The 121,896-nt window shown below is 36.5% G+C and overlaps 11 protein-coding genes and 1 pseudogene across 12 annotated transcripts; 8 read left to right on the top strand and 4 right to left on the bottom strand.

Moving 5' to 3' along the window:
- Positions 1 to 1,482: 1,482 nt before the first annotated feature.
- Positions 1,483 to 3,127, top strand: LOC142608384 (protein RGF1 INDUCIBLE TRANSCRIPTION FACTOR 1). Its single transcript, XM_075780160.1, has 4 exons — positions 1,483 to 1,612; positions 1,719 to 1,898; positions 1,991 to 2,209; positions 2,665 to 3,127. Exons 1-4 carry the CDS (start codon positions 1,610 to 1,612, stop codon positions 2,878 to 2,880), a joined length of 618 nt encoding a protein of 205 aa, XP_075636275.1. The 5' UTR covers positions 1,483 to 1,609; the 3' UTR covers positions 2,881 to 3,127.
- A 10,628-nt stretch (positions 3,128 to 13,755) lies between these two features.
- On the top strand, positions 13,756 to 14,073 carry LOC142606368 (uncharacterized). Its single transcript, XM_075777732.1, has one exon. The coding sequence runs from the start codon at positions 13,756 to 13,758 to the stop codon at positions 14,071 to 14,073; it is 318 nt and encodes a 105-aa protein (XP_075633847.1).
- A 1,081-nt stretch (positions 14,074 to 15,154) lies between these two features.
- Positions 15,155 to 17,156, top strand: LOC142606367 (uncharacterized). Its single transcript, XM_075777731.1, has 4 exons — positions 15,155 to 15,862; positions 15,962 to 16,249; positions 16,511 to 16,738; positions 16,968 to 17,156. The coding sequence occupies exons 1-4, from the start codon at positions 15,155 to 15,157 to the stop codon at positions 17,154 to 17,156; spliced, it is 1,413 nt and encodes a 470-aa protein (XP_075633846.1).
- Positions 17,157 to 38,882: 21,726 nt separating this feature from the next.
- LOC142608459 (uncharacterized) lies at positions 38,883 to 39,666 on the top strand. Its single transcript, XM_075780240.1, has one exon. The coding sequence runs from the start codon at positions 38,920 to 38,922 to the stop codon at positions 39,493 to 39,495; it is 576 nt and encodes a 191-aa protein (XP_075636355.1). The 5' UTR covers positions 38,883 to 38,919; the 3' UTR covers positions 39,496 to 39,666.
- A 13,297-nt stretch (positions 39,667 to 52,963) lies between these two features.
- LOC142606366 (uncharacterized) lies at positions 52,964 to 54,484 on the top strand. Its single transcript, XM_075777730.1, has one exon. The coding sequence runs from the start codon at positions 52,964 to 52,966 to the stop codon at positions 54,482 to 54,484; it is 1,521 nt and encodes a 506-aa protein (XP_075633845.1).
- A 12-nt stretch (positions 54,485 to 54,496) lies between these two features.
- Positions 54,497 to 56,296, top strand: LOC142606365 (uncharacterized). The gene is made up of 3 exons (XM_075777729.1): positions 54,497 to 54,949; positions 55,031 to 55,369; positions 55,475 to 56,296. The coding sequence occupies exons 1-3, from the start codon at positions 54,497 to 54,499 to the stop codon at positions 56,294 to 56,296; spliced, it is 1,614 nt and encodes a 537-aa protein (XP_075633844.1).
- Positions 56,297 to 56,377: 81 nt separating this feature from the next.
- On the top strand, positions 56,378 to 58,153 carry LOC142606364 (uncharacterized). Its single transcript, XM_075777727.1, has 2 exons — positions 56,378 to 57,711; positions 57,820 to 58,153. Exons 1-2 carry the CDS (start codon positions 56,378 to 56,380, stop codon positions 58,151 to 58,153), a joined length of 1,668 nt encoding a protein of 555 aa, XP_075633842.1.
- Positions 58,154 to 86,516: 28,363 nt separating this feature from the next.
- Positions 86,517 to 87,522, top strand: LOC142608036 (RING-H2 finger protein ATL57). The gene has a single exon (XM_075779740.1). It carries the CDS (start codon positions 86,699 to 86,701, stop codon positions 87,410 to 87,412), a length of 714 nt encoding a protein of 237 aa, XP_075635855.1. The 5' UTR covers positions 86,517 to 86,698; the 3' UTR covers positions 87,413 to 87,522.
- Positions 87,523 to 89,238: 1,716 nt separating this feature from the next.
- LOC142607304 (uncharacterized) lies at positions 89,239 to 98,506 on the bottom strand. Of its 2 annotated transcripts, XM_075778747.1 has the most exons (9): positions 98,303 to 98,506; positions 96,578 to 97,655; positions 94,782 to 94,900; positions 92,159 to 92,330; positions 91,452 to 92,047; positions 91,019 to 91,337; positions 90,542 to 90,707; positions 89,692 to 89,797; positions 89,239 to 89,570 (listed from the first exon to the last, which is right to left on the bottom strand). In XM_075778747.1, the coding sequence occupies exons 2-9, from the start codon at positions 97,391 to 97,393 to the stop codon at positions 89,453 to 89,455; spliced, it is 2,412 nt and encodes an 803-aa protein (XP_075634862.1). In that variant the 5' UTR covers positions 97,394 to 97,655; positions 98,303 to 98,506; the 3' UTR covers positions 89,239 to 89,452. The 2 variants fall into 2 exon arrangements, with proteins under 2 accessions (XP_075634862.1, XP_075634861.1); XM_075778746.1 differs by having other exon boundaries at positions 91,452 to 92,330.
- Positions 98,507 to 108,383: 9,877 nt separating this feature from the next.
- LOC142608267 (uncharacterized protein At1g08160-like) lies at positions 108,384 to 109,267 on the bottom strand. The gene has a single exon (XM_075780013.1). The coding sequence runs from the start codon at positions 109,176 to 109,178 to the stop codon at positions 108,573 to 108,575; it is 606 nt and encodes a 201-aa protein (XP_075636128.1). The 5' UTR covers positions 109,179 to 109,267; the 3' UTR covers positions 108,384 to 108,572.
- Positions 109,268 to 111,364: 2,097 nt separating this feature from the next.
- Positions 111,365 to 112,227, bottom strand: LOC142608167 (uncharacterized protein At1g08160-like). The gene has a single exon (XM_075779880.1). It carries the CDS (start codon positions 112,139 to 112,141, stop codon positions 111,551 to 111,553), a length of 591 nt encoding a protein of 196 aa, XP_075635995.1. The 5' UTR covers positions 112,142 to 112,227; the 3' UTR covers positions 111,365 to 111,550.
- A 3,628-nt stretch (positions 112,228 to 115,855) lies between these two features.
- LOC142606363 (uncharacterized protein At1g08160-like) lies at positions 115,856 to 116,466 on the bottom strand (annotated as a pseudogene).
- Positions 116,467 to 121,896: the final 5,430 nt, after the last annotated feature.

Here is a 121,896-nt window from a genome sequence, read left to right as displayed (position 1 = left end):
AAAATGTAATGTTACTTTTACTTTCTCATGAATCTAATTATATTCATGGTTCTACCATGTAATTTTGACGTGATGATTATTTTATAAGTATAAGTACCTGTGGAGTGTGGGGTGTGGGAGGGTAAAAGCCGGAGGTTCAAGTCTTTAGGAGGGAGTTCTTAGAGCTTCACACACATACACTTAGGCTAAAGTAGCTAGAGTAGAATTCCATCTCAAATTAAAAAATAAAATTATATTCATAGTGTCGTGTCATTTAAAATTATTCTTTTTGCTAATTCAATTGTTATAGTAAGTGACTGACGGAGGGAGGGCATTCGAGGCTTGATTTTTATCATAAAGAAGGCCAGTCAATGCCACTAAACTATAACATTCTTGGCATTTAAAATTTTATTATACCAAATAAGGAATGGTAATTAATTTTTAATGAAATGATACCATATTCATTTTTTAGATCTGTGAAGTGTTAAATCTCTACCATGAAATGAATTATCTCCATTTCAAATCAAATAAAAGAATCTTGGACCTAGCATCCTCATTTCAACTATGCTAAAGAAACAAATATTATATATTGTAGAGTTGTTACAACTATAAATAATAGAAATTATTCAATGTTATGAAAGCAATGCTCTTTTTAGTTTTCTCTCACATAAATAATGTGTCTCACTATAAATTTAATTAACATGACTTATTACTATGTGATAAGAATGAATTTTGCTCCCGAAATATTGAATAATTATTCATAATTTTTTCTAGTTATCTAAATGATAAATTTTTTGAGAAAACATATAGCTTACCCAAAAAAAATGAAATCAAATTGGATGGACCACCTTTTATAAGGTAGTTAGTAGCTATATTTCAGTTTGTAAATCAAAACCGTCATTTTGTGAAACATATAATATGAGTTATATCATGTGAAGCTTTCCAACATAATTATGGAGATCCATGTGATCTCAATAACAACTTTAAGGATTTTAAATCCAATTTTATATTTATAGTCATTACATCCTATGAATTTATAACTAGAATTCTAAAATGCAAGAATCATGATATCTTATTCGTGAAAAAATAAACCTATATATTTTTATAGGTAGATAAAAAATGTAATGATAATGATATATAATATATATTAAAATGTGAAATGTTACTTTGAAATGTGAATTGCACAAAAGGCTGCGTGGAAGGCAAACCATTGAGCGCAGCTATTGTGATATGGGAAATAGCTTTCATATGGCATACACGCCATCAAGATTTGGTTTTCACTTTTCATAAAAAGGCTTCCCCGCCCAAACGCAACCTAACCAAAACCTTGTTTTGCCGACCTTGTGCCTTTCGATGAGACACAAGGAAAGAACCAAAAAGTTAATCGTAACTCCCAAACAGCCCCGGACTCTCTCCCAATCCAACGATCCACAATACACCTAACCTACCATTTTTTTGATCTCAACCGTCACAGCACCTAGTTTCAATACATATATTTCTTTATATGCTCTTTGTCCTTTTCTTAATCCATTGTTTTGTTGATGAATCTTATGTTACTCTTTTAGGTTCCTTAAACTCTCTCTCTCTCTCTCTTTCTCTCTCTTTGCTGTGAAAGTAATCAACCTTGATAATGGTAATGTACCAATGCAAATTCCAATCTTTCTTTCATCTTTAACATATCTCATTTTTCTTGGCTTACCGTTTGGTGTTTATGTATGTTTTGTGGGGTTTCAAAACAGGAGGCAATGTTGGTGCCATCATGGCTTGAATCCTTGTTATCTTCAGATTTCTTCTCTGTTTGCTCCGCACACAAAGATTCCCCACGTAGCGAATGCAACATGTTTTGCCTTGATTGCCAGGATGATGCATTTTGCTTCTACTGCCGATCAACACGGCACAAAGATCACCCAGTAATTCAAGTGGGTAATATTTTTTCCTTTAATTATACAATGTGATCGAATGGACTTATATTATGGTACTTTGTTATCTTAATCGAAACTCTATAATGCAGATTAGGCGATCATCATATCATGATGTTGTTCGGGTCACTGAGATTGAGAAGGTTTTGGACATTAGTGGAGTTCAGACTTATGTGATAAACAGTGCTAGAGTTCTCTTCCTCAATGAGAGACCTCAGCCTAAGACTACTGGTAAGGCAAGCAGTCATTTGTGCGAAATATGTAGGAGAAGTCTCTTGGACCCATTTCGCTTTTGTTCATTGGGATGTAAGGTTAGTTTCCATAATTTGAAATTAAGAACTCCTTGATCACATTTTCATGGTCCATAAATTTAATCTTAACTATCATATTGCACAATTCACCATGCCTTACTTTTCATCATCAATATAATGTGTCCGTTATTAGTTGATACCAATGTCGTTATAATCTAAAAAGTTCATATATGTCAAGAGCTTTATAATTCAGTCACATTGTCCAATTTTCCATTGAGCGGCATTCGGGTTTGAATCCCCTCCTCACCCACTTGTTGTAAGGGGAAAAAAAATCATACAAAACATGTAACTTTATGATATTTCCTTTCAGGTAGTTTTGTGATCATTATTTTTCTTAATTATTCACTATAAAATAATTTTCCCCCTTTTGGGTGGAGAGAGTTCATATGTCATACATTGTTTATGAGCTAGTATTAATATATATAATTTTTTTTTTTCTTTTTAATCTTATATAGCTTGTAGGAATTAAAAGAAATGGGGATGCAAGCTTTATCTTAAGCACCAAGAATGATGAAATGACGGAAAGAATGCCAAGAAGATTGGCAGCAAAGGCAGAAGAAGAATTGCGTGAAGGGATCCAACAAGAAATGTACCAAAGCATGCCTCCTCCACCTCATTCCAATTCAAGAAGAAGAAAGGGTAATCCTCAAAGGGCACCTTTAGGGCCTTAAAAGAACTTGCACATCCAGCTCATTCTCCACATGTCCCATGTGGGATTATTGTCCTAATTAAAACCAAAGGGTAACCTGTCCTAATGGGGGGTTTTAATCAAAAGGTTAGGCTTAGGTTACTTTTAAGGATGGGCATGGGCTGGCTTTGGAAGCAATTTAATGTCGCATTAATATTTGAAACATGCAAAGGTGTAAATGTTATCTACACATACATGAACGGTTTTATATATATAAAGAAAGTAAGAAACAACAGCTCAACTCCTTTTAATCTTTTTTTCTTTTTTTTTTTTGGTGCATGAAACGTACCAATAGCCAAACTAGTGGAATTTGGTGAAAATGCCATATAATATTTTAATACTCTTTTTTTTTTCTTTTATATATTTATATGAGTTAGCATATATATTATTATACCGACACAATAAATTTAAAAATTTTTCGTAATTATTGAGGTGTCAATTTCTTATAAGTTGAAATAAAATAATAAAATATAAGACTCTGACCAACCACAACTGAAAATAAATGTTTTGCATTATAACACTTGTTGTTATCACTTGTTCTTATAGATCAAATAAAAAAAAATGATAAGTCCACAACATTTTCACAATTATTAAGATCTCGGTTTCTTATAGATCAAATAAAAAAAATACTAAGTTCACAACATTTTTATATTAATTTCACAACAAATCGTAAGTCATAAGTTACTCTTGATGGATAAAAAAGTTATATTAGTCGTGGATCCATTTTAAAATCAGTAACAACTTGTCATCTATAATTTGTTATGAAAGATATTATAGAGATAACATTTCTATAAAATAAATAATAAAATATTAGACTGAAACTTACCCCGGCTAAAAATAAAAGTATTGTGAAAATATAGTGACATTTTGTTATGTTCCTAAACTTCTTTTTTGGTATAGTCAAATTTGGTGAGCCAAAATTCACTATTTCACAAACAATTTTCTTTTGTTGATTTTTTGTTTGTTGTTTTTTTTAATGCATAGTTTAAAGTGGTTGTCCCAATTAAAAATTAATAATAATTTACCATCTAAGATTTGTTGTGATAATGTTGTGGACGTAGCATTACTCAAAAATAAAATAATAAAATATCATACCAAGGCCCACCATACTAAAGCAAAGGTGTAAGGGCAGGTTTCGGATCCTAAGCCCAAAAGATAAAAGGATTAAAGCCTAACGAGCCCAATACAAAGAATATGTAGAGAGTAGACTAAAAATTAGGCTTCAATGAATTGAATAACGCTCACCATGGATTAAAGATGGTAAGAAAGCAAAGAAAAACAAGCTTTATGCAAAGAAATCCTTCCTCGGCAAAATCCAAAGAGAGTAGTTCTTGAATATATTTATTTTAGACTCGATTACAATTACAGTTCTTAGTGTTACAGTGTTTTTTCTATAGATTTCCAAATGATCCCCTTCTTTTGCTTCATCTCCACCCTCCATGTGTAAGTCAAGTTGCTTGTCTTGATCCTTATCCCATCAGCACATTTCTGAAATTTTTAGGAGTAGCTGTAAGGCTAAATATTACTGTTCAAGTATCACCTCCACATTAATACGGCTAGAGAGTTAGCTGCAGAATCTTTAATGCGGTGGTAGCAATTTTCTCTTAAATATGTCTTAGTTTCCCTTTGTCTTATTCCCTCTTATGTTTATCCTTACTATTAGAATCGTCTGGAGTATTGCCCTTGACAGCAGATCAAACCTTTTGACCTGTGCTTTGCCAAACCGAGGAGACATTTCTCCTCGGACTACCTTCCCAAACCCTCATGGCCAGAACCTTCTATAATTCACTGATTTGTACTTCTTCACTAATGTCTACTTGTCCTCGGACTACTAAATGTCCTCGGACAAGGCCCACGGCTCGATATATATTCCCAGGCTTTCTATCCCTACAAAAGGTATTGAGAAAATATTGTGACATTTATTGTATTCCTAACTTTTTTTTTAGCTAATTTGATGAGCCAAAATTTATAATTTTACGGGTAGTTTTCTTGGGATAACTTTTTTTTAACACATTGTTTAAAGTAAAAAAACACATTTTTACCAACAAAAACAAATTATGGAAAAAAGTACTTTTCCCCTTTATGTTTAGTGTAGTTTCATTCTCCCACCCCTCCCCAACTTTAATTAGGACCCTTTTAGATTTAGGGGGGAGGAAGAGAGAGTGGAGGGGAGTAGAGTAGAATTGGCTAGAAATAGATTAATTTTGAGCTAATTATCCTCTACTCCCCCTCCCTCCCTCTCAATTCAAACGGACCATTAAAGTTGAATAATTTCCTTTCTTATATTTTGTAGACAAGAAAAACCTAGCAAAATCTTATAATTCCTAGAATATTTCATTGTGCAATATCTAAAATGCCTCACTAAAATTTTAATGTCCCAAAAATGTTCTTAATGTATTTTGAGTTTTATATGTTAGGTATACTTAAAGTAAAAATGATGATGTATGGTATTTTATTTGTTACCTAGAGAACACTAATTTATTAGAGATTTAGATCTTCAAAATTTATAATTTTATCTAATAGAAACTTCAATGACATATGTCTTTTGTTATCTTATTCTTTTTTTATTTGTTTTCTTTCTTAAAAAGGTGTTCATTAAAAATTAAGTAAGCTAAACATCGTAGTTAGGCTCATAAAATAAAATGATAAAGAAAGAAGTATGAATAACAAAATATTCATTGCAAATGGTTGTAGGTATATTTAATTTGATGAAGAGTTTCAATTATAGCAAATGTCATCATTTATTACGAAAATTAAATATTGTGACAATATTTTATCAAAACTTAGTTGTTTATTGTTTGAAGATGATGACATTTGTTATTATTCTTAGTAGAATTTTTTTGTAAGTAAATAATCTCTTTAGTAAATAGGTTTTAAGAAATTATCATAGTAAATAAATAGTCATATGTTTAACTATTTAAAATTTAAGTACATGATTCCATATTATTTAAAAAAAAATATTTATTTTAAATTTTCTCACTCAAGAGGTAGTACGTGTCTTGCACATGCAACCTTTACTAATATATATAAAAGGAAGTAGTGTGCAAGTCTTTGGTCAAACCGTTCAACACACGGTCAATGAGACATCTCAAAAACTTTAAGAACTGATAGAATGGTAGTTGAATAACAACTTACTTAAGATGAAGAGAAATAGTTTTATTGCATTTCTCAAAAAAAAAAAAAAAGGTTTAACTGTTGTTTTTATAAACTAATATACCGAAATGGAATGTTTTAATATTAACTAGAAATTTTATTTTGCCACAAAATAAATTTACCTAATGATTTTATGAGATCGAGTTGGCCCTCCTCCATTATACTATTAGTCTGTTGAATAATTCTTAGGTACTTCTGGAATATAGTAAATGATGCTTTCTCCTCTCACATTCACAGTGGAGTCCACTCATTAAATTCATGGTAGAGTCCGTCATGAAATAAGAGAATGAAGTATCATTTCATTATACTCCAAGAGTACCTAAGTATTTTGATAGTCTGTTGAGTTCCTTTTCTCAATTGAAGCAATTCTAAAAAGAAAAAATAATAATAATTAAGGAAATTACTTTCCAAAGTAAAAAACTTATTTGTGTATGCCTAATTAATTGATGGGTTTTTTTTTTTATAATTACATTTTTGGTGAAAAAAAGCCCCCAATCTAATGGTTTTATGGTTTACTTTATCTTACCTTTTTCTTTATAGCATGGGTAAACTAGTTACATGGCTTTGCACTTTTACATGTATTAAAAGGACCAATCGAATTGCAGTATTATCTAATTATTTGTAATCTCAGTAATACCTTATATATATATATCTAATTATTTAATATGCGTTATAGTCATTGTACTTGGTTTAAATCTAATATCCTCCCTCTCTTCTTTCCTTCATTTTTTCCGTCATCTTCCTTTTTGCTCCAACCAAACGCATGGTAAGAATAATACTTTATCGCACTTTTTTCATTTAGCCTGAGTATTTATCACACGGTTGAAAATATAGTTCTAACTTTTACCTTATGTTGTAACAGAACATATATTTTAAGAAAAAAAAACCATTAATTTCTTCCAATAGTGCAATGTCTTTATTATTTATTTATTTAATAATGCAACTGTTGCAATGCAGCTAACTGACAAATGTGTCAAAAAGAGTTCTACTAAATGTTTTTTCATCGATTATTAAAAAAAAAAGTTTTTTCATCAGACACACAGTAATTCTGAGTGTATATATATATAATTATTCAATACTTTAGGAATAATGTTCCATCATTTCAAATGTGGGGAGTAAAAGGGTCCAAATGGGCATATGGGCCTTTGGGCTGGAACATGGAGGGCCGACCTGCTCTAGGATTAAACTCTATGAGTTGGCCCATACGCCGAGGGTCAGAGGATACAGCCGAGGACGAGCTTCTCCTCGGAAAGGTTCTAGAGAATTCAAAGTTTCATTATGAAGGTCAAAGCACAACCCTAGAAAGACCAGTGGTTAAAAGGGGACATCCTGAATCTTCTAGATGCACCAGTGTTAAAGAAAATATCAAGAATAAAGGCTGCCACCTCCGCATTAAAGGCTCTGCACCTACCTCCCTGGCCGCATTAATGGGGAGGTGACCCCTGAACAGTGAGGTGGAAACTTCTAGTCACTGTTCGAAAAGTATCAGGGAAGGAAGTATAAAATGGGGGTAAAGGCCAAAAAAAGCTGGAATCGAAAAACAAAGAAAGAAATTAAGAAATTGTAATCTTGAAAGAAGAAAGAGAAATAATAAAGAAGTAGTCTTCGGCTCAGATCCGAGGAGGTTCATTTGCAACTATCATTTGTTTTTCACCTGTATTTACTTATAAAAGCCTGTTATCAAGCTCCCAGTACTTCTAACCTAGGTTCTAAGCCCACGCTCTACAAATTTTATTGTTCAAGGCTCATTGGGCCTGAGCCCATAATCTTCTTTGGGTCCAGGTGCAATTGTGCACTTACATCAAATGATTACAAGTCCAATTAATTAAAATTATGGTAAAAAAGTTATAATTGGACAATTCTCCAAAGCAAATATGTCATTCTTTTTAAAATGAGTCTAAATTTGGTAAGGAGGAGGTGCAAAACTCATGTTTTACACTATCTAATAAGAAATTGTAATGTCAGCTTTTTATTTAAAATTCAATATATCATATTGCATACATAATAACATCTCACAATAAACTCACAGTTAAATTGGATTTTCAAATGAGTATTAGAATTGATTGAGTGTAGTTGTGCATGTTCTTTAATATGTAATATAATGATGTAGCATTTTAGGATTGAAGAAGTAAAACTTGAGTTTTACAATGCATTCTTATAGAATTTAATATTTTTTTAAATTTCCTTTCTAAATGGAGATTAAATTCTATAAGGATGTGGTGTAAAACTCATGTTTGACCTCTCCAATCTTAATATACTACATTATCTTGTCACATATTTAAGAATAAGCATAACCACACTTAATAAATTCTAATACCCATATATAAATTTAACCAAATTGGGAGTTTATTGATATGTTATTAGGAGTGGTAGGATGTATTGAATTTTAAGTAAAATGTTGATGTAGTAATTTCTTATTGGATGATGTAAAACATAGGTTTTACACCCCATCCTTACTGAATTCAAACTCTTCTAAATATCTTGATGTAAACTGTGAGGTCACCACAAGATTATTGAGTTTTTGTGGCTATCAGAGCCGCTCCAAGTCGCTGCAAAAAGTGTGTTGATCTATAGCATGACTTCCAAATCTGCCCCCCCAAAAAAAAAAAAAAATGCAAGTGCTTCATAATATGTAATAAGGACGATTTTGTATGGAAAAATTTATTGTGACAGGATTTATTGTGGCGGTTAATAACACCTGCTATAGACTGGATATGGTTGATCTAAAGTTATTGCGGCGATTATGAAACCCGCCATAGTGGGAGGAATTTTTGCAGCACAACTTATTGTGGTGATTTGTAATCACTACTCTAGCATCTCAGAACTGTTTTTAAACTTGGATATGCCTATAGCGGCGATTACAATGCAATTACAAATAGATTTCAAATAATTTTGGTTCTACTTGTACATAATTTCATAATCAAATTTTAGTTTCAGGTAAAATAAATTGGATAGACTTTATATATTGATTGGTATTAAAGAAATGGTTAGAAGGGGGATAGAAGCACCCCCTTAAGGACCTAACAGGCCTGGGTAAGACCTCATTTTTATGTATAGTTCGTTTGACAAAAATTATTTTTGCCAACTTATTTTACTATTTAACTTATTTTGGCTACTATTCATGAGTGTCACTACACTTTTTAGTACTATTCATGGGTCCTATTGTACTATTTCAACTAACTTTTACCTTTATTTACAATATTTTCAACAAAAAAAATTTCAGTTTCAGCAAAATAAATGAATTCCAAATAGGCCCATAGTATAAGGGGCAGTAGGGAAAGGACTCGAACCAGGAACCCAAGGCTTGTTGGTCTTAGTCCCAGCCACTAGTTCACTCTCAACGGTGGTATTGGAGGCCATTTTCTACCATAACATTGTGTCTATAATATAATTTTCTCTAACTACCACCATAAAATCGCCATAATAAATTATTATTATTTTTTTGGGGTAGTGAACGTCCTGGGCTTGAATAGCCCTTTAAATCTTAATGAAGTAAAGAAGTTGGTTGATAGATTGACGATCCATATAGTTTGTCTAAAATTAAGCAATATAATGTTGATGGAATTATGGATAGTATGCTGCCTGGTTGGTGTCATGAAATTTGTTATTTAGATAAGGGGCTACGAAGAATTTGGGTATTCTGGGCCAAAATGGCCCAATATTTTCCTATTTAGTTCCGAAACAGTGTTTTTTTGCTAAAAATTTCTGAAAATTGTGGTATTGGGCCATTTTGGCCGGTATTCTGAAAAGATACAGTAACGCATTGCCATGTTTTGGCCCAAAACATGGCTATTTTTGGCTGACAATTTGGGTATTCTTGTCCTGTTACACTTAGGCTATGTATTGCCATGTTTTGGCTGAAAAATTAATAATCTTTAGTTTTATTACCTTTGTGTATGCTTTGAATAATGTCATATAAAAGAGGAAGCTATGGAGGGTGTTGGGGATTACCCTTAGCTGCTTAAAGGGGATTTTAATGTTGTTAGAATAGAATATGAGGAGGAAGGTTCCTCCTTAAGCTTAACAGCTTATGAGCAATAATTTTTAGCTTTTAGTAAGAGAGAAGACATTGTGGATCATCCTGCTATAGAATTTTCTTCACCTGGGATAATAAGAGAGGGGGGAAGAGTTCATTTCCAAAAAGCTAGACATGGTCATGTTTAATCAATGGTGGCTCAGTGCCTTTCCTCAATGCCTTGTAGAATACTTAATCCCTATCATTTCATATCACTCTCCAGGGGGAAAGGATTTCATTGCCAAAAGGCTAGACATGGTCATGTTTAATCAATGGTGGATCAGCTGTTGGTTTTCCTATGTTCCCCCTTATAAGAAGCTTAAATTTGTCAAGACAAGGATAATGCTTATAAACAAAAATCTATACGGTAATATCACTGCAAAGGTGGCTGTTGCTAAACAGGAGTTGGAGGTAATTCAGTAAAGGATGACGTAGAATCATGGAGATCCAGCTTTGAAGGAACAATAAGAGGCATATCTCCATAAAGATCTTGCTATTCAGAGGGCTAAGGAAGCATATCTCAAGCAAAAATCTAGAAACAAATGGTTGAACTTGGGGGATCAAAACAATAGGGTTTTTCATTGCTTAATTAAAGCTAGCTAGGCAAGCATTGAATTCCATTAAATGTTTACCAGATGAGGATGGAAATCGATTTGAGGAACCTGCTGAGATTACAAAATTGGTGCTCAAAATTTTATCAAAATTTGTTTGGGTAATCTAACGCTACCAATGAGGCCTACATGATTAGCAGGGTTACTGACCTGTTTCCAGATCAGATTACGAGTGAGTCAAAGAATGGCCTCTAGCTTCAAGTCACTTCAAATGAGATTAAATATTCAATGTTCTTCCTAGGTAGTGAGAAAGCTCCTAATCTTGCTATTCAGATTATGCGATCCAAAGTAGATAGTTTCCATTACTTCAGATACTATCTTACTTGTGATAAACTAAGGATTACTCACTTGAGTTTTGCAGATAATCTGCGACTGTTTGCTGCAGCCTATAAGGACACTCTTGAGGAGTTTAATTCCTTGTCTGGCCTCTCAGTAAACCAACGAAAAAGTGAAGTATTTTTGTTTGCTATAACAAATGATATTAAGCAGCAAATCATTTTAGTTTTGCTATTCAAATATGATAATATGCCTGTCAGGTACCTTGGCTTGCCTCTTATAACTTGGAAGTTAAGTTTGAAGGATTGTGTCCCTCTAATTGAGAAGATCACAGCTAGGTTGAACACTTGGACAGAAGGAAATTATCATTTTCAACTAGACTCCTCCTAATTCAATCAGTCTTGTAAAACATTCAAATGTATTGGTCAATTGTTCTCATCCTTCCCAAGAAAGTTGTTAAGGGCATTGAGCAACAATTTAATCATTTCTTAATGGAAAGGGGTAAATGCATCTAAAGGAAACATGCAAGTCTCATGGGATCAAGTTTTCTCTCCCAAATAAGGAGGGTTGGGTCTTAAAAGGGTTGAAGATTGGAACGCAGTTGTGACCATGAAACATATTTGGAATCTTTTTACCCAAGCTAGCTCATTGCGGGTGGCATCAGTGCATGAAATTCTGCTAAAGGGCAGAAGCTTTTGGGTTGAAAAAACTACTCAGGATTGCACATGGGGATGGAGAAATGTGTTAAAGCTAAGAGCTGAATCCAAAAATTTCATAAGCCATGAAGTAGGAAATGGAAAAAATTTCTTCTTATGGCTAGATAATTGGCACCTTGACAGAGTTTGTATCAAACATATGGTGCCAGAACTGTCTATGATGCTGCTAGTTCTATGCTAAGCTGAGTAGTGTTCTTAAAGAAAGGGAATGGTGTTGGAGGTCTGAAAGATTGGATGCTTTTGGTCATGATTCAAAGTAAGTTGCATTTGATTGACCTCAAGAAAAGTTATAGTTACAATGAGGTTGTGGGGATTTAAACCTTAGATATCTCCCTTGGAAACACTAGAATGTGCAATTTGAGTTACATGGCTCTTAGAATGAAGAATGGAAGTTGTACGGTGTGCAGCCATAGGCCCATTTGGCCCTAGCCCATGCCCAAATGAACCTGGATATTACCCCACCCAGACCCAACCTCCTGACAGGCCCATTATCCCTTAGTTCGGTATAAGGTGGTCGGTGAGTGCCTTCACCTTGTTTGGTAATACGTCGGTAGCACTGGAATGCCTTGGGGAATTATGCTGCCGAAAAGGATTTGGAGGTTAACACCAGTTCCAATGATCTCAGTTCCATTTTCAATGTAGCATATTCCTTGTCAGGAATAATCAGTTTAGGCCCCTCCCACAAGAGTGAGATCAGGCGTAATGATGAGCTTCCCATTATCCTAAAGCTATAAATAGGAGGAAGGATAACAGAAAGGTGGTTGGTGAATTGGGTATGAGAGAAGAGAGAGAAGAAGAGAGCACATAGATACACAGGAGGGCATAGGACGAGCTGTATGGTTGAGTGGTTGTTCTCGAGACTCGCCTAGGAGCTATCCATAGTAGGAAATCCAAGTACCCACATTACAAGTAAATTGTGAGCCCAAATAAAAAGCCCAGTTAAAGGAGACTGAGGTTTGGGTACACACAATTGGTGCCATCTGTGGGAATCTCCTACATAACTGTAGTTCTGCCGAGGTTCAAGCAGTAACAATGTCAGACCATCATTCAAGGAGTTACGCTGCGGGTGGGTTTGGAGGATCTTCTCAGAGTTCTAGTTGGCACAAAAAGAGGTACAAAAGGAACGAGGATCGTGGACATGAATAGGATGAGGAGTATTCTAGCTCTATAGAGGGATCATCCCAGACATACCGATTAGTATCTAATGTTTTCGAGCATGGACATCGTGATAGGAGGGATTAGGATTTGGAACACTTACGCAGGTTGGTGAGGGACTTGGAGTTAGAAGCGTGAGGTAGACGCCGATGAAGGAATCATGATGAGCTGGTCGAAGGATCTATGAGTGTGGGGGGAAGTCATGGGGAGGCATCTCGTCAATTTGGTTCATATCAATATAGGGATTGGTCTCAGGGTTACGACGGCTGAGATTCAGATTCACCTGAGAGGTGAAGGCCACGGGATGTTGCGATGGATGCCATGAGCCGATCGTTACACAGAGCAGCTCTATCTCCGTTCTCGAAAGAAATCAAGTAAGCACCTATGTCGAGCAAATTTACCCAACCCTCTTTCATCTCCTATGACGGGAAGACAGAGTAAGGGGAAGGCGCCAGCCACAACGCCATATTCTAAGAAGTCTCGGCAAGGAGGTTTTCAACCAAGATCTAGAGGGGGTTTGAGGATTCAAGAGCCCAGTGATCGGGCGGGGGAAGTAAATGTGACATTTAAGGAGCCCGTGCATAAGATTTTAGAGCCAATAAAGAACGAGCCATACTTTCGGTGGCCGAGCAAGATGGGAGGCAATCTGTCCAGAAGTCATTCATGCTGCTTCGATGGGCACTTCGGTGACTCAAAGAAAAGGGGTGTTGACCGTGGTGCCAGTAGAAAGTCACCGAGAAGAACTACCCCTCAGGAAAAAGGATAAGGTGTGCTTGGGAACCGATTATGTTCAACAATGAAGATTTGGAGGGAACATCTCAGCCTCATGATGACGCTCTGGTAGTCATTGCTCAAATAAATGGTTTTATAGTAAAGAGGGTGCTAGTGGATCAAGGAAGTGGAGCCGAGGTAATGTATCTCGATCTGTTTAAATGGCTCTGGGTCTGAAGAGCAAGAATTTATCTAAGTATGATACGCCGTTGGTGGGATTCGATGGCCAAATGATGGTTCCTGAGGGGCAAATCTCACTTCCTATGAACATGGAAGGGAAGGAGGTAATGGTAACTTTTATAGTGGTCGACTCATTTTCGCCGTATATAGCCATTCTTGGTAGGCTATGGATTCACGCCATAGGAGCAATTCCATCCACTTTGCATGTTAAGGTCAAGTTCCATATTGAGCAGGGTATTGCAACGGTGAGGGGAAATCAGCAAGTAGCTCGGCAATGTATAGTCGCTGCTATCAACTGAGAGATTAAGCAAAAAGAGTCTACCAAGGAGGTCCATTTGTAGCAATTACAGGATCCTCGAGAGGAAAAGGGGGCTAGCAGTGCTAAGGATTTGATCAAAGTAAGTATATTACCAGATGAGAACAGAAGTTTCCAGATAGGAGTAAGTATGCTACAGGAGGTTAGAGTGAAATTATTGTTATTGTTGGTACAAAGCTTGGACGTTTTTGCCTAGAGTTCGTATGAGGTGCTCGGAGTGGATCCAGAGTTTATAACTCATTGACTTAATGTGGACCTATCCTATCCGCCGAAAAAACAAAAGCCTAGGAGGTCAATAAAAGAGCATGTGGAAGCTATTAAGCAGGAGGTAAAAAGGTTAAAAGAAGCCAGGGCAATCAAAGAGGTTTATTTTCCAAAATGGCTGGCTAATAAGGTGGTCGTGAAAAAGAAAAATGGAAAATGGAGAGTATGTGTGGACTTTACCGACCTCAACTGGGCATGCCCAAAAGATCCTTTTCCGATGCCGAAGATTGACCAATTGGTGGATGTAACGTATGGATACCCAAGGATGAGTTTTTGGATGCTTTTCAAGGTTACCATCAGATTTTCATGGCCACGAAGACCAGGAAAAAACATCGTTTATCTCTCCTGAGGCTAATTATCACTTCACGGTGATGCCATTCGAACTCAAAAATGCAGGGCCACATATTAAAAGATGATGACCCTGATGTTTAGAGAGAAGCTCGGTCATACTGTGGAGGTATATATTGACGATATGGTAGTGAAAAGCAAGGAGCAGGGGCATGTTGCTGACCTTATTGACATCTTTGAAATACTCAGACGACACAAGCTACATCTTAATGCCGACAAGTGTGTCTCTGGAGTGGGAAATGGCAAGTTCTTGGGGTATATGATCACTCACTGGGGGATAGAGGTGAATCTCGACCAAATTAGCACCATAGAATGCCTCAAGTCACCAAGTAACCCAAAAGAAGGGCAAGTCCTGACCGGTATGTTGGCTGCATTGAACCGATTTGTTTCAAAGTTTGCTGATTGATGCCATCCATTCTACCAACTGTTGAAGAAATGGAAAGGATCTATCCATGTATCTCTTGGTATCCAAGCATGCTATAAGTGTCGTGTTGATGAGAGACCAGGGTATACAGCAGCCAATCTATTACATTAGTAAGTTGTTGGTCGACGTAGAGACAAGGTATTTGCCTTTAAAAAAGTTGGCCTTAGCATTGGTGCATGCCACAAGAAAGCTGCCCCATTACTTTCAAGTCCACACCGTTTATGTACTGACTGAGTATCCATTACAGTCACTGCTAAAGAAATCTGACTTCACGGGCCAAATAGCCAAATGGGGAACTAGGCTTGGCTTATTTGATATATGGTATAGGCCTAGAAACTCGGTGAAAGGCCAAGTTCTAGCTGACTTTGTCACAGAGTTCTCCCCGAGAAGGGAAGCGAAGATGGTGTACCACGTGGATGTTCGGCAATTGAAGATATTTGTGGACGTTGCGTCCAGTGTAATGGGTGCAGGGGCTAGGATTGTTATAATCACACCAAAAGGAATACAGGTGGAGCATTCTTTTATGTTGGTTTTTAAAGTATCCAACAAGGAAGCCAAGTATGAAGCTCTGCTCATTGGTATAAGGGCTATTCCTGACCTGGGGGCACAAGAAGTCAACATCTACTTGGATGCACGGCTGGTTGTTAATCAAGTGGACCGTAGTTTTGAGGCCAAGGACTCTCGGATGATTGAATACTTGCAGTTGGTAAAACAAACCATAAGACGATTTCAAAAGGTGAGGGTGATTCAAATTTCTTGGGGACAGAATAGGCATGCGGGTTCTTTAGCCACGTTGGCCTCATCGTTAACTGAGGAAGTACCCTGATTGATCAAGGGGGAAGTTATCAAGGAACCCAGCATAGAATCAAAGGTGAATGTCTCAAATGTTAAGGTATATGAGCCATGTTGGATGAATCCAATCGTTGATTTTCTGGCCGAGGATCGTGTACCGGACAATGAAAAGGAAGTCGAGAGAATACGCATAACTGCTGCTCAGTATTGGCTGTCTAAAGATCAAAGATTGTATCAGAGATATTTTGGGGGGCCGTATTTGTTATGCCTCCACCCTGATAAAGTCGAAGAACTTCTGGCTGAATTACATGAAGGGGCGTGTGGCAATCATGTAGGGGGATGGTCTTTGGCTTACCAAGCGATGAATCAGGGGTTTTGATGGCCACAAATGCAGAAGGATGCTGCCGAGTATGCGTGGAAGTGTGACTAGTGTCAAAAACACGCCCTGCTGATCCATCAACCTGCAGGAAGCCTGAATCCTATTAGCAACCCTTGGCCGTTTGCATAGTAGAGGCTAGATATCATCGGTCCAATTCCTCGAACTATTGGAAACTGAAGATTTGTACTGGTAGCTGTGGAATATTTTACTAAGTGGGCTGAGGCCAAGGCGTTAGCCAATATAAGTGATGTAGACGTGAAGAAGTTCATATGGAAGAATATAGTGACCCGATTTGGAGTGTCGGAATCTCTTGTATCAGATAATGGCTTACAGTTTGACAGCAAAGGCTTTTGTAAGTACTGTAGCGATCTTGGCATCAGGAATAGGTATTCCACTCTAGCTTATCCTCAAAGCAACAGTCAGGCTGAAGCCACGAACAAGGTAATCGTGAATGGGTTAAAGAAGAGGCTGGAAGGGATTAAGGGGCGATGGACCGAGGAGTTGTCGATGTTCTATGGGCCTACTGGACAACCCGAAGAAGGTTAACCGATGAAACCCCTTACTCCCTAACCTACAAAGCTGAGGCTATAATCCAGTGGAGATAAGCTTGTGAAGTCCACGGGTGGCTGGTTTTTCGACAATCAACAATGCAAGTCTGATGGTGGGTCAGTTAGATTTGTTGGAGGAGAAGCGAGAGGCGATAGTGATACATTTAGCCGATTATCAACGTAAGCTTGCTTGGCAGTATGATCGAGGCGTAAAAGTAAGGGATTTTGTGGCTGGAGACCTGGTACTACGCAAAGTCGTGGGAAATGCCCAGGACAGTAATGCCGGGAAGTTAGCACCGAATTGGGAATGACCGTATAGAGTCACCACCATAGCTAGCACAGGAGCGTACTACCTTGAAGACATGGAAGAAAAACCACTTCCTCGGCCCTGGAATGTCCAAAACTTAAAGAAGTTTTATCATTAACTATATAAAGTCTGTGTTATGAACAATGAAATAGAAATATCTACAAGCTATTATAAACAATGAGGTATATGTACAGTATGTAAATAATTGTCACCCCTCCCCCTTTTTTAGACAAATTTGCTAAGGACAAAAGCTTGGTTCGGTTTGATCCCAGTCACCGACCAAGTGAAAACCTTACATCAAAAATGTTCTAAGGACAGAAACTTGGTTCAGTTCGATTCTGGTCACCGACCAGGTAGAAATGGTTCAATTCGATCCCAGTCACCCGTTCCTCGACATTCTCCACGGCCTTATCTTTGTCCTTCACTGTGGCCTCGGCAACCTCCTTTAAGGCCCTTTCCTTGTCAGCTTTTTCTATAGCATCCTTCAACCTGTCTTCCATCATATAAACCAACTGCGCTGCCTGTTATAGCAACATCAATGGTTATTAAAAAAAAAAGGAAAAGAAGTAGTGAAGAAACAAGTAAGAGATGTTACCGCTATGGAATGCCATTGCAGCCGGATAGCCAATGCCTCATCACTCTCGCCGGAGAAGTAGTGCACATCTTCAAGCAATTGCAGGCCTTGCCCAAGGCTTTGAGCAATCCGTCCACCCTTACCTTGGGCCCAATTCCTTAAACTGGAAGTCACAAAGAGAGGCTTGTTCCCGAGCCTAAAAGTTGTGTGTCATCCAACAGTAGGGGGTGCAAATGAGGACGCTACATTGGACCCGACCTGCCTGGTTAGGTGTGCGCCACTAGTCGGTTCCCAGATGACCACAACAGCTGGGGTAGAAGCTGGAGGAGTCCTTGAGGGAGTATCTTTTGGCCTTACTACGGGCTAGTCGGTAGTACGGGGTCTCTTTTGAGTACGAGCATCTAGAGAGGGCTGATCCCGACCTCGGGCTTGCTATTGTTGCACCAAATGACCATTGGGCAATAACCGGTCAACTGTCATGTTTCGGCGGACCACCATCTCGTCTTCTGTTTGTTCGGCTTCAGCACTCGAGGAGTTCACCAACTCAACCTCTTCTTGGTCGGCTGGTTGAACCTCAACACGGGTCTCCTCAACTAGTATATGAACGACACAACCTTAGAAAACAAAGTCAGCTGATGTGTCCTTCTCTGGTACCAATGAGTTTGCCGTAACCAACTAGAGGCCGAGATCTTGAGCTTCTCCTACTGCTAAATTGGGGGGAGGAAATTAGGATGTCGTACGTCAATGTAAGACAATAGAGGGCTGTCTACTAGCAAGGCTTGTCCAAAAGGTTGATAGCTTGTATAGACCGAAGCGCAGCCGAGTATGAGATGAGATGCCCGAAGCTGCCCGTCAAAATTGACAAAGATCTCTGATCGGAGCATAAAGTTCAGGTCTCTCACGTGCACGACCCTAATGTTCGATCTGAACCTTTTACCCTCTGTGCATCATGACAAATGGAAGTGGTTAATACATATTCAAATAATAACTTGAAAACTAATCACGACATAGACTAAAAACAGGTTAAAGGTGCACGGTACCGACCAATGTCCTTAGGCGAAGTCAGGCAGGTAAGTTCGTTGGCATGCCAATTACTGCTCACCCGAACAAACTCTCTCGCAGAATTTCTGTTAGAGTCGGGTAGGCACGATATTAACCGTACCCGTATGTTCCTAACATTCAAGTAGTATGCCGATCTTATGTTACCACACAAACTATACATGAATTTTATGTCATGGTGATTTAACTATAACCCATAAAAATGATTTAGTCGGCTAACACAACTCACTACTCGGTAAAAATTGGGTGGAAGTTGGTCAGGACATAGACCATAAAACCTAAGGGTTATAAGTATTAGAAGGTTCATGGGAAACCTAACCCCTCCTTCTAATAGGGTCATTAAAGGGAAGAATACTACTTAAGGACGCCATTCAAGAGCAATGTTGTCCTCGTGGCAATATGATATTTCTACATCCTCAGGGATAGCAAACCTAGCCCTAAAATTGGCCAAGGCTGCCTCTGTATCAAGAAGATGAGCAAACCCCATTCTTTACTATGGAATAGAAACAGAAAAGAAAAAAGAAAGTAAAGAAAGGAAGGAAGTGAGTAAGGAAACTTACTGTGGGCTTTAGGAAATTTTTGTTCTCTGTTGGGGAACCTATGCTAGGTAAGGAGATTGTGCTCGGCAGTGAAGAACTTAGAGTAATAAGAGAAGGAAAAGATAATATGATGGGAAAGGGGTCCCTATTTATAGGGTGGAAGCAATTAATGAAAAAAAAGGGCAGGAAAACCTTTTCAAATGTCTTTTTATAACCCCCACACATGTGGCCTCGGTTCACGAACCGTCAACCATTATTACGTCCAGATATGACAGGTTGCCATAGCGCTTCTTTTAAGGATATTAATTGTTGTCTTATCCATCATTAATGACTGACAGTTAACTTTGCCAAGGATTTTCAGTGCAACGATACAAATCCTTGATTCATTCTCGGTTACTGGACATGAATCAAGAGGGGGCTATTATACGATGTGCGGCCATAGGCCCATTTGGCCCTAGCCCAAGCTCAAATGAACCTGGATATTACCCTGCCCAAACCCAACCTCCTGACCAGCCCATTATCCCTCAGTTCGGTATAAGGTGGTTGGTGAGTGCCTTCACCTTATTCAATAATACGTCGGCAGCACGGGAATGCCTTAGGGAATTACGCTGTAGAACAAAATTTTGAGGTTAACACCAGTTCCAATGATCTCAGTTCCATTTCCGATGGAGCATATTCCTTGTTGGGAATAATCAGTTTGGGCCCCTCCCACACAAGTGTGATCAAGGGTAATGATGAGCTTCCCATTATCCTAAAACTATACGTAGGAGAGGATGACAGAAAGGTGGTTGGTGAATTGGGTATGAGAGAAGAGAGAGAAGAAGAGAGTACAAAGATACACGGGAGGGCATAGGATGTACGGTTGAGTGATCATTCTCGAGACTCGCCTAGGAGCTATCCATAGTAGGAAATGCAAGTACCCACGTTACAAGTAAATTGTGAGCCCAAATAGAAAACCCAGTTAAAGGAGGCTGAGGTTTGGGTACACACGAAGCAAAATTTAAAGAGAAGTGATATTAAAGTATAATGGAACTGGTAAACATAATTTAAAGAGAAGTCGAAGAAAGAATGGAAGAAAAATCTCAATTCAACCCTTCCATAAACAGTGCTCTGCTCATTGTATGTAATATTTTTTACTTCCTGTTTGCTTTAGGGTAATTGTTCCATTTGAGTGTTTGGCAAGTTACTATGAGTTGGTTTTTTGTGACCTAGTAGTCCATGTTTTTTAGTTTTGATTGGTATGTTAGTTTGATATTTGGGTATGTGCCTTGAGTTCCTTGTTGGATCTCTGTAAGGGTCTTGTGAAGCATTTTTTTTCTTGTGGTAATGAAGTTCCATGAATTATCCACCAAAAAAAAAGGAAAATTGAATTCAATTTTTTTGGAAGTATGGCCTCGAAACAAAAGATGCAAAATATAACTTTTTTTTTTTGGCTGAATAATTTGACAGTTCTAGCTAGGAATACGCAAATTTAACAAAGGAAAGAGCAGCAAAATTACCATTTATTGAGTGAATTATTTAATGTCAATCACAAATGAGAAATGATATGTCCACAACATTTTTACAACAAATCCTAAGTAGCAAGTTGTTACTGGTTGTGATTGTTGGAGCAAAAAAGTAATCTTTGTGTTAGATTCAAATTTGAACCAATAACAACTAATCACCTGTAATTTTTTGTAAAAATGTTGTGGACGTAGCATCTCTCATCACAAATATTATTATTACATATAAAAACTTGTAAAAATTTAGGTACATTTGAGATATGAATTACAGAAATAATTTATTTTGGGGAGTTAATTTTTAAAAAGTGGAACTTTTTTTAACAAATGATATTTTTTTTAATAAATAAGAATATCCTAACCTCTTTAAGTATCTAATTATTCCCTCAAGTGGATGTAGTCCCATGTCCCCCATTCCACACACAGTAGGTTATTACAATAAGAAATCCCTTAAGGATGGCCCCAAGATGGAGGTAAGAGTTTTTGAAGCAATGATCTCATAGATATCATGAAGCTTTAGGAACCACTTAGCTAACCCATTGAGGTTCAAGTGACACATTAATAAGTTGTAATTAGAAGTAAGAAAAAAAAATGGTGTAATTAGATAATTCACATTGGTTGTGCTAAAAAATTTAACTTTTAGCAACTCAAAAAATTATTTTATCTCTTAACACCCCACTTTACAATAAATCCTACATCCCATATTCTATTATTTTACCACTTCATTTAAATATTTTGTCTTTATTTTTTTTATATAAATCTTTCTTTATTCTTTATTATTTCTTTATGCATGAGAGAGAGAGAGAGAGAGAGAGAGAGAGAGAGAGAGAGAGAGAGAGATTGAACAGGGAAAAATTAAAAACAGGAGTGGGTAAGTAGGATTTGGATCCAATGCATTAGCTAGTCAATACCACCTTTTATGTGTGACAGGAATGTTAAAAAAAAAAGTTAAAATTTAAAAGTTAAAAATTTTTTTAATCCAAAGGCTAAGATTAAAAACACTTTTAATTTCAAACATTGAAAATGGTATTGCATGGTACTATTACACCGGATCTCAATCCAAGTAATTGAACCCAATCCCAAGACAAGTTTCTACAAGCGATCTTGCCAATTAGGAGTGGGAAACTAGGATTTGGATTCAATGCATTAGCCAATACCACCTTTTATGTGTGAGAGGAAAGTTTAAAAAAAAATAAAAGTGAAAAGGTAAAAGTTAAAAATGTTTTTGATCCAAAGGCTAAGATTAAAAGCATTTTTAATCTCAACCATTAAAAGTGATATTGCGTGGTACTATTACACTAGATCTCAATCCAGGTAATTGAACCCAATCTCAGGACAAGTTTCTACAAGCAATCTTGCCCCTCAAGAGTGGGTAACTAGGATTTGAATCCAATGCATTAGCCAATACTACCTTTTATGTATGAGAGGAAAGTTTTAAAAAAAATTTAAAAAAAAATTAAAAAAAAGAAAGATAAAAGTTAAAAATGTTTTTGAAGCAAATGTTAAGATTAAAAGCACTTTTAAGCTCAACCATTGGAAGTGGTATTGTACAATACTACTACACCATATCTCAATTTAGATAATTGAACCCAATCCAAGGGCAAGTTTTTAGAAACAATCTTGCCACTAGTTTCCTATCACATTTGAACACTTGTTTATACATGATAACTATAAATAATAATACAATCACAAATTATTTTATAGTATTTTTACAATTTTTTTTTTTATTTTTTATGGGATCGAGAGAGTTTTATAAACTATTACTATAGCTAATTCTTATTGATTTTCGTATAGGCTTACCATCAAATTACTTTTTCATTAATTTACTTATAATCATTTACTATATTAATATTAATGGTCTGTAAAAAAATGTGTAACCTAGTATTTTCCGATAACAATGCATGAATTTACAAGTGTATTTTCTGTGCAACAAGTACATGATAGTACGCTGTAGATAGACAGAAACACACGTGTACTTCCAAATTCCAATGCATGCATACTTCATACTCGACAACTGACCAATTAAAGTGACCCCCCAAGCCATTGAGCTACATTTGGATTTTACACAGAAAACTACTGTAGTTGGTACCTGAATGCATTAACTTTACTTTACGAACCTTCACCAACAGCCTCAATATTTGGGGATCAGTCACTGTAAAAAATCTGATAAATCTGTCTATATTGGGTAATGGGTACCTGTAGTCCGTAGTTTTATTAGAAGGTAGTTGAAATTGTGAAATTATAAGGAGATAAAGGAAACTGCTGAACAATTTTGGTGCGTACAAATGGTTCGTCCTGTTTCACCGGCAGGGCAGCTTCATTCATTGGAATTTCTTGATTTACCATAATGGACCAAAATTGTACATGTTAGAAATTTCTACATACCAACCAATTTATTATATTTTTCTAATTCAGCAAAAAAAAAAAAATTATTATACTTTTCTAGGTTTTCTTTCTTCTTTTTTTAAGTGCTAGCTAGTCAGAATCAATTTCTAATTACATTAAGGTCGTGTTAAAGGACATCCAAAAACTGCTTCATCAGATTTTGACCAGTTTTATAAGGTTGGAGTCAATGGTGCTAACTTTTTTAGTTTCGCTTATTATTTCAGTAGTATTTTCAATCTTTATTATTAATTCATACTAATTTTTTATTAGCTGAACCTCACAATATGATAACTCATCTTTATATTGTACGGTACCCTTTCCCTTACGTTAAAGCCCATAGCAGCCGTTCTGGTATGATTGGTTTGTAAGGGGGGCAGAAATACACATTGTTGTGTGGGATATTTGCTAGGGAATTCTATGTCTCCATCAAGTTCCGAATTATTTTTGCTGTGTCCAAAAAGGTATCCAATGCCGCTAAGTCCGTTTTATAGAAGCAGACAAGAAAGAAAGAGAGAGTTCAGATATGACAGACGAAGAGAGAACAAATAGGGACCATTGATTGTATGCATGGGATGCTCTGGAGGTATAGGCTTAGATAACCTGGGTACAGCTACGTACTGTGAAGTGTGAACTCATCTAACAATGTTATGATTAGATAAGGTGAAGGATATAATGAGCTTAGACCTATGCTATCACAACCATAGCTCTTGCATATTTGGAACCAAATATCGTTTTAATCTGTGGTTATTATGACTTTATACTTATCTTCTTCTATACGTATATATTCCTCCCCCACCAAAAAAAAAAAAAACAGTTCTACTTTTTACACGTGGTGTAGCTTGACATGGGCTTGATGACCAACATAACTCTCAATAAGTCCAATTTCCGTGCTAAAATCAAAAAGTGAAAGGAAAAATTATACAATATATATTTTAAGAGTATAATAATGTTGTACTCCCTATTTTTACGTAAATGGTAGATCCTATTATGAATTGAATTAATGAAACTTAATATATCATATGAGATGAAGCAGTACGACTATTCTCCCCCAAAATATTGCATAAAACTACCTAAGAGAAAGAGACATACACATAGTAAATTTAACACAAAACTTGCATTTCAATTTCCAAATAAATGCTAACGGGCTGCTATTTCTTGTAAGAGTAAAAGATATAAGTTCATCTGGTTCTACTTTTAAAGATTGCAAAAGTGCTTTAAGAGCTTTAAAGCTCTTTTAGGTTCTCAATTTTTGCTAAAGAACTTAAAAAGGAATCTCTTTAAAGTTGTTTTTAGCTTTAATTAAGACTAATATTGAAATTTAGAGTTTTTTTTTTTGTTTTAAAAACATAATTACAATAACTTAAAATTAACTATTCAGGGTTTATAAATTCAGAATTTAAAGTATTATTTAATATAATTTTTCAAACACTCTAAATGCTAAATTCTCAAAAAGGAAAAAAAAAAAAAAGAAAGAAGGAAAACTAAAGAACATTTGATTTAAAACTTTATATCGCAAAAGCTCTACGACGTCTAAAGATCTCCCTTTAAATATGTACTTCTTAGAGTAATTCTACAGAGACATATATAATATAGTCTAATTGGATGGTTTTCTTTTAACTTCGTAAATCAATAATATTTTTTACTGTGAGTTTTAATTAATTCAATTGGTAAAATCTCTAAGCCATAGGTTTAAACTCTTTCAAAAAAAAAAAAATTATACTTTTCACTGTACTAGTGCATTGTCATGACTTGTTAGGAGGACCGTTTGTTTTGTCATGGTTGTATCTTCCAAACGAAGGAAAGATAGTAAAACAGAAGACGAGTAGATGGTAGAATAAAGGAAGAATGAGAAAGTGGGAACGACAGTATAAGTTTTTATTTTTAATTAAAAAGATAAGCTTAGAAAATAGGGAAAAAAAAACTACAAATTGTCAACCTCTCTTTTCTCTCTCACACCTAGTTTTTTGTGAATTCCAACTTCTTCTATTTCTAGTGCCCAAAACTCTTCTCCACCATGTCCAAGGATCATATGATCTCCCAGAAAAATCTACCAAAACCTCCACAGCTTCAAGCTCCAAAACAAGTAGATGATGATGATGATGAAGGGTGTAGAACACCAACTTCTCCTGATCACAAAATTCCAACCACACAAAGCTGCCCACCCACACCACGAAAACCAGCAAGAGTATCTGTGCACAAGAGGAAATGGGCAGACCTGAAATTCTTTGAAAACACAAGGCGTGAAGAGTTGGAGTCTTTCTTTCAATCAAGCTTCAAATCTCCTAGGTTTACGTCTCATGCTGTTAAGAGAAGATGTACTAGTGTATGAAATCTTACTCTAGGTAGGTAGGTTTCTAATTCCTGTAAATTATCCAAATGAAGTTTTCTTTTGTTTAGTCTTCTTTTATTAGTTAATCTTCTTCTATGATGTATCTAACACCTATATATATATACGTGTGATCTCAATTGAAATAATTACCATCAAATCACTATGCTTCTTGCTATAGGTCTAATATAACTGAGATCAGTAGTAATCAAATGATATGTAATATGTATCCATGATCACTTCATCTATTTCTTGTAATTCGATATTTATGATCCAGCACCACACGTTCTATTGCTCTCGCAGTTTACGACACCTATGATTTTACTACGAATTGAATTGTTTGATTTTCTTTTTTCTTTTTTTGGGTGCCAATTTTGCTTTGATTTCATGTGCCATATCCCTCACTAATTAATTGATTACTTGCCGGATCTACCATATAAGTTGGTGAGGTAAATTAATCCTGGAAATAAAGGTCACTGGATAAATGTTGCATAGCTTTCAAAACTGTTTGAACTGACAGTCAAATCAGCCGGATTATGAATTGATTTGTTTTTGGGCTATTGTTGTTTTTACAATACTAGATATGCAATAAAACAGGTAACAATCCATTAAAAACATACACTTCTATTAAAGAATATTGGGAAAGTAAAAGTTTCTTGAGATCAGTCTATATAAACTCATCTAATTCATTCCATGAAGTAGGGTTTCTAAGGAAAAAAAAATTCTCTTACTATATCTCCAAAAGGATTTGAGATCTTTTTTTGTTTTGTATTTTTCTGTTTTAAAATCACTTTCAGATTTTGTTTATTGAGCATGTTTTTAATGAGTATGTTTGGCCAAGCGAAAGCTGCAAATAATAACAACGTACTTAGAATGTACGATCCTTTTCTCTGTACTTACCGTTTGACATTTTCTTTTCTTCAAGTCGATAAGCTTGTAAGTTGTAGTTGTTGTAGCCCCGTATTAGCCACCAAACATGGATAAACAGTAATATTCCACGGCCAGTCGGCCATTTCTCTGACTTTTATCAATCTGAGCAACAGGTACAACTCGTATGCCCATTGGAATATTATTGGCTTATTATATATATAACATACGAGAGAGAGAGAGAGAGAGAGAGAGAGAGAGAGAGAGTTGGCTGTTGGCTGGGGTGCTCGTACTTAGTAATGTTAAGAAGGAAACTTGTAACTCTAAGGAGTTGGCTAGTGATTCTTAAGTTCTCATGATATTTATGAGATTCTGAGTTTGAAACTAGAGAGATTACATATACTTAAAAGAATAGTCAAATACTTAAAAAAGTTTAGATACACTCATTTGTCAAAAAAAGGGAACCTGATGAGTGTCTTGAGCAAAATTAAATTATATATCAATACAAATACGTAGTTACTTTTCATGTTCATGAAAATGGACATTGATTTTCATAATATTTTAAAGTTGGTTAATTTAGTTGTTAATGCATATTTATAATTTAATTAATTGATAACCCATACCCATTCAATATAAGTATGAAGAAATAGTTACTTTATTACTATTTTTTTTTAAGAGGAAACAATAGTAGACTTAATTGATTAAAGATCATATTGTATAATGAGAAAGAGAAAAGAATGACATTCTTATAATTAGGGTTGTACAAAAAAACCATTTGACCCGCCAACCCGCCATTGACCCACATCGACCCAACCTAATCCATGCGGGTCCATGAAGTGAGGTGGGTCGAGTTGGGCTGATTAGATGTAAAGTTGTAATTTACAACTATGTTTTATATTAGCTTTATTCCATGACAAAAAAAAAGTGTTGTAATTGCTTTAATTTTGTTCCTTGTAATTTGTAGGATTTTATTGTTTTGGGTTTAGTATTAAGTTGGTGAAGAATCGAACATGAATTGAAGAATAAGTGAATTTCGCGAGAAGCTCGCGAGATGCTAACCCGCGAAAGAGCCACGTGAAAAATACATGCTGAAAGTTGAAGAGTCATGCTAACTTGGAGGATTTCGCGAGTGTCTCGCGAGTAAGGCCTTCTCGCGAGATACCTGCAAAACTCTCTACTTGGAGGATTTTTAAATGTGACTTTCTTACCATTCACTCATACTATATATACCCTCATTACCCACAAAAGTGAAGGAGGTCATTCAGAAAGAAAAACCTTAAATAGATTTTCAACAACACACACACATCCTTTTAAAGAGAGAACTACTGATCCTTAGTGAGAAATTATTGTAGCCTCTTCTCCTTCCCTCTCCCATCGTCATACCTTGAGAGAAGATTTGTACCCAAACACAACCCACACATTTTCAGAGTGTAGAGAGTGTTTTGAAGCTTGGGAATCTTTAGGGATTTGCCAAAAGAAGCTGGTGAGGCTTGGCGGATGCAATCGAGTATATTGCGGGATCCAAAAAGTTTAAAAAGACACGGTTCCGAGAAGTCTTATTGGAGTAGGAGCTTGGAGGACTTATGTGCACTGGATAGATTAGGCTTGGAGGGCCTCTTGATATTTGTATATCCCAACTTATTGTCTAGTGGATCGATTTACCACTAGGAGGGCGGCAGAAAGATTTTTCGCCGAGTTCTTCGATTTCTTCTTCGATAATACATTGACGTGTTATCTTATATTTGCATCTTTCTTCCCTTACTCTTGTACTTTACTTTTATTGTTTGTTGTTCATGTTTATGCACTAGAGTAGTTATCGATTTATTGCGCCTCATTTACTCTTATTCCGCACTTAGATAAGTTAGAGTAAAATCAACCGAGCCATAATTTTTTTATTTGGGGGTCTAAACAAGCTCTTATGTATTCACACAAATCAGAACTTTCATTAGACAACAAAATTATGCTAGTCGGGTTAAATAGTATGTTGAGATATTTCTAACTTGCATACCTATATATATATGTATGTATGTATGTATGTATTGTCATATTGCAAAACTCTACCTCGATTACCCACTCACTTTTTTTCTCTCATATCTTTCTCTCCCCTTTTATTTTTTCATTTTCACATTTCTCTTCCCCGATAAACTCCTGCAGTCCAGCTGCTCTTTCTAAGATTTTGTTAATGATCTTACTATATGTAGAACTCTAATCTCAAATCTTGAGTTTTTTTTGTTTTTTTTTTTTTTTTTTTCAGTGTGACTAAATTTCAATCATTCTAATAAAAAGTAACATCAGATTTGTAATTTTTATTAAAAAAATTGTAATTTTCCTTTCCTTCTTTTATTTAAGGGGGCACACAACTATGAAATTTGTTTGAAATAATTTCATTTAGTCATTTGAGTTTACCAACATACCCAATTGGCTCAATCCGCAAGGTTGAAACCATTAAGATTTGCAATCGATCCATCAGATTTAAAGAATGATGGGTTGTTGGCGGATTGGAATTTTCTCAACCTACCATTCTTAGGTTGGATAAAATTATTGACTTCCACTTGTCCAACCCGGCCCATATGCACCCCTACTTCTAACCAAACGGTGGCCTCACCATTCTCTTTTGTAGTACTAACAAGAGCTAAAGCTGTACTATATATTACACCATAAAGGTATACTAACAAAGGATATATAACAAAAAAATTTCATAAATAAGATTAATATCCTCAAGAATCCATATGACTTCCAGCGAGCAAATCCTATATGAATTCAATAGATCAACCACCTCTCCAATTCTCTCCATGATGACATTAGCAAAATAATTTTCTTAACATAATAATTAAGCTTATCTCATAGTTGAGATTCAGCAAAAGACTTGTGCAAGATTCAGCCTCCTCATTACAGAGTGCTTGTGAGAAAGAATGATAAATCTTTCTGACAAGAGTTTAAATTTGATTGGCAAACCATTGGGTATCTTCCTTCCTCACCAAACAACAAAGTTTCTGCACTGCTTCTGGGATCCCAAGCCCGCAACAATTTAAACTAAGAATTTTCATATTATGAAAAGGGGTTGAAGACCTCCCCTGATGAAAAAACTTGCTAAAAAATTCTCTTCATTGATATTTGGTCAAGTATATCTCATCTTTGTTGATATTGTGGGGAGTAAAAGGACCCAAGTGGGCATATGGGCCTTTGGGCTGTAGCAAGGAGGGCCGACCTGCTCTTGGGCTAGGAATTTGTTAATACTGCGAATCGGCCCATACGCCGAGGGTCCGAGGACACATCCGAGGGTAAGTTTCTCCTCGGATAGACCCAGGAGAACTCGGAGCTTCACTATGAAGGTCAAGGCAATATTCCGGAAAGACTGTTGGTTAAAAGGGGGAAATCGTGAACCTTCAAGGTACACCGGTATTAGAAAAATACCAAAAGCAAAGGCTGCCACCTCCACATTAAAGACTCTGCACTTACCTCCCTGGCCGCATTAATGGGAAAGTGACCCCTGAACAGTAGAACTGAAACTTCTGGTCACTATTCAAAGGTACTAAGAAAAGAAATATCTAGGAGGGAGGGGGTTGGAGCAACATGTGGATAAAGTATCAGGAAAAGAAGTATTTAAGGGGGATGAATGCCAAAGAAAAAAGGAGGATCTAGAACGAAGAAAGAAATTAAGAATTGTAACTTTTAAGAAAGAAAGAGAAATAATACGGAAGTAGTCCTCGGCTTACGTCCGAGGAGGCCTATTTGCAATTATCATTTGTTATTTACATGTGTTTGTAACTCTTAACCTGTTATCAAGTTCTCAGTACCTCTAACCTAGATTTCAAGCCCACACTCTATAAATTTGATTGTTTAAGGCTCATTGGGCCTGAGCCCGTAGTTGTCTTTGGGGTCCAGGTGCAATTCTGCACTTACAGATACTTCTATCTAAATTAAAATCATATATGAAAGAAAGCGAGGAATTAACGAATTAAAATTCATTCACAAACTATAATTTAAATTATGTATACTTAATTTAGAAACTAATAATTTGACTTCCTATTTTTTTTCTCTAAGATATAATTCTAAATTAGTTTAATTTAAGTGTACGTGTGTGAAGCTCCCTTTTGAAAATTTAAATCTTGGCCCTTACCTCCTCCACCCCTCCCCATTTCACAAGAGCTTATATTTGTATAGTGACTAGCTATCACCCTTGGCAGTGGTAATAACTAATAGTTTGACTTCCTTAATTTCTTTGATAGTATACACGTTATTTAAAATTTTAATTAATTTTATTTGAATTGAGCTTTGAAGGGACCATTTAAATTTTCATAAATAGAGGGGATCCGCAAAGAGTACGTAATTTTATTGGATGAAGAGGAATTCATTGAATTCCAAAAGGATATTTTGGGCACATTCCCTATCGATTTGAGTATCCACAAATTCACATATATCTCAAACACTAGTATTTAAATAGACTAGTTTGCCTTTTTCCAAAAAAAAAAAAAAACTAGCTTGTAATCACATGCATATACATTGATATGTTAAAAAATAACTATAATTTGACATGTATTAAAATTCTTACCTTAGTTAAATAATACTGACAGTGATTCTTTTTTTTTGCCAATCTCTTAAATTGTATTCTTGATTGAGCATCCACTTTAATACATAATATATGTTGTGTACCTCTAATCTAATAGTTTAGTAAATAATAAAATAAACGTCTGATCAAAAATAAAATAAACGTGTTAAAGTTTTCTTAGAATTTCGACGTGGACATCAATATTCCATACTATGCCACAATCATCCCATAATAACAAAATCCCCACTCATCCATTTCTCATAAGCTGAATCTCCCATATTATGAGGAATATTTTTCAAATATTTCAATTTTTTTTTTTTTTTACCTACAAAGAATGGTTTTCATAGCTTGTACCTAAGCTAAATAATTTAGACCATTTTAATTTCTTTTCTAGGAAACTGATTGAGGCATATCATGACAGTAAATTTTTCTTTAATTATATCAAATACAATTAATCTAATTTGATGAACTAACAACCAGTCAACCTAATCATATTACCAAACCATAAAAGAAATCCCACATGTCAAACAATACTCTCGCTCTCGCATATTTTCAATCCAAATCTTCCACAAATGGGCAAACAACCATCAATCTAGTCCTTCTAAGCCTCATTTGGCACTTACAGGATTAATACAATCAACTGAACTAGCTAAAGAACAAAACTTAGCTACAAAATCGGTTGTAACCTAAAGTTACAACTTCCTTTAAAAAATCAACATTATTATATATTTTGAAAATCTAACCATTGGATTGCATATTCTTTATACTCTTAATACATTTGTTATATTTTATACATAATTTTAAACTACAAAAATTTGCAATTTAAACAATTTATTAATAACATAACTATTAATATTTTATTTTCTTAGAAATTTTGCAAGTATGGAGGATATAAGAAGAAAATGTAGTCCAATAGTGGATTTGTCAAAATTCACCTTCAATCAAATGATATTGAGTAAGGTTGTAGCCTTAAACTACAACTAATTATATATATCTAAACTTTTTTTCTTAGCTAAAAGACTCCAAAATAACAAATCGAAAAAAACAAGTTGGTAATTTAAAAAATCATTGTAAAATAGAAAAATCACTGCAAATGGCCTTAAAAGATTCTTTTTATTATTATTATTAAAAATCACCTTTTAATAAGGGACGGAGTCACTCTTGAACAATGGAGGGTTTTTTTTAATTATTAGTGCGCACACACACACACACACACATATATATATATATTAATTTTAGAAATTTTGTTCTATAAAATTACATTTTGCCCCCTTAACAATATCTTTAATTCTTTTGAGAGTAATGTTGCAACCACAAAAGTTTTCTACAATATTTTCACAAACTATTGAGGTAGAAAATTTTTATTGGTTTGCATTTAGGTCCACTACTTACATCAATTTTTTACATAACAGTAATCATATCAGCAATTTATAAAAACTTTTGTAACTCTAGCATTTTCCTCCTTTTAAAGGCCATAAAACATTTATAGATCTAAAGTTTAATACAAAATATACAAGCCCAGAAAAATTAGTTGATTAACAAAAACTACCAATAGCGAATATATATATATATATATATTCAAATTAACTAATTTTATCCAAAACAAACTACTCGACCTTTTAAAATATTTTAAACAAATTAATTTTGTCTTTACCCAACAGTGCGCATCAAAGGCACTTCAAAAAAAAAACCGAAGCAACTAAACAACAAAGCTAGAGGCCAAAACCGACACACGCAGACAACAACAAAACCGCCCCCTAATTCCAATTTTTGACTTTGTCTTGCATGTAATGGTAGAAGAAAGAGATTAATGGTGCTAACATATGCTAAAATCGGCATACCCTTGTTATTTGACGGTGATCTCCAAAATTACTTCTGCATATTCTAGGGTTCAATCAGATCTATGATACCAAGTTATAAAAAATGAGTTTTTAGGGTCAAGGGATATATATAAAGAATAATAAAGAGAAATTAGGAAAATTTCTGAGGCTTAATCATTCCGTCTCTCACCGTAACACATTTATATCAAAGTGATATGTGACTAGATTACAATAATATTCCTACACTAATATAAAATAATAACAAACCATTATAAAATAAACAATGGCAACTCTAACAATATTGCATGTATTGGTGGTGGAGCAGATAGGAGAAAGGCAACAATGGTAGTGGTAGTGGTGGTGGCGCAGCAGCATTAAGCCATTAACACAACGGAATGACAAGAAAATGTATTGGACTCTTTTTGTGTTTAATTTTCAATATATATTTTCATTTGACCATGATTTTTTACTGCACCCACCTTCGGAAAACACATGTACGCGTGTGTATATATATACACACAATTGTAAGTAAGAGTACATTTAATCAACTAAATTATTATTATAATAATAAATATTTCATTTATTCAACCCAATATCTAAATGGACCAACAAATCTTTAACCAAAAGAAATATAATTTATATCGTTAATGGCATAATAGTCGTCTTTATGTTTGTCTTGAATTTTAGTACAAGATCGTTTACAAGAAAAAGTGTTACCGACAGTACTGTGTACAGCACTATCACAAACCGACGCCAAAAACATAACTTTCAGCTCTTTCAGTGAATCTTTGGCTATTGCACTAAGGATTTTGAGGAGGTTGAGTCGGGGACTTTGTCGCTTGCTTAATTATGAGGAGAGGTGTTAAAATGTAAGTTTTTCCTATGCCTTTGTCGCTTGCTTAAGTCCATGTATATAGATAGAGGAAGAAAACAATGTAAAGCTCAACAATAATTTTCCAATTGTTTTCTGTATTCTATATATATATAGCCATACACGTGCTTATGTTTTGACAAAGGACAAATTTTATTTGATACCATAGAAAATCTGGAATCTGATCTCTTTAATATTGTTCGGTGCTACGGCTTACATGAACAAGGTAGCCCCTACCATGTTTCAGTGCACCATTACAAGTCACCTTTCTGCTGATGGGATATTTGGGAGAGATGAGGTTATTACAGAATTGGCATGTGTGAAAAAATGCAATGGAATTTTTATAATAGGGTAGCATCACTTTCATACCAAACCATTTTTATTATTCACAAATTACAATACACTCAAATAATTTTATAATTATATATATATAATAAAACTTATTAATTTTAAACTATAAGTTTAATTCATTTGTTATGATATTGAGTAATGAGACAATACTCAAAGAGTCCAAAGTTTTTTTAAAAAGTAAAGTGAAGATTATTAATTAAATATAATCTCAATTTAATATGAATCTTTACATATACATCAATTGTGTCAGGTTTAATAGATTGAATGTTGGTAAAGCATGAAAAAACAGTTGAGTCTATGATATTTATTTTTGGTCCAAGATGAAGACCCAAGAATTATTGAATAAAATGATGTTTTTGGAATCTTAACACATGCTCAACACGTACTTAATTAATTGAGAATTTTAAAGTCAATGTCATTTAAGAACAATTTATTTAGCTTTTTTATTAAAAGTACCATAAATGAAAGATAAAGGTAAATAAAATAAATAGGTAACTGACTCACATAATACCTACAAATAATAGAAAAAAATAAGTAATAAAATGACTTATAAATGCATTCTAAACGGGCTTCTAGTTCCGATCTAACGCAATTTACTCTAGATCAGCTTATGCACAACTTTTTTATAAATTTTTTTTAATTTTTCATTGGGCGTTGTTATTAGTTTTTCACATATAACCATATTGCCATGTTATTTATTTCTTGCATTTTAATTTATTGTTATTTCTTGAACTAGTTTAATTTATTTTTTCCTAACTTATAAAACTCGTTTGCATGATTAGTTAATTAATTAAACTCAGTTTTAAATCAATTTATTTGCAACAATCGAGGTCTAAATTTTGCCACACATTGATTTTGAAATTTTAGTTTTTTTCTAATTTTCCAGCTAAAATATCCCATAATGCAGCTTTCGGCTGGGAAGAACAAATCCAGACCGAACAGTGGAAAGATTTGGGCAAGTATTTGGATCTGGACTACTGACTGCTATTCCTACAGGTATCAGAATGCTAAGGATTGCCACTTGACTGGCCCAGTGTATGAAAAAACCAGGGGAAATTTCTGGTGGGGGAAAGTCAGTCAAACTAAGAAGGTTGTATAGAAAACTTTTATAGGTAGCTGCTAATTAGTCTAATATTATTAGACAAACACATAAACTACTTCCAATCATGAATGAAATATTATATGAAACTAAATTCAAAACAGAAAATAGCACAATCAGGCTAGTCATTTTCACCATTTTTATAGTATACCAATCACAAAAAATTTGCAAAATATGTGACAGTGTAAGTGAAATTTCACATTAAATAAGAATAACAAAAAATAATAATGTCTTTATATATCTTATCTATACTTCTATACTATTATTTAAGGGGCTTCCCCTGTTTGAGCCGGATTTTTTTTTTTTTTGTTCCAAAATATCCTTACATCCCTAGATTTAAGTAGAGACAAAACTAAAGGATAGTCTGGTAAAAATATATATCTAACTTGCACTAAAACATTGCTTACAAAATAGAAACACTCTTCCACTAACCCACTTCTTCAAAGTAACTATACGTTTATTTTTTTTAAAATAATAAAAAACTAGCCTCTGAACACGCGCTCACGTGCGTGCTCAGAGGCTTTTCTATTTTTTGGGTAAATGTTAATTTAGAGCATTCATTATAATCTCTGATTATTACATTTTTCAATCACAAAAAAAACCTAGGAGTGTGATGAAAAATATGTGTGTTGAAATAACCTTTCATCACACCCCTAGGTTTTTTTGGTGATTGAAAAATGTAATAATCAGAGATTACAATGAATGCTCTAAATTAATATTTTAATTGATGTTGCATCCTTTATAATTTGAGATTATTACATTTTCTAATCACAAAAAATCTAGGGGTGTGATTTTAAAATTATTTCACCCACAAATGCATTATAATAGAAAATGTAAAAAGTGTGTATAAATATATTCTTATATTGGTGGATAAGAATAAAAACCAATATTTCATTTTCCTTCTATAATGCAGTCAAAACACAAAGCACAAAGCAATATATGTCAAGGCTAAAAAAAAACTCAACCCAACTTAAGCCATTATTAATCCACAAAAATATTGAGTTTAGTAACTTTTGTCAAGTTAATTTCATTTTTCTTTTTTTTTTTGCAGTCAAAACACATATCATATGCAGAAGTTGTATATGTCAAGGCTAAAAACAAAAAATCAACCCAACATAAATAAATAAAAAATATTTAAGTCAATTTTTTCAAGTTTATAAGCACTAAATTATGGAGAAAACTATATAAGAAATGTTCACACTAAATTTTGCTTTTACTAATTAGGTTAAACTTCACTTAATGTTGATGTTAAATATGTTGCTTATTAACATATGCTTAAGGACATGCTTCTAAAATTATCCTCATTTTTAGAATTAAAATCCATTGAAGAAAAGACAGAGTAACATATTAGACTACTGTTAATTTTTTTAAAATTAAAAAACTAAAACATAAAAGATCAATATACATTCACGGAAAATAATTATTAGAATGAAAGAGTATTTTTCTCAACAAAAAAAAAAAAAGAAGAATGAAAGAGTGTGACTTTCGAATCCTTCATTAAATCAACATGAAACAATTACATTAACAATAATACAAAAATAATAATTGATGTTTGCTCAAAATAAATACATAGTTCCACATCATTAATTAATGTTTGCCCTTCTCTTGCATTTACATTAAAAATAATTTTTTAAAATGCTACACATAAACACATTAACCCAATTTTTAGGAAAAATAATAATCTAAGACCGAATCACACCAAAGCTATAACTTACCAAATCAAGCAAACATTCCTAAGAATCACATTGAATCAAAACGTGAGATCATAGAACAATATTGGATAGTTTTCAAGCATAAAACTTTATAAAGTTGTAGAAATGGAAGTAAATATTACTACCATAAAACTACATAAAACATTCTTACATGGAATCGCATGATCCATCCCATCTTTTAAATTGCAGCGTTCAGAGACAAAGAGAAACACTGACTATTTTACTAAAGAAGGAAAACTGCAAACATGGAAGTGTATACCATGGAGTAATAAGGATAACTAGTTTTATTTTGAAAACTGAAAAAAAAAAAAAAAATGATAGTTATTCAAACGTTTTATTTTGAAAATCAATAGGAAAGTGACCCTATTTTTTAGGCAATGTTTTAATGGAAGTTAAGGTTTTATTTTTACCGGATTATCCTTTAGTTTTGTCTCTACTTAAACATAGAAATGTAAGGGTATTTTAGAACTAAAACAATCCAGATTATCCTTTACTTTTTATATATATATATTTGTTTTTAGATAAACGTGAGGTGTTTAACTTATTTTTCTATTTAAAAAAAAACAATAAACGTATAGTTACTTTGAAAAATAGGTTAGTGGAAGAGTGTTCCTATTTTATAGGCAATATTTTAGTGCAAGTTAGACATGTATTTTTACCAAACTATCATTTGGTTCTGTCTCTACTTAAACCTAGGGGTGTAGGGATATTTTGGAACTAAAAAAAATATTTTACCAAACTATCCTTTAGTTTTGTCTCTACTTAAACCTAGGGGTGTAGGGGTATTTTGGAACAAAAAAAAAATTCGCTCCAAACAGGTACAACCGCTTAAATAGTACTTCCTCCGTCCCACTTAGTTTGTCCTCTATTATATTTTAGGATGTCTCAAAATATTTTCCTGTTTCTAATAATAAAAGTCATTAATTTACTAATATTCCTATTATACCCCTATTTAATTTTCAAAACAACTCCATTTGAAATGAAAATCAACAAATTTATTTAAGGGTAATTTCGGAAACTAATACATTTTTAAAAGTTAGACAAGACAATAAATGATGTTCTCTTAAAAAGTTTGACTTTTCAAATATGACAAACTAAATGGGACGAAGGGAGTAATATAGATAGATAAGTTAAGCAACCCATGTTGCTGCTGTTTTTTTCCTTTTAAAAAAACTACCCCATGTTTATCCCAAAAAAAAAAAACTAAATATAAAAAAAAATAGTTATAAAAAAATAAACTAAATAGATATATACACTTTTTTTTAATAAGTAGATACATTTTTATCTCCTACTAAAACGTTACCTACAAGTATCCATTATAATATGCATCACACCCTTAAATTTTTTTATAATTGAAAAATGTAGTAATCTCAGATTATTAAGGATTCAAACTATTAACTTTTTCAAAAAAATAAAAGAATCTCCGAGTACGCGCGTAAGCACCTAGTCAAAGGCTAGTGTTATGTTAATTACATAAAAAAGTTTATATTCTCCTATGCAAAATCTGCTAGGTATCTAAACTTACCCCGTAATTAAAAACTAAGAAAAGTGAGATATACTAGAAAATCTTCTGTCCCACTTTTCCTGCTTCACTCTATACTCCACTAATAAAAACTTGTCACGTGTTCACCTAATTAATTAAATACGACCATTATTGACTTATTAATGCTACCGTTATTAATTAATAGTAGTATTTAATTAATTAGGTGAACACGTGACAAGTTTTTATTGGTAAAGTATAGAGTGGAGCAAAAAAAGTGGTACAGAAGATTTGGCCTCGAAATTTCAACAATCTAGAATTTTTTTTTTTTTTTTTATGAGAACAGTAGTAGAATCTTGAATCACCATCTAGAATAGGAGAGAGAGGCCTCGCTTCGGTGCTTCCCATATTTTAATTACTTTTACCCCACGTACGTGGCCTTGTAATTCAAAGGGTGATCGACATCTGTCTTCCACATGTCCCTTTACTGTAAGTTTGTAACCCTCACACAGTCTTACAAATTATGACCATAACCTCCTTCACTTGTAGTTTTCAAATCTTGTTTTCAGAGGGAAAAAGCCAGAGAGAACATAGCAGAAATTAAGTAGAAGGATAATCGTAGGGAATAAAAAAAACATGGCTCCAAAGCGTTCGCCTAAGGTGGTAAGCACTGCGGTGAAGGCCACCAGAAAAGTAATGGAAAAAGAAATTGTGCAAGTCGAAGTGGTTCAAATTCAAAGCGTCCGAAGGCCAACTCGAGGAGACAAAGGTAAGAAGAAAGAAGGGGTTACACTTTCAGCCCAGGAGACTTCAAGAACAATTGCTGTTGAAGACAAATCAGAACAAGAAAACCAATCAGTGAAAGAGAAAGAGAAAGAGAAACCCACCAAAGAGAAGAAGATAAGGAAGAGGAAGATAAGTGGAGAAGGGTATAAGAGGTACGTGTTTATGGTATTCAAGCAGGTTCATCCAGGAATGGGAATATCGTCTAAGGCAATGACTATTTTCAATAATCTGATGAACGACATGTTCGAGAGGCTTGCAAGCGAGGCAGCGAAGCTGTCTAAGTACACGGGGCGAATGACATTGTCGTCGAGAGAGATTCAAGGGGCAGTAAGACTGGTATTGCCTGGTGAGCTTGGGAAACATGCCAATTCTGAGGGGACCAAGGCTGTGACTACCTATATCTCCAACAACAATACAAAGTCTTAGCCTGTTGGTGTCTGCTTAATTAGTTCTTGTCTTGTCTCTAGGTTTGTTTTTTGTTGCGTCTGTTCCTTTTTGTGAAAAGGAAAAAAAGGGTACCTGGAGAGATTATATATGTATGTTTCTGAAGAAACTTTTGTTGGGGTAGATCATGGATGGACCATTTGGAGGTGGTTTTATTAAGTACGTGTCTTTTCTGTTTAAATTATGGATAGGTTGTGGGGATTTTGGTGCCATTCGCTGTTTCTATTTTGTAGTACTTCAAGGTGGTGTAAGAGGGACCCTTGAATCCTTGATAGATTGTATACTTGGATCTATTATGGTATGCTGGATTTTATTATGAAGATTTTTACTTTGTCAGTAGGAACTTTCCTTACTTGATATTCAGTTTGTCACTGTCTTTTTGCATCTGTACAACTATTATTTAAAGGGGGTTTCTCAATTTTTATGCCTAATATATCCTTAAATTCATCTATTATTATACCTTAAATAATAGGATTAGACATCTATTCCTATACCTTAAATAATTGGATTAGATATGTAAAATTAGTAATTTAAAAACTCCTAATTTTTAGCTAAATTTAAAAAAAGAAAAAAGTTTTTTCTCCCACCTCTACATTTCCTCTCACGTTAGTTTTCAATTACTAATACAACTTCTTCTTTTTGAAAAAAAAAATACAAAATAAAATTGCTTTTTTTTTTTCAACAAACATGCTTCAAGTTTTTATCACACTACTATTTTTTTCTCTCCTCCACATTTCTCTCTCACATTAGTAGTCAAATACTAATATGACTTCTTCTTTTAAAAAATATATATATAACTATTTTTTTTTCTCCCATAAACGTACTTTTTTTCTTCCTAATTGCCAAAATGAAATTGTCTGCAACTTTTTATCACTAGGTTTAACAAATTTCAAAAGTTTGACACATCTTTTTTTCCTAAAAATTCACATACATTATCTCTATTTTGATATATTCCACACTTTTTACATATCCTATCCATATCCTAAATTAAATAACCAAATTAAAAAAAAAATCAAATCAAATCAAATCCCAGCTTCACCCATCTTCCTAAAATTTAGCATACCTCTTCAAATTTCAAAATCCCAAGAACACGTTTTCCTATTTGAATTCAAAAAAAAATTCCTTATTTCAGTTTCTAATCATTATCTTTTGTTTTTATTTAAAAAAATTAATTGTTCAAAACTCTTTCTTATTCCTTAACTAACCACCAATATTGCCAACAAAAATAAATATAAAAAAGTTAACAATTGGATAAGATAAAGTACGATGAACTATTGCTTTTAAAAAAAAAAATCTGCCTACAAACTCTCACAAACACAACTTCAAACTTCCACCCATTATCATTAAGCAGTTATAATGTTCTCCCTCCATCCCTATCCTCCATAGCAACAACTATTTTTGTATGTAGCCTCTGTAATGAACGTTATTTTATGTTTTTAGGATAAAAGTTTGCAATCAATGGGTTGGGATGTGAAGTCCATGCTACAAATGATATGCCACCATTTTGAAGTCCCTTCATGTTGACAATCCGGTTGCTAAAGTTCTTTACGGAGTCTAAATTCCTAACAGAGCAACATCATCTCTAGAGGTAATTATTTCATGTTCTCTAGATCTAAATATATGTTAGAATGTATTGTGGGAATCAGATTTGGGAAGTGTCTTCCTAAGTTTAGTAAGCCCAGAGTCACATGTTTAATTTTTTAGTCCATTGTGTAAGAGATCAGAAAATTATTAAAATTTATCCAAAAAATAGAAGAGCCTCTGAACACATGTTCACGCTCGTGCTCAAAGGCTAGTTAATTTAATTACGGTGATAATTGGTAAAAACAAAGTCAGGCCGTAGGATCGTGCCTCAAATCTATTGAGTACAATAAGGTACTTATGTTAGACCCGCTTCTCTCTCTCTCTCTCTCTCTCTCTCTCTCTCTCTCTCTCTCTCTCTCTCTCTCTCTCTCTCTCTCTCTCTCTCTCTCTCTCTCTCTCTCTCTCTTTCCTCTTTCTTTTTTTTTTTTTTTTTTTTTTTTACTTCTTCACTAACTCTTCAGGTTCTTCTTCTTTTTTTTCTTTTTTTTTTTCCTTTTTCTTTCTTCCTTCATTTTTCCAACGTAACTCTTTTTTTTTTTTTTCTTTTTCTTTTTTCCAACGTAACTCTTTTTTTTTTTTCTTTGTTTCTTTGGAGTTCCTTCATCTTTTTTTCTTCTTCTTCACTCAAGCACAACTCTTTTTTGTTTTTTTTTTCTTCATCTCAGACACTAATTTTTCTATAAATCTAGTTTTTTTTATTTTTTATTTTATGGTTAGTTAGTAAGAAAATGTTGAAAATGCTGAAAATTTTAAATTTGTGCTATTGTATCTCTGATATTGTGCTTATGTTTAAATAGGTTTGTATTCCTGAGCTTGTTTTTTTGTGTTTCTGAGCGTGTACTTGTGTTCCTTGAATGGATTTAGTGTTAGATTTGGGTTGGCTTTGTTGAAGGAAATGAGATTTATGGGTTTGTGTTTTTATATTTTGGAGCAAGTTGTGGTTGTATTGTTAGTATGTTGTGTTTGATTTTGAATTTTTGGGGTGTGTTTGTATTGTGTGTATGTTGTGTTTGATTTTGAAATTTTTGGGTTTGTATTTGATTTTGAATTTTCTGGGTTTTCGTTTAATTTTGATTTTTTTTTTTGTTTGAATTTTGAATTTCTTGGGGCGCAGCAACACCCAGAAATTTTTTTTTTGTTTTTAAAAAAACCTATAGCCGCGTTTTTAAAAACGCGGCTATAGAGCTGAAGCCTATAGCCATGGTTCAAAAACGCGGCTTCAGGTATGGTCTGTAGCCGCGTTTTTAAAAACGCGGCTACAGACCCGCAGGGTCTATTGCTGCGCCGCTTAGGCCGCGGTTGTAAACGCGGCCATAGAAAACGCGGCTTCAAGTCCAAAGCCGCGTTTTCGGGGTCTATAGCCGCGTTTTTGAAACGCGGCTATAGACCCCGTTTTTTGTATTGTCATATAAGATAAAAACTTGGAAGGAACTTCAAAATGAAACAAACCTGAGGTTTCTTTGTTTAGAAATATAGAATAATTCTATTGAAATGATAAAATCCAAAGCGTAATGCTCAATCTAACCAAAAATAGAGTAAATAATTATGAAAGATCTTTTGTCATGCATTTTCATTAGCGGATCCGGATAAGAAACCTTAGCAGTCACTAAGGAGGCAATTATATAGATTATGAGAGGTACTACGTCCACAAAATTTTTACAACATTTTCACAACAAATCATAAGTGGTTAGTTGTTATTGATTCAAATTTGAACCTAACACTAAGATTACTTTTTTACTCCAACAATAATAACCAGTAACAACTGCCACTTACGATTTGTTGTAAAAATATTGTTGACATATCATTTCTCATATTATAGGTTCATTAGAATTTTTTTTTTTTTTTTTTCCAAAGACAAATACTGGTGATTAGGGTTAGCATTTCCTTCATTTATGGGTAACCAAGAATCCATATGGATTTATCAAAAAAAAAAAAAAATCCATATGGATTCTAACAAAAAGTAAAATAAAAATAAAAAGAATCCAGATGGATATTTCTAACTTTCTATCAAATAAGAATCTAAATGGGCAACTTTTGGGCTTGAGCAAGCCCAACACTCTTGCCCCAGTGACAATAATTTGAAAACGAAAAATCTCAAGTACATGTACATCTGTCTTTAAATTTTTTTTTTTTTTTTTTGAGTCTTTACTGCTTATTCCATGAAAGCTATATATATAAAGGCAGAACTTTTAAAACTACATTTATATGTAATATCTCCGCATAAAAATAAAAAGTTACATGTATATGTAATATATGAATCAACTCCATGAGGAATGCTCACCAAAAAAAACCACAACAGTGCGTGTATTCTTAATTCATATTCCATGTGCTCAATGATTTATAAGTTATATATTATATGAAACGCTTAATTTAAAGATTTTCCAACAGTATATTAATTGGACCAATATTGTGATTAAATCAATTATAAAAGACAACATGATCAAAATAATTAAAAACTAAATAGCGCATTCTGCCTAATAGGAATGGAATCAAGAGAAATTATTATATTTAACTCACAAAAAAATACTCAACAGTAAATTTATAACCTACTATATATATATATATATATATATATATATATATATATATATATATATATATATATATATATATATATTGTCACCTTATGCATGTATATTTTGAGAGGATTGTATACATTGAATGTATCGAATTATGTACATTGTTTAAAAATTTAATTATATATGTTTAGTGTATAAAATAATGTACATGGACTGTACAAAATTGAAACTTTATGTACATTGAATATACAAAAGTGCGTAAATTCTTTGGAATATTGTGTATGTTACATATACAGAAATTTGCACACTCTGTGAAAATTTGTATACCTTGAATGTACATAATTCAAAATTTGTGTACATTGAATAATAGAGAATTGTGTACATTTTCTAAAAATATTGTGTTTTTTTTTTTTAACAAATGAGGGTATCTAGATCTCTTCGAGTATTTAACTATTCCCTCAGGTATATACAGTCTTTCTGTCACACACACCGAGTTATTATAAAGAAGATTCCCTTAAGGATAACCTCAAGATGCTAGCAAGGGGTTCTGAACTGAGAATCTTACGAATATTATAAGGAGCCTTAAGAATCACTTAATCAACCCCTTGACGTTAAAAACTGTGTATTTTCATCGTACACAATAAAATTTTAACGCACTATATATATATATATATATATATATATATATATATATATATATATATATATATATATATAATTGACATATTTTGGGAGAATCATAACTTACTTTTTTTGTCTTATTTTTTTTCATTTTTTGTTGTCAATAATCTTTTACGTCGATTGGAATTTTTTATTGTTTTCAACATAAACCCCCAAGATTCGAACCTCCTCACTACCTATGATCAATGTAAAAAGAAGAGTAATTTATTAATACTTTTTGTTATGATTAAGGGTGTTAGTTGTTGAGTGATTGAAAGATAGAAAATAAAAAATAAAGAGCAGAAGTAAGGTTTTAACTCGGTTCATTTTTGAAGGCTTGTTAGAGTGAGTGTGTTTCAAACACTTAACATTTGCTTTGTGTCCTACATTGGTTAGAAATAAGTCTTGTTATGAGTTTATAAGACTTTGCACATCTTAGGTGGTAAAGTTGGAACATAATGGGCTAGGTGTTGGCTTGGGCTTGGGCTTGGGCTTGGGTTTGTTAATTGATTCTTGGGCTGCACCATTCCTCTTACTTTTGTTTTAGCCCAAATTTGAGCTGATTTTTGTTAGGACCGTTGGGGAGCTTCTGAGCAGCCCGTTGGGCATTTAATATTCAGCCCGTTGGGGCATTAATTGTGCTGCCCGTTGGTGCAGCCAGCCCTCCCATCAAATTAGTTTATAAACCCTACAAAACACACTATTCATCACATATTCTTCTCATCTTCTCCAGCCATAGCAGCTATCTTTCTCTCTGTTCTGTTCTGTTTTTTTTTTGTGGCTGCATAGAAAATTTCAGCTTCATTTTTCTTAAGGAAAGGAAAGGCAAGTAAGGTTGTTCCTAGTTCTTCTTGCTTGAGTGTGTGATCAACTTGAAGAAATTACTATAGTCTAATCTTGGGGGGTTGTTCGGCCAAGAGAGTCATTCACACCGAGTTCTACTCCGGGTGGCACGAATCAACCTTTAAAGATAACGCATTTTGCGTGATTCTATAGTTTGTGAGATCTTTCTAACTCTATCTATTTAATTTTGTCATTGCTAAATTTTTAGGGTTTGTATTGTTGAATAAAAACTTGTTTATTTAGCCATATTTTCCAACAATTTTAAAGGTTGATTTTTGTGCTTTAAAAATGAAGAAACAAGTTGTTGATTCTCTTAAGGTCATTTCGGAAATTACAAAGCTTGAGGCTTTTGATGGAAATAATTTTAAGCGTTGGAAAGAAAGGGTTTTACTCATCTTGGAATTTACCGAAATTGACCGGGTTCTTTATGAGCCTAAACCCGAAGATGATCCTAAAAATATAGCAAAGTGGGAAAAAACAAATAAATTATGTGTTCATACTATTAAGTGTGGTTTATCTAACAAGTTGTTTGATAATTATTGTCATTTTACTTGTGCTAAAGATTTATGGGATGAACTTAATGGTCATTATGGGTTTGAGGATGAGGGTGCTAAAAAGTTTGCTACGGCTAAATTTATGTCTTTTCAAATGGTTGAGGAAAAAAATGTTTCTAGCCAAATTGAAGATTTTCAAAAATTAGTATCCGACTTAGCCAAAGAGGGTGATGTCTTACCCGAGAGGTTTGTGGCTCATGGCCTTGTGTTTAAGTTGCCGGACTCTTGGAAAGAGTATAAACACCGGTATAGCCACCATAGAACCTATTTGAATCTTCAACAAACTATCGTTGATATTCAAATTGAAGAAACAAATAGGATGTCGGAAAAGGTTTCTAGAGCTAAGGAATTTACTTCCAAGGCTAATATTGTAGAGGGAGGACCCTCTAGACCTCCACAACATAATAAGAAACATGATTTCAAAGGAAAAGGAAAATTTCATAATAAAAATGGCCCAAATCCTCAAATCCAAAAGAAAAAGGGTAATTGTTTTATTTGTGGTAAGGTAGGTCATTATGCGGCAACATGTAGGGCGAGGGGGAACTTCAACAACAATAAGAACAACAACAAAGGCTCTACATCAAATAAGGCAAATGTGGTGCAAACCGAAGAGATCATTGCGGCCGTGGTGTGTGAGGCACACTTGGTGACAAAAGTGAAGGGATGGGTAGTTGACTCGGCTTGTACAAGACACATTGGTGCATTCAAAGAGGAGTTTAGTTCCTACACTCCTATGGCGGAAGGAACCGAATGTGTCTATGTTGGGGACAATAGGTCCGTGCCGGTGAGTGGTAAAGGGAAGGTACTCTTGAAGCTAACTTTCGGTAAAACTCTTTCACTCAATAATGTCCTTCATGTACCTCACTTTAGACATAATCTCATTTCGGTACATTTACTTGGTAAGGCCGGTATTAAAGTTTTATTTGATGGTGGCATAGTTACTTTAACTAAGAATGAAATCTTTGTTGGTAAGGGCTATGATGATGAAGGTCTTTTTGTACTTAATGTTGATCAAGTTATTAATGAAAGTGGTTCATCTTCTTGTGCTTACTTAGTTGATTCCATTGATGTTTGGCATGGTAGACTTGGACATGTTAATTTTGGCTATATAAAGAAAATGAAAGAATGTGGAATTATTAACTCACTAAGTGAAGAAAATATGGACCAATGTGAAATTTGTGCCGAAACTAAAATCACCAAGAAACCTTGTAAATCCATAACAAGAGAAACCGAGCTTCTTGGATTGGTACATAGTGACTTGGGTGATTTAAAACACACAATGACTAGAGGTGGTAAAAGATTTTATGTGATCTTTGTTGATGACCACTCTAGATTCACTAAACTTTATTTACTAAGAACCAAAGATGAAGCTTTGGAGATGTTTATAAAGTATAAAAGTGAAGTTGAGAACCAAAAGAATCAAAGAATTAAAAGACTTAGAACCGATAGAGGTGGTGAATATGAGTCTAATCCTTTTAAGGAATTTTGTGAACAAAATGGCATAATACATGAGGTAACTCCACCTTATTCACCGGAATCTAATGGAATAGCCGAAAGGAAAAATAGAACTCTTAAAGAGATGATGAATGCTATGCTTATTAGTTCCGGGCTATCTTCCAACATGTGGGGGGAGGCCATTCTTTCGGCTTGCCATATTCAAAATAAGGTACCTCATAAGAAAACCGGTAAAACTCCTTATGAACTTTGGGAAGGGTGTAAGCCTAACTTGGAATACCTCAAAGTGTGGGGGTGCTTGGCTAAGGTCATGCTACCCGAGCCTAAAAGGAGAAAGCTTGGTTCTAGAACATGTGATTGTGTGTTTATTGGTTATGCTTGCAATAGTTCATGCTATAGATTTCTTGTCATCAAAAGTGATATATTAGAATCATACACTATTATTGAATCCAAAAATGCCATATTCTTTGAGCATGTGTTTCCTTTGGAAAATAAGGAAAAAGTATTGCATGATTCTATTGAAATTTCTAATGACTTTGTTGATGATGTGCAAGAAATAAGAAGGAGCAAGCGAGCTAGGAAGGAAAAGGATTACGGTAACGATTTCCTTGCCTATGTTGTTGAAGATGAACCTGTAAGTTACTATGATGCAATTAAATCCATAGATGCACCTTTTTGGTTGGAAGCAATTAATAATGAATTAGAATCTATTATGTCTAATCATACTTGGGAATTAGTTGAGCTTCCACCCAAGGTTAAACCTATTGGTTGCACGTGGGTGTTTAAAAGGAAATTAAAACCGGATGGTACAATTGATAAGTTTAAAGCTCGCTTAGTAGCAAAGGGCTATAAGCAAAAACATAATGTGGATTATTTTGATACTTATTCTCTGGTTACTAGAATTGCATCTATTAGAATTTTATTTGCCATTGCTTCTATTTACAAACTTGTAGTACATCAAATGGATGTTAAAACTGCTTTTCTAAATGGTGATTTAGAAGAAGAAATTTATATGGAGCAACCCGAGGGTTTTGTAGTTCTTGGACAAGAACGTAAAGTTTATAAGTTGGTTAAATCTTTATAGGGTTTAAAACAAGCACCTAAACAATGGCATGAAAAATTTGATAATGTTATGCTTACACATGGGTATGTGATCAATGGTGCCGATAAATGCATATATAGCAAGTTTATTAATAATGAAGGTGTTATTATATGTTTATATGTTGATGACTTACTTATTTTTGGAACTAGTCTTGATGTTGTGCATGATGCTAAACACTTTCTTGCCTCTAATTTTGATATGAAAGATTTGGGTGAGGCAAATATAATCTTGGGCATCAAGATCCTTAGGGATAATGATTGCATTACACTATCACAATCTCACTATGTAGAGAAAATTCTTAAAAAGTTTGAACACTTTGATATGTCACCTATGTCTACTCCTTTCGACTCAAAGGTTCACTTGTTTAAAAATCATGGTGATAGTGTTTCACAAGACAAATATGCACAAATCATTGGTAGTTTGATGTTTTTGAAAAACTGTACTCGCCCTGATATTACATATGTTGTTGGTAGATTGAGTAGATACACTCATAATCCTAGTATTGAACACTGGGATGCAATATCTAGACTGTTAAGATATTTAAAGGGCACTTTTGATTATGGTTTGTCATATTGTGGTTATCCTGCTATATTAGAAGGATATTGTGATGCTAATTGGATTTTTGATACAGATGAGGTAAAGTCCACTAGTGGATATGTGTTCACACTAGCTGGAGGGGCTGTCTCTTGGAAATCATCCAAGCAGACTTGTATAGCGAGATCCACCATGGAATCAGAGTTAGTAGCCTTAGAAAAGGCTGGGTCCGAAGCCGAGTGGCTTAGGAGTTTGTTAATTGATATACCATTGTATACTAACTCTATTGCCTCTATTTGCATGCATTGTGATTGCCAAGCTACCATAGCACGTGCTAAGAACAAAATCTATAATGGGAAAAGTCGACATATCCGATGGAGGCACAATATTGTGAGGCAGCTCATTGATAATGGTATAATGTCCTTGGACTTTGTAAGGTCAGAAAGGAATTTGGCTGATCCTTTGACCAAGCCACTAGCAAGAAGGCTGGTGAGTGAGACATCGAGGGGGATTGGACTGATACCCAAATTGTGACACTATGGCCAATGCCCAACCTCTATGATGGGTGATTCCACGCAAGGGGTTAAATGGGTAGAGGTCATTTGTGGTCCATATGGGGGCCCACAGGTTTTATGTGTTCCGCTATCTCATTGAGGAGATTAGTGATGAGTCCATCCCTATGGTGTGAGACAGTGCTAAGTTGCAGATTGTTGGAGGTTGAGCTCTAGCTCTTAATGGATCTATAGTCCCTACCTATTGGGATGGGGTGTACTGCACACACTCCTGATGGATGCCACCTATGTAAGAGTGGAAGTTGTGCCGCTTCCTATGAGACTTGGGTAGGTCTCTAGAGCTCTCATGAAACCCAATGGCGCATGGCCTGTATAAGGCGCCAACCCGCTTATGGAACAACCTTAGTAAAGAAAGGTATGTGGGTGGTAAGTTTGGTTATCTAATAGCTTGGTTAAAAGAGTCTAACTCTACCATTTTCTAGTAGTTCCTACTTATTTATCCTAAATATGGTTAAAACCTTATGGTACCATATTGATGCATGTCTTCTTGAGTTTATTGTCTTTCCTAATCTAGTGTTTGTAACATGTGGGGGATTGTTAGAGTGAGTGTGTTTCAAACACTTAACATTTGCTTTGTGTCCCACATTGGTTAGAAATAAGTCTTGTTATGAGTTTATAAGACTTTGCACATCTTAGGTGGTAAAGTTGGAACATAATGGGCTAGGTGTTGGCTTGGGCTTGGGCTTGGGCTTGGGTTTGTTAATTGATTCTTGGGTTGCACCATTCCTCTTACTTTTGTTTTAGCCCAAATTTGAGCTGATTTTTGTTATGACCGTTGGGGAGCTTCTGAGCAGCCCGTTGGGCATTTAATATTCAGCCCATTGGGGCATTAATTGTGCTGCCCGTTGGTGCAGCCAGCCCTCCCATCAAATTAGTTTATAAACCCTACAAAACACACTATTCATTACATATTCTTCTCATCTTCTCCAGCCATAGCAGCTCTCTTTCTCTCTGTTCTGTTCTGTTTTTTTTTTTTTGTGGCTGCATAGAAAATTTCAGCTTCATTTTTCTTAAGGAAAGGAAAGGCAAGTAAGGTTGTTCCTAGTTCTTCTTGCTTGAGTGTGTGATCAACTTGAAGAAATTACTATAGTCTAATCTTGGGGGGTTGTTCGGCCAAGAGAGCCATTCACACCGAGTTCTACTCCGGGTGGCACGAATCAACCTTTAAAGACAACGCATTTTGCGTGATTCTATAGTTTGTGAGATCTTTCTAACTCTATCTATTTAATTTTGTCATTGCTAAATTTTTAGGGTTTGTATTGTTGAATAAAAACTTGTTTATTTAGCCATATTTTCCAACAAGGCTTACATCCACAACAAAAGCTCTTGATTGCGACATTTTTGTTCTACTTGAGCCTAATGTTTACAATGAATACAATAATGTCGGGTTTATATACTCCTAGAGAATTCTAGGTTAATCATAAACTAATCCAAGATCATTTGCTTGTTCTTCAAGTATAGAAATCAACAAAGAATTTGGGCCGGGCCTTGTGAGCCATGATGTCTCCTCCAATCAATTACTTGGGCATTTTTCAATTTAATCAAATTCTACTTCATGAACTATATATGTGCTGTCACTCGTCCTTTTTGAAATCTAATAACGTATTTTAAGAGTAATATCACAAATTTGAGATCAAATTAACTTCACCATAGGCGAGAGAGGGTGCCTCCCATTATATCCATAAGCATATCCACAAGTCTCCAATGATAATAATCACACTACAGATTGTGGTGATTGGACCAAAAATCAACAAACTTTTTTTGTAGCGTGTCATGACTCATGACAATTAACTTTATCGTAGTCAATTTTAAGTATAAAAGATAAACCTTAAGTTGCAAGTAACCTTTTAACCATTCATCTAATGCCACATTGATTATGAGACTTACACACCATGCTTCACATAATCTCTAATTAGAAACGGGAAAAGAAATTAAGGGAAAAAAAAATAGTTCTCCTTGAGTATCAAACATACTCATCTAAAAATAAAATAAAATAGATATGAATGTAAAATTCGTCTACCAACTACCAAGTAGGGAATGGGTAAGATTCAGAGAAACTAAAAATTTATGCAACTAGTTGGATGGGATATAGCACAAGTCCATATCCCAAAAAACAAAAACAAAAAAGATTAATAATATATATTAACATCAATAAAATTAAAATCTCATATTTTTGTTCATCAATAAAATCTCATATTTGTAAGGATCTCTCAATTTCAACAATTTTTACACTAACACAATTGATCAGCTATATCATGCTTGTATGTCTAGAAAATAGAAATAGTGCAAGTGTGCAACTACCCTGTCCACTATCCACATATTAATATTATTCTAACTTTAGTGTTTGTCCACTGATGTTAATGAGATTTAATTTATCGATTCCAAATATGTAGCTTGAGACGCAAATGTTTCGTCTTTTAATTGTTTCGTTATTCCTCAAGGTTTCTACTAGACACATGGATTTTTTTCATGTTCTTTCATGCGCTTTAAAATGCGGTCGGGTCCAGTAACTAAAGCGTGGCAACCCTTCTATTATATTTTGTAAGGAAAGCATCACTCTTTTTTTTTCTTCTTCTTCTTCTTCTTCTTCTTCTTTTTTTTTTGAGAAAGAGGAAAGCATCACTCATCAACACAATATATATTTTTTATTTCTAAAAATGATTTTAATCTATAACACTTATTCTTGGTGATTGTTCTTTATCATTAGACTAAAACTTTTTTTTTTTTTTTTGGTGAGATAAATCTCAAAGAAAATTTTCTCAATCCCTTAACTGAATTGGAAGTTTCATGGGAACAAGTTTTTGGTATTTTCAGTTTAATTCGAGAGTTTATTGTGGTCATCATAAGGATTTTCCTTCAAAGAATAACAATTAAAAACAAACAAACAAAAGTATTTTACTATTCTCCTCCCTAACTTTTTTTTTATTTTTATGAAACCCAACATTTGTATTTAGCTCAAGGTAAACATAAAAGTGGAATATATGTACAGTACTATATATATATATATGTGTGTGTGTGTGTGTGTGTGTGTGTGTGTGAGGTGCCGAAGACCCGAAGATCCAAAGAGCCGAAGACCCGAGGACATATTGAAAGGTTTAATGAGCCGAGAAGGATAAAGAAAGAGGCCCGAGGATGAAGTGGACCGGGTGGGTAAAGGAAGAAAAAGAGACTGATGATGTAGGAGACATATTGCACATATCTGGGTATGGCTGGATACCTATGAACATCGCATTAAATGTTCTGTACCAACCATTCTGGCCGCATTGAATAGGAAGTACCAGTTTTGTCCGTTGCATTAATATAGAAATGATATGAACAGTACAAAACACAGAGCTAAAGCTTCTATCCACTACCGACTATAAAGGAATAGACAGGTGTCAATAGTAAGGGGTAGAGTAGATTGTGAGGTGTAGGGCTGGGATGATAAGGGCAAAGGGTATAAATAAGAGAGGAAAGACACAGAATAGTGGACTTTGGTTGTTGTGACCCTCTCTACAAATTCATTGTATTTGGATCTTGAGTCAGGAACCATTGTCGTAGTTGTAATTGTTGTCATCTGATTTTTGGTCCTTACAATTGGCGCCGTCTGTGGGAAACAACAAAGTGAGACGTTCTGTTTAAAGGCATATGGCGGAGGCGAGTCCAGAAAGGGAAGAATCAGTAAGTTCACGAAGAAGGGACCTAACTGCAAGTCTCCAACAAGGAGTAGGGAAGAGACATACTTCAAGGGTGGTGGTGGAATCACATCGTAGCGGTCAGGGGGCTGCGCAGCGATCACCAACTGAAGGGCAAATGTCTCGGGACGATGTGTTGCAACAAATGCAGTCAGAGATAAATTATTTACGCAGGTGTTTAGATAGTAAGAAACGGGGAAGGAAGAGCCCTTCTTGTTCTTCCAGTGACAGTTCTGAAGCAGAATTTGGAGGAAAGGGGCTTCCAGTGCTTGAGTCTCTTAACAATGAGGCCCGTGTTAGCGCTTCTTCGGGTGGTAGGACAAAGAAGCAGAAGGCGGCGCACGGTGAAGGTGGAGCATACTACGAGGATGGAAACGATGCAATGGGTAACGCTCTACGGCAAATTTCAAAATCCCCATTTGTGGCCAGGATAAATAGGGCAAAGCTCCCCCGCAGGTTTTCCCAACCTATATTTACTATTTATAATGGAAGGACTGACCCTGTGGAACACGTCAGTCACTTCAATCAAAAAATGGCCGTCTACTCGGATAATGAGGCACTAATGTGCAGAGTATTTCCCTCCAGTTTGGGGCCAGTAGCCATGCGGTGGTTTGATGCTTTGGTGGAAGGTTCCTTAGCGTCCTTTGAAGAATTGACTAGGGCATTTGGGGCACGTTTTATAACATGTAGTAGGATCCCAAAACCTTTGGATGCTCTATTATCTATGGCCATGAGGGAAGGAGAAACACTCAAAACCTACTCCGATCAATATTGGGAAATGTACAATGAAATTGATGGAGATGTGGAAGATGTGGCTGTGAGAACCTTTAAGGTGGGGCTACCCACGGAGCATGGACTAAGAAAATCCTTGACAATGAAGGCCGCTGTAGATATGCGCCAGCTTATGGATCGGATAGATAAATATAAACGGGTGGAAGAAGATCAGATGCAAAGCAAGGGAAAGGTGAGGGTATATCCTAAAAAGAAAGATCTTCGGGGAATGGGGTTTCAAGGCAGTCAGCCTAAGCGAGACTTTTCAAATTGCCCAATGCCCGCTGAAACTCCTCTGGTTAATTCGTTATTCAAGGAACCTATACATCAAGTATTGGAGAAGATTCGGCATGAACCGTATTTTAGATCACCCAACAAAATGAGTGGAGATGCATCCGCGAGGAATCAAAATCTTTATTGCCATTATCATCAAGATAAGGGACATACTACAGAAGATTGTCGGACATTGCGTGATCATCTGAATCAATTAGCCAAAGCTGGGAAGATTAATCACTTCCTGGCCAAACCGGATGGGCAAGGGGGACAACAAGGTACTCGGAGGTATTGGGGCAATACTCCCCATCCAGCTCTAGGCACCATTAACGTCATTTTGACGCAGCGGGGAAAAGAGGTCGGGGATCCTTCACGGATCATGTCTGTGCAAAACAGTTTTGGTAATGGAGCCATGGAGGAAAACAATTAGCTGGCTAAAAGAATGAGGTCCTCGACAACGCCGATATTGGGGTTTTCTGATAAAGATATGGAGGGCACGTATCAACCCCACGATGATGCATTGGTAGTAACTATCCGCATCGGGGGATACGACGTGAGGCGGGTCCTGGTGGATGATGGAAGTGGTGCAGAAATTATATATCCTGATCTATTTAATGGTTTAAAATTGAGAGAAGAGGATTTGGAAAAATATGACTCCCCGTTGGTAGGCTTTGACGGAAAGCAGGTAATTCCACGGGGAATGATTAGGTTACCTGTACAGGTGGAGGGTACCGAAGTTCAAGTTAACTTTATAATCATCAGGGCATATTCACCGTACACGGCTATTTTGGCCAGGCCTTGGCTCCATGCAATGGGGGCAGTTTCGTCCACTTTACATGTAATGGTGAAATATCCTGTCCGTGGAACTGTGGGAGTATTACATGGCAGCCAGTTGGTAGCGAGGCAGTGTTTAATGTCTGCAAATATCAGAACAAGTCAAAGTTCATCAACGGGGGAAATCACGGAACCATCATAGCAATTAAAGAAATCTGCTCGGGAAGTGGGAAGTGATAAGGATGGAGATTCTGCCGAGGAGTTGGACAAAATATTTATAGGAGAGGATAAAGAGAGATATTTTCAAGTGGGATCAAAGTTACCATTGCTGGAGAAGGAGGAGTTGGTGCAATTCTTACAGGATAATCTTGATGTTTTTGCGTGGACAACCTATGATGTTCCGGGAATTGATCCGGAGTTCATTTGCCACCATTTGAATGTTAACCCCACGGCAATACCACGGAAGCAGCCTCCTCGGCGCGCATCCCAAGAGCACGCAGAGGCAGTTAAGGAGGAAGTCAGTAAGCGAAAGCAAGCATGGGCAATTAAGGAGAGTTTTTATCCCGAGTGGCTGGCCAACACTGTTGTAGTAAAAAAGAAGAACGGCAAATGGAGAGTTTGTGTTGACTTCACGGATCTGAACAAGGCATGTCCAAAGGACCCCTTCCCCATACCCAGAATTGATCAATTGGTGGATGCAACTGTGGGGCATCCCCGGATGAGTTTCTTGGATGCTTTTCAAGGTTATCATCAGATCTCCATGTCATTAAATGATCAGGAGAAGACTGCCTTCCAGGCTCCCAACGGCAATTACCATTATCGGGTAATGCCCTTTGGTCTTAAGAACGCAGGTTCCACTTATCAACGAATGGTGACAAGAATGTTTGATTCACAATTGGGGCGTAATATGGAGGCATATATTGATGATATGGTGATCAAAAGTAAAAAGACGAGAGACCATTTGAAGGATTTACACGAAACATTATCAGTACTAAGGAAGTACAAGTTACGTTTGAATGCATCTAAGTGTTCTTTTGGGGTAGGCTCGGGAAAGTTCCTCGGATATATGATAACTCATCGGGGAATTGAAGTTAATCCTGACCAAATTAAAGCCATATTAGGGTTGCACCCTCCTCGGAATCCTAAGGAGGTGCAAAAGCTAGCTGGCATGTTTGCAACCTTAAATAGGTTTATATCTCGGTCAGCGGATAGGTGTCGACCTTTTTATCGTCTGTTGCACAAATGGAAGGATTTTCATTGGACAGATGAGTGTAATTTGGCTTTTGAAGATTTGAAACAATACTTGATGAACCCCCCGATATTATCAAGGCCGGAAAAAGAAGAGGTGTTGTATGCCTATCTAGCTGTCACGAACCACGCTGTAAGTCTTGTCCTAGTACGGAATGATGACGGGGTTCAAAAACCCATATATTATATTAGCAAATCTTTACAAGAGGCCGAGCAGTGATATCTACCCTTGGAAAAAGCTCTTCTAGCCGTAGTACACGCTACAAGGAAGTTGCCTCATTATTTTCAAGCTCATACAGTAATGGTGCTTACCCAGTTACCTCTACTAGCTATCATGAGGAAGTCTGATTATACTGGTCACGTAGCCAAATGGGGAACCAAGCTGGGGGCTTATGATGTTAAATATATGCCCCGGACAGCCATTAAAGGACAGATTCTTGCCGATTTCATGGCCGAATTCACAAAAAGTGAAACTAATCAAGAAGACGCAATGATAGCGGTAATGAATGTTGGGCTGGAGAACCTCCCTCTTTGGGAAGTCTATTCAGATGGGGCATCGAATCGAAAGGGAGCCAGGATTGGAGTTGTGTTAATTACTCCCGAGAAGCTAATTCTGGAAAAATCATTGAGGCTTGGGTTTCCAGCCACTAACAATGAGGCCGAGTATGAAGCTCTCTTGGCGGGCGCCCAAATGGTTAGGTATCTGGGTGGAGAAGTAGTGGAATTGTATTGTAATTCCCGACTTATTGTCGGACAAGTTAATGGAGAATTTGAAACAAGAGATAAGAGAATGAAGAAGTATCTTGAACGAGTCAAAGGGGTGTTAAGTTTGTTTAAAAGGTTTCAAGTACGACAAATTCCAAGAGGACAGAACGCTCATGCCGACTCGTTGGCCATGTTAGCCACGTCACCGGGCTCAAAGTTGCCTCGGATGGTAATGGTAGAGGATTTGTTGACTTCTAGCCTCACAGGCATCTCGGCGGTGCGGGTTCATAGCATTCACGTGGGCCCAAGCTGGATGGATCCGATTGTTACCTTCCTACAGCACAGAGAATTACCTGAAGATAAGATGGTAGCCGAGAAGGTGCGGAGAAGTGCTCCTCGGTACTGGCTGTCGGAAGAACAAAAGCTGTACAGACGATCTTACTCGGGGCCATATCTGCTCTGCGTACATCCAGAAGCTGTAGAGCCCTTGTTAGAAGAGTTACATGAAGGAATATGTGGGAGTCATACTGGAGGAAGGTCATTAGCCCATAGAGCTATGACTCAAGGGTATTGGTGGCCAAACATGCAAAGGGCCTCCCAGGAGTATGCTAAAAAGTGTGATCAGTGCCAAAGGTTTGCGCCAAACATTCATCAACCAGGGGGTGTCCTAAATCCGTTGTCCAGTCCGTGGCCCTTTGCTAAGTGGGGTTTGGACATCGTTGGACCTTTTCCTCGAGCAGTTGGTAATAAGAGATGGCTCCTAGTCGGCACAGATTATTTTACAAAGTGGGTGGAAGTCGAACCGTTAGCCAATATCAGGGATGTGGATGCAAAGAGGTTCATTTGTAAAAACGTTATAACTTGCTTTGGAGTCCCACACACCTTGATTTCCGATAATGGACTCCAATTTGATAGCAAGGCTTTCCGCCGGTATTGCGCAGATATGGGAATAAGGAATGGATATTCCACACCGGCCTATCCTCAAGGAAATGGTCAAGCCGAAACTATAAATAAAGTTATTTTGGCTGGATTAAAAAGGCGTTTAGACGATGCTAAAGGGCGCTGGGTAGAAGAATTGCCTCATGTGTTATGGGCCTATCGCACTACGCCCCGAAGATCGACTGGCGAGACACCCTTTTCAATGACATATGGAATGGAAGCTGTAATCCCGTTGGAGTCGGGTTTTCCCACCTTGAAATCCAACCAATATGATGATGAAAGTAATCATGACATGATACATGATAGTTTAAATACCATCGAAGAAAGAAGAGAAGTAGCCAGTGTGAAGATGGGAGATTACAATAAAAACTCAAGCAAACATATGATAGGGGAGTTAAATCAAGACCCTTGGTACCAGGCGATTTGGTGTTAAGAAAAGTGGTAGGAACAGCAAGAAATCCTGCGTGGGGTAAGTTAGGTCCAAACTGGGAAGGGCCGTATAGAGTGACGTCAGTAGCAGGTATAGGGGCTTATCATTTGGAGGATCTGGATGGAAGGGTGGTTCATCGCCCTTGTAATGTAAATAACTTACGACGTTATTATTATTAAGAAAAGAGGTTTCTTTTGTATCAGTGGTATGTTCATCCTGCTTCATTATCATATGTATGTCCTTTTACTTATACAAATACAAGTGTTAAACTGACCTTAGTCTTTGTTTGGCTCCTCGGGCCACAAGTCTAAGAGAAATTAACAACTTATACGAATACAAGTGTTAAACTGTCCTTAGTCTTTGTTCGGCTCCTCGGGCCACAAGTCTAAGAGAAATTAACAACTTATACAAATACAAGTGTTAAACTGACCTTAGTCTTTGTTCGGCTCCTCGGGCCACAAGTCTAAGAGAAATTAACAACTTATACCAATACAAGTGTTAAACTGACCTTAGTCTTTGTTCGGCTCCTCTGGCCACAAGTCTAAGAGAAATTTACAACTTATACAAATACAAGTGTTAACATTACCTTAGTCTCTGTTCGGCTCCTCGGGCCACAAGTCTAAGGGCAATTAACAACTTATAAACGAGACATGTACGACTCCAATAGGCATAAGCCTAAAGGTTATCAACCTCCCAAAAGAAAGGATAAGTGCCGACTTCATATAGTTTCAATCTCATATAGTTAAGTGTTAATTTAAGCAATCTTTATGTGTGTTAAGTTAGCTTTGCTTCTTGTTTCATGAAGTTAAGTGTTAATTTAAGCAATCTTTAGGTGGATTAAGTTAGCTAACTTCCTGTTTTGTTTTTCAAAATTACATGAAGATCAGGCGTTAATCTAAACAATAGTTAGGTTTGTTTAGTTAAGTTTTCTTCCTACTTATTTTCTCAAATTATAAGTGTAAAAATGAACAATTGTTGGCTTATATTGCGATTTTGGTTGGTATGATCCAATGCATGGATGCATGAAAATTTAACATTTGAATAGCAAGGCAAGGAATTGACAAACGCATAATAGAAGAACAGATAGTTGCTTCTTGTAATAAATTCATAACAAAAAAGATTGCAGCCATGTTGTCCCTTACACCTATTCATTTAAATAAAAAAAATTTAAAAAAAAAAAAAAACAACAACAACAACAATAACAAAAGGTAACGACAGATCAACAAAGAAGAAAAAGTAACGAGACTAAGCAATGGGTTGCTTGTCTTTCTTCTTCTCTGGTTCTTTCTCTTTCTTTTTCTTCTTCGCCTGCTCTCCTTCATTGGGGTTGGCTTCGGTTACTTCATCCACGGGCTTGGCTGAAGGAGAAGGGTTTTCAGTTGGTGGCACACCAGATGAATCAGGAGCTGGAAGGGGGGCAGCTGAGTCACTTGTAGGCTTGGGGGGAGCAGGAGCTAAGTGCAAGGCAGGGGGGTAGTAAATATTGTCAGGAGCTCAGAGCTCAGAGTCAGTGGCTACCTCGGCAGCATCCAAAGCCCGACCCCACACTTCCAAGCAAAATGCTCTGGCAACCCCTTTAAGTTGGGCGGTCAAGCTGTCCGCTGCCTTCTTCATTCCGGCGTCATATGCTGCTTGCTCAGCATCAGCCTTCTCCTGTTCCTTGGAGGCTAGCTCTTTCTTTGCTTGTTTAAGCTCAACAACAGTAAGAGCAAGCTTGTTTTGCGCTTGTTTCTAAGCCTCGAGAGTAAGATTCGCCTGCGATTCGTAGCTCTGCAAAGCAGATTCAGCATTTTTCTGAGCCTTTTCCACCTCAGATAAGCGAGTGAGGGTCTCTTTCAGGTTCTGCTCCGCTTCGTTTTGGCCCTTCACGGCCACCTCAGCATTATGCTCAGCTTTCCTGGCCAAGTCCAATGAATGGTCCACCCATTCCTCAGCCATGAAGGAAGCCTGGACCGCCTGCAAAGTGTGTGAGTTAAGAAAGTTAGACTTAAGAAAGATAGATATATTAAGTTTTTATCAAAATAAAGATGGAATGTTAAAGACTGTGGAAAGTACCTTAGCTAAATCCTATTTCAAGGACAGGAAGACTTCTCTTTTGCGGAAAGACCGCAGTTCAGCCATGTCTTCTGGAAGACATAGAGCCTTCTCCAGAAAATCGGCCACCAAACTTGAGGATCCCTTCTTCGAGTCCCTAAGGTTGGCGTCATCCAAAACGGGACTACCCGAACTAAGGGTGAAGTTGGGGTGCCAAATGGATGCCTTCCTTATTGACTCACTACTGGTGTCCTTGGAAGGTCCAGTGTGAGCAGTTTTCTTAGAAAGGGCTTTTCTAGCCCTGATATCTTTAGAAGAAGGGTCGGGGTTCTCCCCTTCTTCGATTTCTATAATATTTTTGCTACTTTGGCCCCTTTTCCTTTTTTTATCCGCAACCTCCGAGGAAGGTGTACGGGTCATGGCTGGGGTAATGAGACGAGGAGGAACAGGCACCGCTGGGGAGGAATCACCTGCATGTGCTTGTAGCAGGGACAGTAGGTCAGGCTCTTTCTCTTGGAAGCCCATTGCGCTGGTTGAAGGATTAGAGCTGCAAAGAGCGTCTGCGCGATAGAAAACTTCAAAGTCTTTCTCTGTTACCTCGGGATGATTTGGCTCGGGAGTTGAGGCTCTTTCTTCGTCTACCAAAAGATTAGCAGATTGCTCCGGGGGGTAAAGTAGTCTGGCAGCAAGAGGGGTGGGAAGTTGCGCGTCCTGAGTTCCTGCGGGAGGAGGTGTAGGTAGTACAAATCCAGGAACCGCAACATCAATCCGAGCAAGCCGAAGATCCCTGGCTCGGATTACGTTTTTCGGGCTTTGGAAGCGTTTGGTAGAAGGAATGTAGCCGAGAATGACATGGGCTGCTCGGAGCTGCCCGTCTCTATGTAAAAATATTTCTGATCGAAGAATCCTATTTAAATCCTGACGGTTCACAGAGGCTAGATTTAAAGCAGTGTGGTAGTTGTCTGCAGTAAGGAGTGAAATCGTTAGCAAGAGTTAATCAATGGTGAAAACATAAACAGAAAACGGTTATTCCTAAATATTTGGTCGATACTCGGGAACCCTACCTGGCACCCCATCTTGGGTAGGGCAGTGTAAGCCGTCATGCCAATTTCCCGATATGATGAGGTAATCCTCGTCCATGCCTTTGCTTGAGCCAGGCAAGCATGAGATCAACCTAACAGCGGGGACCCTACACTTCATATAGTATTTGGTTCTGTCCCCTTTTTGGCAGTTGTACACCCAGTTTACATAATGCCAAGTTAAATAGGTTCCCATTTTTCGATTAAGGGCATCTACGCATCCTAAAATCCTAAGGACGTTGGGGGAACATTGTGCTGGGGTAAGCCTATAGTTTATAAGAAAATCCCGAGTCACCCTACCCATGGGAATTTCCATCCCGCCCTCGATAAAAGCTATCATGGGAATTAAAATTGACTCGGGTGGCCGTGATACGAGTAGACATTCTTCTTCCTCGCAATACTAAAGGTCTACATCGTCAGGGATCCTATATTGTGTTTTAAAGGCGGCCTTTGCCTCATCCGTTTTTACTAACTTAGCGTATCTACCCATTAACCCTTACGACAGGAGAAGAAAAATAAACAAATAGAAAAAGGCAAAAAGAGAGCGGACACACCTCTGCTTAAAAACAAGTTCCTCGGGAGCTCTCTCTTCCTTTAATCCTTCAAAACGCCAAAATGAACTTCAGCCAGGCTGAAGGTGTGCTTTTATAGGGGTGGGAAAACCAAAATAAAGATGGAAGGGCGGTAACTTTCCCGCTCATAATTGAGATCGCCATCTGAGCCGTACGATATTCATCCAGCCGTAGAACGTGCGCAGGAAATGAGCCGCCTGACACCATAAATGCTCCATCGTGGACTACGAGGCGTCAGAAGCGGGTCGTGGGCAGCGAAAAGACGTCTGTACGTGTGAAAGCAGAATACACGAAAGAAGCGTGCCTGAGAAGTTAAAACTTGGTTATTAATTTATGGTTAATAACTCAAGTGTTAAGGGGGCTGTTGTGAGGTGCCGAAGACCCGAGGACATATTGAAAGGTTTAATGAGCCGAGAAGGATAAAGAAAGAGGCCCGAGGATGAAGTGGACCGGGTGGATAAAGGAAGAAAAAGAGACTGATGATGTAGGAGACATATTGCACATATCTGGGTATGGCTGGATACCTATGAACATCGCATTAAATGTTCTGTACCAACCATTCTGGCCGCATTGAATAGGAAGTACCAGCTTTGTCCGTTGCATTAATGTAGAAATGACCTGAACAGTACAAAACACAGAACTAAAGCTTCTATCCACTACCGACTATAAAGGAACAGACAGGTGTCAATAGTAAGGGGTAGAGTAGATTGTGAGGTGTAGGGCTGGGATGATAAGGGCAAAGGGTATAAATAAGAGAGGAAAGACACAGAATAGTGGACTTTGGTTGTTGTGACCCTCTCTACAAATTCATTGTATTTGGATCTTGAGTCAGGAACCATTGTTGTAGTTGTAATTGTTGTCATCTGATTTTTTGTCCTTACAATATATATATATATAAAATATGTGAATGTCGCCACAATTGTGACTATATTCTAGTTAATTAAATTACCAATTATATCAATAACATGTAAGGTCTATCAATTTCATAATTTATTCTACATAGACATAAAATAACTTACATATATATTTATTCTACATAGACATAAAATAACTTACATATATTACCCATAATACGTGTTAATTGGACCACCATTGCCCGCATGTATTATTTGTTATAATAAAAAATAAATTAAAAATTAAAAGTCCTATTTGGATGACAGTCATGACTCTTGGTCATCCAAAGATAATAATTTATAATAATAATAATAGTCATTTATTTCATCAGTTCTTTGAATCAAATTGAAACATAGTTTCTTTTATTTTTTAGATAAATGATAATATTAAAGGAGCTCAATCTAGTATCTGAATTGGAAGTTTCAAGATCGATTCAAAGAACAAAGATAGGTTTATATATTTTTAAATAAGTTTCACTAGGACCAACATAATAAGGATTTTTTTATTCCTTTTCCAGCGCTATAATTATTGAAGAAAAAAATTATAACACTGTAACTTTTTTCTTTTCTTTTCTTTTTTTTGAGGAGATATTGATGGGACTGATGAAGTTAAACATAGACGTATCTGTCTTCATGGACGAACATGACCAATATCCGCGTCATCAGAAGGAGTTAATGCCATTCAATGCTGCCAATAAGGCCCCAACCGTTACGAGACCAGCTGGACGAACCGGTGGAAACGCATTAAAGTCCATAACTCCACCAGAGACGTTACCAGGGGAGTCATTAACACCCCAACGGCTATAATCCCCAAGGGTATATAAAACCCTCGCAACACCAATACAAGGTACAGAGACATCATCACAACCTGAACTAATTTTATTCTTGATATTTCGATTATTGCCTTCTTTCATACTGACTTTGCCATCGGAGGCGTTGTGGCAGGCACCACACCGGTGACCACTTGAATAAGTTCTTGCTCCCGCAGGTTCGTCAGAGTACTGCCAGGAACCATCTGGACGAATCCCAGAGAAACCGACGAGATACTGCTTCATCAAATATAATACGGTAACTCCTTACTTGTGATATAGCATATATATAATAAAAAAAATTTAAAGATAATTACAATATGCTGCTAACCCCGCAGCTCGAACCCTTTACCTTTTAGACTCCCAAGCACTTTGTGCATGAGGAGATGTCAATCCAGCTACAAAGCCTTTGGCACATATAATAAAAGTTGAATAGGCGAAATTATGGTTACATCAAGTACTTATTTTCTCTTTGTGACAAGTGTCTACAATCTCATTAACTATTAAGATATTTTACCTTATATTATACTCTATTAGCAATAATTTACTCTACATACAACTCTCTAACTATATATTAAGGGATTCAGATCTTCTAGATTTCTTAGGATACTCTATCAATAAATTTCCTTAAATCCTAACCACACTTTAATGATTTAATGATCTAGATTTTGCCATGTCAGCATTCCACTAACAATATTCTTAAAATAATAAGGATTTTTTATTCCTCTTCTAGGGCTATAATTATGGAGAATAAAAAAACTTATAATAACTCATTATATGTTTCATATAGTATAGTATATGTAAAAGTTGGATAAAAGAAATTGGGATTAGATCAATTAGTTATTTTCTATTTCTTAGTGTTAGAGATATGTTAATCCAATGAAATAGGCTCAAGCTCAATCTTTTTCTAGTCTAGGGTTTAGCCTATTTTATATACATATGTTATATTCCATCATAATACAGGATTTTTACTACACTTTCATATATTAAAAATGTAACCCTTTAGGGTTTCTTCCATGAGGTTGAACTTTGTAACCCTCGTATGTTCTTGTGTTCTATAGTTTATGATTTTGCTTCTGCATCTATACTATAGTGTATCTGTGGTGCCCTAACCCAATAGTTCTCACTTGGAATGGATTGGGCTCCCAAACTTGTTGGTGGGTAAGACTGGAGTCCTACTATGGACAACCTCAAATGCTACCTGGAAGGCCCAACTACATAACTCTTGAACCCTTCATGTGTATTCCCCTCCTTACCTTGGCATTTTTCCCTCTCACCTTCACTCCTATTTTGTACACACCCTTACTTATTCCAACCAACCTCTTTTCATCTATACTACCTTCCCTTTTATAACCTATCCTTAGTAGGGACCCAAATAATTACACTTCCATCTTTTTCCACGTGGTCCCCTACCCATGTCCAGAATCCCTAGTAAATTGGCCTATCCTGGGGATTCTCTTGAAACGTACACCTAACGCCAAATGGCGCTCAGCAGCAAATTTCTCCAAGGCATTGGCAACATTCAGGAACTGATCAAAGTATTAGCTATTGCCCCTTCGGTTATCCCTGACCCGTTCATTGCCACTAGGTCGGGCCCAACTCAATAACATTGAACCACCATCAGGCACCAATTATATGTCCCTTTAACATTGCTTTTGCGCCGGGCCCAGTCTAATAACAATGGGCACCTCTTGGGCACCGATCCCATGTCCCTACAATAGCCCCACACGATCCCATTTTCACGAAGTGGAGTTGGGATTGAGGTCTTTTCATTTTTGGGGTCGTTAAAACCTTTTTGATATTACTATTACACCTCGGGAAGATCAGTTGTCAGTTAATTAATGCGATGGACATGACAGCTTGTGCTTTATGCACGCGTGGCCGTAGTTGTCATATCGGATGGCTAAAATGATCTAACGCTTCGATTACCGATGTGCACATGGAAAGGAATAATGGTAGAAGTTAATTGATCTTACAGTTGCATTTAATGGTATCCCCTATATAAATAAGGTCATGGTGTCCACCATAATCCTCTTTATTTTCAATCAAACTTAAAACCTTACTAATCTCTTCTTCGTAAGCCCCAAATCTCTCCCGAGACCACCTTTGCTAGCACGCAAACTCTACTATAAGTTCCTCTATGCCCTTTACCTCTTTCTTTCTCGTTTTTCTTAATTCTCCTAGTAAACAATGGGTTTTTCCTATCTCTTAAACACCGTTGAAAATGTTGCAGCCTTCAAAACTAGATTTAACATCCTTCATGATATAAATATTTCATACTGTTACGAGGGAGATATAGAAGACCAAAGGTTGCCCCGGGTAGTTTTCTTCCCTTTAATGGCAATATTGAAGGGTGGGGTTAGGTTCCTAGTAGACCCCCTCTAACTTAGAACCCTTAGATTTTATGGGCTCAACCTCGACCAATATTTGCCCAATTTTTATAGGGTAGTAAGTTGTGTGGGGCGCCTCAACCAACTATATGGCTTGACTCTCACACATCACGACATTAACATTGTGTACGGCATCCAAAAGTAGTCTGAAGAACAAGTACTATCTTTAGACCTAAAACCCCATGGTTAGATTGATATTGTGCCTCCCCGACTCCAATAGGAATTCTGTAAGGGAGTTCGTGAAAGTGAGCGGGAATTGGCTCAATGGAAAACTCACATGCCCAACCTCACCTCGAGCAATAGATTGGTAACTTCCTTCCTGACATTTAGCCACACCCCAACAACTAGGATCTAATTTTAACTCCCCCCCCCCTTTTTTAATCTAACTTCCCTTTTTTTCTTTCTAAACTTATATTATTAAATCGTCCATGCATTTTTTAACTTCTACTTGTAATGTTGTTCTAGGTTTCTTAATGCAGTCTCCAAACGATTCAAACTAAACGTGAACGTTGTACAATTTAGAGACCTTTACTCCATCCTGTGATCGGAGATTTTCGTCCATTACGACGGTCAGCTTAGAGTATCACATCGGTTTCTCAGTTTTGTGCCATCATACACCAGCTATCAGGACCCCTCTGGTGCCTTGGCAGCCGAAAGGCCCCTCCTATCCTTCTTGGAAGTTCAGCTATCAGGTTTCCTATCAAGTGATCTCACAGTTGATGAGGCTCGACATTTAAGACCTCGATGAGTAAGAGAGGGCTCCCTTGAATTGATCAGTGATGGTTCGGCGGACACGGTCTTCCATGGCAGAGCCAAGCACATACCCATCAAAGCCCCTATCCCCCCCCCTCGCGAACCAAATGACAACATGGTTCAAAGGTGTAGTGCTCCCAAGCGCCAAACCTGTCAGGGGTTAGCTCGCCCCACAGCAGACTCCTCAACAAACAACTCCTCCTGCGCCCCGCCCTCACCAGAAGAGGCAGAGGGTTCTTGACAAGCCTTCATCAGGGTCTAGTGTTCCCCCTACCAAGTACTTCCCGGCTCTCATATATGCCGCTACACTAACTTAGCCGGCCAGAGACACTTCCTCTAAGAAATGGCCTGTCGATCAATCGGTGATCGTTGGGTCCAACGTGGCCTTCACCTCCGCATCCCCTTCCTTAGGGTGGCAAAGCACCTTTATGCTGGGGGACAAACCTCTCCCCAATGATTCTTATGTTTGGACTTGGAAGAGCCGGTTGAGGGGTCAGGTTGTAGAAAGCCTTGGTCAGGCCCTACTACTGCCCGAGAATATGCACCACTACTCGGGTTACTAGGACAAAGACATAGTCCTCAAACTAAAGTGGCATACCATAGCTGTAGGTACCTTCGCTCTTTTCTCTTTATTTTTTTTTTTGGCTTAAGTGTGAGTCCTCGGCTAATATCAATCCTATTGCTGCTTTTTGTTACGGTTCCAGGCCACCCTACTAACCCACATCCTTGAAGGTCAACTTAAGGGTGCTGTGAAGGAGGCAGACAAAGAAAAGGCCTTGAAACAGGTGGCTAAGTCCACCCTAAATGAAAAGGTCCTTGAGCTGGCCACTATGGAGCAGAGGGAAGCTTCTGCCGAAAGGGCCCGAAACTCAGTCAAACAGAAGGTGGAGGCCCTACAGGGTAAGCTAGGGAAGGCAGAGACCAAATTGGTAGAGGTCGCAAGCTTAGTCTCGGCCCGTGACAAGGAACTTGCTAACCTAAAGGAGACAATGAAAGGGTACGAGCAAACATTCTACAACATGGGCTTCACCGTTGCCAAGAATTTGTGCAATGTAGTCATCTTCCAAGCTCAGAGGCTTGGATTTTCAGAAGGTTGGATGGCAGCCATGAATGCTCTGAACCTTCCCAAATCTTCTTCGTTTAGGGACCCCAACCAAATACCCTTTCCTAATGGTCCGCTCGTTCAGGCCTCGACCTAGGAGCAGCCTGACGAGAAGGCTGATGAAGAGAGGGAGGAAAGCCCTAGCAAGGCTAAGTTGGCCAAGAAAATTGACTCTCATGTAGATGTGATTAACGTGGACAGCCCAGCCACCAATGTCGATCCTGAGGGTCAAAGCACCCTTGAAGTGGACCTAAGACCGACCCACCCAACGTTCAGAGAAGTTTCCTTGTCCACCTCTGCTGTGGCCCAGGGTCTAGTCCCATGAAGTCACCGAATTGTTGACCGCTTTTTGTCTCTTCTCATTTTATGTTTTAAACTTGCTAAGCTTTATGTATTTAAGTTGTATTTGTCTTATGTATTGAACACTATTTTAATTTTTGAATACGGAGATTGAAAACATTACAAGTATGTATGTTCGGTCAAATTCTTTTTCGTATAATTTTGACATCCAATTTTCAAAAATCTCTTTAAGTGTTTATGGTCGGCATAGATCTTTGTCACCAGATCCTTTGATCCGATCATCGCATTACTATAATCTTTAAATGATATCATGCAAATTCATTAATGACCAGTGTGGATGTACAGGGAATGTTTGAAATGTCCCTTCCAAGAGAACTTGGAATTCAGATTAATTAATCAGATTGAGGCTAACCCTTAATCTTTAGGAATAAAAATTCTTTAAGGTTTTCACCTGGTCGATGACCGGGGTCAGGCTGAAGCTAGGTTTCAATCCTTAAAAATAATTTATTAAGGTTTCCACCTAGTCGGTGATCGAGGCTAGGTTGAGGCTAAGCTTCTGTCCTTAAAAATAATTTGTTAAGGTTTCCACCTAGTCGGTGACCAGGGTCAAGCCAAGGCTAAGGTTCTGTCCTTGTAAATACTCTCATAAGGTTTCCACCTAGTCAGTGACCAGGGTCAAGCCAATGCTAGGCTTCTATACTTGTAAATACTCATATAAGGTTTCCACCTAGTCAGTGACTAGGGTCAAGCCGAGACTAGGCTTCTGTCCTTGGTCCCCTCTAACAAAAAATGTGTAAAACAACTAAACAAGTAACAGCCACGTCATAATGAAAACAACTGGATCCGTTCCGCATTCTCTTTTTCAAACCTACTTACAACATGAGACATCTATTATGATAATTACAATCAAGGATAATACTTCTTCAAATCGCTCACGTTCCATGGTTGGGGTAGTGGCCTTTCCTCCATATCCTTTAGGTAGTAAGTCCCTATGCCAGCCACCGCAGTCACTCTGTAAGGTCCTTCCCAATTCGGGCGAGCTTTCCTACACTCTGGTATTTCATACTTCCCACAGCTCTCCGCAGAACCAAGTACTTGCAACAAACTCTCTAGGCCTTTCATTCTTGTTGTATCTCCGAGCCAGTTTCTGTTGATAGTCAGCAAGTTGGATCGACACCATGTCCCACCTTTCTTCTAAGAGGTCTAACCGCTTGATCATTTGTGCATCATTACTGCCCAGAGAGAAACTAGCAACCCTCGTGCTTGACAGGCTTATCTCCACTGGGATAACTGCTTCTGCCCCATACGTTATGGAAAATGGGGTTTCTCCTGTTGACCTCCTTGGGGTAGTTCGATTAGCACCCAAACTGTGTGGGCTTGGAAATAGTGGGCAATTTTCTTGTCACGTGTACCAACGCCAATGCCATCTTCTCCAATGGAAAATACTAGTCTCTGAATGCACTAACGTCTTACTAATATAGTATACCAACCTCTGGATTCCATCTTGATGTCTTAATAATACGGCACTCACAACATGATCAAAGACCGCGAGGTACATATACAACTCTTCCCTAGGCTCGGGCCTGGATAAAATAGGAAGGCTAGCCAAGTAGCACTTTAAATCTCGGAACGCCTCATCACATTCCTCAGTCCACTGAAAACCCTTCTGTTTTTTCAATAGCTAGAAGAAAGGCCTGCACCCATCCGTCGATCTTGAAACATACCGATTCAGGGCTGCCACCATCCTAGTGAGCCTCTGCACTTCCTTGGGGTTGCTTGGCAAATTAAGCTACTGGATTTCCTTAATCTGGTCGGGGTTAACCTCGATCCCTCGGTTTGTTGTCATGTATCCCAAGAATTTACTAGACCCCACACTAAATGCACACTTGTTCGCATTGAGGCATAGCTTGTGTCGTTTCAATATCTCAAAAACCTCAACTGGATTAGGCACATCCCCCTCACTCTTCTTGCACTTAACCACCATGTCATCGATATTGACTTCCATTATGTTCCAGATCAATCTGATAATATCCTTGAAAGGCATCCAGGAAACTCATTCTCGGGTGCTCATACGTAGCATCCACCAATTGATCAATTTTTGGTACTGGGAAAGGATCCCTTGTGAAAGCTTAGTTGAGATCAGTAAAATCAACACAGACCTTCCACTTTCCATTTTTCTTCTTGACCACTACTATATTCGAAAGCCACTCGGGGAAGAATACCTCTTTAATATCCCCTGCCTACTTCAATTTCTCCACTTCTTCCTTCATGGCCTCTACATGTGGTTTTGCTGATCTCCTCAACTTCTACTTTTTTGGTGGCACTAAGGGGTCTACATTCAGCCTATGTGTGATAAAGGCTAAATCCACCTCGGGTACTTTGTACAGGCTCCATGCTTATACGTCAAGGTTTTGCACCAGTGACAGGAGAATTTCCACCCGGTCTTCTGTTTGTAGGCTCTTTCCTATTTGAAAGTATTTTTCGGCATAGGGCAAGATTGGTATCTAAATCAACTCCTCGGCACTGTTAGCCCCTATTGCACCCTCAGGGTATGATAACACCTTAAAATGTATACTTGTTATATATTTATGTGGGTATTATTTCCTTATTATTATGTTTAATTTGTATAATTAAGCCATGATTTGCATTAGTCCCTATTATTTATCTTTACATAATTTCTTGAATAAGATGTCATTCATTGCATGTAATTTTCTACTTTCAGGAAATCATGTGAAAAAAATGAGTTTACAAAAGTTTGTGAGAGAATGGAAGGCAAAATAGAATTAAAGAGGAGCTAAAGGACCATGCTTAAATGTCTAAGGAGGTGCAGCTGAAGTTCTTGGGTCGTCTACCATGTTTGGAAGCTTCAAATAAGTAAAGAAATCAAATAGGCAAAATATGAAAATGAAAAATCAAATTTGAGCACTGATCAGTATTTTAAGCATATATCTCTCCTCAAAAATCCAATTAACACAAGACTAAATGGATTGGAACCGTGACTTAAATATCTATAACTTTCCAGTTTTGAATTTTTCGAAATTCTTAATTTTTGAAGGCTGAAATTAACTCACAATTTACCAAGGACGGGGGAAATGTATTACCTCAGTTCTACGAACCCTGTCCAACAGTCCCGCCTCTTGAAGGCCGAAATTAACTCACAATTTACTGCTGTAAACCTGGACGAAAATTAAAATAGTAAAAGTTTTATTTTCTTTAACTCTTAGACGTTAGGGTTTCGAAGGGAGGCTATATAAAATGAATTTGGCATAGAAAACCTTGTATTTTCCTTTCTCTAATGGCAGCTTAAACTCTTTGCTAAGGTTAGAGGTTATGTTTCTTCTATAGAGTATGAATATTTAATGTGATTCTTTCTAGGATTTTATCAACAACATATTTGATTGTTCAATTAGGTATTAGTTCTTCCATGCTTTCAATAAGTTCAATCAAGTTTTTCTTATTGTTTAGATGAATTTCTAATAGTTTCAAATAGAAATTAGGTTTTAAAGTGAATGAGTTTTTCTAAAAAAATTTCTATTCGCATTATTAATCTAGGTTATCATGCGTTCTTGAATTGTCTTAGTTCAACCGAATCATAAGTATTTAATTATATAAGAACAATCAATTATGAAATATATAATTTCTTAGATCACAACGAATTTCATACTGATATAGGGAAACACCTCGATGCCCTAGTGTTTACATTATTGACATAAATCAGTTATCACTGTTATTCTTGTTTACAATTACCAGGCAAAAATTATTCTTCATCTTCACCAGAAGGTCTTTTTTTTAATTACATTGTCTTTGAATTTACCCCGCTCCTTGTGGTTCGACCTCGGTACTCTGAGAATTATATTGCTACGATCTCCTGCACTTATGAGTGAGAAAGCAGGGTACTGTAATTTCTATAACATTTCTACTTCAAATTGCTCCTTCTGTTTAATCTCACGGGTGATTGCGGCCAACAAGCACTACCGCACCACCTTTTGATCGGCTCAGACCACGACGATTTCATCTTCAGTTGGGAACCTGACCTTCTGATATAGCGTAGATGGTACCGCCCCCTGACATGAATCTAAGGCCGACCCAAGATCGCCGTGTATGGCGAAAAGGCGTTAATGACTATGAAACTTACCATAACCTCCTTTCCCTCAGTCAAAACCGAGAGCTTTATCTGCCCTTCAAGTCCCACTATTTTCCCATTGAACCCCACTAGAGGTGTATCGTACTTGCTCAGATCCTCTGGTTTCAAACCTAATCCCTTGTATAGATCAGGATACATTATCTCAGCCCCACTTCCTTGATCTATCATCACCCTCTTCGCTAGAAATCCTACAATCCGTGAAGTCACAACTAACACATCATCATGCAGCTGCAACGTTCCCTCTAGATCATTCTTGTCAAAAGTGATTGAATCCCTACTCAGCCTGAGCCTCTTCTCAGGTTGGCCAAACGCTTCCACCCAGGGTAAGGTTGCCACATTTAATATGCCCCTCCGACGGCTTATATTCACACCAATATATGCCACATGAATAACCTCAATGATTCCTAGGGGTATGGGAAGTGTATTACCTCAGCTCTCCAAACCTTGTCCAACAGTGCCTCTTTGTCCAACAAATTCCTCCAAATGCCCTGCCTTTACAAGTTGCTCTACATGGTCTTTCAACATCCTGCATTGCTTGGTAATATGGCTTTTCTCCTTATGATATATACAGTACAGACTTTGATTTCTTCTAGCTGGGTCCCTGCCCATTTTCCTCGGCCACCAAAAATATGGCTCGTTCTTAATGCATTCGACAATCTTGTGAATAGGTACTTTGAAAGCTACATTAACCCCTTCAAGCCATGGTACCGTGCTCGACACCCTTGACTCCATACTGGTCCTCTGTTGGAATCCCCTGGGCCGAGGATCTCTGTTGTACTGGGAGCAGGCTGGAGCTTTGCCCTTACTCTACTATCTATTGTCCTCCAGCCTTTTATGTTCCTCAATCCTCCTCATCAGCTGGTGTATGTTCTAGAGCGGACGCGTGGTCAGAGAATCCCTTAATTTAGACTCCTAAGGCAGCCCGAGCCTAAATTTACTTGCTACAACCTACTCATTTCCTCCTCCTATTTTGTTATACAACTCCCAGTACCTATTCACATATGACCGAAGACTCTCCCCACTTCCCATCCTCATGGATAGCAACGCATTGATAGGTTTAGGGACCCTACTACAAGTGATAAATCGCATCCCAAACGCCTGAATCAACTCCTCGAAACTGTGTATGGATCCTTTCCTTAAACCATTGAACCATCTCATCGCTGTGGGCCTGAGACTAGACATGAACACCTTGCACATCAACCCATCATTCTGTTGGTTTCTAAATAGTGATAGCAAAACCCAACAGTAGTACATGGCGTTTTGTAGTTGGTTGTATTTTGTGGACTTGATAGTATGATGTGTCAGCTTGTGATAGGTCGGGAATTTTTCCTCTCTACAAATGCCCCCTCGAGACTCGTTCATGCATACAGTTTTGGAGTGTGGTGTGTGAATGAGTCTTGAAAATGAATTTTTATACTCGACTCCTCAAGTGAAGTAGTTGAAGGTGGTGGAGCTTTCAGCAGGATGAAGTAATTTCAAAAGAGTAGACCCACCAATATGAAAGGCTTTGATGAGACTGAAAAAGGGTCTGCCAGTATTTGAATGTACTTGTGTGACTGAGCCTTCTCGGCAGAGGTTAAGTCGAAGTAATTTCAAAAGAGTGTTCCATGGTACTTGGAGTGGGTTGGTGAGGCTGAAAGTTATTTGCAAGAAGTTGGATGTACTTGCAAGATTGAATCATTTCAGCAAAGGTTAAGCTGAAGTAATTTTAGAGGAATATTTTGGATCATTGGCGGCGATCATAGGGTGTAGAAGATGGAGAAGAAGTGAGAATGTTGGCTGGGTACAGCATGCAGAGCTATGAGGCTAGCCTCCCGTCTTTAAGAACTTCTGGTGAAGTTATATCTGAAGGATATACTTTGGATCACAGAGAGAACATGTGGGAAAGTGTTTGAATATGCATGTGTTATTGCATCACTCAAGTTAAGTTGAGGTAATTTCAGAAGCTTATGGATATCGGGTATGCTGATGTTGGTGGTGAAGAAGATAGAAATGAAGATGAAGTGAATGAGTGAAACCTATGACACCATGGCGCTAGCCCTGTACACTGGGGACTCTTTGGTGTAGATGTTTCTGGGATGTACACCTTGGGATGCGGGACTGACTGCATGCTGAATAAGGTCCGACAGCAAGTCGTTGAATGCGCCTATGTGACAGGACCATGCTGACGGACATTAAGTTGAAGTAATTTCAAAAGTATATTTTCTGAAATTCTTCAAGCTGATCTTAAGTTGGAGTAATTCCAGAAAGTGTGTTTTGAGGTACCAGCAATGATGACCTTTGGGCCCCACGCTGGTGGGAACATGGAATGAAGCTTTGGCGACCATTTACCAACACCAAAGGCTGATTTCTAATGAGCTGGTACCTTGGAAGTCATCGTAAGTGTTGGATGGGAGACAATTTGTAGGATACCCCAACACCTTTCACCACCTTCACCTAATGCCACTCGTTGAAAGGTGGAGCCAACTTGCGATCCTGGTTTTAGAAACTAGCCAAGTTATTGTTTGTTCCGAACCGCTGCTTTTGATTGGAGACCAAGCAGTTGGAGAGAGACTACGGGAGCCCTGATCTTAGGAACAGATGTCTATGCTGGACTTAGATTTCCTGGCCAACCAAGTCCAAGGAAGCATGGAACAACGATACCAGCCTTGTTATGAGTAACTTTATGGACAAATGAGGTCGTTAAGTGGGGAAACAAAATTTGTTTAGATCCTAAAATAGCGATGATGTTGTGAGAAAGGTTTCTACTTAACCATGAGAGGGTTGATTTCAAACTGATTAAGAAGCGATTTTGGTTGCTAGGTGTTGAGAATGATAAGGCCATAGTGAGAAATGGCTGTGAGAAGGAGGATTTGAAATTTTGAAAGAAGCAAATCTTCATTTCATGATTCAGTGTGTTTTTCTTGGTGAGTTTTCGATGAATCCGACCCTTTTATTTATAGCGGAGAGATGAAGAACGGTAGTTGGGTAGTTGAGAATAGCGGATGAGAATTTTTGGTGAGAATGGTGGATGAGAATGGTAGGCGCTGAATGGGAAAGGTAGGTTGGAGATTGGTAGGCACCGAACGGAAATGGTAGGCTGAAGTAGTGATCCAATGTAATTTAAAGTTTAAGACATACTTGTGAGAGTTCATCTGTTCTTTGAAAGGGAAGCCTTGATGAAGTCTAGAGGATAACCCTAAGGGAACCCAAACTAAGTGGATGAATCTCCAATTTTGATTTTGGGAGCTCAAGTTTTGGACACCGCTAGTACTTCAGAGAAGTGGGTCAGATCGGTGGTTTCCAAGTTCAAAAAATATAAGCTGATTTCAAAAACAGAGTCTTTGTGAAAATCTAAGTAGGATAAGCTTTGCTCAAGCATCTTGATTCTTGGTCAAGGTTCACATCAAAGCAAACAGCTGTAGAATCACACTATTTGAGCAATTTTGAATTTTCAAATGAATAAATAGACCCCAAAATTGGAATGTACACAAAAAATTAGGCAAGACAGGTTTTTCTTGAAAATTTTGACTTTTGGTCAAAATTTGTGCAAAAGTCAACTTTCTAGAAATTGGACCGTTGTGCAATTTTCGAGTCTCGGTTGAAGAAATAGATCCCAAAATCGAAATGTACGCGAAAAACTGAGTAGGATAGGCCTCTTTTGAAAATTTTGACTTTTTGGTCAAAGTCAAAGGTCCAAACTGGTCAAAGAATTTCTTCTTTTTTAAAAAAATTTCAAGCGGTTCGGATTTGGGTCAGATTTCCAGGTTGGTCCACGTCAAACAGGTTATTGGAGGATGATGTCATCAATGACATCATAGGGGCGCATGTAAGCGCGTAAAGATGCTGGAGGGCCTATCGACATGTGGTGCGTGTACGCGCGTGAGAGAGGGGCCGGCGTGTGTGAGCGTGTAATGGAAGGAGCTGCGCGTGTTGCTGAAGGCAGCCACTGCCGAATCTTTTGGCGGCACCTGAAGGCGCGTGCATCGCTTTTTAGGCCTGAAATTTTTTAGGTTTTGTAGATCTAAGGCCGTGGAAGACCCCTGTAGGGTCATTTTTGTGAAATTATGAACAGATGTGCACAGTTTTAAGGGGCTAAACCGTTGGTCATCACGAGTCTGCGACGGCGCATGGAGACGCGTGGTTGCTCCGTTGTTGATGATCTTTCTGGGTTTTGTGAACCGAGGGCCGATGGATCTAGTGGTGGCATTAGTTTTGTAAAATTTTTCTCAGATTTGCGCAGATTTGAATGAGAAACCTGCGAGTCGTTGGGAATTTGTGGTCGCGCATGGCAGCGCGCTATGGCTCCACCGTGGACGTCTTTTCTGAGTCTTGTTGTTCGAACTCCTTAGAAGATCTCTGTGGGTTGATTTTTGTGACATCTTGTCAGAAGTTTTAGAAATCCGGAAGAGGAGAACGCAGGCATTGTTGAATTTGTTGCCATCTTAGTTCTCTCTGTGGTTCTAACATAGTTTGACATCTCAGGATTTCAAGGTTGGTAGCACAGTCAATTTGAACAATGAATAAAGCTAGAGATACAAATAATTTTACAAATTGCTAATGTGGTGAGTAATTGTTGGTAAATGAAAAAGTGATATTAATGGTAGGCTTAGATACAAACCAACAAGAGGTTGACCACATCAACATTTTGTAAAACAAAATGTTGTAAAATAATTTGTAGTGATAGCATTACTCTTGAACAATATGCGGACTAGAACTTCATTCCAAGTCTAGTGCAATAAATTCTTTCTGACAACGTGATCTTCTAGGGGCAGTTAGCATAGTATTCTTTGAAAGTACGCTACTTTGCCTTTCCACAGCTCTTTTTCTTTTTATCTGTTAGTTTCCAAAGACTCCTATATAAAGCCACCAGGGGCATGCACTAAGTTTGTACAAGATCCTTTCAGTGGTTAACGTAATACAAGAGTAGAGAAACTGTCTTTTTACTTCTTTTTATTTATTTATTTATTTATTATTTAATTTTTTTTTTTTCACTTTTCTTTTTTTTTTTTTTGTCTCTACTAATCTTTTTTTTTTTTTTGTCTCTACTAATCTTTTTTTTTTTTTTAGGTATTATGATGCTCTTTTTCAAGGATTCGAAGATTGGTCAAGAACCAACCATTTTCATTTGTAAGGAGAAAGATGATAAGGATGTAAAGGTTACGACTTTGATTATTCGACCGCCCATAATTGGAAGATTTTCAAAGAGATGGGGCCATAACTCTTATTTTCTCAATTTGCCGAAATGGTCACATGTTCTCCCTGATGGCAACTCTAACTTGGAGACAATTATCCTTCTTGCTTCGCATCACAAAAATTTTGTCAAATCAAAGTCGTACAACACTTTGGGACGAGAGATAATTGCAAAACGTGCCAACTGGGATTTTTCCTTTAGCACGAACGGAGGGTTTTCCTACTTCTCCCTTTATTGGGATTGGCTAGAAGATGTGCTTGGTCGGTGTAAACACCTCCTTGATGCAATCCACCTTTACAATGCTGTCTTTGCCTCCCTGTTCACGTATGATTACGATGAGAATCTCATGAAAGCGTTGTGTGAGTGTTGGAGTCCGTCGACCAATACCCTTCATACCTCAGTTGGGGAAATTTCTATCACACCATGGGATCTTTCCATTCTTGGCGGACTTCCTTGCACAGGTGCATTTTATGATGAAGTGGTACCCAATGCGCAAGAGCTAGATGGAACCAATGACCAAGGACGACCCTATCTGCCGTAGAGCTGTCACTACCTTTTCATGGTGTATCATCACCTTCAAAATCAGATGAAGAGACAAGGGAAAGTGAGTGTTCGTGACTGGATTACTTTTTGGTATAGAGGAAATAGCAGGTACCCAGCTTTTAAAAAACCAGCGAGACGGGCAACCATTCCCAAGTGTAGTCAGAATCCCCTTGGCGAGATAAACGAGCATGGACCATGGTCTGATAAAGAACACGGGTCTTTGTAGATCTTCAAATTGAGGGTGACTTAAAGGAGGAGACTTACTTACCGGCACTTCTTTCCTGTTGGCTGTGCACATTTGTCTTTCCTAGCAAGGATCCGAATAGCATCCGTCCCGGCACTTTCAAGATCGCTAGTTCCATGGCCAATGGTTGTTCATTCGGCCTTGCTCCCCCAGTATTGGCTAGCATTTATCGTGGACTTAACACCATTTCTTCCTCTCCTACTCCAAGCACGTCTAGAGCTAGTTTTGCCATTCATTATGTTTACGCATGGGTAAGTCATTTTTTCAGAAGCAACCGCATCACCCATGACAAACTATTCGATCCTTTGATGACTAAATACTCCGGTGTAGGTTATGCCTCTCCGTTCAGCGAATTGTCCTCACGAAAGCATATACGAACCACCACCGACTTCTTTTGGCACGAGACTGTTTTCAAGAAAAGCTATTACCAGAAATTCATTGACAATGATCATTTATCCATTTAGAAGTTCGACTACTTTATGAGCCTTCACTCGAGATACTTGACACTTCGATGTGAAGACCAACACATTGTAGAAGTATATAGTCTTCACAGATTCAGCCGACGCTTTGGATTTCATCAAGACATTCCAAGTGACTTAAAGGAAGAAATTCATACAGGCTCAATAAAAGATCTATACCAATTCTACCAATCTTTCACTTGCTGCAACACAGATTCCAAGGTACTCATTTCGGCTTTTGCGACAGACTTTGGAAGCCGGGTCAGGCATAGCTACAAACAATGGTGGGAAGGAGTTTGTAGAAATGATTTTACCAGAGGAACAGACTTTCTAGCTGAAATTGCATCCTCCTATGTTAAATCACTGACGTCCAACAAACCTCAGAAGGGAAAGAGGGAACTACAAGACTCATACATTCCACAACCCTTGTCAGAGTTTGCACAAAGTCAAGGCATCAAAGGTTCGCTTGTTGTACCAGTTAGGGATGCCATTAAAAATTCTGAAAAGGAGGTGTGTAACGACTTCAACCACAATTGGAAACATTTGAAGAGTCCAATGAAGGGTGTTGATGCAGGGACTTCTACTGATCATGCACATCTTCTTACAAATAGTGAGTCTTCTACCTCGAAGCCATCTACGAAGAGTTCGGATCTCAAGAGGTGTAAGTTTGCTGATGATGGCACGTTGTCCAAATTTCCAATTTACACAAAAACGACACCTCTCTCATCCTTACAACCTATCAACCCTCCGGAAGTCTCTATGTTTCAGGCCAAGGCGCATGTTTCTTCCGTGCGTAGGAAAGGGGCTTCTATGCTGGGAGATGTTCTTCTAAACAGGCTTTCGAATCTTTCTGTAGACAACATCCTCCCACAAGCTGAAGTACATGAAATTTATAATGCGGTTGAAAGTCTTGGAGTGGACCCTCAACACTTGCGTGAAAATGTTGACAAATATTGTGAAGGTATCGCAGACTATTTGAAGATGAAAGAATCTCTGAACAAACGACCAAGTTCTGTTATCTTAGTTCGACGCAAGGCTGAAGTTGAATTCCTCCTTTCTGAAGCATTGCACAAGAAAGCATCTTTGAAGACCGAGCTTGATACTGTTAGATTGAGGATGGCTGACTTGCAAACCGAGTTCGTCCAATTAGAGCAATCATTGTCTAAAATTGAAACTCATCAAGTTGAGTAAGACGATGTTGTGCAAGCTTTAGAAGAACAACTTGAAGAAGTCAAATCTGCTCCCATTCTTGAAGACCAGGATATGGAGGCTTTAGAGAAGATACGAGCCCTTCTGGAAGAAAATCGTTCTAGTTTGAAAGACTTGAAATGGATGTCGTAATCTTTTGTGTTTTAATTCCCTTCATACGTGTCATCATGCTTTCCCCTGTACTATTTTCCTTTTTTCAATTAATAAAGAAGACTTTCTTCTCAGCTTCTTCCTCTTTTTCATAATTTGATAATGCAACTCTTTTTTTTTTTAGTGCGTGACTGAACGTAGCAAAAGATACTAAGTTGCCTACGTACCCTCGAGAGGGATCAAGTAATTACGTAGTCCAATATTTTTTTTTATGGTTTTGATGATTTTTTATGGTTTTGATGATTTTTTTTTCTTTGTTTTTTTTTTCTTTTGTTTTTTTGTTGTTTTTTTTTTCCCCCACAAAAAGGGAGGGCTCACGTGTGTAATCCTCGCCCTGCACCCCATGACATTTCATGGTTACCAATTGCACAATAATGGGTATCACCTCTAATCGAACCCGAGACTTCGGCCTCAAGGGCGACAAAGGCATCCAGCCACTACGCCACACTCGCAAATGGTGGCATAGAGTATGATTAATTTCTCTTTATTTGTACGCTTTCAAAGGTAATGGGATGACATCATGTACCCCTATAGCGCTGTAGTGGGTAGTTTAAACTCTTACCGAGGATCAATCCTCAATTTTCAAGCATAGAAATGTTTGAGGAACTTCCCATTGATGGGTCTGATCCTTACACCATCATTGTCAACCAATTTGTAAGCCTTGTTGGTGCTTGCCCCCTGCTTGAGAGTTGGAAGTACATCACAGGCAATGGTCACATGGTTTGACTCAACAACTTCATTAAGGTCTAAATCAATCTTGTTTTCTTTGGCAAGCTTCATGAATTGTTCTTTGAAGACGAAACATTTTTGGATTAGGTGGCCAATGATGCGATGATATTTGCAGTAGTTAGGATCATCAACTTTCCCCATGTTTTCTGGTCGCTTGTATTCTGGCAATTCAATCAGCTTCAATTGCAATAGTGGTTCTAAGATGTTTGGCACATCTTCATCGGGGAACGGATATGCTTTTTGCTCACGTTCCTTAAAGGTCAGACAATGCACTTCGTTCTTTTGCCATCCTTCAAGTTGTTTTTCATTTGCCTTTGCTTCTCTCCTTGGAACCTTAACTATGGCAGTGTTAACAGTTATTGGGTCTTTGAGATTACTTTTTGCATTCCTGTCATTCCTCCTTACTTCCTTCCTGCTTTCCTCGGGTATGGGAGGTTTTGTATTTTCGTCGCTAGAGATACTCAATTCCATGTCGTGCACACGAGTTGCCAATTCTTTGAATATTCGGGGCTTTATCCCTTGCAGGATGTACAAAAGTCCCCAGTGCATGCCTTGGATGCACATTTCTACAGCAGATATTTCAGAAAGTCTATCCTTACAGTCTAGACTCAAAGAACGCCACTGATTGATATAGTCAACAATGGGCTTGTCTTTCCACTGCTTGGTATTGGTAAGCTCCATCATGCTTACCATGCAGCGTGTTCTATAGAACCTGTTGAGGAACTCCCTCTCAAGTTGTTCTCAACTATCGATTGACTCGGGTTCTAAGTCTATATACCAATCAAAGGCATTCCCTTTTAGCGAACGAACAAACTACTTTACAAAAAGGCCTCCTTGAGTCCCTGCGTTCTCTCAAGTTTCTAAAAAGTGAGCAACGTGTTGCTTAGGGTTTCCCTTGCCATCAAATTGCAAGAACTTGGGGGGTTGATACCCATTTGGCATTCTCATATTGTCAATGCGCTTCATATAGAGTTTTGAATATATGAGAGAATTTGTAGAAGAACCTCCATATTGTGCTCGTATGGTATTTGTTATCATGTCCTACAATTGTTGGACAGATACGAGGCCATTGAGGTGGAATGTTCTTGTCGGGGAGTGTTTTCAATTTCTCTCCTTTCTTCATCCTTCGCAGATGTTATTTTATGACCATGGCTTGATTCACCAAGATCTTGTACTTCGAGTTTGTTCATTAAAGTTGCAATTTGGAGGTCATTATCTTCAAGTGCTTTAGTGAGAAGGACGACCCTTTGTTCCATTTCAGCCATCTTTTCTTCCATGGTAGAGGTGTTAGTCATCATGACTGACACAACTTCCACAGATGATGGAGAAGGAAGTGAATTGAAGTGAGCACGTGAAATCTCATCTTTTGGGTTCCCTTTGATGGGAGAGAAATCGTGCGACCAACTTCTTGTGAAAGAAGAAGGGGATTTGCCCCCATACTTGAGGTGTTCCAAGGTGGAGATGTCCTTGTTGATGACCTTGTTTCTTGTAAAATGGTCTAAGGAGATAATTGTCTGGACCTTAGCTTCCTTGGTTGATTGAGCTCGAAATTGATTATGAGCTTTAGGCTGGCTACGATTGATTGCACCAATGTGATTGTTGGTGGTAGTCGTACCAAGTTTAATTGAAGTTGCTATTGTTGAAACTTGAATGTTCTTGCTAGAGGCCATTGAAGTTGGTAGCAAGCTGATGAAAATTTCTTTCTTTGAAGGAGAATGAGATGAGAGGCAGAGAAGTCCCACTGGGCGTGCCAGAATTTGTGTTGATGAATTTGTATTGATGAATGTGTGGTACAATTCTCTGTGATTACAAAAGAGTGACCCTCTGATTCGATCTCCTTGGAAGATTTGTTGATTGGCATTGTGGTAATGTGATTTTGATTTGAACACAAAATATCCTTCAATTTGGCTGAGGAATGGATCAAAGATATTTGAAACAGAATTACAATGAATCTCTGGCTACGAGCTTGTTATAAATTCTTTGTTCTTTGTGTTCTTCGCGTTCTTGATACGTTCTTCATGTTCTTGGCATTCTTCGTCTTCGAAGGTTTGTGGTGGAAGTTATTTGGTGCTTTAGAGGCTTGAATCCGTAGAGCTTCATTGATTTGTGGTTTGTTAAGGTTTTTAGATGCTTTCGAGCTTAATTCTAGTGAACTTTGAGATCTAGGTTGACAGCTTGGATGGTTTTGCTTCGAATGTTCTTTGGTTTTGAAGTTGAAGTTCTTGGAGGCTTTGGGGCTTAATTCCTGCAAAACTTCTGTACTTCTGAGTGCTTCGAATCTTCTTTGATGCTACTTATGCTCTAGATGGCTTGGTGTTTTTTTTAAATGTCTCAGGAAGGCTTCTATTTATAGGAGTTTGGGGGTGGATGAGCGACACGTGGTGGAGTCTAATTGGTGACACATGTCACAGCCCGATTGATCCGCTTATGTCATCACTTACACTTGCTGATGCATTTTATTCCCCTATTTCAATGACACTTGGCAAATTTCTGTTGGTTTCTGAATAGTGATAGCAAAACCCAACAATAGTACGTGGCATTTTGTAATTAGTTGTATTTTGTGGACTTGGTAGTATGATGTGTCAGCTTGTGATAGGTCAGAAATTTTACAAACATATATATACACACCTGATTGCACTTAAGATAAGGTTGGGCAAATTATAATTTTCATGCACACACATATAACTAAATTCCAAAATTTTACACAGCGGATGTAGACAACAGCTTTTCTTTCTTTCTTTCTCTTTTTTCACTTAATTAAAAATTAATTCATCTACTCGAATTATTTTTTCATATTCTCAAAACCGATTGTGCTACACAATATGAATGGTAGAGCTTTAATTAAAGTTCAAACCTAACCCAAAGAGAAGTTTTCAAAGGCCTGTTTCATCTAAGTTGTATGCAAGTTAGCGAATATTATGCTAAAGGCCGTTTCAATCTAGTTTTTTTTTTTTTTAAACGAAATATTTTCATACCTACTAATTTTAGGCTCTTATACATTTGCAAGGTATTAAACTATTAATTCAACTTACATGCTTTATAGTACTTTTTATTATTTTTCTTGTAAGTAAAAAAACAGTTAGAAAAATCCAAGTATAACCAATATAGTTCAATACTTCAATGTGTTTTAAGATAATATCAATATTGGTTTGGTGGTCAGTACAATACATCATATCGATACTGTAGGTACCAATAATATAACCTTTTTTTTTTGCGAAAATGCACTTTTGGTCCCTACATTTTGGGTCAATTCCCATTTTGGTCTCAAAATTGATTTCGTTACAAATATTGTCCCTAAAAAAAGAAAATCGTTTTTAAAATGGTCCCTGCCGTCAACCCACTAACAGAAACTTCCTACGTGGCAGACGGAATGGCTTGCTTGTTGACGTGACTATTAAAATATTGTTAAAAATAACTATTTGGCAATTTTAAAATAACACGTCAGCATTTTAATATTTTAAACAATGCCACGTCAGAAAATTTATATAAAAAAAGAATTTAAATTTTAAAAAAAACTTAAATAATTAAAACAAAAAAATTGATCGTAGCAACCCCTATTTTTAATAAAAAAAAATGTTATTATCCTTTTAATTCTTTTTCTTTTTCTTTAACCTTAATTCTTTTTCTTTTACTTTTTCTTTTAATCTCATCTCTAAACTCTCTCTATCTCTAATTCTCTCTTTCTCTCTTCACCCTCGACGAAATCTCTTAGACCCAAACTCTCTCTAATCTAGTGATGAGGTCGCCGTCGTCGAAGTCGTTCAAGACTCAGTGAGGTCGCCGCTGCCGTCAAAGAAAGAAAACCCATCGCTAAGGTCTGCTGATTCGGTATGGCTCCGTTGTACGAAACCCCAGTCACCAACGAAACCCCAGTCACCGATTCGATATTGGAGCCTAGATTAGCGGTTGTGAAGCCGAGATGACCCCAAACTCTCAAATCTCATAATCTCGTCTCCGCTCAAAACCTTACACCCAATATTGACCAACGGCGAGCAGATCAAGAGGCTGATCTTCGAGGTTTTGATCATGGAGGCCATGGGATCTTGATGCCGTGAAAACAATGGGAAAATTTTGGAGTCTTGCATGTGGGAGTTGTGAACATGGATCGGTGGTTGGGTTCGCTGATGATTTTCGTTTGGGATGTGATCTGGGTTTCGTTTGGGTTGTGATCTGGGTTTCGTTGTGTTTGATCTCTATTTGTGATTTTCGTTTGTTGTTGTGATCTGGGTTTGAGTTAGTGGTTGCTGGGTTTGTGTTCATGTAATCTGGGTTTGAGTTCTTTGTATCTGGGTTTGATTGGGAAGAACACAAAGAACAAAGAACAAGTTGTAATGTTTGAAAATTAATAATGATAAGTTATAATTTCTTTAATTAAATTAGATTTAAGGTTTTTTTAAAATTTAATTTCTTTTTTTATATAAATTTTCTGACGTGGCATTGTTTAAAATATTAAAATGCTGACGTGTTATTTTAAAATTGCCAAATAATTATTTTTAATAATATTTTAATAGCCACGTCAGCAAGCAAGTCATTCTGTCTGTCACGTAGGAAGTTTCTGTTAGTGGGTTGACGGCAGGGACCATTTTAAAAACGATTTTCTTTTTTTAGGGACGATATTTGTAACGAAATCAATTTTGGGACCAAAATGGGAATTGACCCAAAATGTAGGGACCAAAAGTGCATTTTCGCCTTTTTTTTATTTTATTTTTAGAAACAGTAATATAACTTGTGAATGTTGGACATCATCCTCCAAAAGAATATTATATCGGTATCTTGTCCATTCGTGTGATAGAATTTTGATTGATTGATAAAAGATTTGCTGAATGCATAAGGTAAAGATTTTGATTTGAAAGAAACAAATAGCCCCATTCAGCAAAAAAAAAAAATACTGCAACTGTTGCTGTAATTTTGACCAAGTATTATCTAGTTAAATCTATCACATACTAACATTTTGTTCTATCAATTTCTATAATTTTTTATATAAAAATATACCCAAAATAAACCAGATATATTAGCTGTAAAAGCTGCTAATTGGACCAACAATACACACGTATTTAATTTGTAAAATAAAACAAGTATTACTAATTTGGATGAGAACAATAATATGAGTCCAAATCTTCTATCTCACTATTTCAGTTTCATTATATACTCCACAAATAAAAACATGTCACTTGTCTATCTATTTTATTAATTATGAAATTTATACCTTCTATTATTTCAATTTTTTTAAATAAATAAATAACCCATTATATTTAAAAAATTAAAATAATAGAATGCATAAATTTAACATTTAATAAAATAAATGGACAAATGGCATGTTTTTATTTGTGAAGTATATAGTAGAATAGGAAGAGTGGGTAGAAGATTTAGACTCCTGTAACATTGTTTTTTAACTTTGAGTTAATACACCAAATGTCTTATAACTAAATTGACACATTCCCATGTACACACTAGTATTTCTCAACAAAAAAAAAAAACTTTTGAGTTAATACTTTTCTTGGTTATCTACGGCAAAAGTAATTAGTTTCCTAATACAAAACTTAATACTACTTTGGAAGACTGTTCACACTTTTACACATTGGCCTTGTCCAGAACATAAAAGTACAACAACCCAACTTCACACGTTAAACAACAAGCTGAATTGACTGTGTTGGGCCCCACCAAAAAACCGACACCATCTCACTTGCCACGTCACCTTCCTTGAACTCTCTCACCTTATCCAAAACCAGACCTGTATATAAATATAAAGATATAAAGGGCTCACTACCCCAAAAACACACTTGAAACCGTCATATAAAAAATAAAAGAAACCAAAGCTACAGAAACGCATATACAAAACCCACAATTCTGTCTCCCTGTCTCTAAACAAAGCCTCTCAATCTTTAACTTTCTGTTTTTCAAGTTTCAAGTTTCAAGTTTCAAGCTTCAAGCTTCAACTCTTTTTCAATAGTCTTTCTTCTAAACAAATGAAAACCCTGAACCGAAAACTACTCCAACTACCAAACTATGCATCCTACCCCATGCAATCAAACCCCGCCACGTCATCATCATCGCCATCCACATTGCCACCTATTCACCACCCATTGTATAGCTCTATGGCTTTCACTTTGGCCGTGTTTATAGTCGGGCTTTTGTGTATGGGGCTCTACTCTTTCTACCTACGCCGCGTCTCAGGCGATTTTTCCCCCTCTGATCATCGGGGGGCGAGGAATTCTTCTCAGCCGTCTGATCTTCCAAGTAGGACTAATAATCAGAGCGTAGGAGTGGACCCCAAGACCGTTCAGGCTTTGCCGGTGTACTCTTACCGTGGGGACGAGAAGTACCAGATAGATTGCGCGATATGTCTGAGCGAGTTCGAGGAAAACGAGGCTGTCAAGATGATACCTTTTTGCAAGCACGTGTTTCATCCCGAGTGCGTCGACACGTGGCTTTCGGGTCACGTGACCTGCCCGGTTTGCCGGTCGAGCAGGTTATTTGAAGGGGAGGAGGGTTTGGGTGTGAAAGAGGAGAAGTGCGATCAGGGTGTGAGTGGTTCTGATGAAAGAAGATCAACGGTGGGGAACCACCATGACGTGTGTATTGAGGTGATGGTGGTTGTGGGGTCACTTAATGTGAGGAGGAATAGTAGTTGTTCGAGCTTAGTAGATCGAGCTATGTTGCAAAGAACTTCGAGTTTTTGAGACGTGTAAGCTTTGTATATCAACAATATACTCATTCCTAGGTTATATTTTTTTTTATCCTATTTTCACATCTAGGTTTTTTTTTTTTTAGACGACCTATGTAAGATAAAAAAAAATAAAAAAATAAAAAAGGTGGCGAAGAATCAGAAGTTATTTGAAAATATTTCTTTAATTTTGTCTCTTTCAATTTTATTATTTTTCTCTCTTTTTTTGTTTTAATTAAATCATTAGTTAGGCTCAAATTTTAAGCTTTTGTTTTTTTTTTGTTGGTAATAGTTATCCCAATTAACTTGGAAGCTAAATTATAATTATAATTTCTTTTTTGGTGATCTCTGAGTTTGTTGACCAAGATGGTGCTATTTTCCATATCACTATTTGCTAATTTGTGGCATCACCTTTCTGGCCTTCTCATGTGATGAGTCTTACTTGGGTCTTATTATATGAGTAGAATGGGTGCATAAATAATAAATAACAGTTGGGAAATATCTTTTTTTTTTTTTAATTTACGTCTTTCTAAGGAATGAAAGATAGCAAGTGTTGTTGCTTCAATCTTGCACGCAAAGTGGTTTAGAAGCAAGGTTGAAATTCAGATTTGCTTTCAACGTAGTTACGTAGTCCAAAGGATCAGAAAACAACAATAGGGTACTAATGAGAACAGTTTTCTCTAAAAACAATTTTCAGGAAGTGGGGCTTACTTTTATTTTATTTTTTTAAGTTGAAAAAACTGTTTTACGAATGGGATACCACTGATACCACTACCAAACACGTTCTTATACAGTACTCTGTCGAAGTGAAGCTTTCAGAATTTAGTCTCTGGGCCCATACTTTTAGACAAATGCCAAATCTGCCCGAGAGTGTTTTGACAGGTCTCAAATCAGATTGGTCGGCCTTTTTTTCTTTCTTTAACCATTTGTTGTGGGCTCTCTCTCTTTGTCTGTATTTGTACTGCTTAATTCTTGACTTCTTGTTTGTTGGAAAATCACCATTTAGCAAAAATATAAAATATACAAATTGATCAGTGCTTCATCAACCAAAATAAAAGCATGAGATTCTCAAAAAATAAAATTACAAGCACGAGAAAAACAATCCTGAGAAAGAAATCTGCCTTCATTCAATGTACTGAACTTGACTTTGATTAATAATAAGTCTTGGAAATCACCAAGAGGAACGACAAACCATGCGTGTGGATTGTGCAATAATCCATCACACCTATCCAATGAAACGAACCCAACGCAATCCACTTCTCGATGTCTTAGATTATTTCTGATGGGTTGATTGGCTGGGTTAGGTTCTAAACTTACTTTAAAGCTTGGTTTGGATTGGGTTCAAGTTAATTTGATACTCGAGTTACCTACGCACCAAATGATCCCTATAGACTTTGAACAAGGATTGACCAATGACCAATGACCAATTTAATGCTGCTCCACAACAAAAGCTCCGAACAACGGAAGAAATTCCTCCTGTCCCATATGTGATGATTGATAAAACAATTTCAGTGTTTGTTTTTTATTTTTGAGAAAATCCGTATACTTTGTCATACAACTTATTTTATAACTTAATTAAATGATACAAGTAAATTGTTTTATGAATAGTTGAATACTTGAATACCGCAAAAGACACTACTCCAAAAGGTGAAATAGTGCCTTGGTAATATCGTCCTGTTTTTTCTTTAAGCTTTTTAGAGACAGGAATAGGATTAACCTTTAATGAAAAATCGTCTTCTAGTAGCCACTAGTTTGATTTTTATTTTTTTTTTGTCTATTTGGTAATTTGGTCCACCATCTACTAGAGTTTTTACCTTCGAATAAAATTACATGGTAGAAAAATTTCACTCAACAAATTTATTCAGGTCAGAATAAATTAATCAAAGATGCCAATTGTTTCAAACATACACTCGACAGATATGGCAATATCCCACCCCAGAAATCAGAATTTTCTCTATCAAAAAGAAAAAGTACCTAGAATGGTCCAGGTACAAGAACTGAACTGGAGATTATATATTTTGTTAATCCAACTTTCCTTTCTTAATTATTCTTCACATCATAAAATAGAGTAAGCACGGATCATCTCAACAACTGGTGCCCAACACATTGGGCATTTTCCTCTACTTTGGACCAACTCATTTGCACATTTTGTACATGTACACATGTGCCCGCATCTGCAACAAGGATATATTAAAAGAAAATGGTAAGATTGGATATATTAGCAGCAAAATTAGTGCTATCCTGCCATTCTATACTTCAATTCCACACCAGAATGGTACACAAATTTACCATTACCTGTACAGTAAAGAATTAATATTGCTTTCACAACATACACAGCAGATTCCTTTCCTCACATAATCCCATTTAGATTCATCTTTCAGCAAACCATCCCTACATGCTCCTGCAACAAACCCACGGCACAAAATACAGTCAAGATAACTGCTGCAACCAGCTGCTGGCATTAAATAATTCCTGAAAACTTAGCTAATATTCAAAGATAAGGAAGATACAATCACCACCCAACCTTAGTCCCAAAATTTTGAGGTCAGTTATGGATTCTCAACAGACTAATTAGAGTAAACCATATGTATTCTATTTCACCAATCTATCATATCCAAAATCATACTCTCCGTGTCACCTACTTGATTGGCATGTCATGTTTTACTATTTCTACTAAATATTATTTTAAGTCTTTTCCTACCTTTTTCATTCACTCCACTTGAATCAAATTTCTCTAACTCATTGGTGCAATTAATCACTCTTCTCTAGTTTGGTCATATCATATGACCAAACCATCTCAAGTGGCTCCCCCTCATCTTTTCATCAATAGAGACTACCTCTATCTTTAAACAAAAAGAAGATAAATGGAGATAACATGATCATCCACGTGAATATTTAAGGTAACTAAGAGACATAAAAAATGAAAGTAAATACCAAGGTAAAACAACCAAGAAGATAAATTGCAGCTAGAAAAAAAAAAAGAGGCAAGTATCTTAGTTCTAGACAAAATTTACATGATATATCACCACTTGAAATAAGTGAAGAAATAGTGGGAAGGAAAATGGGGCACAGAAAAAGCAGAATTGAACAAAAGATAAAAAGGAAGAAGAAGAAAAAAAGAATCCATCAAGGATTCTACACAGACCTAGAATATCAGAAGGGCGGTTCAGGGCAGCAGAGACTTCCTGTCTTATTGAGCGTTGCAACTCAAGTTGCATATCCATGCAGGCCTCCAGCATCCTCTGCATGTTATTCATCCTCTGCTGTAGCCTAGCCATGTCAATCCGCATATCATTAATGATGTCCCACTCCTGTGCCAAGTGCAATACATGATTCAGTTTAAACTTATAACTACAAATTGAATTAAGGTAACAGTTTACAACCCATAGTAGATAATTTGCTGCTATAATTAGCCAAATACTGTGTGTCCCTTTACTTTTGCATGCTAGACAATGACTTTAGTGACTAACAGGAATGACAAAATAATAATAATAACTTAAGCTTCAAAAGAAATGAAAATTTCAAAAACTGAGGTTTGTGCATTAAACAACTTTTCACTTTAAAACATATTGATTAAAAAAGGAATCAAGCTCAAAGAATAATCATGAGGAGACAAACGCACAATTCCCAGACGCTGATGCATATCATGCTGTGGCCAGTTATCATGGTGTGTCTCTGGATAATAGAGTGGCTGAGAAGGTGGTGGTGGTGGTGGTGATGAAGGTCGAGCAAGTGAAGGACTCTCAACAGCATCCCTCTGACTGTCATTCTGATCTCCACTCTGATGCTCAAGATCTTGTTCTTCTGACTCACGAGAAGGTGATGTTCCAGGTAGTTCCCAGTCAGTGGGAGCATTATCTTCCCGTCTTTGCAGATATGATTGTATCAATTGGTCAAGACTCTCACGGAAACCACTGTGAAGAAGATTAGACACTCGTCTCCTGCAAAATGAATAAAATCTCTATGAATAAAAAACTTGATAATCTAAATGGGCTTAGTGCATAAGCCCTTCTGTGGCAGATCTCATATAATTCACTTGGATTAGTTGTTAATACCTGTTTAGGAGTTCTCTGATTTCCACATTGTGCTCATTATCATCCTCAGGAAAATTATATGTATCTACTACTTGAACTGGATCAGCTCCCTGATCAGAAGGCCCATCCAACCAATGCTGCACAGCCTCTTGAAAACCATTATCATCATCCCAAACTTCTGGGGCTTCTTGCAGATGAGGCTGTTCCATATCTTCATTCCCCAACTCTTGGTGGGTAGAAGTACTTCCCAGTTGATTTCCATCCACATCTTCTCTAATGCCATCCCTCCATTCACTATATTCCACATTATCTTGTTGTGAGACTCTGTGATCAGTTTCCATAACTTGTTCTGGCCATTGTTCTACCTGAGCAGCAGCTTCTTCCCAATTTATATCCATGTTATAAACATGATCTGGTAAGCCAGGAATAGACCTTTCCTCAATAATTGGCTCAGAATGTCTGGTAATTTCTTCAACAGCTTCTTGCATTAAGTAACTTTCTCCTGTTTCAGTGAGCAAAGTTTCAGACCACTCACTAGCACCAATTTCCTGTGAGCTTCTGTTCAAGCTTTGCCCTGTACCATCCCTACTTTCAATGAACACATCATTCTCTGAAAGCTGTACCTGCCACTCTTCTTCATGAGCACTAGATCTATGCCATCCAATATCTTCAACAACATCATCCTCTAAATCAGTCCTAACATCCAATAACCTGAGACTATTACTCACCGCATTATTAGGATCAAATTGTTCATTAAGTTCATCTAAGACATCCTGTGCATTGTTTGCTTGAGTTTGATCATTTCTGTTAACATTAGTGTCACAATTAGATGAGGTATCGGAATGGTTGCTGCTTACTTGACTCCATACAGAAGTGTCCAATCTGGAGCAAAATCCTTCCCTGCTTTAAAGAAATGGGTTCCATAGTGTTATTGCTAAAAGGTGAAATAACCACCTTTACTTGCACATACATAATAGGGGAAAAAGATTAAGAGCAAAATATTCAGCAAAATTTGACGAGTCAAATAGAAACAATATGAGCCAAAAAAGGCCAAAGTCATAACTCATAAGATATAAATTAATGCAATAACTCAATATAAGATCAAAGCTGAACTTAAAATACCCAAAATCAAAATGGGAAAGAACATAAACCAAGAAACATTTAGTATTAGAACAGTGACCCCAGCAACACTTGACATTATCCTTATAGCATCCAGAAACTAAATATATTATGTACCAATGAAGAAACTTTTAGATCCTTATTCCATGTTAGTTTTGCACACTAAGAGCAACTACATCAGTTCCTCTATTTAACACATCCATTTTTACACTAAAAACCTACTTTTTCTATTTTACACATCCATTTTTACAAAACACCCACATCAGTTCATCTATTCTATCACCTCTTTTAATTAAATAATCAATTTCTTCAAATTTTTTATTATTTCTCTCAACTACCCGGATATACATATGCGCTCTCTCTCTCTCTCTCTCTCTCTCTCTCTCTACCCATTTTTTCTGATTTGTTGCTCTCTCTCTATTCCCATCTCTCTACCCATCTCTACCCATTTTTCAGATCAACTCTCCCTCTCGATCAAGTCCCCCTAGCTCCAATCCACAAGCACCGAGCTCTAATCCACAAGCACCGAGCTCCGATCCACGAGCTCCGAGCCACGAGCTTCGATCCACGAGCTCCAAGCCACGAGCTCATAGCCACGAGCTCCGATCCACGAGCTCTGATCCACAGGCAAAACCCACAAGCTCCGATCCAGTCAAGCACCGATCGTTCCAATCAAGCACCGATCTGTGTTTGTGTATCTCTATGTTTTTTTTTTTGAGCAAATGTATCTCTGTGTTGATTTGTCTGTGTGGACGTGTTTGTGTGTGAGTGTGTTTGTGTGCATCTGAGGAAAAAGAAGAAGATGAGGAGAGAAGTTACTGAGTTTGTTGAGCACAGATAAGAGAGAGAAAAAAAGGTGTGAACGTGATATTAATAAAATAATAAATGAACGAGCTATAGTAACCGTGTATATTTACACGGTTACTGTAGCTCGTGTAAGGATATACACATTTTTACACCCTTTTAGAAGCACTGATGTGGAGCATTTTTGAGGGAAAATATGTAAAAGTGGTCTATTTTCTATTTTACATGATTTTTGCATCCACTGATGTGGATGCTCTAAAGGTCCCCAGTTCAATCCTAAGCAGCAGTATTAGGTGATTAGTTCCTACCAACTATCTCATTTTCTTTTTCTTTTTCCTTTTTTACTGCTTGATGTTTAAGAGTTCCTTAACAATTGATTAGTGCTTAAATACATGGAGTCCAGGCAAGAGAATCTTGCTGTCAATTGTGAAAGCATGACAGGAGTCCAATGCTTAGCTACAATTTGAATCTATTCTTGATAGAAAATTTTCACCTCGAAAGATGAATTGTACTGTGGAAGTGGAAGAATGCAAGCCCTAAAGGAAACCATCAATTCACAGTACACATGATAGCTCTTGACATAATCCCTAACATAATATTTCCACTCATTGTATCTTTATACAAACAGAAAATTATCAAAAACAACTGTATATCAACACCTTGGTAAACTTGTGCCTGCCTAGGCAACCACATTCAGGCTCATATTGGCAAAAAGGTTGCTAATATATTACAAAAAAGGACAAAACCTAATTCAATGCTCTACTTCACACAAGCTGCAGTATGCTGACTATTTTCTCAATGATCTCCAACATAAAACTCAAAATATATGATAATGTAACCCTAAGATATGTTTGTCGTATGTAATACGAATTTTATTATTAGAATAGAAGGAACACTCAGCCAGTCAAGCCCTTACTTCCCCACACCAGCGAAGCATCATACACTCAATGTTTGGTTTTAAGAGAAAGTTAGGAAAGAAGCTACCATAGTTTCTATCCCAAGGTTTGTAGAAAAAAGAGAATGGATGGGCTTTAGCAAGGCTCTCAAGGGAAAAATTAGGAAGAAGTCTAGTTATCGTGAAGATCTATTTTCTATATCCAAAATATCAACAAATTTCCAGAGCCATTACCAGCATCAAAATTTCACATCCATTTAATGTAGCAGTCAAATCTCATCCTTTGAGTTTCCAAAGAAGATATGATTCACATGTGAAGAGAAGAGAATCAACAGCATACTTTAATCTGATTTTTATTGACAGTACAAGTTCTCAATACAAAATGTTCTCTAAAGCAACCCTTGATAATAAAAGCATGTATTAGGGAAAAAAAATAGGACATAACAGAATATATTAGAGAAATTAGACCAGAAGCTTTGCATGGAAACAAATTGCAGAGCTCTTTGTTATGAAATCATAGAAAGAAATAATACCTCAAACCAGATACAGAAGGTCTCTGCCTCAATAAACCTAGTTCACTTTCTGCCCGGGAAGCAGGTCGCTCATTGTCAACCAATCGGTCATTTCGCAAAAACCTGCCTCTAAGTAATGACTGCAAAAAATGTATTACATGGTCATGTTATAACAAAGTGCACAATCATGATCCCAGGCTTCATTTGCAAACATCACAAAGGAAAAATAACAAAAGTGCTCTATGATCTAGCAAATAATCAGAACCCAAAAAAATACACACAAATCCATAATAATGAGTAAGCCTCAAAGCAAACTAGCCTTTTCTAAGAATAAACTTCTCAAATTTCAGAAAAATAATTCCATATATTGATACATCAAGTCAATCCACTAGAAAAAACAAATAAATGACAAACGACCTAAAAATAGCAATTATTAGCGATCTTTTAATTACTAAGATAATGTTATGTGTCTGCTAAATCTAAAATATATTAGCTTATAGTTACATTAATACTAGTCAAAGAAAGATATTACTCTCAACTCTGGCATGCCCATGACAAATGAAATTTCTTACATCAAAAAGAACTATCCATAACATGAATTAGTATCTAAACATGCAACCTTCTCAGTTTTTAATGGCAACAAAACATTTGCCTCCAGTAAGAAAATTATATAATTTTCTGTGGTAGTTAAAAACACGATCTTCCTATTGCGCAAGAATCAAAATACTTATTGTTGAGAAAGAGTACCACCAAGAGCCTGTTGATATACATGTTGGTTCACACTCCAACCCAAAAACTTGTGCCAAAGGGATTTGGGGCCAAATATGTGTGTGTGTGTGTGTGTGTGTGTGTGTGTGTGTGTGTGTGTGTGTGTGTTTTGATATGTAAAAGGGCTTGGCTCAATGGCCAAATATGTATATCAACTGCTCACTTTCTTTACTTTTCCTCAATGAGACTCAACACTAATGTACGCAACACGCACAACAAATCTCCCCATTATGTGTGAATCTCTATCACATTGACCCATCTAACTCAAGTGTGATTACTTCACAAATCCAAGAATATCACACATACAAGAGTTGCACCACATGCGGAGCCAACAAATGCAGCTCACTCCAAGAGTCACCCACACTATCAACAAAGCCATACCAGACATATCAAGAGCACGACACATATTCAAGTGGAAGCAAAACCACCAGCTATGATACAATCTTTTTAGGAAAGAGAACACCTAGGAAGCCACCAAGAGCCCCATGATATACACATTAGGACACCACTATGTCCTAAAATCTTAAGCCAATGGATCTACACCCAATTATTAATATCAATAAAATAACTACTCTATTCAGTTTTTCTCAATGTGGAACTCAAGTACTCAACACTTACACATGAACTCAAAACATTTAAATTAAACAGAAGTTTATTACTAATGGAAATCTAGTAATTCAATAAATTGAAAACTTCCATATCCCTCATGGTCATTCATTTTTCAGAGGCATTCACAGATTGATCTCTGCAGCCAAGGTGGACACTCCTATAGGAGCATCTTATAGGCTGTCTAGTCCATATGTGATACCTTTATGCTAAAGCATGGTCCTCCACCCAAGGACTTTCTGGTATCATGATAAAAGAACATTATTCAAGTCCCGACTCCCACATGTACCAATTTCACAAGACAATGGGTAACAAAGTCTATACAGAAAAACAGGAACAGTGAGAACAGTGATGAACCAAGGAAGAGATAGAGACAAAGAAAACAATACATTGCAAAAAAAAAAATATATATATATATATATAGAAGCTTTGCATCAATTAACCTGTATGCGATTCCGATGAGCAAATTGTGATACAGCCTGATGCTCCAACAAATCTTGAAGCTCACTTAGCCTTTCCCTCTCAGCCTTCTTCAGCATATCAAGCAGAGCCTGTCTGCCACATAATCGACGAATGCCCCTCCGGCTATGCTCATTTCGGCCTCCATTCTGGTTAACAAGCAATCGATCACGAATCTGTTCAATCTGGGTACCAATATCAGCAGATTGGTCTTCTCTATTGTCATCAGAAGCAACTCTCTGCTGGCTATTCATTTGTGCCCACTCCCTTATGATCCTCACCCTCTCCTGCTCAGTTTCACCAAGCCACTCTGCCCTTGGGCTGTTGCTCATATGGGAAACATTTGGTGCTTGTTCTCTCGCCCCACTGTTCATCCATTCCCGGAATATCTGCCTCACCCTCTCCCTTTCAATTTCCCCAAAATCAGAAGAATGTTCGCAGTTAAAATTTCCAGAATCAACGTGTTCATTGTGCGAGCCAATTTGAGTTTGAGGCCATGTTCCACACACACTCTCACTCACACTCATGTCCTCCCAACCACCGCTATGTTCATCACTATCAGAAATCTGCTCCCTTGAGAGGTCAGAAATCAAAACATCACTCCTTTGTTGGACCATTCGTTCTTGATGGGTACGACTCACCACATGCTCATCCTCAAGCTCCCGCCACATCTGCAGGAGCGAGGATGCCCGTGTTCTGACCCTCACTTCATCAGCTTGCCGTCCTGACGCCTGAGAATGAGAGTCCCTTAGGAAGGGGGAATCAAGTACAGAAACATTGTGTAGACCAGCAATAGCCATTTATCTAAACCAAAACTAAAAATATTTCACCCCATTCACTTAAAAATGCAAAATAGGCACATTCACACAGAGGAAATACAATCAGATGATTCTTCCTAAAATTGGATCACCGCATCTGCATCATCCTCGTGGTCATCATCATCATCAACACCGTTATTATCACCCTTGTGGATCTTAGCCACACGATGGCAACGAATTACAATCATCGAACTGACCCGCTAACATTAATCACAGGAGTGATTGATTTTGCCTAACGATTTTTCTGCATCAAATTAGGAAACAGTCATTTTTACTATATTGAATATTCTAACCCCCAACTAACACGTCAAGTCAAAATCACAAATAATTCCCAATGCAAATACCTTAAAAACAAAGATTTTACCAAGCAGCTACCTAAAATTTCAATGCTTAAAAACCACTACTACCAAAAAAAAAACCTATTCAATTCCTCAATGCCTCTGTTTGGTAGCCAAGAAAATGAAAAACATAATAAAATAAAACAAAATCTTCAGCATCAGATTTTCCATAAATAGGAATCCCAGATAGAACAAGCTCCACCAAATTAAGCCTGAAACAACTATTTTACCCTACTCAAATGTGACATTCCAATTTTTAAAATCCCAAAAATGAGATTCAAACTCATTTTTTCCATTACTATTTTTTTCACCTTTCCCGGCAACCAAACAGAAACAACATACTAAATCTGCATCAAGAACTCATTCATCAAATCAACTCAAAACAAAAACAAAAACAAAAAAAAACAAAACAAAACAAAAAAATCACAAATCTCCTTCAAAACAAAAAAGAAGAAGAAGAAGAAGAACGTGAAACACACAGAGAGTTTAAAGTGATGGATTCGATTCTGAAAATTAAAGAAAGGAAGGAACAAAGGGAAAATAAAAAACGTACCGGTGAAGCTCTGTGGCTTTTGGTTTAGAAGTAAAGGAAACGAAACCCTAACCCTGAAGAAAGTTACAGAGAGAGAGAGAGAGAGAGAGAGAGAGTTTTAGAAAGAGAAAATGGGAAGTCAGAGAGAGAGAGAGAGAGAGAGAGAGAGAAGGAGGGAAGAGCGGTGATTTACGAATAATAAATGAAGACACGTCACCGTTTCCTAGACTTGCTCTTCGCTTCTTCCCTCCTATAAATATTTATTGCCGTAACGCTAACGTCTAAAAAAAATTTTTATGGGGCCACGAAGTGGTGACACGTGGCGTGGTGTCTCAGTCTTTCTATCACAATCGCGCATCACTGCGATTTTCTCAAATCTTGAATTGAACGGGAAGTGGCGGAGAAGTCTACACTCTTTTTGCAAAACGACGTCGTCGTCTTATTATTATCTCTTTTAGACTTTTTACAAGTTTTTACTGCAACCGTGAATTTCTTTTTTTTTCTTTTTTTTTTTTGGGTACCTAATCATTTCGGCTCCGTCTTTTGCGGTATTCCCTTTGTCTACATACTAGTTTTTGACTCTTTGTGGACACCATTGCTTGGCGACAATACACTCCACATTTTTTGGCACGTTATTGTCCTTGTCTAATTTTTACTGTTGTAAAAATATGTGTTAAAAGTGTTAATGCTATTCATAGTTTGTTAGGTAAGGTTGTTCTAATAATGTTATTTGTATTTTTTTTAAATACGTGTAGATGAAAAAGTGTGAAAATACGTGTAATATTGTTTAAAAATTAAAAAATATTGCTTAAAATGTCATATCAAATGGCCTCTTAAGGGGTGTTTGAGAGAGTATTTTAAGGTATGTTATTTGAGTATTTTTGATATACGTGTAGATGAAAAATATGTGTAATATTGTTTAAAATATATGAAAATGAGTTTAAACTAGCTTGTCAAACACCCCCTTAATCACTGAAAACTGTTGTTTAAACAACCATGCCAAATAGCCTAAATATATAAAACAACATGAATCAATGATTATTCAATGGCTTTTTCTATTTTTTATTAATATATAGTTGGATAGTAATAATAAGAAAATAAGGAATTCGAAACTTAATAACTTCTCCTTAAAAAGAGGAGAGTAGATTATTATATTTCACTTACATCCTTACAAGTTTCTTCCCCTTCTCCTCTATGTATGTGAGTGTGTGTGTTTATCAAATAAAAAAAAAGTTTATTGACATTATTAGAATTATTTGTTTTACATATTTTAGTGGGTCTTTTTATTTGTAATTATAATAGATATTTGAAGATTAAAACATATAAATAAATACAACATTATTTTTCATGATCAGCCAAATATAAGCTGCCACTTCAATGAATCATAAATGGATTATGGGAATGGGATGCCTATGAGATATCCTTATGCCAATTGTTTTTTTTTAAATAAATTTAAAAAAATTGGATAATTTACATCAATTGTTTTATTAACTTTCAACCGAAGTTATTTAGATATATAAATGCCAATAACTTTTTGCATTAATTTAGTCTGATGTCAATCACATAATGAGTACATAGGGCACTTTGAAGAAGACTTTTAAATATATACCTACCGTTCTACTAATGGAAGTATTAACGAGCATAGACTCGATTCTTTTTTTTCTTTTTCTTTTTTCCTTTCATTAAAAGTCAAAACAACCAAATGTACTTATTTGTAAAGGCAAAGTTCATAATTATTAATAGAGATTTTGTATCATAGCATTTTTCCAAAGTAATTTTCTTATTTTGGATTATGATTAGTTGAGATTAAAAGATAAATCCTACTTTTTTTAAGAAGAAAAAAGATAAGCCTTTCTAGTTAACATAATGAAATGTAATTCAATTTCCAAGTAACCATCCATTTAAAATGGTTTTTTTTTTCCTATTTTTTGGGTTACAATAAAGGGGAGATAAAAAGATTTGAACTCAAATTTTCCTCATGGGGAGACCAAAAGGTGAGTCACAAAGAACTCTAGTTAAATAGGTATGACATGATATATTGATATGTGAAAGAGAGAAGTATATATGTTCAAGATACAACCTTACTATTAAGTATGGATTCAACAACAAAAACAAATAACCAAAAAACCCTACATCATGATAATAATGAATGTGGAAATCTGACTAGCATCTTCTTGTCATGTTTCAATCATGACTAGGGAAAAAAGATCATCTGTCAGAAACCCAAGTTACAAAAGATAGATTACCTTAATTTTCCTTCCTTGCATTTTCATTGCTTAATTAATGATTATCAGTCTTGTTCAAGTTGTTAGCAGTTCATATAATCCAACAATTACAACTTCTTAAAGACAATTAAAAGGAATAAAACTGATGGAATTTTTATTTAGGATTATTTTCCTTGAAGTCAGCAAGAAAGAAAAGACATTAAGGTTCTTTTGGAGGAAATGACAACGTTGGTGTGACCATTGAATCCATCCTTTTAACCAGTGCATTTAGCTGATGAACTCCATGATTCGAAAGACATCTTATTATCTTGATGATTCTTTTTCTTTTTTTTTAATTCTTAATGATTCAATCTAAAGTATGATATAGAAGTTATCCAAAAATCAATGGCCGTGTCTAAAAGTCACTTCAACCTTATCATTGTTTCCTTGCAACATAGCATAGAAAATTAGCTCACAACATTAATAATAATGAGTTATTCAAACCTTTTTAGAACCAACTTTGCTACTTGCCTACTTTATACTTAGTACTTGGTAAAGGCCTCTTAATCCTAAAGCAACCTGAAAACAATTTTGGTTGGCTTGAAGGTTGCAACCCATTTTCAACTACCCTTCTCTCTCTCTCTCTCTCTGCCCCCACGTCCTTGGTTTAATTAGTGCATATTTTTAATCTTGAAGTCTTACCAGCCTCTCTTAATGCTGAAGCCCCCAACCAAATTTACTATTATGCAACATACAACTCCAAAACCATTTCCTTTGCTCATGATATTACCTATATGCCCTCATGATAATATATCATTCTTCCATATTATTTTTATTTTGGGTAAATTTCACAAACCTACCCTGAGATTTGTGATAATACCAACTAAGTCCAAAAAAAAAGTCTAAAACATTCTAAAACCTATCAATTTGGTCCTTAAAAGACAACTTTGTCCCTAATAGCCAAACATCATTACTTTCATTTTCTCTTCTTCCTTTCTCTTTTCTGTCTTCCTTTCCCTTTATTCTCCCTCTATTCTCTGAGTTCTCTATCTCAAAAACTCTCTCTCTCTAACCTTAGGCTAATTGTTTAGCAAATCTTGCCAGGAATCAATTTTATTTGAGTGGTTATAATCCTTGATAGCTAAACACTATTACTTTCATAATACCCTTTACCAGTAATCCCAAAGTACCAGAAAAATCAGCACAGTAACAATACCTAAATCTCTAAATCCATAAAAAACAATATCAAGAACTCGAACCAAAATTTTTTTTTTTTTAAATCTCCACAAAAAAAAAAAAAAAAGATCTTTCAAAACCAATAGAAACCCAAGAAAACCAACAAAAATCCAAGCCAAACTACAACACACAAATACTTTTGTAAATTCCTAATGAAATCTCCTAAAAATCCCAACAAAAACCCAAAAAAACCAACAAAAATCCTAGCCAAACAACATAGAAAACCAGCATATCCCAACTATCTTCATAAGAGAAACGAGAAAAAAAACACACCATATCACAAGATCAACCATGCCGCAACGAGAGTCCGTCCAATGCCATTGACGGCTTTGATTGTAGTGGGAATTGGGAAGATCCTTGCATGATAGTTTTTTGGTGCCGGTGGCCAAGCCATGACTTTCACTAGAGCTAAGCTTCAATTAGAAAGAGTTCTGAGAAAGAGAACTCAAATAACCAAGAGAGAAGATGGGGAAAAGAACAAGACAAAAAATAGAGAGAGGAAGATGAGAAAATGAAATTAACGGTGTTTGGCTATCAAGGACAAAATTGTCTTTTGAGGACCAAATTGGAGGATTTTAAAATGTTTTGGACCTAATTGGTATTATCACAAACCTCATAAAGGTTTGTGAAATTTACCCTTTTATTTTATATACTTATGTTTTTTTTTTTTTTTCCTTTACCTTCTCCTCTATTTAATTTTTTTTGCTTTTTTTTTAAATATTTAACAAGGTTTAAAAAGAGTAGAAAATGGTTTTCATTATTTCTTTGTGTTTTCAAATCTTCCATTCCTTTGTGTTGCCACTACCACAATCATTGCCTCCGTCGCCACACCACCACCTTCACCCTGTATACCGCTACAATCACTGGTCATTTCTACCACTGTCCACTATCTTCATCAACATCGATGCCACCATTCATCATTGCCTTAATTGTCATTACACCACCATACCACTAACATTATCGCTACAATTATCACCACACCACCTTCAACGTTGTCACAACCATTTTTGTCACCACCTTTGCGACCACATACATTAGCATCAGTTGTCCAGGAAATATATTGATTTTCCATGCAAACCAAATGACACATTGTTTTTGGGATCATTTTTTTGAGTCAAAGCCAAACATAGGAAAACAAGTCATTTTTTCTAAAAAAACTTTCAGGTGAAAATTTTGTCACCAAAACAAACAGAGTATTAATTTTTTATTTTGCTCTTGTTGCCCTTCTCTACATTGTTTTGCAACCTAAAAAAAATAAAAAAGAATTTCTTAGACGATATCTATATTTTAAAATTTTTTTTTTTATAGTCTTGTGATGAATAATCACATCATAACATTTATGCACCCTCTTACCAACAAACTATGTCTTCATTTGGTTGGTGTATTTTTCACCTAATCTTTTATTGCCACAATTCATGAAAGAGAAATGATGTCTACAATATTTTTACAACAAATCCTCAATGGCAAATTGTTACTGGTTGTTATTGTTGGGGCAAAAAAGTAATCTTAGTGTTAGGTTCAAATTTAAACTAATAACAACTAACTACCTATAATTTATTATAAATATGTTATAGACATAGCATTTTTCTTCATGAAATGGGATCTTACAACTTAAATCTATAATTAGGTGTCAAGCTATTCCATTCCTTTCCCTAAACAGAATTTCTATATCTGACTCTTGTAGTGCTATCCACACATGACACATTGGGTCCAACATTTCCAATGATGAATAAAATTTAAAATCTCTTTCACTAAACGACGCAAATTTATTACGCACCCCAACCATGATTTTTACCACTATATATTCAACTCCTAAGTTTAATAATGCCATGCTTGTAGAGTTGCCATTAATTATTTCGTAGGGGATTTCTTTACCAGCTGCTTCTCTAAAGCCCTACTTTATGGACATTTTGACAATGCTTAGAGCATCCACATTCATTTATTCTAATTCTATCCTATTTTACCATTCAAAAAGTTACTTTATCAATTATACAATACAATTTTACAATTCCTCAACATTCAATCTTCTATTTTACCATACTACACATTAAAATAATATAAATATAATAATATAAAAATATTTCCCAATTCTCTCAATTCTCTCTCTGATCTCTGTATCTTTTTACTCTGTCAAACTTCTTTCAATTACACCAACACCACCGTCCACCTTCTCTCAGTCACACCACCACCGTCCACCATCCAACTTCTCTCAGTTACACAAAAATCATTCACAAACCAGAGAGAGAAAATCATTCACAAACTAGTTAAATTCACAAACCAAAAATCATTCAAAAATCATTCACAAAATCCAGAAATCACAAACCAAAAATCCCACGCTGTCGTTGCACCACTGACCCACGCCCACATCAGTCACAAACCCACCACCGCCAGAAATCCACACAACTCGCCGATCTCCACCAGTAAAAACCCAAATCACTCACCGATCTCCGATCCAAATCAAAACAAGAAACCCATGCCGCCGCTGCACCACCTGACCCATGCCCACATCAGTCACCGATCTCCGATCTCCGATCCAAATCAAAACAAGAAACCCATCACTCACCGATATGTTGATTTTGTCGGTTTGAAGAGAGAGGGTCATCCACACATGCAAGAATGTCGGTTTGAAGAGGGTCATCGGAGCACCGATGCCTCGTCGGTTGAGTGAATCGGTAAAGGGATCGGAGCACCAATGCCTCGTCGAAATCACTATCAGAGAGAGAGGGTCATCGGCTAGAGAGAGGGTCATCGGAGAGAGTCTTGGGTCTGGAGAGAGTAGAGAGCAAATGAGAAAGAGAGAAGGAAGAGAGAAAAAAAAAAAAGAGAGATGAGAGAGAAATTCCCGGGTAAATAAACAGAAGGAGAGTATTAAAAAATTATATTTTTTTATCCCATTTAGTTACAGTACCATCTTACATTTACGATGGTACTGTAGCTATATGGCAAAAAAAATTTGACTTTTCCAATTTGCCATTTTCATTGCTGAGCAGTATTTGAGTCTAAATGTCAAATACACTTTACATTTGGTATATACCACACTCACTGTTGATGCTCTTATCATCATCAGCTATTTTAACAGCTGAATTAACATGTAGATAGCACGTTCATTAACTAATCTAATTAATTAGGAATTCAAGAAATGCGTTGACTTGATCGATCCTCTGCCAATAATATCGGTGAATCTATGCATCATTAAACTGGTTTATAATGATTATGTGGTACGTAGTTCTATAGTATTATCATAATAAAACTGGTTTATAATGACTCATGTGTGGTACTTTTTATATTATTGTAAGTTAAAATGTATGTCCAAACTCCGACCAAACTGCAAATATATAATTTATTAGCTTAGCAATTGCAACGACCATTTTGATTGATTGAAACGATACCACAACAACGTGCCAACACGGAGCCGCCATCGTAGAGAGGCTGTTGCCACATGATTCTAGACCATCATTGATTAAAAATATCAGCTTGCTCGGCCTTTCAGGGATTCCTAGATAGTGGATATTTTTTTCCACAGTAAGGACAAGTAGTACTGCAACTGCAAGTCTGCAACACCGTAACAACTAACATGGCCATAGGCCCATATAGCTGATCTTCAATCGTCATTAGGCCCTCAAAACTATTATCATTCTTTAGGTTGCACCAGTGCTTTTGCAACGCTTTGGATGTTTGTTAATAGCACATTTAAAGTACATGGGTCCTATAAGTTGAAACAATAATGTTCCTCAATAGTGATCATCACTTTGTTTTTTTCTTTTACATAAGTTTATATAGGAAAGCACCATGCACTGATTAGGAGGCTCATTAAAGTCATTAACTGTCAACATATATTTAGCATCCTTGGTTTGGTTTTGTGCTGATTAAAGATTAATTTGATGAATCTAAGTTTCATTCTTTGGACTAATTTGAATCAAACTTTATATAACACAAAAGGATAAGAAGAGAGAAACAAATGCACCATGTGGAATAGGGTCGTAATTGTTTCACAAATGTCCATTAAGATTGGGACGTTGGAATAGGAATAAAAAAATAATGTTAACTGTGTTAGGTTACCTGTCTTTCAATTCCTAGCTTATTGTCCATAAAAGGTGCCAATTTATCCTCCTCCACTATCCACATCATCAACCCCTCAGCAAAACGCCATGCAGAAATGATGCATTAATTTGGAGGGGTCTCTGGAGCAAGCATTGCTAATGGCAGTTGTGGCTTTAGGGGCACAGGTCATTCCAAATTTCACATTTCTGCTGGTTTTCAATGGTTTAACACATGTTAAAAATGGCTCAGAACATCACTTCACAGTCGGTAATGTCTAGGTTTTGGCTATTGGATATATTTAGCCCTGTCTTAAGAGCTCGCTCAACTCAACACATGGATAAGTATCACAATATTTAATAGCAAATGGATCGCCAAATGTGGACATAACATAGCCACAATAGAGTATTAGCTTTGCTTATGAGCTCCATTCATTCATATATTTTTTTATTTTTTATTTAAAAATTAAATTCCTTTCAAGCTTGATTAGAATTAATTTGAGAATTCTATTGCAAACCCATCGCACTAATATTTGGGAAAGTTAAAAACGTCTCAAACCCCACAAGAAGTAGTGTAATTGGTTAATTGAGGACAATAAATCTCAAACCCATCTTATTAAATTTTTTTTGAAAAAAGTTAATTAGAAATATCCATCAAACTCGCCCATTGACACCCCTAAAAAATAAAAAAGGGGGTAGCATCAGCCATTTATTCAGGGTGGCCATCTGGTAGGGAAAACACGGAAATTGACAGGCTAATCCCATTTATACGATTTCAAGATTTTTGTCATTCACTGTTTGATGTTGTGACATTTTGCCAATTACTATTAAAGGATGCCATCTACTTTGGAAGCTTTTGAATCTTCACACCTCACAAATTGGTAGCGGTTTGTCATGTTTGAAGGAATCATGATAAGGCATCGATCCCAGTATAAATCAAAACACACGAATCAAGTCACCAAATGGCCCCCTCTCTTTTTCTCCTTTTTTTTTTGTTCACTAAAAAAGGTACCATTTCCTCCCTCCATGGATCGGATTAATTGAGCTGTGGTATTGTTGGCCACGTAGGAAACCAAAGAGGTTTGCTGACTTCCACAAGGCAGGCAAGCGTACCAACTACCGTCGTTATCTGAAACATATTGCCGTGGAAAATCAATTTAAGAAAGATTAAAAGGGAAGATGAGAGAAATCAACACAAATACTTTACGTGGTTTAATAATGTGCCTACGTCCACGAGAGCTAGCAGTATCAATCTTGTGGGTTAGTTTCAAACGTTGACTTTTATTGTGAGCCCTACATTAGTTCAACATGAGCTATTTCTTGTGCATATAAACCATTTTGAACTTTCTTTGATATCATAATATATGATGATATGAGATTTATTGTGGACTTGGGCCTTAGCCATAACACGCACATTTGATCTCGTTTTGAGCATGTGGATCTTGATTAGTTTTACTTTAGACTTTTACTTTTTTCACTCTTTTTCTCAGATATTTTGAGCTTTTAAGATCCATTTGATTAAGACCGTTAAATATTAGCTTCCTTTGTCCCTGTTGGAGCATACTTAACACACCATGAGAACACTTTCAATAATAATTGATCTCTCTCTCTCTCTCTCTCTCTCTCTCTGTGAGAACAATGGCCCTATTCTCTTTCCCATCAGAATTATTTGCTCTCTCTCTATCATAACAATAGCATTGTTCTTTCTTTATCCTGAAAGTGTTCTCTCTCTCACATATTTTCTTGTGTCAATGGTATTTTCGCTTCATTGATAGAAAGGAAATGTATTATAAAAAGATTGTTCATGAACCTCTTTGTGTGTAAGTGTGTCTAACACAAAGGGTGATGTTATGATATGATCTTTGGAGGTTGTTCAATCTAAGAATATATCACAATTTTTCTTCGGGTAGCACAAATCAACTCTTTTTTATGTGATTCTTTTTTTGTGTATAAATTCTTTTTTTTTTAATTAATTTTTACTACATTTACAATAAATAAGTATCAAAACTTATGCTGTCTCAACAATTAATTATTCTTCCTAAAATTAAAAAACCTACTCTTACATGTAAATGGATACTTTATAATTGTACATTAACCGCTGCTATATAATATATAGATCGTTTTCTTTATAGTATCATTTTGCAAATTTCAGTTCATTAACACAATTCAAATTAAGGAGATGATTTCTGGTGTATATTTAATTGATTTGTTCTTGCTTTTCCTTTAAGGCATTCCAAACTCCAAAGCCCTCCTAGAACTATTTACCCTTATTTGCTTTGTCCCTCTCAACTGGTTTTTTAGATCGAAAAGCACTAAAGCAATAACATTATCACAGCTCACAATTATCAGTCAAAGCATCTATGTCTCATTTTAAAAGGCCATTGGGCCCTCACGTGTAACTACGTACCCAAGTTTTTTAAATAATCCGTATAGTCTTTCACTTGAACAAGTTAAAACTGCACATCAATTGATGATGATCACGATTCACGACACAGTTCACAAATGTTAGATGTTGTACTTGTAATGACTCACATCATAAGATTAAGGACAGAACTGATACTAATAGAAGTGGATTGCATCTTTGATCTTTGTAGCAAATGTTAGTAGTAGCGAGCAGAAGTATAAAAAAATCCTAGAGAAATTGGCACGTTACATTCGAAATCTTTTAATACAAATCTGCAACAATGTTCACACTCAAACATCCAGGATGAAAAAACCTATACTATATTTTAAGCATGACTTCATGGCTATCATGGAAAACCATTTCACAAAACAATATAGAAAAACACAAAGTAATAGAATCCACAACAATGCTCAGAGTTCACTAGTGCAGTTTCTCGGGTCGAAATTCTTGGGCCTAGAGAAAGAAACTATTAAAGGATAGCACCGAATATGCAAAGTGCGTTTTCGAGATTTCAACATTCCCACCTTAAATCTTACCCTTGCGTCTAATGAAACTTTTAGTTCAATCTTCCCTGATGTTCTCGCGTGCCCAATGTCCTTATAATCCGACCCCGATAGTGGCATATTTTGAGCCACGAGCTTCAAATCCAAAGTGGTCACATTTCGATGAGGTTGAAAGAAAGGATCAACCACCTCGGAAGCTATTGTGGTTTTAGATGATTCATAATATTTCATGATTTTCACTGATGCTTTGATTGAATCATAGTATATAGAGATTTTAGAGCTGGGATTAGCGGCTGCTATGGAAAATTCAAAGGTGGCATTGAGGTGGTTTTTGGTTAGGTTGTAGTGTTTGATTGAAGCTTCTTCAACAGTGTAAACAATTCGCCTGGGCTTAATAACTAGCCAAGTGATGAGCACAGCTAGACCCACCAAGATAATCAGGATTAGCAATACTATAACAATGTATCGAAGTAGCTTAGAGTGTCTTGGCTGCTGAGAAGTTGGATTAGCCATTACGAAGGTTGAGAAGGGGTTTAAATCTAGAAGCTAATTAATGTTCGGCAACACACCTAGTTTGGTAATCAAGGGGCTTGGTGCGCCTATTCTTGTGAACTGTGAAGTAGTAATATAGACAATGCTTTTGCCCTTTTTTTATGTCATTGAAGCACCCACCTTTCCAATCAAAAAAAAAAAAGCACCCACCGTTCTCTTTTTGTTTTCTTGTATCAAACTCAAGACATCTGAAGGATCCAGATTCGAGTATTGTTCTTTTCTTCAAACTTGGATGTAGTAAGATCCATTCTATAATATATAGCCATGACAACTAAAGCAATATTGTATTAGCGGAAATCACTTCTTGGTTGAGAGAGAGACGCGGAAGTAGAAGAAGAAAAGAAAGAAAATTGAGCATGATAAGATTTGTTACTATATTCTCAATTGTTTATTACGATAAAGGCAGTATTTATTACACACTCAACACTATATATTACACATAACAGGCTCAGAGGGGCCTGGCCCCCTTGAGTCCTAGAAAAATATTATATATTTTTAATAATACATTTGAAATTTTTGGTATTTATGTTTCACAATGCCTCTTTCACTATTTTTTAAGCTTTAGTCACTAGGCCCACTACAGGTGAGACGCTATCAAAGTTGAACTCGCAATCTTTGCATTGCGTTTCTTCTTTTTCTTTTTCTTCTTTCGCACTTTGCCATTGTTTGTTTCTTTTTGCATTTATGCTCTACCTAGAACCAATAGGTTGTCCAAACCGATCCGAAGACCCGACCCAATCGAAAAACTAAGTATAGATCCAATTCGACGCCGGCCAACCCAACTACTCCAGCCGTCAATGGTGGGCCTTCACCACTAGAAACCGACTCTGGCGGGTCGATTTTGGTTTCTCTCCCCCAAAACTCGAAAACCTGAACCAACTGAAAAATACCTAGATTCAAGCAAAAAAATCCAGATTCCAACGAAAAATTTCCAGATCCTGACGAAAAAACCTCGATTCTAGCAAGATATCAGGTATGCTCGGTGAGATTTTGATCGAATTTGGTGAAATGATTTCTTCCGAATCTATTGAAATCTCATAGAATTCAAAGAGATTTTCAACAAATTTGGCAAAATCTCACTATTTTCTCGTCCTTGTCGGCCGTTTTCTCATAATTATGACTCCGATTGACTCGTCTGCCACCCATTGAAGGTCTAATATGCTAGATCCGACCAGCCTGTCAATTAGCCGGGGGTTGTTGCTGCTCCACCCAACCAGGTCAGGTTAGATATGGGTTGAGCCTAAACCCGATCCGACCCGACCCATGGATAGCCCTACCAATGGATAGTACCAACTTCTACTATCTTTCTTCTTAAATGTCCTTTATTTTACTCTTTTGAAAATGCTACTAAGAAACAAATGAGTTTACTGTCAAGTGTCAACCACTAGCTAACTCAATTTCATCTTAAATATCTTTTGCTTTTTTATTTATTTAAAACAAATTTAATGGGTGGAAATTGGACATGTTTGCATAAAAAATTAAGAAACTAGATTTTAATTAAATAAATTAATTTATATAAGTTTAATATATGTCTATATAATTATATATATATATATATAACTGCAATAATTCCAAAATGGTATACCACTACGGTATTAACTCCCTCTTCCAAAATGTTTAACCCCTCCTCCAATCAACCCAACTCAACTGGCAACTACTCAACCCAAAAACTTAACAAAAACAAAAAATAATAATACCAAATAAACAAAAGGATTAAATATTTAAATTGAAAGTCTTAATACCAAATAAACACATACATTTTATAATAACCCAAAAGGTAAAAATGATAATAAATTTTTTTTTTACCCTATATGATGGAAAGAATAAAGGTAAAAAATAATAATAACTTTTTTTTTTTGGGTTATACTTCAACTACTTTAGTTTGAAATCCTAGATCCGTCCCTGCAATATACAAATAAGTTGTTTTTTTACAAATTCAACTTTTTAGTTAAAAAAAAAAAATGTGTGTACAGAGTGTGCAATAAGTAACATAAATTCAATTGGGATATATATATGTAGGGACTACAGGAGGTAGAATTAGCCCTATATAAGCTTTATATTACTATTTGCCCTCATCCTTAGAGAATTTTCATCCACTTGAGCAAAAAATGAAAAATGTTAATAGTAGCGAGCAAAAATGAAAACAAAAAAATCCTAGAGAAATTGTCACGTTTCATTCGAAATCTTCTAATACAAATCTGCAACAATGTTCACACACACACATACAGGATGAAAAAACATATATATATTAAGCATGCCTTCATGGCAATCATGGAAAACCATTTCACAAAACAATATAGAAATAAACATAGTAACAGAAACCACAATAATGCTCAAAGTTCTGTATCACAGTATGTCCTTTCGAAATTATTGGGCCTAGAGAAGCGAACCCGAACAGGAGAGCACCAAATAATCAAACTACGATCTTTAGATTTCCACATTCCCACCTTAAATCTTATCCTTGCCTTCAACATAACTACTATTTCTATCTCCCCTGATGATCTCTCGAGCGCAATGTCCTTAGAATTCGAACCCGATAGTGGCACATATTGAGCAGTGAGCTTCAAATCCAAACGAGTCTCATTTCGATGAGGTTGAAAGAAAGGATCAACCACCTCGAACGCTATGGTTTGATCGTCATATTCCACCGACGCTTCAATTGAATCATAGTATATAGAGATTTTAGAGTTGGGATTATAGGATCTTAAGGCAAATTCAAAGGTGGCATTGAGGTGGTTTTTGGTTAAGTTGTAGTTTTTGATTGAACCTTCTTCAACAGTGTAAACAAATCGCCTGGGCTTAATAATTAGCCAAGTGATGAGCACAGACAGACCCACCAAGACAATCAGCACTAGCAATACTATAGCAATGTATCGAAGTATCTTAGAGTGTCTTGGCTGCTGAGAAGTTGGATTATTAGCCATTACTAAGGTTGAGAAGGTTTAATTCTAGAAGCTAATGCTCGGCAATACACCAAGTGTGGTTTGTTAATGTGCGCCTATACATGCGAAGTAGTAATATAGACAATGCTTTTGCCCTTTTTTCTATCATTGAAGCACCCACCTTTCTCTTTTTGTTTTCTTGCATCAAACTCAAGACATCTAAAGGTTCCAGGTTCGAGTATTGTTCTTTTCTTCAATCTTGGATGTAGTAAGATCCATTCCATAATATATAGAGATGACAACTAAAGCAATAACGTATTAGCGGAAATCACTTCTTAACACTGGCCTTAAATGCATGCATATGGTTGAGAGAGATGCGGAAGCGGAAGAAAAGAGAAAAAGAATGGGACATGATAAGGCTTTTTACTATATTCTCAATTGTTTATTACACACTCACCTATTACAAACAAGTTTTTTTAGACAGTCATCTCTTCTATTCAAAAAAAACTTGTGTGTACAATGTGTGTAACATGTAAGTTACACTAACAATAACTTTTACAATAAATCTAAGTAGGATACATACATAAGGACTACAGGAGGTAAGATTATAAGTTTTATAATACAATTTGACCTCTTGGTTCCTCAGAGCATTTTCATCCGCTTATGCAATAAAGAAAAATGTGTTTTATCTTACCAAAAATTTATTTTTTCTATTTTATATTACTACTTTACAACATCTTACATTCTATTATTTATTTTAAAAATAATGCTACAACCACAAATTATAGGTATAATATCATTTTTGTCCTCAAACTTTTACAAAAATTCATTTTTTGTCCCTACACTTTCAAAAGTTTGTTTTTCACCTCTAAACTTTGCGAAACATTATACTTTATGTTCTTCTGTTTATGACAATTAGTTTATGTCCTGCGTGGCCTAATAGAGTGTTGACATGACATTTAACTTTGACTAAACTATTTTATTTAAAAAGTTTTGGACATGTGGCACAAAGTTATTGGCACACATGGAAAAATAAATCTAATGAAATTACGTCCAACCTAACTTTATTCTACAACCAAGGAACCCAGTGCCCAAACCCCCCATAGCGGCAGCCATAGTTAGGAAACCCAACGCCCAAACCGCCCAGGACATAAACTAACGATTCGACCTCTTGGTTCCTCAAGGCATTTTCATCCACTTATGCAATAAAGAATAATGTGTTTTACCTTATCAAAAAACTATTTATCTATTTTATATAACCACTTTACACCATCCCATATCCTATTTTTTATTTTACGAATGATATTACAGTCACAAACTATTTTACAACAATTTTACAAATTATTGTTATGGAAAATTCTTGCTTACTCTTATTTGAGCCAATTATTAATATCAATTTTTTATTTACTAATAATCACTTACCATATCAACAGTTTGTAAAAAAAATTTATAAAAACATCTGTATCACTAGCGTTTTACATCACATTAAAATAATATTACTTTAATGTCAAAGTAGAAGAGAGAATAAAGAAAGTAAGACAACAGAAGAGATGGGGAATAAAAGAGGAATAAAAAAAAATTGCATGTTTAGCTCACCGAGTGCTTTTTGTGCATTTTTGTTACATAGTATTATATATCTATTATGCATTCTAATAGGTTATGCATCACCCAATAAGAATGCTCTTTTACATAATACACAACATAAACCCAATACAAATGTATTTTCAACAGTTGACATCTATGCATGCAAAAATGTATATTGGAGAGAGGAAGAGAGAATATATGCTGCTAATGATTTATATTAATTAGTATATTCTATCCAAAAGAACAAGTAATGAAACTGAAGACTGAATGATTTTCATCCAATCGCACATGCTAACTACCTGAACAGGAAAAACGACTTCTAACCACCCCTAACTAACTCCACTAATCTATCTAATTAACCAATAAGCATGCTACACGTGTGCTAATAAATACACCACTCGACTAGCAGTTTAACACATCTCACACAACTAATGAAGACTAAACGCCAAAGTCGTGTAGTTGATGAAGAGAGATCTGCGATGTGTCGTTCACCGGAGCTTCTATCTTGAACATTTAACACAAATTAAAGACAGCTCCTGCAACTGTTGCTCTAGTCAAAAATATAACAATTTTTCTCTATTAAAAAAAAAGAATAAAATATTATTTTAGTTCTTAAATTTTAATAAATTTTTTTTCTATAATTTAGAGATGAAAAATAAACTTTTAGTAAAGTTCAAAATATAAATAAAACATTTTTAATAGTTTAGGAACAAAAGATGAATTTTTCAATAATTTAAGATAAAAAATGAACTTCTTAAAGTTCAGGAATGAAAAACAAATTTTAAGATCAAAATAGTATTTTACCCAAAAAAAATCTCATAACAATGTTAAACATCAAACACGGCCTCTCTTTCTTTCTCTAGAAATATCTTGAATTTATCTCAATTTCTCTCTCTCTCTGGAATTTCCTGGAGACTTCCTTGACTAGATAAATTTCAGCCACAACTTTGTACAATATCTAGAAGCTTGGAGAAAGATAGTATTTTATTCTCGTTAAAAAGATGAAGCTAGAAGCTTCTTAACCAACATAGAACAAGTATAAATATAAAAAGGGTCCGGTTAATGTGTGTCCTAAGAGCACATATTAAATTATCTATTTTTTGAAATATTTTCTTAGGAATTGAAAAAATTGTCAATGCTTTTTCAATTCCCGATAAAATATTTCTAAAAATAGATGACTTAAATATATGCCCTAAGGGCACACATTAGCAAAATCTATACAAAAATGGTGCTCAGTTTTTGTGTGTCATAAAGCACCAAGTGAGAGGTGTGTGAGAGACGCCTAAGGTGAAGTTGTATGAGAAAAGAAAGTCAATGAGTGGTTGTGTCATAGTGCTAGTAGAAAGTCAATGAGTGGTTGTGTCATAGATAGGCGTCTAGAAGTAAAGAAGTGAGATGTGCTCAAGTGTATTTGGTGAGTAAGTGCCGTGTGTGTAGTGAAAGGAAGGTGTTGTGTGTGCACTAGTGTTAATGAGTCAAAGCAGATATGTTTGGTAACTGTTTTTTTCTTATTATTTTTTGTTTTTAAAAATAATTTTTTATTTTTGAGATTAAAAAACTTGTTTGGCAATTTAAAATGAACTGAAAACAAAAATTATTCTTAAAACTCAATTTGTGAAGGAAATTGAAAATATGTAAAAGGCTGTTTTTAGTTTCTAATTTTTAAAAGTTAATGAAAACGCTCATTTAATTTAATGAATATATCTTATTTAATGAGTTAGCCTTATAAGCTTGAAGCTGAAAGAGGAGTGTACCATCAGTTATTAATAACTGATCCTCCTTCAGCTTCAGGCTTATAAGGCAACAAGTGGGGGAGAATCTTTGCGATGTGGGACAAAAACAAGTTTCCAGGGAGTACGCAATAAGTTTCCTTGGAGTACAAAAATTGCCCACACAACAACATATTTTAGTTTTTTCTATTTTTTTCTTCAAAAAATTATCTTTTTTATTTCAACTAACTAAATATGTTTTTGATTTCAAAAGTACAAGAAAATTGTTTTTTCTTTATATTCTCAAAAACAAGTTTTTGAAAATAGAAAACAAAAATTATTACCAAATATAACTTAAGTGTTTGTAAATTGTTGTAATTCAAAGAATTTTAAATAGAAGCTCTTCATTCAATCTTTTGTTCAACAATCAGATATCAGAATTACGCTAACTCAACAAACAATTTCAAAGAATTATTTTGATTCCATATACTAGGTTTGCATCGCAATATGTCCTCTTGAAATTCTTGGGCCTAGAGAAACGAACCCGCACAGGAGAGCACCAAATAATCAAATTACGATCTTTAGATTTCCACATCCCCAGCTTAAATCTTATCCTTGCCTACAACAAAACCGCCATTTCCATCTCCCCTGATGATCTCTCGAGCTTAATGTCCTTAGAATTCGACCCCGATAGTGGTACATATTGAGCTTTGAGCTTCAATTCCAAACGAGTCACGTTTCGATGAGGTTGAAACAAGGATCATCCATCTCGAACGCTATGGTTTGATCGTCATATTGCACCGACGCATCGATTGAATCATAGTATAAAGAGATTTTAGAGGTGGGACTAGGGGATCTTAAGGCAAATTCAAAGGTGGCATTGAGCTGGTTTTTGGTTAAGTTGAAGTTTTTGATTGAACCTTATTCAACAGTGTAAACAAATCGCCCGGGCTTAATAATTAGCCAAGTGATGAGCACAGCTAGACCCACCAAGACAATCAGGACTAGCAATGCTATAGCAATGTATCGAAGTATCTTAGAGTGTCTTGGCTGCTGAGAAGTTGGATCAGCCATTACTAAGGTTGAGAAGGTTTAAATCTAGAAGTTAATGTTCGGCAACACACCAAGTCAAGGGGCTTGGTGCGCCTATGCATGCGAAGTAGTAATATAGACAATGCTTTTGCCCATTTTTTTATCATTGAAGAACCCACCTTTCTCTTTTTGTTTTCTTGTATGAAACTCAAGACATCTAAAGGATCCAGGTTCGAGTATTGTTCTTTTCTTCAAACTTGGATGTAGTAAGATCCATTCTATATAATACTCCATATAGACATGACAACTAAAGCAATATTGTATTAGCGGAATCACTTCTTAACACTGCCCTTAAATGCATGCATGGTTGAGAGAGATGCGGAAGCGGAAGAAAAAGAGAGAGAGAATGGGACATGATAAGGCTTTTTACCATATTCTCAATCGTTTATTACAATAAGGGCCGTGTTTATTATACAATGTCCTATTACAAACACACAAGTTTTTTTAAGAAAGTCATGTTTTTAATTCAAAAATATCTTATGTGAATGGTGTGTGCAACAAGTAGTGTGCGCTAATTGATTTTTCTACGTACGTTTCAGTATTTTGGGCATAACCCTCAGCTTAAATAATTAATTACAATGACTAACAAAGTAACAATTACCTTTACAATAAATCCAAGTATATATAGGGAGTACAGGAGGCAAGATTAACCTTAGGTTTTATGATACGATTTGACTTGGGTCCTTAGAGCATTTTCATCTTCATCTGCTTATGCACAAAAAAAAAGCTTTTTACCTTACCAAAAAATTATTTATTTATTTTATATAACCACTTTACAAAATCTTATATCATATTTTTTATTTTACACTACATCATATTAAAATAATATTACTTTAATGTTAAAGTAAGAGAGAGAACAAAGAAACTGAGACAAGAGAAGAGTGCAGGAATAAAAGAAGAATAAAAAAAGTTGCACATTCAATTCACCGAATTTGAGTGTCTTTTGTGCACTTTTTGTACAGAGTATTATTCTTCTAATATGATACCTTTAATATGTGATTGCAAGAACCTCATGGACCGGAAATGGGAGGTACAAGTGTTTTACGCTTACCGTGAAGCAAATGCATGCATGGATGCTTTGGTGAAGCAGGGAGCTCATCAACAACACATTTTGTATGTTTATAGCTCATGTCCCAGTTTTGTATATGCCTGTTATGTAAGGGATTTGGCAGGCCTGAAGACTAATCGACTTTGTGCCCGACAGCTAAATGTTGGTGATGTATGAACTATTAATTTATAAATAAGACCAACGGTTTCCATTAAATTAAAATAAAAAATAAAAAAAAGAAGGGAATAGAATAACGTTGGCTAACTGAACAGGAAAAACGACTTCTAACTAATTCTATCTAAGACTCCACTACCTCTATCTAACTCCACTAATCTATCTAATTAACCAATAAGCATGGTACACGTGTGTTCTAAATACACGACTAGGGGTTTAACTCATCGCACAACTAATGATGACTAAACGCCATGTCGTGCAGCTGATGAAGAGAGCTCTGCGATGTGTCGTTCATCAGGAGCTTCTATCCTGAGCATTTACACAAATTAAAGTCAACTCCTGCAACTGATGCTCTAGTCAACTTCATAACAAATTTTCACTTCCAAGAAAAAAAAAAAAAAAGACTCAACAATTTCAAAGAATTATTTTGATTCCATATACAAGTTTTTTTAATTAAAAAAAAACTTGCTAAGGCGTTACAAAGGGAAGAATTTTCTCAAGAATTATGTCCCTTTCAAATACCATGCATCTTTGGCAATATTTATTCTTCTTCAATGATTCTTTCTTTGCCTCCAAGGTAATAGTACAATGCAGTTTATTTAGAATAGATCATAAGTGTGACTTTAATAATAAAGTTAGGATATTTTAATTAGGTAAAGTACATTAGTATAGTGGGCCTAAAGATTGGACTTGGGAGTAATACACTATTAGTTATAATAACCCTCCTAAAACTCAAGATGAAGAATGAGAGACTAGCTTGAGTTTAGATATCAGGTCACAGAAACGTCTTAGGGTGTTTGTTACCTGATGAATATATCTCTATAGACTACAAGTTGAACAAGATAAAGTGAAGCTGCAGCCTGCAGGGAGCCCTTGAAAAGGTGATGCCAAACAATGTGGCAATCAATCTCGTTGACACTTGATCCGTCATTATGAGCAATTTAAATAACACTATAAGTGTAAATTTATCAAGATTGTCCATCAGACAGTGGACAAACTCATAAATGCTATTAAATGCAAGTCGTAACGGTTAGTCATATAGACAAACCCATAAATACCATTAAATGCAGGAGACAGCTCAGGAGTAACGTATGAACTCCAACAGACAAATGACCATTGAGGTACAATAAAGTCTAATACTTATAATCAATGTCTCATAAATGCAAATATTCATTCCAAGAATTAATACAAGGGCTTTAAAAACCACACAACTAGAAGAGACAAATGTACACAATTTCATATTCACAACTCCTAGCCATTTGACTATCTAATTTTAGCAAGTGAATAATTTCACCTCAATCTGACTTAATTATATATTATCGGAGGGCCCTTGGCCAACACCACACCGGTGTTCTATCCTTTTGTGGTCTTTCCTTGCAAGCTGACGAGTGAAATTGTTTGTCATCATCCATCAGTATAGACAAGAGCACAACTAACGATTTTTTGTATCATCAACTTTTACTGTCATGGTATAGAAGAGTAGCACAATTAAGTGAGGAGGACAACCAAATCATATATAAGATAACTTAACCAAAGGAGCTTCAAGGTAGCGTCGACAAGAGGGTATTCAGCCCTAGTAGTAGAACGAAATGCCAGAATTTATTTCTTGCTATGCCAGGATAGAAGTAAATCAGTATAATGGGCTCAAGGAGTGGGCTTATTATATATGACTGATTCACCAGCACAGAAAAATAAACTTATGGAATTGCAGTTTTTTTTTTTTAATGGAATTGCAGTTATGCGATTATACCTCAAATTCTTCAATCGAACATAACTTTAAGGGCAGTCTGGTACAATTGTTTAAAAAGGTAACTGAATATGGTATACAAGGCCTGGGGCCTTGACAAAGCAACTCAGAAAGTTTATCATAGAAATCCACACATTGTTACAAAGTGGAATATTGGTTCGACTTTGAGCTACTGATGTCAGGGTGCTATTTTATTAGGCATGTTATGCTGGAAGTTGTCATCTTTAGCTGTCCTCATAACTGATCTTATAATCAAGACAAATTGTTTCATGTTTTCATATCAAAATCTGCTTATCTGGGCTCAAAAGTACATAATATATTTATTTAAATCTTATTTGATTGGATTAGTAGTTTGAGCAACTATATATTATATTTTTGTTTTTAATTTCCCCACGAGGATATGGGGGGATTTTTTTTGAGAAAAAGGTTATGAGGGGAATTGATAAGACCATTAGCAAAAAGGTTTTGACATAAGACTGTTAAAGATAATAATATGTTGGTTATTTTGTGTAAAGGCCAGAGATGCTCAATTTTGTGTGAAGCCGGTCTACACCTAATCCTAGATCTTGTAGCATTTATATATATCCCACTAAAGTTTTTTCATATTATGACATTTTATCATACGATAAAGATGTGGTTGTAAGCCATTAAGCTGAATCACGTAACCTTCGAGTGGAAGGGTGAGCTCCCTTAAAAGGTACTGTCCTCTTTGGGGTGAAGACCCTCACGAGTTTATCCCACATAGGGGAACTATGCCTCCCCCCCCCCCCCCTCTCTGACTGACTTATAAGCGTTGGGCCTAAGTAGGGCCTCACATGATTGGAACTCCCCTACTTAGGCCCAACGCTTATAAGTCAAGGGAGGAGCTGTAGTTCCCCGATGTGGGACAAAACCACGAGGGTCTTCACCATAAAGCGGACAATACCTTCTAAGGGAGCTCACCATCCACACTTCATATTCTCTCTTTTTTTCTATTTGCTTTTGGTCTTGTATCTATTTTATATTCTCTCTTAATTTTAAAATGATATCAAAGCATTCTAACAAAGACCAATCAATCAATCACTAACAAATTCTGCTTTTAATCTAAATTACACTATCAATTTGTTGCTCGACCCACCCGCTTTAAACCCATGCACTTAGTACATATATAGGAGGTACCACTTAGACTAAACAAGCTAGTTTGGAGGGAAATTTATCAGATGTTCCCGGAGACCAAAGAACTAGTGCTCCCTCCTCTTATATTCTTGATGATCGTCATCATGAATTTAATGAGTGGACCTTACCATGAATTTGAGATAATAGAGCACAATTTTTAATACTCTGAGAGTACCTAAGAATTACTCATTATGAAAATTATGCAAGATATATTTGATGTTAGAACACTTCAACGAAACTTTCTTCTCCTCTCCGTAGGAGCCTTTCCTCTCACCTAGGGTGAGCTTTTCCTATCACCTTCTCCTACCACTTCCCCCCCCCCCCTTTTATCAACACTGCTCTCTCACCTGCCACTCAGTCTTTTCAACCTTTTTCTATACTTTATCCTACTACCCACTACCCCAAACACCTACCCCCAACAGTGTCTACACCTATTGAACCATAGCCTAAACACCTACCTTATGGATTTAGACTTCCTTGAAAACTTACAAAATATAACCCTCACTGCAGATGAAGAGATTGATATTACTGTTAACTGGGATCACCGTACTTGAACATTGGAGGAATGTGCCCTTAGCCTTTTCAGTAGATTCCTTACGGAAAAATCAATAAACATCAGAGCTGCAAAATCTCTCCTACATTCAATATGGAAGTTTGGCAACGATCTGAAAATAGTCGAGGTAGGCGATGAACTACTTCAATTTCGATTTAAATTGGAGAACCAACTAAACTGGGTACTAGACAATGGCCCCTGGAGCTTTGATAACGACATGCTGGTACTCAGAAAGTGGACTAAGGGTATGACCCCACATAATGTTTGCTTCACCCATATACCCTTGTGGGTCCAAGTGTGGGGCCTCCCTTTTGAATTAATCAAGGAAGACGTGGCTTGAGACATTGGGAAAGGCCTAGGAACAGTAGTGGATATTGACAATACAGCCTTCAACTCAAAACAGGCTTGTTTCCTTTGCATCCATGTTGATATTCCACTATCCAAACCACTCCGACAAGGAGGACCTACGCTTAGTCCTGAGGGGAGTGTGGATTGCCTTGGATTATGAAAGCATCAATGGACTTTGCTTTACCTGTGGCAAACTCGAGCATGAGATGAAAGCTTGTCACCAGAAGACATCAAACATCGGTGGCACCGAGCAACCTTACGATGACTGGATAAGGGTTGGAGGCAAGCGTAGAAATGATGAAGGAAACCACAGGGAGAACAACCCACCAGGAAGATCATAGCCCACATGGATGAACCAAGCGGCGATGCAAGCTAGGTCTAGGAATG

The sequence above is a fragment of the Castanea sativa genome, chromosome 8, assembly GCF_040712315.1.
Source record: "Castanea sativa cultivar Marrone di Chiusa Pesio chromosome 8, ASM4071231v1".
Taxonomy (NCBI): Eukaryota; Viridiplantae; Streptophyta; class Magnoliopsida; order Fagales; family Fagaceae; genus Castanea; species Castanea sativa.
The sequence above is the reverse complement of the archived record's forward strand: the minus strand, read 5'-3'. Positions and strand labels throughout refer to the sequence as shown.

Bases quoted from the DNA above. Each gene is read 5' to 3' on its own strand.
- LOC142607304 (XM_075778746.1), bottom strand. From the start codon at position 97,393: ATGGCTATTGCTGGTCTACACAATGTTTCTGTACTTGATTCCCCCTTC. The intron at 90,708-91,018 runs GTGCGTTTGTCT...CACTTGGCACAG, and splicing joins TGCATCAGCGTCTGGGAATT to GAGTGGGACATCATTAATGA. The intron at 89,798-90,541 runs GTCTGTGTAGAA...GGTTTGTTGCAG, and splicing joins CCGCCCTTCTGATATTCTAG to GAGCATGTAGGGATGGTTTG.
- LOC142606367 (XM_075777731.1), top strand. From the start codon at position 15,155: ATGTATCTCTTGGTATCCAAGCATGCTATAAGTGTCGTGTTGATGAGA. The intron at 15,863-15,961 runs GTGAGGGTGATT...TGATTGATCAAG, and splicing joins CCATAAGACGATTTCAAAAG to GGGGAAGTTATCAAGGAACC. The intron at 16,739-16,967 runs GTAATCGTGAAT...ATGGTGGGTCAG, and splicing joins AGGCTGAAGCCACGAACAAG to TTAGATTTGTTGGAGGAGAA.
- LOC142608384 (XM_075780160.1), top strand. The intron at 1,899-1,990 runs GTGGGTAATATT...TCTATAATGCAG, and splicing joins AAGATCACCCAGTAATTCAA to ATTAGGCGATCATCATATCA. The intron at 2,210-2,664 runs GTTAGTTTCCAT...AATCTTATATAG, and splicing joins TTTGTTCATTGGGATGTAAG to CTTGTAGGAATTAAAAGAAA.
- LOC142608036 (XM_075779740.1), top strand. From the start codon at position 86,699: ATGAAAACCCTGAACCGAAAACTACTCCAACTACCAAACTATGCATCC.
- LOC142606366 (XM_075777730.1), top strand. From the start codon at position 52,964: ATGGCGGAGGCGAGTCCAGAAAGGGAAGAATCAGTAAGTTCACGAAGA.
- LOC142606368 (XM_075777732.1), top strand. From the start codon at position 13,756: ATGGCTCTGGGTCTGAAGAGCAAGAATTTATCTAAGTATGATACGCCG.
- LOC142608167 (XM_075779880.1), bottom strand. From the start codon at position 112,141: ATGGCTAATAATCCAACTTCTCAGCAGCCAAGACACTCTAAGATACTT.
- LOC142606365 (XM_075777729.1), top strand. From the start codon at position 54,497: ATGAGGTCCTCGACAACGCCGATATTGGGGTTTTCTGATAAAGATATG. The intron at 54,950-55,030 runs GTAGCGAGGCAG...GAACCATCATAG, and splicing joins TATTACATGGCAGCCAGTTG to CAATTAAAGAAATCTGCTCG. The intron at 55,370-55,474 runs GCAATTAAGGAG...GATCTGAACAAG, and splicing joins GTAAGCGAAAGCAAGCATGG to GCATGTCCAAAGGACCCCTT.
- LOC142608459 (XM_075780240.1), top strand. From the start codon at position 38,920: ATGGCTCCAAAGCGTTCGCCTAAGGTGGTAAGCACTGCGGTGAAGGCC.
- LOC142606364 (XM_075777727.1), top strand. From the start codon at position 56,378: ATGGTGCTTACCCAGTTACCTCTACTAGCTATCATGAGGAAGTCTGAT. The intron at 57,712-57,819 runs GTATTGCGCAGA...TGGATTAAAAAG, and splicing joins GATAGCAAGGCTTTCCGCCG to GCGTTTAGACGATGCTAAAG.
- LOC142608267 (XM_075780013.1), bottom strand. From the start codon at position 109,178: ATGGCTAATCCAACTTCTCAGCAGCCAAGACACTCTAAGCTACTTCGA.